The following is a 109,537-nucleotide window of genomic DNA, read 5'->3' as shown; positions in this document are numbered from 1 at the left end:
GGGGCTATCGCAGAGGGTTTATCGCCCTCAATCTGATGTTTATTTTCATGTTGACTGCAAAACTTCTATCCACAATAACAATTTATACATTTTAAAATTCCAAAAAAAAAATTAAATCTTAAAGAAGGTGAATTAAATTTGATATACTGACAAGCAGGGTTAGTGCACAGGGGCCTGTAACATACTGTATTTGATTTTACGTAATCACTATATGTATACAAAAAGAGAAAGGGAAACAACGTCAGCTCGAATTTACACAGGGTCGATCTCGGAAATGACTCGTGTTTTCAATAAAATACCTTGCAGTTCGTGAAATAACGTCTGAGATCATTCAGTAATAATCACTCTTTAGTAAAAATACCATCGCGGTCATTTAAGAATCGTGTAAGTCGTGTTTTGCAGATCCGATATCCTGTCATGCAAGTGATGTAGTTTAAGTCGTCCACTAAATTCGCTAAACATTGCATCCAATATTTAACGCAAGATGTGATTGGTCAATGGTGCTTTTCTAGAACAGATCTGACCAATCACGCTCCGCCTTTTACCAATCATGGGTTTTTCCAAAATGTCGTCTGTTCTGGGCTCGAGCCTCTCTGTGAACGAAAAAAGCTACCGTATGTATCCAAATCGGAGATGTTGTACCTTTTAATTGCAATTAACAAAAGAAAAAGATGATTTTCGTGAACGCTGGACCTTTACTTTGTGTTTTCCATCTCCGGAAAGACTTCAAAACTGGAGAAAATGTGCGAATTTTACCTCGTTTTAGTAGAGACTTAAAGTACCGTATATACTCGCCTATAAGTCGGTATATATTTTGGGAGTTAAATATTGGTCTAAAACTCTATGTCCGACTTATAGGCAAGTCATAAAGAGATTGGTATCTTTCTGGAGGGTGAAATATAGTATCTTATTTGCTTTTCCGATGATAATCGAAGAAAATGTCTGGATATATGTGAAAATTAATGCATTCTTAGATTATATAATGAAGTAAAAGTATAAAAAAATTTTTACATATTTTAACGATTTTATCTGTAACAATTTTATCTGTATTTTAAGTGAGCATTGCCTTTTTGTTTAAGATTAAATATCAGTGTCATTTCGAAAAATATTAATTGAAACTAGGTTAAAATATTATGTATTTACTTGAAATTGTCACAAGATTTTGGCAAAAAATTTGTACCGACTTATAAGCGGGTCAATAACAAATCCCTCCAAAATAACGTCAAAAAATACAACCGACTTATAGGCGGACCGACTTATAGGCGAGTATATACGGTACATTGACTCGCACAACGGGATATCGAGTCAGTATTACCCAACTTAAACGCTATAAAAAGTAACGAGGTTTCTGTTTTATTAAAGAATATTTATTGTAGTATGATTTCTAGTTATAATTTAATTGGCTACATTCTTTTTTCTATGAAATACGAAATATTTCCGAGATCGACCCTGTGTAAATTCGGGCTGACGTTGTTTCCCTTTCCTTTTTTGTATATATATAGTGATTACGTAAAATCAAAAACAGTATGTTACCGGCCCCTGTGGGTTAGTGTTATACTAAAGTAATTCTCAAGTTTAAGTAATAAAAATATAGTTAGCATCAGCGTCTATGCAAATATTACAATTATCTTACATTATTGTTCCTCTCTCTCTCTCTCTCTCTCTCTCTCTCTCTCTCTCTCTCACACACACACACACACACAACATCACGAGACAGTTTCAATCCACCTTAATGTAAAGGATGAAGATATCGAATGTACGATCTCCAAAAATTGTCAAGAAGAAGGGCTGAAGAAAACGGACCCCTGGAGATATCAGAGTTGGGATCAGGTGTCTAGGAAGACTAAGCATCCCTCTTGAAAGATCAAACTGGCCGTGAACCCATTTTATTGTTTAAGAACTAAAATTTAAAAAAAAAAAAAGTGCAGTTAAAACATTACAATGTAAAAATAGTTTAAATAATTTCAGTGGAAATTTGACATTCACAATATTAAAATGTACACAGGAAAAGTGGCTCACATAAATTTTTTTTAAGACATTCACATTAATTTCATGTAAATTCTCGGCATGTGACAGAGACAAAAAACAAGACATTTGAAATTTATTTGAAAAATGCAAGTAATTTTGAGAAATTTTTCATTCTAATTTTAAATGAAGAGATATTTATTTTACATGAAAAGCATACCTGGGTATAGAATAAATATCGTGCAAAAAATAAAAAAAGAACTTCACATGAATAAAAAAATGATATAAATGTCATACAAACTTATTCACATGATATTCGCATGAAAATATTTATATAATAATTTTCATATAATTTATATAATGATTTTCATATAATTTTGAAATAAAAGATAATTACATGAATACCATGTTAGCCACATTTCCCTGTATACATTTTTTTGCAGAAAGTTATCGCTACATGTGCACAAAAGCGCAGATGCGTTACAACAAACTGCGATTTCTACTGCTTATTCTTCCAAAACATGGACAAGTATATATATATATATATATATATATATATATATATATATATATATATATATATATATATATATATATATATATATATATATATATATATATATATAAATTCGAAAATCCACATAATTGTTTTATTTATTAAGCCTGGTCATCGTTTGATATAACTTTTATCCTTATCACAGAAAAGAGTGTAACAGTTCATATTTTAAAGTGCACCATGCTGCACTGAAATTATATGATTATGATAGTGTGCATCTGTATATATTAGCACGTGACTTAATCTTTAGGATTACAAGCGATATACATATAAATCCACCTCTCAAATACTCTGATAAGAATAAAAACAACGGTCGAATTTTCTTTTCGTGCAACCTTCCTCAGAAACAATCATCAAATTTGCACCCGACGTACTTTTTTTCCACATAAAATGAAATTTATATTAAACTTTGCCAGGTGTTTATTGCGTTCCTGCCTCACTCCCGACATTTATATCAAAGTTAGAATTACAGTTTTCTGACTTGATAACAATTAATACGTAGCTAACTTGTCCCCTGAACCCACACTGAACGCACCTGTATGTCACGCGACGTGTACCGCCATTGTTTATACAGGTTACTTTGAGTTCCTTGACTACTAAGCGCAAATTATCTGCATGTAAAAATATCGTGTACGAAATGGATGAAGATTTAATTGGAGCCCTACACTATTAATCTTACTTCTGATATCCTCAAATAATACTCAAAGAAATGTTAAAAACTCGTAAAACTCACGCAGAGTTTGCTCGACATCATTTCATAAAAAGTGACAATAATGAGTACGAGCTAATAAGTGCTTGTCTTGGAAAATGAGAGAGGTCGGACAAATAATATTTATATTTCAATCATATATGCATGCATTTTAATCAAGATTGGTTTAAGTGGTTTTATCTGATCACTTGCACGGAACTCGATTAACACTGACCTCTGCAGTGACCAAAGAAGCTTCTAAAGCTCGAGCAGTTGGAACTTGAAAGGAAGGAAACCTCATTCATAATCTAGATTAAATTTTTTTTATGTTACGTAGTTGATATTTTAGTTTTATCTATTAAAAAAATGATTTGATTTCTTTTCAGCGTCGATATTTTTTTTTAGATTCCCATTTGAAGAACTTCCTGACCTTGAATGATACAACTTATTTTGATAGTCACAAGGTAAAACCCGCCAAAGTTTGGTTGTTTGTATTAACAAAAATCTGCATGTATGATATACCAAGAGTATTTAATTAGATATTTTCTTCAGTATAGTCTATATTGAAAGGAAACTTTGAATTTTCGTTTTAATGAGTTTCCGAATTTGATGTATGTATAGTTATTGTCAGACAGAAAATTAATTATATTTTTCATATCAACTTTGAACACTTGTATGCACAATCAGAATATTTTATAACATAATTTTGCAGATGACCAAAGACAAGGTAATTGAATTAACGAATTTCATTTTTATAGACAAAAATAAGTGTCTGTGAGGTCAAAAAGCCTGAACCTTAATTAATCACTGGGAATAGTAATATAATGTGATGAAAAGTCGTATGTTTTGATGCTATTGATTTGGTAAATTTTTTTCAACAGTGCAATTAAAATTTTCATGAGAAGGAAAGAAAGAGGCTTGGTAAAACATTTAATGTAACCAATTATGTATCTTTGTAAGGATTTTTTTGTACATAAGGAATTTGGTATCTGTATTTGATTGTTTAGAATGATTTACATTAAAATGAAATAATTACATCTGTGTATATTGATTGTATCTTCCTTTGACCACACACGTTTGTTGTTACAGAGAAAATTTCGTTATCAATACTGATTCGATTTTTAACACATTTTATGTAAAGAAACATATATGGATTGGACAGAAGACATTGTTTATTTATGAAGGTTAACAACTAAAATCCATGTAGCTATATCTTCTTTGATGAAAAGAAGCAACTAAAATCAATGGGTTTTTTTTTGTTTTTTTGTTTTTTTTTTGCATACATTGTATTTAATTTGTACAAACAGCTTCTTTATTAATACATTAAGAAACCACATGTTGAATCAGTGTTGATTTACAAGAAGAAAGAAGATGTTGTGTATCTTTAAGATGAAATTTGAATTTTGAAAAAAGGATAATGTGTTACGATAGAACTAAATGTTTATTGTTAAATAAAATATAACTATTTTAATTAGTCATTTTAAAAAAGTAATACATTTGAGTCTGTGTCACTCTTTCATCACTTTTACCTTTGCAGATATGTTTTATGTTTCATTTTAAAAATGTTATTTAAACATCTACAGATCATATCATATATCAGAACTTTGTAATTCATGTTTACTAAATTTTTGTAATAGCTAATTAATAATTAGATACATGTATTTTACTTGTTCATCTTAATCTGCTATATTCGTGTACATTGTAATATCATATAAGGTTTTAAAGATAGACTACATGTATTTTGTTTAAAAGGTCTTTGGAAAATACTCTGCAGGTACTTCTAGAAAAAAATAGATCTCATATATGGGATCAGTTCTTAAGAGAATAAGATTCTCTACCGTAAAAGTAAATAAATTCTCAAAATCTTAAAGTTGTTGGAATATTTCTCCCTGAAATAGAGTCTTGTGGGTGTAGTATTAATATCGTTTTTCTGTTTTGACAGTTGAAGGAAGAAAGGGCTGGTGACAACAAATATTTCTGCTGTCATTGTGTATAGTGTACAACTAACACTTAATGACGATATAATTTGGTAAACCCCGTCTTATGGTTAAGAATCCTTGTATGGCTGATGTAGCGTGAGTATTTGATATTATTGTAACACGACCACTGGGACACATTTTACCCTAACCACAATCATGACGCTCTTCTATCTTCCAAACTCCTACATACATACCTCGAAAGGGAGACCAGCCCAAAACTAGCGTGCTCAGAGTCACCCAGCGGACAGGTGATGTAATTGTAGATAGTATAAAAATAATGTTAAAAAGAATTTTATTTGTTAACAGTATAAATATCAATATATGGTGAGTTAAACCAACATGAAATTCTAAATTTACAACATTTTGTTTTATCATCATGCAGACAAGTATACGCTGGTTTGATTTAAGTAAAATATTAAAAGTGAATAGTAAAAATAAAAAAAACACATTTTGCAAATATTAACAATTACACGTGTATAAATATAGCAGAAGGCATTCTTGACATTTTTGTTTCTAAGTCCTATAGATAGTTTCAGTTTTTGTGTACCCTCCCTCGTCAGTCGGAGCTGACATCTATTTCCTCATCGGACGTTTCAGCAGACGACAGGTCTACGGCATAAGAATGGTTCACAACTAAGGGGCTTTCGTCTGCAGACGACCTACTCTCACAGTCTAAGCCACATTGTCGTGAATGAACCTTTCTATGTCGTTCCAAATTGCTCTTGTGACTAGTAGCATAGTCACACAAATGACAACGGAAGTCCTTTTTTCCATTATGAACAGAAAGATGTCTCTTTAATAAGGCTTTTCTACAAAATCGTCTTCCACAGTACAAACAAACGTAACCATGGGAATGGAATATCATAGAGTGTTCACGCAGAGACGCCTTTGTTCCAAACACTATTCCGCAGCATTCGAGGACTTTGGACGATTGTTGATGCATGGTCAGTAGATGTCTTTTAAGGTTGTTCCTTCTGTCAGTGGTGTATCTACACTGAGGACATGGAAACAGTTTTCTTCCAGCTATAACCGTGTTTTGTAAATCAACGAGGCTAGATTGAGATGATGGAAAACTCTGAAGTGGTTCCGGGTGTAGTGGACGACTAGAATATGACGATTTTTGATCAGCAAGTGTCGTTGCAGCTGCAGACGTGGCAACGAATGAAAGCGAGGCTTGAAGAAATTTCCAGTGGTGTTTATAGTAGTTGATGATGTCCGCAGTACTCTGGTGAAAATAGTGAGCTAACATAGACCCAGGGTCAGGCTTACATGGTGAACACTGTCCACTTTCTGATTTCCATGGCTGGAATAATTTGGTTTCTTTTTGGTTAGGTTTGGTGCCATTCTGTGTCTGTATTACATAGGGGTTAAAACTATAGGTTGGAATTGGTCTGAAAATAATGAAGAATAATGTTAAATGAAGATATAATTCAGTGAATATTTCTTTCAAAACAATCTCAAAGGGAAATTAAATCTATTGAATAAATGAAAATACAATATGATGATTTGACTGCATTCAAAAACGCATGGGAATTTTTTTTACACATGGTAAATTCTAAATTAGCTTAAAATTTAAACAATAAGTAACAATAATTGATTAAAATTTTGGTGTAACGCGCAATTTTTTTATCCAAGTACATGTGTAAATTCATGTAATTATACTCTTTATCACATCAACTTTGTTGCCTACGTAACAAATATAAAATTGTGACAAAAACGAATCAACCCGCTTGAGGTTACACTTGTATTTAAATTTCACACAATTTGAGGGTTTTTTTTAAGCAATCACCTTATTTACTTACATTAATTAAATGAATATTATATTTTAAGGAATTAACTTAATAGCTACCCAAATTATGCGCGTTAAATGTACTTCCCTGTTTAGAGAAAGGTAAAAAAAAAATAGTTCCAATCCAATTTATACAGTATAAATGTGGTAGTTTCTCGAATTTACTTTATTCTTGGAGTATTGAAATATCAAATACTCTATTTAGAGCAGTATGGTCGATTATAAAGAACTAAATGCGGTATATTGCCAATCTTTGCCCCAACAAAAATTAAATTTTGAAAAATTCTTGAAATGTGCTGAATTCTATAAATTATATGAGAAATATAAATCAACAGAACATATTATAGTTTCAAAGTAGTTAATCGACCATTTTTGTTTTTATGACGTCACAAACTAGTCCGATTTTATATCATTGTTTTAGAAAGAGGACAAAATGGACAAAATTTAAACAATCTTTAAAATTTATAGAGTGCAAGTTTGCGCAGGAACGACATTTACACATTTCATTGATATTATCATACTACACATTATATCAAAATATTGAGCCTGATCAGACCTGCGCCCGGTGACTTTTACTCAAAATATCGACGTAAAATGTACATTTTTCTGTAGAAATCATGGAAATTTTAAATCTTTACGTAATTTTTGGTGACGTCATTTTAAACATACGACGTCATTGCTTATAAAAATATCCAGTGCTTTGAAGTCAGCATATATCCCCCTGTTTAAGAACATAATTAAATATTTCTCCTTCAAAGTTTGATTTGGCGGGCAAATATTGGTTATTACCAAATAAAGTTCTTTAATATTTATTTTTAATATGATTTATCACTAGCATATGAACATTAATATTAGCATATTATTATCGTAATTGTAATTTAAGACAAAAGAAAAATGGAAGCCCATGTAAACATAATAAACAATAATATTAGAAGAGATATGCCAGTTTATTCACGAGGAAAAGTGAGATATATTTATTACGGACGTAAATCAGTTATAAATACCTAATAAACACCATAACGCAAATCAATATAGACATCGAAGTGAAGTTTTACAAGGTGGTGATGTCAGATTTTCGAGTGTTCATTATTTTCTCAAATTTTAGTGAAAATGAAGCATAATCGATAAAAAGCACTCAAAATGAGAAGCAATAAAACTTCTCTTCTAAGTTGGTTGGTATTTTATGACAAAACCCATATAAACATCACATTTTCCGCCCCATTACAGAGGGAAAACTCTCGTGGGTAATGATGAAATAATACGAGTCTTCTGTTTCGGAGTCGGCACAGAAGCTCCCGCTATAGTCCGACTTGCTAAAACACTGACGTATCTAATTAGCTTGTTGTTACTAATGGCTGATGATGATGCTCGGCAATTTGTCGAGATCTGTGTTCAACGTACCGTAAAATAAACAACCCAATTTATGAAAGATATATCGATGAATGATCATAAAAATAGTAATATAGTTTTTATTTCCGACGATAACAAAAATGAAACATATTATGGTTGAGTAACGATAAATATTATCATATTGATATGTATTAAAAAGTCAGATGGAGCCGGCGGTTTTCCCCTCCTGTATGTATATGTATCTTAAAATATAAGATGACATGTTAAAAAAAATCTATTTTCATGAACGACAGTGCAAAATTTAACTTTCACTTGTTGGAAAAACATATTTTGAAAAAAATGTATGTGCCTTTACATTCAATAAATATATGCATATATACATACATATGTTCATACATAGTTATGTACACGTATGAAAATAATAGTAACCAAACCTGTCATAATTATTTTACTATTTTTAAAAATTTTATTTTACAAACCTCTGTTCTTTAGATTTCTCTTCCTCTCAATAACACTATATTCAGAATTATTTTAAAGACTAACACAAAAAATATCAACACGTAAAAATGTACATATGTAAAGAAATAAAAAGTCTGACGATCGATCTTTAAAAATCTGTAAACAATACAAAACTATGAATAGGGCATGAAGCATGGAATCATAGAAAATATCTTAATTAAAAAAAACGTTTAGAAGAACTCTTTCTTTCGGTCAATACAATGATTTAGCCATCTTTGAAGTACAATATTCACCTCAACCCTATCTCATAAATAACTGCTATAGAATACTTGAAGCATTTTACTGTAATTTGCAAGTCAATAAGTATATAAGATACATAAAACTGTACAATTGTATTTAATAAATTATAATTTGGCACCTATTTTAAATTTTTTTACAGGTTCCTCTCCTTGTGGTTTAACACACTGATATTATCTACAGTGTAACGTGGTTAGATTTCCTAAAGATAATCTTTGCCAGTGCCCTATTTCATAGTAACATCTATCATTTTTTGTGGATTTGAAGGTTAATCCAAGCAACATTTTACTATAAATATGAAATGTGGATAATTATTTTGAACAGAAGAAAATGCTTTTGAAAATATTCAAGAAAAGAATCTGTATTCAAATAATAATTTTAAAAGTTAATAAATAAAATTAGAAAAAAAATGCAGAAATGAACAGTAAAAAAAATTAATTTCGATATGTAACAGGACTTAATCTGTTAATATGTATTATGTCCGATTTCAAAAAAAAAATTCTAATAAACATATTATGGAAACAATATAAAAATGAATTACATTTTTAAAATTCATTTCAAAGTCACTGACACTAATCTTTTGAGTTACAATTTTTAAATAAAATATACAGATTTGTTATATTTATTAAAAATATCAAAAACAAACGATAATTATTTTTATTAAACTTACAAAGAATGCTCGATTAATTTGCTACATAATTAAAAATAATAATAAAGTAACCACATACATTTTTAACATAAGATTTCATAACTAATCTACAGCGTAGACAGAAAAAAATTAATGCAAACATATCCTCTCGATCACGCTTTGATGAATTGCAATTTTTCAAATAAAATCAAAGTGGATCAGACAAAATACAGATGTAAATCTTTTTTGCACAAAAATGCTCAATCTTTTTTTATCATTGTCCATCTTCTGCGAAAAAGATTTTAATTATTAAGAACGAAACTAAACATTTTATATTTTAACCAGAATTGCAATAGGAATGCTAACAAACATTATAATTCCAATAATATTGTTTCAAGAAACTGAACTACCCCATCAGAAATTTTGAGACTCTGATATGACCTCGACGCAAACGATTGAATTTTTAAGAATCTCATTTTTCGAAAACTCGGACAAATCCCTAGTATTTTAGTGACAATGATTGTAAACAATTCAGTTAATGTTAACTAGTAGAACTTACCGAAGAGGGGGTACATTCCGAACGCCCGTCATTTCCATGGCAACAGTCTTAACATACGAAATAAAGATATTTCGTCTTTGATCTCAGTCTGATTATCTAATCGCCTTCACTTATGTATTATCTCTCTGACGATTGTCAATTTTTGTATTACGGGACACTAAAATTGGATATAGAAATATTTTGAAACCTTTATCCAATCAGAATGCGTTTTGTAATGTATGCGATGAGACATGTTCCGGATGAGCGATTCTGAAATGAAATAGGCGTCTTCTTTGGACGAAGCATTTCACGTCCCGATGGATTCATGACTAAACAACATTATTTTTAAGCTTTATCCACTTGTCCGGGATTTGGGGGAAACTGTTAATCTGATTTTTAATAATTACAAGGAGGGGTCTGATGTTGGGATAACACGGATTCCCCCAGTACGTTTGGATATTGACCCGTTCATGGTGGTCCTTAACGATTTATCTAAGAAGTTCTGTTCAGAATAAGAAAATATCATGGTGAAAATATGTTGGTTTTTTGTATTTTTTCAAGACAGCTATTTGAGCATATAATGTTCTCGTACATGTATATATAATGCCATATTAAATAATTATTTTTGCAAATAACTTATCTTATGCAGTATTTATGAAATAAATCTACAATAATTTTAAGAACAATAAAAAATACCCGGTAAACAATCAAATTTATGAAACAAAAATATCAGTAAACATGGCATGTTGTTAGTTTTCCTGTTTCACATTCTTTACTCGTGTATTTTGACAGATATTGTAAACAATCAAGGTATATACTTGATATCTTCAGCAACAACCATTACACAAATGTATTTGTAAACTACTTAAAAATAACTTTTAGCTAGATTAAATAAGAAAATACAACTAAGACAAACCTTATATTTATTGGTCTTTATTTATATATAATACATTTATCATCTTTTTTTCTTTTGTAGTTGCATTGTATTTTAGTACATGTAATACTGCCTTTCCATATTCTCGCCCTTATATGACACAGAAACATGAAAAAAGGTTTTCTTTTGTTTAAAAGTAAACACTTAGTAATATTTGATTAATACGACACCACTTGCCGGTAAAGGGCTGCAAATTCAGTCAGATCTTGCTGTTCTAGAGCATATTTTTTTTCAAGATGGTTAGTCGCCAATATTTGGATAGTTTATTTCCAATGTATGAGTAAATATACTTATTCTTTGATTTAAAAACGTAGAGCAAACATATATTATATTTTCACATAGCTTCTTTATCACATTGTAAGATTAATTAAATTCCATTTGACTTGAACATTAACATAAACGATGCAAATTATGAATAAAATGTCAATATCTGTTATAAGTTGCATGGCTTAGCAGTTCTTTAGATGAAAAAGTGAGTGATTTCACTTGAATTATTCCGATGTAATCCCAGGTGAATCGATTCCCTTTCTTTTTAACCATGTTTGTCCAATATATTTTCCATTAAGAAAGAGATAATCATAATTTAATAACTTATTAATGAAAAAATCCATTACATATATAATAAACAAATAATCTCTATCGGAAATCCCAACTGATTCAGTATTCAAGATCACGATCTGAATAAAACGAATATCTAAACAAAGGTAAATGTTAGTGTTTTCATTTCAGGCAGCATTTTACAAGTTCTAAAGGCGTTACAATGACCTTGTTTGAAAATCCAACTTTTCGGTTGATAATGTTTTTACTTGTATATCACATATTGTTAGACTATTGGATTGCACGTACTCCGTTTATCGAATCAATACAGGGCTAACGGCTTATGTTCTGGATGGGGATACTTACTCTTCCTGGTTATCTGATCCCATCACTGGAAAATCAAGACCTCCGTGATTGTACCATGTTCGAAATTCTTCTTGTTTGAAGATTTATAAGATTGATTATTATTCGTTATCTACCCCATTTACTTATTGGTCAAAGCAATGTTATTTGAACTTATTTCTTAACTACGTTTAACGATTCATATTGTACACTTATACACACTTATATTATAATTTATGGTATATTTTTACCTTGTAAGATGATGTTACTTATGAAATCTTGTTAATTTTAGTGAAATGTATAGCAACTGATTTTTTTTCCAATTTATCATAATGTCATACAATAAAAAGACTGTCATCGTCTATTAAATAATTGTGCAACATTCTTTACAATTGAAATCACTAATACACTAAATATGTACAAAGTCATAAAAAATCAAAATCATAAGAAAGTCATCATTTATAAGTAAATAAAATAAAAGTATAAATAAAATTAACATACAAATGTATGTAAAGGCAAACATAAGGTAAAAAAAGTATCTATGGAAGGAAATGTAAGTAGAAAAGTACACATAAAAGTTTCAAATTTATAGGCAAATGTAAGTATAAATAGATATATGTATCTTAATCTTACTGTTAATTGAAACAAGTTAAATTAATAAGTTAAACGTATAAAAAGTAAAATATATATCAATTAATGTAAACATATTGAACCTGATACACAATCTGACGATTTACATAGTGTAAGAGGGGCGTGTTTCCTTCGTTCGTGATTTGTATTTTTTCAATGGACTTTTTAACTTGGTTACTGTTCGATGTCTCTTTATACCACGGAATATAGCTATAATTTAATGTTAAATAAAATTAAAGTAACACATGAGGGGAAAAAAATTATGATAATGAACAATAAGCAATCTGTTATAAATTATATAAGCAATAGAAATCTGAACAGCGCAACACGGACCCCCTGAAAATTCCAAAGATGTGATTAGCTGCCTACGAGGAGTAGGATTTCTCTCTCACACACTAGCTGTGAACCCGATGTATTGAGAAGAGTCAGAAAGTATTAAATCGTTTATTTTATTTAATATCAATAGTAAAATATACTACAAATATATGTTAACATAAACATAAGTGATAAATCTATAAATAAATGTTATCCATGAATAAAACAACCCTACTGAATTAAGGAATCACTGTCTAGTTTTGAGAGTATGCCAGGGCATCAACAATGGTGGGAAACATGGGATAATTTGCATAACCCGTTATGCTAAAATTATCCCATGTTTCCCACTATTGTTGATGTCCCTGGCATACTCTCAAAACTAGACAGTGATTCCTTATATTTCCATTTCATTGTAAAATAAAATTGTAGATTTAGACTTTAAAAATGTAGACATAGATTTAAATCACACGAGGACTTTCATGCTAATTTCAATAGTCCTCGCCCACTGACGTCAAACACAAAGGCAGCCGCACACAAAACGAGATTTGCATGCGTATTAGGCCTCCTTAGCTTGACCTGAAAAATAATTTATATATATATGTAAATATATATAAAAATATGTAAGCATTTGAAAAATAATTTATATATATGTAAATATTAGATGAATAATTGAATAAATAAAGGGCATCTATAAGTTACACATTAAAAGAATATCATAAGTAACATTAACCCTTTCACTTCTAGAAGTAATTGTACGCATAACTTTTTTAAAAATCAAAGAAAAAAATTATATATATTTTTGAATAAAAGAAGCAATTTTGAATTTGAATTGAGCAGAAATTAGAGTAATATTAATACAAGGATTTGATTAAAAAATGTAGGCATGACAAAAATTTAACATTCCTTCTATTTGGTTTAAAGAAATATCGATAAGAAATTCAAGCAATTATAAATAAAATGAATTTTTAATATAAATTTTAAAAAAAAAACTTATCAAATGTTAAATAAAAAAAAACACTTTTCTTAATTTCGAAGTACGTGTATTAATAAGCAGAAATATATGCATATTAATGTAAACATAAATGAAAGTAATACACATAAGGAATAAGTAGACACAAGTAAAAGAAACATATATGCTATATATACTCTATGTTAGTTACAGTATAAAACAGAAAAGTTACTTATCTATAATTCAATAGAATGACAAAGTTAAAAAAAAAAGTAACGTACAAATTATTGATCACGTAAAAGCCAAACACAATGCTAAGTGAACTTTGCCGAAAGACACGGACGCAAGGAAATTCCAGGAGATGGGATAGGGTGTCTAGGGGGTATAAGTCACCCCTGTCGACCAGTCATACCTGCTAGAAACTGTATGTATTAAACAGGTAAAAAGGATAATCTATAGTCAAATTTAACATTTAAAAGAAACTGGTACCGAGACAGTCAAAGTATGACCCAATCACAGTTTGTATTTGCAAACAAGATCACAAAAACGACCTTAGAATTCGCGAAATGTTGACATTGAATGAGTAATTAAGGTAGGATTCTTCTCATATTTCTAACATTTAAAAATTAATGAAATTTTCACAAAATCAAGAAGACAATATCAGTAAGTGATAGTATCAGTGAAATTAAATTTGACCGTTTTATATTAGAAGCAAGGTCAGGTCAAGGTCATTATCTTTCTCCTTGACATTAATAATAAAAAATAACTGTTGCCAATCATGTGATACCTACTTTTATTTCAAAAGTTTAATGATTGTTCTTTTTGCATAAAAACATATTACTATATCGGGTCTATAGCATGATATTACCAAATTTACATAAATAATTTAACTTAACTGGATATTGGTTAATCCGAATTTTCTCTGTTTTTCTTAATTTTTTTTAGGATATATTAGTAATTTTCATATGCTTCCTATATTTAACTTTTTCTTATTTTCACATATAATAAAGTAGTATTATAAATGTACAAAATGATACAAAAACAAAAAGTTTTGATCGTTTACTAAGAGAGAAAAAATACTTTTTATGGATTTTTGGCTCAAATCTGCACTTTGATAGGAAGCGCTTAAAAGCTAATAAAGTTGTAGTTTATTTGAAAAATCATTATTAGGGGATATTTAAAAAGTTTAGTCCCTCATTATTAATCTAACTTACATATGAAAATTTCTCCAAGTCTTCGATTGTGTAAAAATTATAACTAAATTCATTGTTCTATTATAATTTTGAGAGGCAGAAAAGAAGATATTTTCATACGCCACCATTCCGCCAAAAAAAATATAGTCCCTGCTAGTTTTCAAACACACTTTACCATTTCTATTTAAAGTTGTACAATTGTGATGAGGAAAGAAAAATATGGTCTTTTAAATTCCTTACACCTCAATATGTAAGACATATAAGCAAATATGCTTTGAATGTTTCATCTTGTCAGAAACCAGAGAAGAATCCTATCTTAAGCTAAATGCTGTTCAACTGACTTTTTCATGTTAGTTTTAGGGCAATTATTTACACACTGAATTGTCCACAGATTTTTCCCTTTTATCCCGATCATGATAAGGAGCACAAAGCAGGTGTGACGGGACGATAGTGCTCACTCCTCCATGGCACGTGATCTCACCTCTGATGTTTTAGAGATCCATGTTCGAACTGCTCCAAAATCTTTTGAACTTGAAAACTGTTGTCTCCATATATATCAAATGTAGAAATTACTGTGACGTCAACTTATTCAAAAATAAAAATATCTGTCAAAAAGGGAGTATAAATAATTTCCATGGATACAAAAGTGAAAGTAAATAGTTTTAATTAATTCAAATTATAAAAAGTAACAATTTTATGTGTGATTTTAAACATAGATAAATGAAAAAGTATCTATCGGTAAATGTTTCTACAATTAATGTAGTGTAACACTAAAAAGTTTTATTTATCTGGAAGCAACATTTGGCATAAATATAAAAAGAAAATTCTATTAGTAGATGTACGTACATGTATTATAAATTAATACATCGATTGTTACGTTCATGAGTAGATAAACACGAAGGGAGTGACAAAGTAATAGATCAATGTAAACAGAAGTAAAAATGATATACGTTTAAGTGAATATAATATAACTAAAAGTAAACATGGACGTTTTTGACCATTTTCCCTTTAACTCTGTGTCTACACTGGCAAAGAAATCCAAGCTTTTGATTTTCAAACTTCTCAATGCTTTGAATGATTTTTGATCCCTCTTTGAAATGTATCATGCTTGTTGTTTGCTTCCTTGTTTTGTCTTTGTTTTTATATATTTATATAGATACTTGTGTAACTCAAGGTGAAAGCTATGTACGACTCCTATAAACTCCTATAATTGCTATTATACTGTGAATGAACACAATAAGTCCTTGTTTCCTGCAGAATCTCTCTACTTCCCAACTTGGTATAATCATATCACAGTTGTCTGTGATTAAAGCTGTCAAGATTTTAAAGTTTATGACTTCAATTAAAAAATTTATGAATTAAATCTGCGGAGTGATATATGCAGAAAGAGCGCAGCCCATGATCCCACAAAATGTGTCATCGGCATATTTTATGATTATCAAGTATTTTGTGACATTTTTCATTTATTTCTTATATCACATCTTCAATTTCAACCCAAAAGCCATCAAAAGTAAATAAAATTCAAATAAAGAGGAGCAGAATTGAATTTCTCGTCGAAGTTTACGGTTCAAATCTACCCTGCCATATCGCAATGATCGCATCAAACAAAGGAAAAATTAAGGAACTTCATCGCGGTTGACATTTTGATGGCAACAGACTCAGTTTCACCTCGCTCCAAAGTTCCCATCCAGCACATAAAACAGGAATTTACCTTTTAGTTATATTGACATGAAGGACTTAAAATCATTCCTCCAGAATGTCTTGGGTATCAAACTTGACCCGAGTACCTCGTAAATCTGCTTACCACCGCCATATTTGATGTGTCATAGAAATAGAGTTCTGTCCTATTACACAACATTTTTGCTATTGCTTTTGATATACATGTACTTAACATGTATTTGATATGATTTAAGAATCAGAGGAAGCTAGAATAAAAAAAAAAATTTTATCTTTCTAAAAGTGTTCCCCAAGCAGTCGTAATAACAATTTTGCTCCCTCTTACAAATGTAACTCACAGTCGATGACAAAAATTCGTTACAATCTAATAATATATTTTAATTTTTTCGTCCATAAATTTAAGACAACCGAAAGAAGATATTTTTTAATTTTAAATGAAGAAACACCATTTTGACTTAAATTGTTGGCTTGATGACGTAACCTCTATGTATTAAATGGGTCTGGAAGTCATATGTGTTTACTTCATTTGCGTTTTCAGATTTTTTTTATTTTTAAAAACATTTTTTGTATTTGTATAAAAAATATTCATCTGAAGGAACTGTGGAATAAAGATTGTATACTCTAAGTCTGACTATTTTGTTGGTTTATGATACAAAGCTAGCTCATATACAAAAACAGGCTTTTAAGGACAATCTTTTGGGCAATGTTTTATGTAATTAAGGCTTATACTGTACTCTATGAAGTAACGAGAGAGAGAGAGGGGTGTTGAACCTTTAAAAATTACCAAGGAAAAGTTCAAATAATAAATCATTTAAAGAAGCTACATTTGATCAAAAAAAAATAATTTTGTGTCAAAGTTTGTGGATAAGAACACCACACAATGACCACCGTTTACAATGATAACCAACGAAGTAAAAGATGACAATCCCGATGGAAACTTTATGAGTATATTCTTGAAAAACGAACATAAAAGTTCCAGCCAATTGCAAGTCATTGTATTGTCGTTTATTTATTTTCAATGTAATGTAGAAAATGATTACATGACAAATTGATTTGTCATATATTGATATTCAACTGCAGTGTCGTGTTGGTAAAATTTGATTTTACCGGATGGCAGTAAAAACAAAATTTACAACATGATAAGCAACACATTTTTTAATGATAGATGAAGTACAAAGATAAACTTATGAATGAACACCCTGATCTAAAAAAAAGTTATTAATGTGAAAGAGAATAAGAGACAAAATAACATTAACGGTAACTACTCGTCATAATAATTTTTTCCCCAAAATTGATTTTAAGAAATTTGATACAGTAGTCGACCGATATTTTCAATAACCCAATTAAACTATACATGAAATATCGGCAATAAAAATAACACGCATCAGTTCAATGGAATATGATCAAATAAAGTCACCCCAAAAATTACCACCTTAAGTTTCATTTTAACTGTAAATTTTGTATTTGAACAAAACAAAATCGATTAATGGAATTTTCAGAAGTGTGACATGACCACTTCTTTACGTGATAAATCTACAAATAGTAACATTGGTTTTCCGACATTGTACCCGCTGCACGAGGCCGCGAGACGGCGCTTTCACGGATCGTTCCCGCGCCGTGTCCCGTACCTTTCAGAGCGTGATTGGTTTTGGAGATTAACTCGCCTATCGACCCCTAAATCAGAGACGTTTCAGGATTTCAGCCTCACACGAGGCACTTAATATTTATACCAATCATTCATAACTGATTCGGTCCCCGCCATTTCTCTTTATCGCACGAATGAATCTATAATTGCCCTATATCGAAACAATTACAAGGAGATTGGAGGAAATTATGTTTGGGGTGACTTTTGTTCAATCTACTGATCGTCGTCTTGTGTTTTTAGTTATGTGTCGATCTCTTTCAACGTCAAACCTCAATCACGATCAAACCAAAAGATGTTAACGTTCGACCTTGTGTTTTATCTTTTTCACATAGCCCGGATTTTCCGCGGGCCATTCTCTCCGTTTTAACGGACGACGCTGCCGCTGCAGCCCACGAGAACGATACTTTCTGCACTTCAAAAGGTGATCAATGTCTAGCTGCTCGTGTCGGTAGGCAATGAAAGTTTCATAAAAAATATATATATGCATAAAGGTATTGATAAGCGTTAAATATTGTCGCAATTTTGCCGTGTTTTATCTTCAAACGACAGGTAATTGATGCTACCGCCAACAGCTCGTTGTTACAGAATAAAATTACGTTTGATATGTGGCTTCCCTCGGAGTACGCCCGGAACGGAACGGAGCAAAACCGGATGTAAAGATCTATACTTTCTTCCGGGTTGTTACGTTTCCTTTGCAATCATCATTCGTTTTCATCGTAAGTGAAATGTAAGGTAGCCTTAGTGAGCTGTTATTCATATACATATTTTGATAGAACAAAACATCCCTTTTTTTTTACTTTTTTCCTGAGATTTATTGGACACCACAATTTACCGACAGAAAAGCTGCGAATTTAGACCAGTACTCATAATAATGGTCAGGAACATTTTCGTGCCAACAACTACTGCAACTAGGTACTTTAGTTTCTACAATCTTTTCCAAAGGGTCGGTCTTTGCGTTCAAAGAACATTCGAATTAGAATCATAAAAATGACCCTTGACTGTAGTAAATAGCTACTTTATTCAAAACTTTCATCTAGAGATGTGTTCTATGTATCTGAGGAAGATAATTCGAAGATAATTAGACATAACGCCAATCTAGAAAGTATTAAGAAAGTATTTAGAAATTGCAAAAGTAATTAAAAAACCCTAAGAAAAATAGTAAATACATACTTTTTTTTCAGGAATACAAAGTTGTATCCTACTTCATTCAATTTTCTCCTTAGGCATCATTTAATGATGGCAGATTATTCATACCTAAACTACATACAGTAACTTCTTCCTCCTGTTATATAGTTATTTCATTAATACCTCTGAAGACCCTCGACAAAATCGTAAATTGTAGCAATTACTATTTTCTAGATTTAATCAAGATGAAGGTAATATTAGTCCATTCTTATGGATTCATAAAATTAGATTTAATTTTTTAGAATAAAATTAAATTTCAAAAACTAGTTTTATAGAGAAAAGGGAGAAGATAACGACTAGGATCGATTTCAAAATATCTATAAACATGAAGAGGACATAAAACGTGTGCCCCTTTAAATTCCAGAGGTAGGACCAGGTGCCTAGGAGGAGTAATGAAGGATATGGAGATAACGCACAGTATTCAATATCAAAGTCCATAAAACAATACAAAACAGGAGCAGAGCAACCACGGACCTCTAAAACATCAGAGGAGGGATTAGTTGTCATGGAGGAGTGAGCATCCCCTGCTGAACGGTCACTCCCGCCGTGTTCTCCTTGTCATGATCGGGAAATAACGGGAAAAATTCGTCGTCAATTCAGTGTATAAATAATCGATTAACAATTAGTATGAAAAACTTCAGTCAGCATTTGACTCCATGATTAATTGTATTTGCTGACAAGGTCATTGTATCGACCAAAGAACTTACGAAATGATGACTTTAAACGAGATTGCTGATATTTTTGTTTCAGCAACTTGTTTGTCAATAATTTGCCTCATTTTAGAAATTGTTAATACGTAGAGCATGCTCTTGCGTATTGAATCAAGTGAGGTATCTAAACGCCGTATGCAGGTGATGAAGGTATTATGCTGCATAAGTAAGGTAAGGGAAGTTGATGATATAAAAGTTAAAGTCATCACGCTTTTTCAAGTAAAATATCCAAGTATGATACAAATGTGTCAGACTCTGTCGTGTCTTTTATCTTAAGCTCACCAGGATATATCGTATCGACATAGGAATGGATACTACCATTGTAATTGACAATATGTCGTCTATATATCTAAATGTTGAGTTGGAGGCCACAGCAAGTGTTTTCTTCTTTTCACGTATAATATTTTGCTCAAATTCTGGTTCATATTAATACAACAAGTATATACTGACAAAACGTCAGAGATACTCAAGCTGTAGAAAGTCAACTAAGAAGTGTCATTAGTATCCTATAATGGTATAAGATGAGGGCTATTGAGTTCAGTCTTCTGTTGAATAATGAATACATGCACATGAAACAAAATTCATAAAGAACTATATGCGGTATATTGCATATGTTTGCCCCCACAAAAGTCAAATTTTGAAAACTTCCTGAAATGTGCTGAATTCAATAAATTGTACGAGAAATATAAGTTAACAGAAAATATTATAGTTCCAGAGCAGTGTATTCACAATTTCTGTTTTTATGACGTCACAAACTAGTCCGATTTTATATCCTTTTTCAGAAAGAGGACAAAATGGACAAAATTTCAACAATTTAAGCTTTAAAATTTATAGAGCGCATGTGTGTTCAGGAACAATATTGACAAATTTCATTGATATTATCATTCTACACATTATATCAAAATATTTATCCTGAACACACATGCGCTCGGTGACTTTTATTTAAAATATCGACGAAATATGTACATTTTTCTGCAAAATTCATAAAAAACTGAAATTTACGTCATATTTGTGACGTCATTACGTACATATGACGTCATTACTTATGAAATTATTCAGTGCTTTGAAGTCAGCATATACTCCCCTGTTTAAGGACTTAATTAAATATTACTCCATCAAAGTTTGATTTTGGGGGGCAAATGTTGGTTAATACCGCATATAGTTCTTTAAGGTCAGACGAGACGTTCCTCAAAATCTGTTTTGTATATCTTCGTAATGTATGAAAAAATATTCAAAATTTTAATAACATTCTGATTTCTAAACCAGTTTCTAAACGTTTTTAAAAAATCCAAACACTTAAACATTTGAAATTGGAAAATTATTTTTCATCCCCAAAGGATTATATAAGAAAAACTACCCCTGGGTTCAAGTTCTGATCAAGCAAGAACCATCATACTCATTATAGTGTACAAGCATTTTATGATACTGATGTAAACAAAGTATTTTTTTTATTTTATACAAGTTACCAAGCAATCATATTGCAGGGACTCAAAACTGGTGTCAAAAGTTGAAAGAAAATTTTCTGAATGGTGGACAACACAACTACAATGTAATCTATGGGGAACAGCTTTGCTGTGCGTAAAAAAATTCAGATTTTAGAATATTTTTTGACAAAAAAAATTAACAACCTACCTAATCCAGAATAACATAAATCTATTTCGGGGAGGAATGGGGTTCTATGAGATCTTCCCACAATTTTCTTCATATACGGGGAAAACCTTTCAGTTACAGGAGGGATTCAGGTGTTTGTTTTTTTTTTGGGGGGGGGGGGGGCATTTTCTGCTGCTTTTTCATAAAAAAAAATTCTTATTGGGGGATGTCCCCTGACCCCTCTAAATCTGCTCCTAATTATTTTCGGATATTACCTTTCATATGAATTAAAACATTTTTATTGTTTCTTAACTTTTAGTGATTGAGTATATTCGTGCTATACTTAGCATTGCTGAATACCGAAATTTTTCATGTAAAATTCATATATAATGTATCCATGGTTACCACCTATTTACATAAATCTTCGAAATAATTTCTTTGAAGCATTTATGGCAAAAGAGTGCATTTTGAGTATGTGTGTAAACTAACGTAGTGACTGTATTCGTGTTTGTAAAGGTTCATTGTTCAAAAGTAGGTGATATTCTCAATTTATACTGTTTCCATGGCAACCAACACATATAGTAACCAAAATTTAATATATTTCCAATTCAGTTTATTCAGTTATTTCCCTACTTACATGTTTTTTTTTAAACCAGTATAGAAGTTTCTACTTTACATTGTTCGTTTAACACTTAATCAGAGTGAACACAATACGTCCCAATAATGACCTCAATTTTTCAATTTTCCCATGTATAAAATTTTCTAAACTTTTTATTATATATTCAGATCATATCATAGATTGATTAAAACTAAGTTTTGAAACTGTTGCAATTAGTTCACATTTTGATGGAAAATTTGATAATTTGACTAGACTACCCTGGTATCTTGCAGAAATGCCTGGTAAGGTACCTCAATTTTTTGTGAGTAAACATGTTTTAGTAGCAATACTTTAATGACAAACTCTTAGAAAAATTTATCTATTATTAAGGAACGTCTCGTCTGTCCTTAATTTAATTTAGAATGAATATATTAAATCGTACCACTTTTTAAGATCAATTTACGTTTTTCACTTTTAGGAATATTTTATGGAGCATAGTGGCCGTTTCTTAATTTAATGAAATATTTTTTTGTGTTGATATACCTCAAACTATATATTATACGTTTTTGTATATTTGCTTAATGGCGTACATCACAACATTTAATATACATCAATCCAAATAACATGTTACAAGCCTACATGTAACACCGTTTTTCTAAGTGAAAAGGGGGTGGGGGGGGGGGCGGGCTTCAAAAAATCTACATGACTACGCGGGTTCATCTAGCTGTGCGGCATGTCTAATACATATTCCATCCGAATCCAAAAGAAGTTATAAAGGTTCCGTTACCAAAGCTGAAGATAACTACTAGTACGATTTTAAAAAAAAAATGTATGAGGTAGAATTTATCATTAATTTTGTGCTATTATTTTACTGTTTTACTGTCACTCAAAGCGCACCTGGACATCATTCTAAGGCCCGTGAGAAGCAATTTCAGTATGGGGGTACAGCCATACATTTTCTGGCCATATATAGAATTTGTTAACGATGGGTAACCTGCTTCACCTTTCAGAGTAAACAGTGGACTCGTCCAATGATGCTTTGTCGGCGACTATAAAAGTTACCTGAGATTCCTACGCAAAGGAAAGCGCAAAATCTCTGTATAGAAACTGTTGCGGCTGCGGAGCTTCACTCATTGTTCATTCGCCATAGAATAGAATCCGACATTTAACGCTTAATATCTTTGAATATACAGACTTTTTCAAGATAAGCTTCACTTTTGTCTCTAGAAATATTTTTATCTACAAAACTAATATCTTTTCGTGTATTTATACTGAGTAAATCGATGACCTAGCATCGTTTTAGATAACTCAAGCCCCTCTTGGGCTTGAGTAAAAATAGGTTTGGTAATAACACAGCGCGATTGGTACCCATAGGAATTCCAATAGATTGTTGGAAGACCTAGTCTCCAAACACCACATAGATATTGTCCATCAGGAATTCAAGCATCTTTTTGATGTCAACTTCAGAGTACTTGTGTGTGCAATCAGAAAGTGTTTTAACAAAATAATTTTGCAAATGACCAATAACCAAGTAAATAAATTTACGAGTTTCATTTAAAAAAAAAAGCACCTGTTAAGGATATCAAAAAGCCTGGACTTTAATTTATGTTGTGTATAAAGTTGAAAAGTTGTAAATTTTTAAGCTGTTCTTAGGAAGTTCTTTGGAATTTTTGAGTATCCAAATCTGATTCACACCACTTCTTGAATGAAGACTTTAGCTTAAAATATATTTTATTCATTAGATTGAAGTGGATTGAACAGCAGGCACAAATATATGATAGTTTTCTGAATGAATAAAACTTGATTAACCATTTCTGTTAAAAATAAGTGATACCAGTAGATTCCGACTGTTTTAAAGATGTTACTTTAGAATTTATTAGCAATATATTTTGAGTGTTTTATTGAAATAATGTGTTTATTTGTTCATTACTCTTATTAACATTGCTTGTTACTTTGTTATTTTTTGCATGAAGTATTAAGTTGAAGATTTAGAATTTGCTTTGTTTGACTTTAAAAGATACATGACTGTATAATGACCTTTTTGAAGAATTAATTTTTTGATATTTTTAAATATAATAAATATGTCTCATGAGTTACGTACTGTAACTCATTCAAAAATATGATACTTTATGCTAAAAATGTTTTTGTCAAGTGGTTTTTTCGATGATAAAATAAAATCATTGTCCCATGCCTGTTTACTTCCCTGACAACCAAGAAGAACACAAAGAGAGATAACTCTCAAGAAACATTGATAATGATAATCGTAATGAACTACGAATTCTGACACAATGTTAAATCTTTACATAAGTGTTATTTCATTACAAAACCACATTTGAAGTAGATGATTACAAGAATTCATTTTATCATCACTCTGGTTTTCACCATCACATTTTCAAATGAATGTAGAGACAGGGACTGCAAATTCTTTGAGAGATGAGATGTCTTTACAAGAGGGAAAAGATATTTTGTAATCTGGGAATAATCTTGAACTTGTTGATTTCACTGATATAATGTAGGAAGCTAATTCAATTCAATAAATACGAGAAAGGAAATGACAGCAGATACCATGCGTTGACGTACAGCTTAAGTTTCAAGAAATTGATGCTTCACGGTTTTTGAGGCACCAAGCTCCGGGGCCATAAATCTGAAGTGAGCTCACTATTGCTCTAAGTCTCACTTTTTCAAAAAGGATTATATAGTGGAATTGTGAGACTTAGATCAAAAGTTAGCTCGTCTCAGTTTATTTGCCGCGGAGCCTGGTGAGCGAGAGGGAGTAACTTGTGGAAGGATAGCTTCCCTTTTATATGTAAGAAATATATCTTTCGTTGATATTGTAGAGTCGGACTTCATGCCATCATGTAAGTGTAAGTGTAAAAAGACCAATATATAATACACGATAATTACCAAGGAATAAGAAATTGTAACAAAAACAACAACAAAATAAAATTTGAAAAAATAAAGACTCAATTTATTTTTTTCGCCAAAAAGTCTTCAGCATTCAAATCTGTACTTTTTTTTTTAACCTTTTTACATTTGTATTTTTATTCTCAATTTATTTAAACATTGCTTTGCTAATAACAATATTTACATGTATGTTTTAGTAACAGTGAGTACGTATATTATAAAAACGAAGAAAGGTATTAAGTTAAAAGTCTAACATTGGGATAGTTTTCCAGAAAGGACACAATCTCAAGGAAGAAATCAAAATAAATTTCGATATAAAACAAGTGGATACGATTTCTAGGTAATTCTCTGGAATAGTTTTGTTTTAGTCATGATTTGTCTATATACCTGCTTGGCTTCTAAAGCAATATGAGCTGTATCTTTGAGAATTTTATTTTGCTGGTAAAATGTGCTATTACGATTAATTTGTATGTAATTTAAACCCTTATGACCAATAAGCCCAAAATAAAGTTTTAGAATGTTCAGAATAAATATTTCTGTACAACCAAATATACAGTTTTATATAAGAAATCATTATTGTACAGGACGACAATAATTCAATTTTGCTTCAATCAAAGCTAATAACAGATATTTTCCATCGCAAATATAAACATCAGAAGTTTATGAATGATTTATTTTTCTGTCGTTAAATTAGTTAATTACAAAATTGCAATAATTTTTTCCGATGTCAAACACGCAGCTCATATTGCTTTAAATGAAACATATGGAAATATTGTACAGTATGTAATAAGATGCATTGTAGAAATGTACGATCCGTTCTTATATTGTTGGGTAGGGCAGAGTTATCATTGGAATCTGGACAGTGACTGAAGCCCTTGTTTAGGTGGCTTTAGTTCGTTTAAACTATCACAATTAACTTTCCATATTCTATCTGTCGTCAAGTCCTTAGCTACAATTATTTGCTCAGTTAACCCTAAGTAAAGTTGAATTTTAAACTTTCGGAGACCCTTAGGAATGAAATCCTTTGAAAATTCTACAGGGTATTCTCCAATCTTTGTACAACTTTCGTCAGTACAGTATTTTACATCATCGTTGGAACGATATATTTCAACATTTGCCAAACAAGAAGTGGAAGACAAAAAAATCTTTTCTATAGTGGGTCTTCCCATTTCCAATTCTTGGTTTTTCTTTATAAGGCAATGGAACAGATCTGTGCATACAATTTCTCCTCCCTCTTTATAGAATTTATGACTTTCGGGATGTTCGCCTTCAATGAAAAGGACATCTGTTGCGATGCCATAATAAGCTGTGCTTTTCCGTATGATGCCTTGTATATCGGGTAGATGGCGTCCTTCCTTTAGAAATCTTCGCATCCTCCCTTCAGGACTATGTCCAAACAAAACAGCGCCTTTCATCACTGCAATACTTCCATCTGTGGGATTTATTACTTTTCTGTCTGGAAACTGATTCTTCACTGCATTAAGTACTAGTGGGCATTCGGAAAACCCACCAACGAGTAAAACTGTATCAATTTCAGCAACATCTTTGTTCTTAAAAAGATCATTCAAATGCTGTACAACCTTTTTAATGGGACTATCAAAAACAGACTCCATTAAATAGTTTTCAGAAAACGAAAGTTTCGCAAATTTTGAACGCGTACTAACTTTTCCTTTTAATCCTATCTCTATTAAATGCGAAGAAACTGATTTCTTGTTGGCCTTTTCGAAGATACTGAAGAGGACCCCCATATTCGAGAAAGTTATCTGCACCGTATTCTCTTCTTGAAGATTTCTTTTTCCCATCCCACGTTTCTTTGTTTCAAAACTTCTTAAGAGTTCTAGCCAATCATAGGGTGCTTTTTTCTTCAACTTGTTAATTACGTCCTCTCCAAATATATCTTTCATTAGCTTGACGAATAACTCATCAACGTTAGTACCTCCTACTGCATCCCCTGAGGCACAATGAAGTTCTTGCAAGTTTCCATTGCTTTTCACTTCATATGCTGTTACATCAACAGTACCTCCTATTGAAGTAATATAAAATAAGACTCCTGAATTCTGAATATCTAGAGTGATACCTACATGTCTGATAAATGAGTCAATTTATCATATTCTCTTTATCTTTTGAACATTGTGTACCCTACTTAGTCAAATTATTCTGAATTGAAAATTTGTGCTCGTTAAAATTCAACATAAATACCTCCACAGTCCACAACCATGAATTTTTTACCAGGTTCAAACGCCTTGGTGTTGATTGCATAGGTTTCTTTTGTCAGAGTAAGTTGTTTACACAGAAGGGCTGCCGACTCCGGTTCTAACGCCAAAACTAAGTGTTCGTCTTTGATACCAACCTTCAACATGTTCAACAAAGTAGGATGCAGTCAAGCATCAAATGCTATAAACCGTGTGACTGTTAACAGAAAAGATACAAGCGCCTCAAAAAAAGTGTACTGTTGATTCTTTTTATTGGAGTAGATGATACCTACTTGATTGGGCTTGCTCTTTCTTACAATTCATCGTATTTTCTAAATAAAATCAATCATTTATTTGCATTCAGAAGTTTAATTCTTGAAGAGACATAGTACTGCAACATTTATGAAACGTCATAACGACCTGTAAGCGGTGTGCCCCTGATTTTGACCATACATTGTTTATGAAGTCTTTATAACCAATGAAAAACTAGAAGTATTGTGGTAATGAGCTCACTAAATAATACCCCGCCTCCCATATGGTTAAAATGCCAAAGACCATGTTTTGCTGTGGCTGGGAAACCTGTAGTAAAATAGGAGGTGTGCCTCTGATTTTAACTATAAATTGTTTATGAAGTCTTTATAACCAATAAAAATAAATACCTGTAAAGCAGCTTCTCTCATGAACTGTTTGCCTTCATCTGACCAAATAGCAGGAACAGTGAGTACCCATAGAATATCTGTAGACCACGACAAATCTTCTTTTTCTACACCTGTTGTACATTTGTTTAAGTTTTATACCCATTCATACAATTGGTGTGATCTCCCTACCATTACATTGAAATATAATCATTTATACCATTACATTGTAATATATTACATGTGTTGATGTAATTACTGTTTTTCTTGTTTTAATATATACATGTATTTCAATATCTGTATAATTTTTTTATTTGTTTTCTCAGTTGATGTGCATTGATAATATAAAACAAATTTTATGTTTTTATATAATGAATATTTCTCTTTTTTATTATAATGGGTTTGATTTCTCTATAAAAGTTTGGTTTTGGTTCGAAGATATATAAATGTTTATATTTAATTATATTGATATATCTATTAACTATCATATAAAGTCCAATTTGAACCTTTTTCTCTGTGTGTCATTTCTGATTTCACTTGGGTGCTTGTAAAATTTTCCTGTCGCAAAGTAGTTTTCTCTAGTAAATCTTCAAACTTCTTTTTAAGAAAAAATATGGCCTCCGCAAAAACTTTTAAGGCTGGTAATTTCTTTCCATTTTCTGCTTCCAATTTCAAGTTTTTCAACTTTTGATTTCGTATCTGAAAAAAGTGTTATCAGGGCCCTTGTTATGAAAGAACAGAAATAAAAAGTCTTTCTTTTAACATTTGATTGCCGTTATCTTTCTAGTTTTTTTTCTCTTTTAAGCATTTTCTTCATGCGTTAAAAACTTTTATGAAAATTTTTGGGGAAAATTTCATGAATTGTCAGTTTCCAAATTAAAGAATATGTTGTTGTATCTGATTAGAAACAGATGAGTTTCTTACTCCATTTTTCGTCTTCATAATTTCACATAATGATTATCTCAAATTTAACAGAAGTGGACATTACCCTCCCCGAACCCTTGTAAAGTTCCATTTTAAATCTCCGGAAGAAAAGCCAGTCATTATAACCATCTTCTGTTGTTCTATCCTTTCTCATTTCGTCCTCGCTGCTATTGACCTCTTCGTCTCTGACGTCATCATTCTGTTCTGACTGAGCTTCCTCGGCCAAAGAGGCATACTTTCTCTCAGCATCATAACCAAAAGAATGAAATTTTCCAGACTTGTCGAAAAGAATACATGTTGGAGTTTTAAGAGTGCCTGCTTCTTCATTGAACCAGACTGGATTGGACTTGATTTCCAAAGGGTTTCTCTCGTAATCTGTCCGCATTGAATAAGCAAATCCACTATACGTAGTCCCAAAATCAATAGCACAAACAACGGGCCATGGCCTGACCTCTTCTCCCATATCTAGCACGACAATTTAACTCAAGCCAATTACTATCCACTCTAATGACAAAAGTATTACAATGATTTATAAACTAACATTAATGTAAACTTGAAAATATCAATTAAAGGACATACAGGACAAAAGTCAATTGACTTCTTTATTGATCCTTACTTATTTAGATTCTAAAACGCTTTTGACGTAATTATAATTAATGATAGCGTGTACGAGAATACCGCGTACTTCGGCATTTGGTATTTCTACAGCTTATTGTCAAAATGAAAGATTTCCATTAATTTTTTTCAATTAAAAATATTGATTGAGAGAGTTGTTGAAAATTTTTCATTTATTCTTTTAAAAACGTGTGAAATTTATCCAATGCATACGCAATGTGAAACAAAAATATTGCTTTAAGAATAAAAATGTGTAACTCAATCCATAATATAAAATATTTGAAGATATATATGTCCTCAAATATCATTTTACTTGTTTTTAAAAACCCCATTTTTGGATTAGGTAATAGGCATGATAAATCAGAAGATCATATAAATATGATACAGAGGAATAATTGTGTGATTAAATCTGTTGTAAGAACCGTGCTGTTCTGTTAATATCCTTTCTTTAAATAATGGAATCATTCATGTATCTGTAACAAAATAACAGCTATTTTGAATAGTATCAATATATAGTTGTTTAAATGAAATGACAAAAATGGACAAAAAATTTCAAAAAAAATTTATCACCTCCCCCAAGAAATAGGATTTTCGATTTGGGGAACTTTCCTTTTTTTTTTTTTTTTTTTTGCTTGTCAAAGAATTTCTGTCCTGCTTTTCCAAAGAATTTCTGGAGACTACCGATCTGTCAATGTTTAGCCTTTTAAGTTTGTGACCCCTCTACTTTAAAAAATGAATATATTAGGATTTCAGAATCGTTCTTTCAACTGGAAATGCAAACATTACCAATTTCAAAGAGTTAAGACGTTTTCAGATGTTATTCTACTCACAAAAGGCCTACAAGCCTTTAAGACTTCATGCAGCCTGAGACTTGGGCAGGGGTAAATTTTAAAACTGTTGAGAGAAATGATAGTTTTATTATTATTAGGCAAATATATTGTACAGAATTTCAGGCGACTTTGAGTGCTTGAAACTTTCTAAAGAACAATGTATTTTGATGTAAGATCAACACTGTCCCAATATGGATATTCCTTATGGAGAAGTGAATAGGCTATCGCCTACATCCACTTTTGATTCTTTAAAACGTTTAAATGTAGAACCAGTGACGACCTACACTTCGACTAACATTTTGTCTGAAATATGTCTGATTATATGTAACAGACGTGTTTTATTAACAATTTCAACATAAAAAACCTCAACTGTCAAAAGAAAACCAACCTTTACGTGTTGTTTATCCATTTTCATTTTCACAAGTATTCCATCCCGGATATAAATTTTGAGCAAATAACTCTAGAAGGATCTGGAGGCTCGAAATGGAGCGAATGGAGCATAGCGGAGTCAGCCGAGGATTGCCGATTGTGTTAGAAAAACATTAGTTAGAATCCGGGAATGAAAACTTGTAAATATGGATAAATAGATATGTAAAGGTTGGTTTTCTTTTGATAGTTGCGTTTATTTATGATAAAATTGTTAATAAAACGAATTTCACAAATTTTTGTTCCCCTTGAACGAAACATGCAATACCGACTACGTTATAAATGGTGTAAATTGGTTCAATATGGTTCAACAGAAGAAGCTGATAATATTCATAGCCTTACAACTAGATAACAATAAATCACCTGACTCAGGTAATCTAAAAATAAAACGTATTAAATGACATGATATATATAAAAGTTAATAATCTAAGCTTAAGTACAGTAATCTAATAAAACAATATAAAAAGAAAACAAAATCTCTGAATAATAAACATTTATAAACTTAGCTTAAGTACATTTTATACTAATAACATACCTAAGAGGATAGACACTCAAAACAACTTTTGAAACATTCGCCATTGATGATTACATAAAATCAAAATCACGGCCATCGATTGGATCATGATTTGGGCGGCAAGAGAAGTTAATTATTTATCCATATATCGAAAGTAACTATGAAAAACATTACATACCTTACAAAAGTAGTTCAGTTTCATAAAAGAAGCCCACTTTTTCAGAAGGCATTGTATTTTTGCAAAATAATTATCTGATGACTGCACGTTATTGTTATCATAATGTTGAGGTTTTTGTTCACCTATCTTGCGTAATCTTTTGTCTATGAGTAAGGTCTTCTTATATCCTTACTTCAAATAACGGGATCATTCATACACTTGTAACGGTCTAGATCAGTTTCGACATTAAAAAAAATTAGAGCACAAAGACCAAAAAAGGCTTATTGTTAAGAAAATGCACTTAAAGCTTTAATTACGTCGTAAGTATGCGATGAGGTATTAATTATGTAAAAATGATTTACAAAATATATCAAAGGGTACGAAAAGTTCCTATCTTTTTTAGGTCATGATTTACACACTCAGTTGTCTAAATGGATTTTTCCGAAAATTGACATAAAAATTAGGGCAATATGGTGTGAATAAATGCAGAAATTGCGTTTTTTTCCATGGCATTTAATTTTGCATTGTTGTTTCAGACGTCCGTATTTAAGAATTTTTGTATTTTGTATTTGTTTCATTGGATATTGAATAAAAACTGTGCTGTGGCTTTCAACTATTTCATTAGAAAATAATAAAATGGCCAACATTAACTTTCTTAGCATAGATATATACCAGGCATATGGAATAAATTATACGAGGGGGTATCAAAAAGTTCGTGGACTAGCGCCATAAAATTAAAACCGCTCTAGGCACATCAATGAATTTTAAAATATGAAATGCTGCTTCTTCACCGCCAAATAAGCTTCAAATAATAAATTTTATTTTGTAATGAATTAGCCGTTTTTGTAAAACAAAATCCATTCAAACACCTTAAGAAATACGTTTTTCGAATATTTTTATCAAAATATTTTTGTTTAAAATTTTTCCAAAAATCCTTTGATTCATATGTTTACAAAGCAATTCAAAAGGTGCGAATTTTTTCACTCTAGAAGTTCCCCTGTCTGCGTCATATTACATATAAATAAAGGTTGAACTATCAGGCTAACACAAGTGCGGGGAACATCATTAATGTTTGCCAATGAAAAAACTCCCCGTTTAGGACACATCAGCGCAGATGTTTTAACTTATTTAATCTAAAATGCATCCATGTTTTTTTTTTACTTCTGAGAGTATATAAAACCGTACCCCGAAATGATACATGTGATAAATATTTTACGCTGTTAATTTCTAGCTATATTTTATTCAATTTTTAAAGCTTTTCAATACTATACATGCCATTGAGATATTTTTGTGTATATAAATCCTTTGCAAATCAACTTGATTTTAAAGCCGTCTCCACGGTCCTTGTAAATTACATATAAATAAGAGCCCGGTTTTCAGTACTTCTGAGTACTTTAATTACAGTTCCTGATTCCCATACTTTTTCTTCAAGCATCGAATTTTTGTATTTAAATTAACAATTCCTCCGCACGGTATAGTGGTTAGCACCTTTGCTATAGTCTCTTGCAAAGTGTTCGAAAGGAACGTTGAATAAACAAACAAAAGCTGTTTCACCTCGATTAGAGATAGCTTAATTTAAGGGAAACAATCTCTATCTTTTGAGAAAAAGAACTTCTTTGAGTTAAACAAAGTACCGTTTTTGTATATATTTTATATATGAATAAAAGTAATAATATGACATTCAAAACAAGCCTAATGGTTTTTGTACAAAGTATCCAATTTCTAATAAAACATTTCAACTTCAGACATTTTCTCTTGTACCATTTTAATAGTAAATTACACTTTTCAAGATCACAAAATATTTGCAACTCGATACAAAAATAAGCATACATTTATACAAATAAAGTGCTTAACGTGTCATGTTTACATGTAATGTTTTGCGGTTCTCTGATTAGGACTTTTGCAGTTTTGTGATACTAGTTTTAGTAGGTGTTTATTGTTCTTCAGCCTCTTCAACATCCACTGTTTCTTTGTACATCTCCAAAAGATCTGACTTATTAATGCTTTCAATGAAAAAATCGACACGGCCCCATTTCTTGATCTTCCTTGGTTCTTCACCAGTAGTGTCGAATAGAAATGCTGCAACCTTCAGCACTGGAATCTCAAACTCGTCAATCTTGAAAGTTGTCCCCCACTTCAGCTTGCATTTGGTGCACTTTATCGTGGAAATGGTGTACCTGGAGGGAGTTGTACTTTTATCAAAGTCGCAGCGAGACCGAAACTCTGGGTTTATCACTACACGGTGTTGACCAACATAAATTCTCAAATCTTCGCTGTTCGTTGCATCTGCATGACATTTAAAGCAAATCAGACGGAATGGCTTTTTGACCTTGTGGGTATCTTCCCCCAAAGAAAAAAGATCACCATCTACACGTATCTCCTCCTGATATTTGAGGATCTTACGTCTTCGATCATTTGGAAGCATCGAGTTGAGCCGTCTGAAGGCTTCGTACATTAACTTAGATTTCTGTAAACTGATTTCCTCCCGTTTTTGAATCGCTTGATCGGATATGTGTGCAACTGTGGAACTCTGCTGGCGAGCACGACCTAACAAAGTAACAAAAAAACACCAATTAGTGTATATATGGGAAAATAAATCAGATAAAAACTCAAACTGCAGCCCGCCGAAAATTTCGAAACCCTAAAGGGAGTTTTAAAATTTGTCTTCATTTTCTTTATTCATTTGAAATTAAATGAATGGCTTCTGTATTACTGTAGATTCCATATTTTTCGCGAGCACTTATTATCACGAAATAGCTCTTGAACGTCAAATCGCGAGAATAATTATTCGCAAATGGTTGATTGATCAGGAGAATTTCCATGGATTTCAGCACCTTAAAAATAAAAGCGAGTATTTTTATTTCGCGTATGATGCTTCTCGCGAAATTACGCGATTATTAATTCCTCGCGTATAATTAGGAATCTACAGTACTGTTTAAACTAGATGTACTGTGAGCAATGAGCTCACTAAATGATACCCCAACCTCCCATATGAATATAATGGCAGGGTACATGTTTTGCTAAGGAAAACCCAAAATCTGTGTCGGATCAAAAAGTAAAATAGAAGGTGTATAATGGCAATATGTAATAAAGATTCTGTGAAAGTTTCATCAAATTTCATTCAGTGGTATAAGAGGAATCGCGGATAAGAGATGGGTACCCCAAAGGGTAAAAGACGGACGTACTGACAGACGGACGGAATGACAGACAGACGGACGGACAGACGGACATAACGATTACTATATACCCTTCTGTTTTTAAAGCGGGGGGTATAATGATGTCAGATGTAATGATGTGGTAGAAAGAAATCCGTGAGGAGTCTTACCACTCATTTGGATTACATTAGCCTCGTTTCCAGTGTAGTTGTAGGTTATTATAAAGTTGCAGTCTGGAACATCAATTCCTTCACTACCGACAGAGGTCGCCACCAGTACATTAAGGATTCCTTTCTTAAAGTTATCCAATGTTTCGTTTTTCTGTGAATCGGGCATACCTGTATGTTTTGTTTAAAATTGAAAAATAGCATAAGCATTACTTTTGATTTGAAAGACATGGACAATATAATTAAGAAATATGAGATTCTTTATTTTTTTATGAAATGACCAAGATATTTCCTATTAAAAACAAGTTTATTCACAAAACTGTACATGTGTTATATAAATATATTTAACATTCATCTACACCTCAGACTGCCCACAAAACTTTTATACCTCGGCTGGTTTCTGATGAGTTAGTTCCCGTGAAGGGCCCAGCCTTTAATCCTCCAAAGGACCCCAGTTCCCCAGTCAGATACTGAGCGAGGGCAAACGCTGTAGCTCTGGTCTGAACAAATACCATTCCTTTTATCTCCGTATATTCACTGACCAATTCCACAACTTTGTCTCTCATTAGTCTCAGATACGGGTTTATCTCAACTTCCATTTTCTCAACCTTCTTACAAAACTCTGAAATAAATGTACGATTGAGTATGCATTGTATTAACCTGAATGTTTTCAACTGATCTTTACCCTAGGACGAACGTCAAGAATCGAGCAAGTGCGTTTAAATATACAAGTTGAGCTGTATTTATTAATAATAATTAGCTATTAAACTAAATTTATTTACTATTTTATATTGTTCACTCTTCCATGGCACCTGATCCAAAATCTGATGTTTCGGGGGTCCGTGTTTGCACTGCTCTTATTTTGTATTGTTTTATGGACTTTGAGATTGAATACTGTTCGTTATCTCCATGTCCTTCATTGTTTAAATATATACCGGTACTCTTATATATTCTATGAAACAAAATTTTGATTATGTATATAATCATTGTTTATTTTTCCAAATACAATATCATTATTATGCATAATACAGTGTCCCTTTTGTACCTCATGTAAACCACGTGATAAAATTAACCAATAGGGAATCGCTATTAGCTGAAGTCAGCGTGCCTGTAGTGTTGATGTTTATATTTTTCCAGTTCAGTAATTATACCAATCTTTCTTTATTATTACCGTTTTGGACTATGTGATAAATGTGACTAGTGCAGGAACATTTGCTTCGGATTTAATTTAACTCATTTTATGTTTGGATATTTCTATCTACAATAATTCGAAATGTGCAATATGAAACCCGTGTACCTATCGATGTGTGTTGACTTATAAATTATTTTATAGTGTTAAATATTGGATTGTCTGCATTTTAAGATAGCAACACAGTGATAATTAAGTAATTTCGAATTTGTGAATCGTTCAGTATGCCGAGGGCTGCAAGGAGAAATGCGACAAGGCAAAGGCCTGACCAGGTGGTTTCTACTTCTGCCGTAGAAAGCAGTGCTACAGTTCTTGACATGGACAATCCCTTGAGTTGGACTGTTGCCTAATTAAGTGAAAGACTGACACAATTAGGAATTCAAGTTCCGAAAGGATTCAATGCCGCAACCTTGCGACAGCTGTACAATGAAAACGTAAACAAAGGTGAGGTAACAGAAAGGCGCGAAAACTCGCATGAAGGATCATTGGGCGGAAGTGACGCAACAAACAATGGCGTCCCCCTACAAACATTGGGCGAAAGTACAGTCACGAATACAAATAACGATGGTGTTCTACTACAGACTTTGCAAAGTATGGCGCAATCATGCGCAGCTTTGCAACAGACGGTTAATACGTTATTAGCGAAAGAGAACAAGAAAGACGCAGAGACGGAGGACGATAACCCTCTTAAGAAATATGCTGCTCAAGTTCACACGAATTCAGCTTCAGGTACGATCAATTCAGTTAATATTAGTGAGCACTCAAGCATAGGGGTCCCATCGAAAGATGTAGGCCATGTGGATCTGGTCTCCTCCGATATTCGGAAAAAAATACTACGAGGTGAAGATGTAAACATGTGCGCTCTACTTATTCCAGCGTATGAGACTCCCAAAAAGGAACAGGAGAAAACTGATAAAAGACTAAATAGAAATTTAAACATGAGCGAGTTTGTCACTGCTTTCAGTAGATACAAACGGATTATGTGTGTCACATACCCTTGGAGACAAGAGGAACTGGACATGTACTTGGCACATATTATAGAGGTACACAATGTTTGGCCAACGAAATTTTTTGAGTATCATAAACTGTTTGCTGCCAAATGTGCCATTGCCCTAAAACAGAACAATGTTCTAACAAACTGGAGCAAAGGAGACGATGAAATATTGAAGCGTGTAGTAGCAGGTGCTGAAGTCAGCAAGTGTAATATTTGCTCCTCGACCACCCACACATCTAGTATGTGCGTAGAGAATTCGGATGACAACAAGCATCAACGAAGTTACCAGAGTTATCAAAGAAAAGACAAGTATGATAGGAATATAGCATATCACGAAGGTAGGCAAATTTGCAACAACTACAATTCAAACAGATGTACAGTACCTTATTGCAGAAGAGCACATGTATGTGCTCACTGCATGTCTACTTCACATGGAAAACAAAAGTGTCCGAGTTTAAACGCCGAGAAGACCACGACCACAAATGTGATGCTAGATGATAAAACAAAGAAACAAAAAACTCCACAGTGACTAGAAAAGCAAGAACGGGATGAATTTAAAGCCACTACACCAGTTAATACAGATAGACTAGAGTTTGAATTAAGTAATCACCCAGACAGAGAATTCGTTGATTATTTAATTGGTGGACTACGAGATGGATTTGATATTTTTATGGGTGATAGTACAAGTCTAGATAATTCATATGAGTGTAGGAATTTACAGTCAGCTAAGGAAAACCCAGATACTGTTGACGAACTTTTGAAGACAGAAGTTCAGAAAGGATTTGTGAAAGGACCGTTCCAAACACTCGATTTTCCAAAATACAGAGTAAGTCCATTAGGACTGGCTACGGGTAAATACTCTTGGAAAAAACGCCTTATTTTGGATTTATCTTCACCACATGATAATGAGGAAATTGACAGTGTAAATAATTTGATTGACAAAGACAAATGCTCTTTGAAATATGTTAGAATAGATGATGCAATAACAAGAATTAAAGAATTGGGAAAAGGTGCTATCATGTGCAAAACAGACATATGTGATGCATTTAAGCTGATTCCAGTAGCTCCAAGATTTTGGCCTATGTTGTGTGTGAAATGGAAAAATTTGTTCTACTACTTCGTTAGATTACCATTTGGAAGTAGAAGTTCACCGAAAATATTTGATCATTTATCACAAGCCATTTGCTGGATTGCAAAAAACAATTATGGAATTAAAAATATTTTTCATTTGTTAGATGATTTTCTTACCATTGACGAACCTGACGTGATTGGAGAAAGGACCATGGCTTTGTTGTGTACTTTATTTAAAAGATTCAACATACCATTATCATTGAAGAAAACAGTGGGTCCTACAACGGAACTGGAATACTTAGGAATCATCCTTGACAGTGAAAAAAATGGAAGCACGCTTACCCCAGGAAAAAATCACACGGATATGTAATTTCATAATGGATTTCCTGAAACAGTCTTCAGTGACGAAGAGACAATTACTGCAGTTATTAGGACACTTTAACTTTGCAGCGAGAGTTGTGTTACCTGGGAGAGCTTTCACCTCTTATCTTATCCAGTTGTCTACAAAGGTAGAAAAACTTCATTATTATGTTAAGTTTACACAAGCTAGCAAGGAAGACCTACAGATGTGGTTACATTTTTTAAAGCACTGGAATGGTGTTTCAGTGTTTTATGAATCCAAGCTGATAAGTAACGCAGACATGGAATTGTATACCGATGCCTCATCTACAGTAGGATTCGGGGGATATTACAGAGGAAAATGGTTTGCAGAAAAGTGGCCAAAGGAACTTAATACTCATAAACAATCTCCGTCCAGGCTTTTCTCGAATTATATCCTATTGTCATTGCAGCTATTATCTGGGGGAAGGACTGGAAAGGGAAACGGATTCTTTTCCATTGCGATAATGCTGCAGTTGTAGATATTATCCGGAAACGTCGATCCTCAGATCTACAAATATCATCTTTGATGAGAACTCTATGCTTTTGTGCTGCTCTTTATAACTTTGATATTTATAGCGAACACGTATCAGGAATTAAAAACATTATCGCTGACTCTTTGTCTCGCTTACAGCTGGAGAAGTTCAGGCAGGCGGCTCCTCAAGCAGAGAAAACTCCGATGGTCTGCCCACCGGTATCAGAAGTAATCTGGAACTCGGACAAGTGGTTGAAAAACTGATGAACAATTCCGTGACAGAAAGAACTAGATCAACTTACAAACAGGGTTTTGAGACATATAAACATTTCCTTTCAATACATGGTGTTGTTTATTATGTTAAATGTCCACCCATATCTGAAGATATTCTTGTACATTTTGTAGCATATTGTCAACATAACTTGTTGCTTAAATTCTCTACAATAAGATTATATTTGTGTGGAATCAGATACATGTTTTTAGAAATGGGAATTCCAAACCCTTTTCAGTCTAAATGTCACTCAATGGAACGATTGAAGTTAATTTTAAATGCAATTAGAAAAGTGCAAAGTAAAGATCAATTTAAAAATAAGGTCAGACTGCCTATTACAGCTCACATACTACAAAGAATTTGTACAGTTTTGAGGAATTGCTTGTTTAAATATTATACCAATGTTTTGTTAGAAGCTATGTATGTAACAGCTTTTTTCGGATTTTTCCGTTGTGGTGAACTGACAATACAAAAGAAATTTGATCCATGCTGTCATTTATGCTGTGAAGATGTCCAAATTCACAAAGATTGTGTTAAGATATTTTTGAAAACTTCTAAAACAGATCATTTTCACAAGGGTTCAAGTATTGTATTATACTCAAATGACACAAAGGTATGCCCAGTAAAATCTATGTGTAAATACATGCAGGTGAGAAAATTATGCTATGCTGGACCTAAAGAAGCTCTTTTCGTTACAGAAGATAAGCTCCCTGTAACAAGATCATACTTTATTGAACACTTGCAGTATATCTTAAAAATTCTAGGTTTTGATTCTGAGAAATACAGTGGTCACTCATTTCGTATCGGTGCAGCAACATCTGCGGCATCAGCTAGAATAGAAGACCATCTTATTAAAACTTTAGGCAGATGGTCATCGGACTGTTATACTAGGTATATAAGAACACCAACTAATGTAGTTAGAGAAGCACAAATTAGTATGGCTACTAGTTTTCATTCAGATAAAATGTCCTAGATAAGGTTGATGTGTACATATGATTGATGTTTAGAAAACTGATTTTAGCTTACATGTCAAGTTTATGTACAGGAACTCTCTACATTCATACAGGATATTAGATGAAGTTATTGATAAGTGAAATTATGCATATTTACATTTTGTTTCATCACGTTAAACTACTAATATTAGACCTTTCTGATGTTGTTCATTTTTATAGGATACATACAGGACATGCACTCTATCAGATGAAAATCACTTATGTATGTTGTTTTATCGATGTAAAGATTCAATGTATTCATAGTTTAATCTAATATGTCTGGATCCATCTTTAATTGTCTCACGTCCACATTTTCACTCCTTTACTAAATTCTTATATCCCATACTTGGGGACTATGCAGCTGTACCATCTGCATATTTTGCCATTTACATAATGATATACACTTATATATCTCATTATTTTCTCCCAACTATGGGAAGTTAATCGCTCAGCATTGGGATCAGGTGCTTGTTACATAAGTTGGAGCAAGCCGTCTATCTTAGGTGAGCATTTCTTACCAATTAAGATTAGACTCCAGTTGTTTACTCTATTTTCAATCCACTCAGGTCCTCATATTAGGCAAGCATTTCTTGCATAGCCTGCAGGATTCAGAGTAAACAACTGTTACAGTTATGTAACTAGTACCTGGTTCTGATGCTGGGAGATGGACTTAATCTATCTTGTATAAGCTGCATGAGCCCTCAAGGCAAAGTTGTGAAATATTAAATAGTATTGTTAATAAAATTGTTGGAACTCTCAATTATCTTCTGTTGTGTTTGGATAAATAAAATTTTGATTATGTATATAATCATTGTTTATTTTTCCAAATACAGTATCATTATTATGCATAATACAGTGTCCCTTTTGTACCTCATGTAAACCACGTGATAAAATTAACCAATAGGGAATCGCTATTAGCTGAAGTCAGCGTGCCTGTAGTGTTGATGTTTATATTTTTCCAGTTCAGTAACCACCACCAACCCCTTCCACCTTCCAATTATTGATGGTTCTAGACATAAAAGGGTTCATGAGCAATAATGTGCCATTTACATAATGATATACACTTATATATCTCATTATTTTCTCCCAACTATGGGAAGTTAATCGCTCAGCATTGGGATCAGGTGCTTGTTACATAAGCTGGAGCAAGCCGTCTATCTTAGGTGAGCATTTCTTACCAATTAAGATTAGACTCCAGTTGTTTACTCTATTTTCAATCCACTCAGGTCCTCATATTAGGCAAGCATTTCTTGCATAGCCTGCAGGATTCAGAGTAAACAACTGTTACAGTTATGTAACTAGTACCTGGTTCTGATGCTGGGAGATGGACTTAATCTATCTTGTATAAGCTGCATGAGCCCTCAAGGCAAAGTTGTGAAATATTAAATAGTATTGTTAATAAAATTGTTGGAACTCTCAATTATATTCTGTTGTGTTTGGATAAATAAATGCTAAAATATATAGAAGGTATCATAGAATATCGCATAATATTAGAACATATACCAAACTATTTCTAGCTCAATGGAGAAAAATACGGTTTATATAAAAAGATACTATTTTTTTTAAACAAAAAAAAATCGAAATTTGAAAGAAATATAAAATGTAGAATCTGAAGAATGCTAGGAATGCAGTCGTGCCACTATACTAGAGGGGCATTCCGATATCATTTTACCAGTGATCATAAGAAGGAACTCCTTTTCCTTTTCGCTTGCACTGTCCAGAGTCTTGAGATCGTCCTCAAATTTCCTCTCCAGGTGTTCAATAACATGTTCTTTGTTCATCAGGTAATTGACATCCAGTGCTTCGTTGTATGCCTATCAGAAAAAAGAGAGTTCTTACTAATGAATCTATAAATAGGAATTACGATTTAATTATTCATTTGATATTACATTTATATCACAACATTGCACCAAAAATGGCTTGTGATTTAAAGCAAGAAGAAGATTTTTAAGAAGATGTTAAAATTTGGGGGGGGGGGGTTATTGTTCAGTGATATAGCAGGTTTTTTAAATTTTTGGTGAACACAGAATTCCTTGACATACGTCACCAGAAGCTTGATTTTGTCTCCCTTTGGAAAACAGTATTTCACTGAAGATAATATATCAAGAAGGACAATACAAATGGCAATCATCTAATATTGATGTACACTGCAATGCATTGCGTAATTTTTATCAGAAAATATCAAGCTCCTCTTGAAGTTTTATTAGCAGTGTAGACTAATTTATCATAATTATCTGAAGATTGGATTGTTTGAATGGACCTTTGAGCCTGAATACTGCACGGTATCTCCATATATACCTTTCAGTACCTATATACAAAGGTACACATTTATAGTGATAAAAAAATTTTGGCAACTAGCAAACCACTATCTATATAAATAAGATAACAGCACCCCGCAAAAAAGTTGCTTATTTTTCAGGTAAAATTTTTAAATCACTGTACTTGACGAGTATCTGAATTTAATTTAGGTATTACAATTCAAAACATAACATATTGTAAGTAGTTATATTTATTTAGTAATACATACTGCAAGGTGTGTCATGGCAGTGTATATAACTCGCACCAGTTCTTTATTGTTTCTTAATTTACATGACACCTTGTTACGGAAGTGAACAGTCCATTTCTGGTAGTGTTTTCCATCCTTCTTATCTGGCCTTTTATTCCACATAGGTAACAGATGTTTATTATTCATCACTAAATACAAGATTAAATAAATACGAGATAAAAAATGCACTGTATAACAAACATTTTTGAACATAATTCAATACCAAAAACCCGTACTTGTTATTGTTTAGGAAGATGAATACTGGGTAGAAAGAAATCTAAAAACTTAAGACTGTTTTCCCCTTTTTTAAAAAAAAACTAAGAAAACTTTAGAAAACGTTTGGAGAGTTATCATTTGAATATCATGTTTTTTTTTTTATCAGAATGTATTGCTAAATACAAACAGTCAGTCGTTCCGATGTAAGCCTCGATATGAGCTATGTTATCCAGTATCAGATTCTTCAGTGGGTCTTTTTCTTTTTGTCCCATTTTTATTGTTTCTGAAAAAAAAAGAAATATGAATAAGAACATGCCTTACATCAGTTATAAAACATAAGCTAAGCGATGCTACCTTCTTTTGGTACAGCGACATGTTTCCGAAACTCTTCCAGGTTTCTTTGGACAGTGGATATTTCCAGAGTGTCCAGATTTGCGCAAATTCTAAGCATGTGTTGTAACGCTCCATCCTCAGTACTGGAATCTCCCACTCCAATTGTGGCGGTCAATCCAACAATCTTTTAAGACAGAGATAACAGGTCTTTTAATTTTTTATATATATTAATACCGATTTGATGTATAAATATTAATATAAGAAATCGAAATACATGTATTTAGTGATTGCAATTTTTTTTCTTATTATTTTTTTCAATTTTAATTTTTAATTTCTAATTTTGTTAACATTAACATGAAATCCTTATAGACAGAACCTGTGGGATGTTTTCTTCTTTTCTTTTTCTGGCCAGGTAGTGCTTCATGACGTTATTGTAGGGCTCTTTTTTCCTGCTGTGATGACACTCATCAAGAATCAGAAGAGTTATCTCCCCTAGACTGACTCGCTTGTTGTTGATATTGTTCAGAAGGATTTGTGGAGTCATGAAGAACACGTGGTGGTCGTTAATAATTAAGTGCATTCCTAAACACTCCTTTGTTGCGGTATGTAGGTGGTAAACCTGGGGAAAATATTACCTTGTTAATCATTGGAAAAAGGACAGAGATTTTATTTAGGTGTGTTAGAAAAAAAATTAAGGGGAGCTTTGAAACAAGTTTACCTTTCTGTCTGGTAAGTATTTTTGGAATAAATTATATTGCTGTTCCACAAGGGCGTTCGTTCTTGCCAAGAAAACAACACGACCTGAAAATGATCTTTCTAGATAATTTTTATTTGTATATTGGATAAATTTGGATTATGTTGTTTGTTCATGAACTCAATTTTCCTTACCGTTGGTGTTCTTCAGCAGATGTTCTTTGGTGACGTGTAGAGCGACCCATGTCTTGCCTGTTCCAGTGTGTGCACAGATGATGGTATTCTGACCGCTGTCCGCAATCTCCGCCAATTCTAACTGGTATGGACGTAACTTCATTTCAGGCACTTTCTTTCTTTTCTGTGACTTTTCACTCTCTGCAAAAGAAAATAAATAAATTTGGAAAGTACTTCGCTAAGTTTATCAAAAACCACATGTTGCTCCAACAGTAACATCCCTATCTTCTTTGTGTGGTTTATGTGGTTTATATACCCAACTACCTTCATTGTCGTATTTTTCCAGGTCGGAGTTGTATTCCTCCTCTTCAGATTCCTGATGTTCCGTCAGTGGACCAGGGTCGGGAGACGCCAAACCTTTCCGTACAAGTTCCTCTACATTAGGTAAATATGGAATCAAATACATTAATATTACCTAATATTAAGTATATTTTATCTTCATGTTTTAATTTAGCAATAACGTTACATGTACTATAATCAGAAAGAAATTGTTTCTGCACACACATCTATGAATCTCTAAACAATCTACCATTGGTTGCACCGGGATCTAACTTGGTCACCAGGGTCGGTTGTGTCTGTTTCAGGGCACTGAACAAAACTACAGCCCAGTCTCTGTGCTTCTTTTTGATTCTTCTGACCAGTTCCCTGCAGGCTTCTGACCTGTCACCCACCTGAAGAGAGTTTAGATACTGCTGATCCTTCACTTTGATGTACCCCTTCTCTAGCAGTATTGGGATCAGAGAAGCAGCGTCCATCTCATTCATCAGCTCGGGTTTGGTCGTCTTAAACAGGAATTCCATAAACTCTGTTGTAGCTTTCTGATCGCTTTCCTCTGCATCTTCATAGCTCTCTACTAATCTCTGGTAACCTTAATACGGGAAATAAAACACTACATAGGTCACGCCGTCGAAACGATGGTAATGGTAAGAAATATACTTTTATCACCTGCATACATAGATGATATCTCTCAGTTGATTCGATACGCAAGAGCATGCTCTACATATTTATAATTCCTAAAACGAGGAAAATTATTAACTAACAAGTTGATGGAACAAGAATAAGAGCAGTGTCATTTAAAGTCATCATTTCGTAAGTTCTGTGGTCGATACAATGACGTTGTCAGCAAATACAATTTATTATTCAGTCAAATTACGAATGATGTTCTTCATACTAATTGCAAGGCTATTATTTACACACTGAATCGACGACGGAGTTTTCCGTTATTTCCCTATCATGACAAGGAGCACATAGCGGGTGTGACTGGTTGGTAGGGGATGCTCACTCCTCCATGATACCTGATCCCACCTCTGATATTTTCAGGTCTGTGTTTGCTCTGCTCCTATTTAGTATATTTATGGACTTTTGAACCTGAATACTGTTCGTTATCTCCATATGTTTAACAGAGATGAAATATATGGATAACGAGCAGTTTTCGAACTCAGTTACATATCGCATACGATTTCGTTTGAACAAAATGTATAAACAACATTGTATCGTATATATCTGATCGGGTCTACTATTATAACAGGCTATTAGTTCTATGTTTTAATTACATTTTGCAATATACATTACCATATCAAGCCAAAGGACACGCCTTAGATAAGAACGGGAAGTTTTCTCCTTCATGGCATCTAATTCCACCTCTAATGTTTCTAGAGGTCCACAATTGCTCTGCACACATTTTTATTGTTTTATTGGACTTTTTTCCATGACTTATATTTGTTATCTTCGTATTTCATGTAATTAACTTACATTTATTTTAGTATTTCTTTGATTTAGCTTTGAATGAAGGATATAGAGATAACGAACAGTATTCAATATCAAAGTCCATAAAACAATACAAAATAGGAGCAGAGCAAACACGGACCTCCAAAACATTAGAGGTTGGATCAGGTGCCATGGGGCAGTGAGCATCCCCTGCCGATCGGTCACACCCGCCGCATGGCTCCTTGTCATGATCGGGAAATAACGGAAAAATCCGTCGTCAATTCAATATATAATAATGGACTAACAAGAAGTAAGAAAAAGTCAGCTAGCATTTGACTCAATGATGAATTGTATTTGCTGGCAAGGTCATGGTATAAAACATAGAACTTACGAAATGATGACTTTAAACGAGCCTGCTGATAGCCTTGTTTCATCAACAATTTAGACATATCTCAAAAACTGACCTTTGAATAATATCTTTTGAAAATTCTTGATTTTAATTTCACTTATATTCAATATTGATTTTCAAATTTTAAATGCTTTTTATATATCCAGTTACTTTGTAATATAACTGACGTCATTTAATACGTCAAAATTGACATTAAGATCTGGGAATAATTGGCAGTAAAAATATATACTGCAACGTTGGAAATAATCAGTTTATGTATCAATGAAGAGGGTATGAAAATTTGATAAATATTCTTAAATCATATTTTCTAGCTATAAGCAGGCGTTTATCCGATTGGGTATATATTTAACTATATTGGAAACATGGATGCAGACTCACTATCTGCTTGCATAGTTTTTTGTTTTTTTGACATCAATTTTAAACATCAAATCCTGAACTTTTGTTCCATGTGAAAAAATCAAGGAAATTATAATATTACTATTAAATTATATTATATTATATTGTATTATATTATGATATAATATAATATGATATAATTTTAATCACATATTCCAAGCCCTCTGATTGGCTTAAACTTGGTCACATGATTAAGTATATAACAGCATATAGACTTGAGTTACTATTTATAGAATCTGAAATGCATATCGACTTGATGTTTCTTAAAATAGAGGTAATTTTCTGTAAAACAAAAAAATTAATAGTAGTGATTTCACAATTATAGCTAATACAGTATATGACTTGGTGTTTCTGAAATAAATATATACTTCAACTTGTATTTAAATGTGTAATGTCCTGTAACTGATAAGACTTAACAATGGCCTGAATTAGAATCTACTTAATATTAAAACATATTGAATATCTTTGTCAAAATTTATACAAAACATAATCAAAAAAATGTGCAATTGTAGTATTTTCAATAGTAAATCCTCCAAAATAAACAAAAAAATTAAAAGAAACACATTTATATTAAACAGCTAAATCTATTTTGATTTCTAGTCTATATGTGTTTAAGAGAGAAAACTTGTGGTTTGTTCCCATTTTTTTTCAAATTGTTTTTTATCAACCTCTGTAAAAAATAATATGACAAATGTAGCCCTTTATTCGGTCAATCCATAGATAAATCGACTCCACAGAAAAGCATATTGACCTCGCACTTTGTCAATATGCTTTTCTGTGAAGTCGATATATCTATGGACCGACCTCATCAAAGGGCTATATTCATATATTATAATATTATATTATATTATATTATATATTCCTATTTTATTATAATATTACTATTATATTATATTCTATTATTAATTGTGTCAAAAACGCTAATGTCGTAATCTGATTTTAAGTAGACTTATCATATCAATGTATTTCTAAATCTTTTTGTTGTTTCTCTATACTTAATTGTAGCCAATATTCATACAGCAGTTGACAAAAGAAATATGTTTGTAGTTGAATGGAGATCGTGTGGGATTTTGTGAAATTCAACGAAACAAAATGACCTAATTTTCATTCAAGTTTTATTTCATCTAGTGTTCAATATTTTTGTTGGTAATATTGAACATTATGAATCTTATAGATACATGCATCATATTGAATAAAATACTTATCTGTACCTTTTTCGTGTAATTGTCAAATTGAGGATTCAAAATGTTACCTATGTTATGAAATGCCCTTTATAATTTGTCTAAAAATGACAATCCTGCGTCCTTAATTTTCAAAAATTCTCAAATAATGTCCCTAAAAACAAACTCGTTTACTTTATTTAAAGTAAAACTTTTTTCTGCTCTCAGACTGTTTAATTTTTTTTTTTATTTTTTATTTATTTATTTATTTTTTTTTTTTTTTGGAATTCCCAGGGAGTGTCCGCAAATACAAAATTCCTGAGGTATCCTTTTCAGTGCTTCAGTGAAGCTTCATTCTGTCAACCTATGTATTCACAATATAACACGCTACTGCACGCCATACTTATATAACAATAGGCCCATCTAATTAAGATATGCAAACATACCCTCCTCTCTGAATGCATTCACCAGTTTGTTTATGTTGTTGGTCCGCAAGTCTTCATCATCTTGCAGCAAAATAAGTTTAAGGAAAGCATGACAAGCCTCTTGTCTTTCCCCGCTCTTCTGAAGCTGTTCTATTTTCTCAACATCGACATCTTCAAACAGAAAAAAATATTTTTTTTTTATTTATTGAATATTGGTAGCCATATACAAACATCTTATTAGTTATATAATGATAAAGACAACCCCCTGTACGTTTCAGTGATAACTAATGTCCGATGAATATAAATAAAAAAAACAAAGTTGCTTTAGATCTCATTTTTACGAGTTTATATAATGCCTGGCAATGTTGTTTACCTGAATGAATGTTCGGGTTCATATGCATATGTCACGAGCTGACATGAGCTTTATTCTACTAGGACATAGGCCTATTACCTTTGAGGTCCGGGAAATGGTCCAACACATCAACTGGTTCCAGGTGTTCCACTACCTCTGTGAGAAATTTCTCCGTTACATTCGCTGCCATCATATGACCATAACGGCAAGATGAAAGGAAAACGAAAGTTATCGGTTTCTTGTTACTCGAAAAAGAAAGTTGGATTACGCAATTGTAGTATTTTTGAAAAAGGTAGTTTCCATAAATAAGAATGAGTCTAATTTTAGCAATGTTTACCTATAAACAAATGTAAATGCTGTAATGTCTTTTGTTAACCTGGCACTTCAGGGTTATTGTTGTTTCTTTTTCCTATATCTTTTAGATTTTTTTCATTTCTTTTACTGATTTAAATTATTTATTTATTTCTATTTTGTTTACATTACAAATATTTATATTATTTCAGTTTTCTTTTTTTTTCATTGTATATTTTGTGTTTTGGGTAAGTAATATAGCTGTAGTGACCTATAAGTCTGCGAGCTCAGCTACAGGCCAATACAGGGGCTCGGGAACCACGAGGGATCACTAAGCCAGTATCAGGTTGCAAACTCATTTATTGTTAGATCGTACCAAAGTGTTTCGTACCACACTCCTCCCCCTCATAATTTTTAAGAGATGTACAGTGCGTTATTATATTTATGAAATAGTCAGCTGGGCCAGAAAAATCAAGCCACTTTGACTATATACAAGTAAAAAATCATCAGAAGGGAATAAAAGTTCATTTGGAACACATCCTGGAAGAAAAAGCATAATTATACAAATAATAAAAAAAAACCATATAAATTCTACAGAGGGAGGAGTGGATAAGAAGGAAAAGATATTCAAATACATATAATTCTAATTAAAATTTCCAATGACATCATGATTAATCGTCCAAAAGACAAAAATCCTTCATCCACTTAGGTGCCTGTCGTTTTCGAGCGGGTCTTTGGCAGATCTCCAGATCATCTGATGATTCATTCTCATGTCCTTCATTTGTGGGGCTTACGGCATCATCTTCGTAAGAACTGGACTGCGGTAATTCCTCCTGTACTTGATTTTGCTGTTTGGATTCCTTGTCACTGGGTTCTGGGTGAAGAACTGAATGTCGTAGCCTTTTAAGCCATAAGGGTAGATCTCTGTCTTGACAAAGTTTTAATCTGTCATGGTGGACCACCTTGTTTTCCTTTTTCCCTTGGATTCTGTATAGCACATGATTAATCTTATATACAATGACAAAAGGGCCTATCCATGGCTTCCTCAACTTCTTCGATTGGCCTACTTTGGAAGAGGTATCCACCATATATACCACATCACCCACCTCATAGCTTCTTGTGTTTGATTTTATGTCATAGGTCCTCTTCTGACGGAGTTGTGCTTCCCCCAAGTTGTCCCTCGCAGCTTGATGACACACTGAAAGAGCCTCCTCCAAATTTTCCACATATCCTGCTGGGTTTTGCCCTGGTATCTTCCTTCCTAACATAATATCTAAAGGTTGAGAGACTTCTCTCCCCAGCATCATTCTGTTTGGTGTGAATCCCGTTTGTCGATTGACAGTGGCACGGATTGCCCCAGCTATTTGTTGGAGGTGTAAGTCCCAATCTTTATGTTGTGAGATGTTTTCCATATAACATCGGATGGCTTGGAGAACAAGACGATTGTATCTTTCGACCTGTCCATTTGAGCAGGGTCTGTATGGGGTGGTTCTCGTCTTTGTTATTTGGAGTAGTTTACACACTTCCTGAAATAAGCGGCTCTCGAAATTTCTACCCTGGTCAGAGTGAACCTGGAGAGGGCACCCCAATCGAGATATAAAACCTTCCACAAATGATGTTGCTACTGTCTCCGCTTCTTGATCAGGCAGTGCGTAACACTCTAACCACTTGGTGAATTGGTCGACTATCATTAAAATGTACTTGTTCCCTTTGCCGGACTCCACAAATGGACCCATCAGGTCAATATGCACTCTTTCTAAGGGTGCTCCAGCATGGTATTGGCCAAGGCCTGCTTTGGCATGTACATTGGCTTTCTTGTTGACATTACATACTGGGCACGTTCGGACATAAGACTCGCAATCGGAACTCATTCCAAACCAGATATACTTTGATTTCACCTTCTGTAGGGTTTTCTGCTGTCCCATATGGCCTGCTAATTTGTTGTCATGAGATCCTTCTAGAACACAATTTTGTAGTGACTTTGGGACCACAAGCAATAGTCGGGACATAGAGCCATCTATCCACTCATAGAAAAGGATACCATTCAAAATTCGTAGTTGCGATGAGCAGTTCCAAAAGTATTTTACAGCTCTACTGGAAAGGGATAGGTCTAGTTCAGTTGGAACATAGTTTTCTGCCTTCCATTTCATTAAGGTACTTGTGTTTAAATCTTGCATTTGTGCATCTCTGATTTCTTCATCTGTTAAGGCAGAAGCCCAGTTACATGCATCCTTGTCTATGGTGTTAGGTGTTTCCTTTGGTTTATCAGTTTCTTGAAGGGTCCTAACTGCTAGGGGGATTACATCATCAACATCCTCCTGGAAGCGTTCCCATTGAGCATGCATCCGTCGACAGTAACTGCAGCCCCCACAAGGTAGCCTACTGACATCACAACCAGCATTGTAACAGTCACAGGACAGGTCATTTGTTGACATTCTGGAGAGGCCATCAGCGTTCTGGTGTTTCTTTCCACTTCGGTGCTGGATGATAACATCATATTGTGATAACTCTTCTAGCCAGCGAGCTAGTTGCCCCTCAATATTTTTGAACCCAATTAACCATGCCAGACTGTTGTGGTCTGTCCGCAAAATGAAAGGTCTGCCCAGTAGATAATATCGGTAGTGACGAGTAAATGCTACAACAGCTAGCAACTCCCTCCTAGTAACGCAGTACTTCCGTTGAGTAGATGTCAAGGTCTTGCTGTTAAAACTGATTAAGACTTCCTTACCACACTGAATCTGGGACAGTTCTGCTCCAATAGCCATGTCCGAAGCATCCGTGTCCAATATGAACATGCCATCATCAGAGGGATATCCCAGAACTGCAGGGTTCGTCATTGCCTCTTTAAGGGAAATGAATGCTGTGTCCTTCTCTTTATTCCAGATAAACTTGGTCTTTGGCCCTGTGAGAGTGTACAGAGGTGCTGCTATCTCTGCAAAACTCTTTATATGCTCTCTATGGTAGTTAACATACCCAAGAAATGCTTCAAGGTCCTTCTTGCATTTGGGTGTCGGCCATTCTGCCATACATTTCACACTCTCGGTAGTGATGCTGACCCCTTTTTCTGTAACCAAGCGACCAAGGAATTGAAGCTCCTTCCTGAAGAGATGACATTTTTTTGGTTTTAGTTTGAGGTTATGGGTCCTAAATCTTTCAAATACTGCTCTTAGATTTATTAAATGTTCTTCAAAATTCTGACCCAAGACTATGACATCGTCTAGGTAAGCAAGGCATTCTTTCCAGTTAAGACCTTGTAAAACTAACTGTATCACCCGTTGAAAGGTTGCAGGGCTATTGCATGTTCCAAAGGGCATTCGTACAAATTCAAATAGGCCGTACCTTGTGATGAATGCCAACTTGTGTCTATCATCAGGGTCTACCTCTATCTGATAATATCCCTGTGCCATGTCAAGCGTGCTCATTAAGTTGTTTTTTCCAAGAGTGTCTAGACATTCCTCCATGTTCGGGAGTGGGAAAGCATCTTTCTTGGTGACTTTATTAACTCCCCTAAAATCAATACAATACCTAACAGTCCCATCTTTTTTCCGCACCAGGACCGGTGCTGACGACCACTCAAAAACTGACGGAACGATGATACCTTTGTCCAGCATACTTTTCAGATGCTCCTCTTCCTCTGATTGGAATCCTAGTGGTGTGCGCCTCAATTTGGATTTCACCGGGTGGGCATTGCCAGTGTTTATCTTGTGTTGGATCCCTTTGAACAGTCCCAAGTCAAAGTCTCCTTTAGAAAAAATGTCTTGGAATTCCAGAAGAAGGTGTTTAACACTTTGACTTTGCTCTGAGGTTAGATCTCTTGTTGATCTATCTGCTAGGTCTATCAAGTGGTCTGGTAATTCGACAGGAAAACGTTCATTTGTCTTGCTGTGGTCTTGTAGTATTCCACCATTGGCGACTTGGTCCACTTCAGAAACAGTCCCAATCACTACATTTTTCTGAAGTTTAACTGGTCTTGTTGACAAGTTGCGCAAGAGGACTGGCACTTGATCACTGTTATCAACTAAAGCATGTGGTGAAAGCAATCCCTTAACATTATGACATGGTTTGAAAACCAAAGTACCAGCTATGTGTTGGTCCAAATGGCCAAGAACCTGCACTGATGAAAATGGTTCAACTCTCACTTTTTGACTTAATTTCACTCTAGCTATTTGAACTTGTTTACCTCCTGCATCTAGTAGAGTTGCATTCATCCGTTTGCCACCAAGGACTATCTGTATTTCATTAAGGTCAATGGTAGCATTTTGTGCCTTTAGAAAATCCAGACCTAATATGACGGGATCAGATATGTCAGCTATAAGGGCAGTCCAGGTGATTGGGTCTTCTTGTGTGTTCCCAATACAAATCTGAATGTTTTTACAGTAGTTAGCCTCAATAAAGTCAGAATTTCCTGCACCCTTCATGGTTACTTTTTCTCCACGAACTAAGGGTGGGGTGAAAGTGTTGGCGAAAGCTTGGCTGATAACTGTTATCTGGGCTGCCGTGTCGACAATAGCTTGAACAGGTTTTCCATTAATAGAGATCCCTAGCATCAAGTTGTATGGATGTGTTTGACTGTTGTCATACATTCGTATGTCGTAACTGGTTGGACTAGTCCTGGTTTCTCTCTTCGGTGATCTAGGGGATGGGGAACGGGACCTGTGTGACCTTTGGCATTCTCTAGCAAAGTGACCTGGTTGTCCACAGTTGAAGCACTGTGCTGCTTTGAGTGGTGAAGAGCTGGAAACAGAACTAGAAGTACTGTCTGTTTTCCGTGGTGGAGATTGTGACCTTGTGGAAAGTTGTTTATTCATTAGGTTAATGATTTTATCCACTTTAGCGTTGGTCGCCTCCAGCCCACTTTTGAGTTCAGCTATTTCTTCTGAAAGTTTGTCTACTCTGCTTTGGGGTCGTATTGGTCTAACTTCAAATTCATTCAACAAGCCCAAGTCACTATCAAGGTCATCCTCTTCAAAATGAACCTTCCTCACCTCTGGCTTCTTAGCGCCTAAGATTAATCTCTGATTATTGAGTGCAGCCTTTACCAATTGTAAGGCCGTCTCAAGGTCAGGAGGGTCTTTGTCCATAGTTGTAAGTGCTGCTCTTTTATTTTCGAGGCCCTTCAGGAAAGTGTCAGTAGCTATTGTTTCTTTTACACAGTCTGGAGCCTGTGGGTAGCCTTCACTTACCATCTCCTGGATTTTTTCTGCAAATTCATCAACAGATTGGTCACCTTGCTTGATATCCTGGAGATTCCTCCTAATTGTGTGAGGGAGATCTCGCTGGCCAAATCTTGTTTTCATCTTTGCACAAAGTGATGAGAAACTGCTCTGTACTTGGGCTGAACATGTACAGTAATACTTTAATGCTTTGTCACGCAAAGATTCAACTAGGCGTTCCAGTCGTTGTTCATTGTTCCAGTTATATCTTGTCGCTATCATGTTGAACTGCACAATGTATGGATTCCATTCCGATTTTCCATCGAAGGTAGCCATCTTTGGTGGGGGAGGACCCATAGTTTGATAACTCGTCATGAGATTGGGCTTCTGTCCACTTTTCACTTTTTGTGAATTTCCATCTGTGGTTACCTTAGCAGAAGTGTTCCCACTGGGCGGGCCAGACAAAAGCCAGCCACAATTAGCAGTAGCACTGTCACTAGGTAACGAGGTGTTTTCCTTTTTGATGTCCATTTTAGGTTTCATCCATGGATTACCACCACCATAAACACCATGTGGAGCCAAATTACCGACAGCATTTTCATTTATTTTCAGTAACTTTTCCTCATATGTTTTTCTAAGGTTTTCCTCAAACTGTGTTTGCATGAGTTCATAGTGTTCTTGCGAAGCCTTCATTTGCTCCTTAAAATCACTCGACATTTTTTCCATTCGGTCATCCCATTCCTTCTTAAGTGCCTGAATTAACTGTGGTGGTGTGTCTAGAGAAACTTTTTCTTCATCCAATAGAGTTCTTATGGTACTATAGGTGCCCTGTAGGAATTGGCGTATGTCATCCTCTGTTATAAAGCCCTTTTCCTCCCGTAGTTTAAGGATAGCTGTGGCTCTGTGCTGACCAATTCCTTCGAGTTCAATTAGGTCCTCATAAGACGCAGTATTCAAGTTTATAGCAGGCATTATTCTATTGATTTCAAATCCTCCTCAGATACTTGTATGTCCAAAATGTCTTCTGGTAAAACTCTGAAACAACTTCTGTTAATGTCCTCAGTCAACCTTCTGCTCCAGATCAAGGCCAATTCTGTACCTGGATGGATGCCGTCGTAAAAAACAGAAAATTTGTAAGAAATCCTTACACCGTTGTTCTTCTTCTTGCGATTGTCTGTGTCCTTGCGTCTGCGTGTTATGTCCTTATTAAATCGCAAAGTAGATTGTCCAATTTCTGAATTTATTGCACGAATATTTGCATTTAAAGCTTCCACTTGCCTGCAAATTTCAATGTCTTGGCTTTTGAATAAGTCTGGATTGGAATGACCTTTGTGCCGATTATATGCCACAATTGAGTAGCACGGTATTTCAATGAATTTCACTTTTATATCTTGGAACTTGGATACAATTGTTATGGCTCTTCGGTATTGTGCGGTAATGGTATCTACGACAGTATTGTCCCAGCAGCGAACTTGAGTAATTTTCCCCTCTTTTCTGGTAATGTCACAAGTCCCAAGCCAAATATAAATCAGTGCTGAACCAAAGGCTCTGGACTCCAATCTGTGTTCAAGTTGATCTATGGCCTTTTCAGTTTGCAGGCCACTTTGGCACCAAAACTCGACAAATCTCAGGGGGGTCTTATTTTTAAGAGCAAAACCTTTGCTGTCTGACAGAAGAATTGGTGTGTGACACAGTGACCCTTGTGGTGTTGTTTGTGGCTTACTGAGAAAAGCTTGTATTTTTGGTCCAGACAATGACATGAACAAAATAATATGCAATATGATTATATGAAGATTGAAGGGTTGAATACAAAAATAATATGACGTATGAAATTAGAAATTCAAACAAAAACTCCAAAATAAAATTGCTTGAATGATTTTTGTATGTAATTGAAAAAAAATTTCGAATTGTGACAGCTATGGGTTTCCGTACCCAAGTTTACAAATTAAAAATCAACACTGACGCTAAATGGAGAATGAGATAGAAGTATAAAATTTTAAAAATGATTGTCAAATAGTAGCGTAGTAATATTGTCACACTTGATAAATTAATTTCTCCTATACTGCGAGAAACCAAGTTTGACAAAACGCGGGAATGTCCGAGTTTCCTCGACACTATTGCCTTACGCTAATCAAAATACAAGAAAAACGGAAAAAGGATATGTATATTTTTCAACTGGACGTAGAATCGGTCACTTCTGACACCAGTTGTAGTGACCTATAAGTCTGCGAGCTCAGCTACAGGCCAATACAGGGGCTCGGGAACCACGAGGGATCACTAAGCCAGTATCAGGTTGCAAACTCATTTATTGTTAGATCGTACCAAAGTGTTTCGTACCACACTGCAAAAGATGAAAATAAATGTTTTCAAGGGCATTTTATTTTTCTGACCTTAAATCATTTTACTCATTGCAAATGTAGATTTTTTTAATCAACATAAATTAAGATTGTTTCATTTTATTATGTCGTGATCTGCAATCAATGACGGAAGTTTACAATGTGACATTTGTTGAATTATTGAAAAATCAGTTTCACAGTTGAAAAACTAGGTTTATCGACTGTAAACTATAGTTTACAAACCGGGAACTATAGTTAACAATTCGATAACTATAGTTTTCATCTGTAAAACTATATTTAACGGTTGTTAACTATAGTTTACGGATGCTAAACTAAGTTCATCTGTCTGAAATAAAACGTTAACAATAGATTTTGTTGATAAACATATATTCACGTCTGTAAACTATAATTTAAAATCGTTAACTATAGTTAAAAGTTGTTGATCATAGTTTACAAATCGTGAAAATATATTTATCAGATAATCTATGTTTTGCAATCGCAAATGATTGTTTTCAGTGTTAAGTATAGTATACGGTTCTGAAAATAGATTAACTATGGTTTACAGATGTAAAATGTAGATTGACGTTGTTAACTATAGTTTACAGCCCGTAAACTATAGTTTACAACCGATAAACCTAGTTTATCGAGTGTGAAACTATGTTTAGCTCATTTTTTGTGAATTTGGCGAGCCATAGATATATGAAAGAATACTTTTTTTTAAATATTTAAAAACGCAGTGAGCGAGTAAACATCTGATCTTTCAGTTTTGTTTTTTTCACCGTTTAGGATATATTGATTTGTAAACGAGATAAATAGTATACACTTATCCACTGGGTGTGAGTGGGATAGCTCTTTTATCAAACCCGCGACAGAGAACTATTCCCCGAGGGCTTGCCCGAGGGGAATAGTTTCTGTCAAGGGTTTGATAAAAGAGTTATCCCACTCACAAACAGTGGATAAGCGTTTTATTATACTGATGTATAATATAATTTCTGAGGTTTGAATTTTTTTGCAGTAAGATAATACTGCAAGAATAATCTGAAATCCTGATGACGTCACAATGCTACTGAAGTCATTATGACATCATCAGTAGATAGATCTATCGTTGGAAATCAAAATTGGAGGCAAAAATTGCATGAAAATTTTCCGAGGGTGGATAGCAAAAACTATACCCCGGGGTATAGCTTTGCTATGCCTGAACTATAAAAGATAGCTATTTTACCTTCTGAACTTTATACAGGAAACATTTTAACAGAAGTATAATAATGTTATTTATTATTTTCGTATATATTCGTTATTTATTACACTTCATGAATTCTACATGTAGAATGTGAATATATAAAGAACAGTGATAAAAAAGTCAAAGAACAATACAAATATGTGAAGATGGCATAAACGCAGACCCCTGGAAATAACAGGGGCGGGTTCAGGTGCCGAGGAGGAGTAAACATTCACTGTCGATCGGTGCTAGACCCACCGCGAGCCCTATGTATTGTCCTGGTAGAACCTCCTTTCTGCAGTCAAATTCAATATAAAAACGAAGGCCTAGCAATTGTTAACAAATCAGCCAAGACATTATATTTGTTAACAACTCAATGTAGCTACCATAGAATATATGAAAAGTCGACTATAACCACTTCTGTGCCACAGGGCCGATTTTGGGCCGATCACACAGTTCAGTTGCGTCGAGTGCCACGGGGCCGATTTTGGGCCGATTTTATTTTAATAAATTGTGACTATGTTTTTCTTTTACTTCTATTCAACGTAAATAATTATTGAACTTTTGCATCTTTTTATTGCATAGCATTATGCATAGATGCATAGATTTAATGGCTTATTTGTAGAATATCGTGAAAATTTCAGACAAATATATGGATAAACAAAGTGAATTTCATACAAGCGATGACGCCATGAAATTTTCAAATAAATGAGATGTTACTTATAATACCGGTATTATAAGTATTGGATATGCTCAATGAACTCGATTTCATTTCAAAAGTATATTTTCATACTATTATAAATTCAGTATATTGAGGTACTACTCGTCCATTTAGCAGCAACGGTTAGAATCAGCGTCATTTTACGTAAATGACGTCATAATAACAAGTACGTGTAAGCCAAACCTTGAGAAAACGTTCCGAGTTTATACCAGTAATTCCAGGCATTTAGATTGAATGACTGATTGTTTAATTATGTGATTTAATATTGTCAAGTTTAAATATTTTATTTTGTTGCGTATGAAGACATTAAAATTGCACATGTCATATTTTCTAAAGAACAAATTAAAAATGTATTTCCTGTTTCGTTTTGTTTCCTGTGTTCAATGTATTTTTCGTAAGTTTCCTGAATGCAAATATTACATCCTGCTACTCAACTAAAAGCACCTAATAATTAATTACATGTATTTGGAAAGATGACAAAAGCTAATAAGTTCAAATGTTTGATTTATCTTTAATTTATTGTATTCCGAAATTTTAATTTCAATCAATATTTTTTTTTCATTTGTTCCGAATTGACTTACCGGTAAGTTTGTTTATTACATATTGGTATAACTTTTAAAATTTCATAGATTTTATTAACAAGACGCATGAATTCAATGTATTACAGTGAAAGGGATAATCATGATCAGTTTGATATGATAATTTTTCTTCCAGAATTTTAATGGAAAATAATGACGCAATTTTATTGAAATCTCTAATGAGTAAATATTACCAATATTTTTCATCTGTTCAAATGCTTTTCATATTCAAATATTTACATTCGCTGTGTTTTTCTACTGAGCCAATTGTGAAATTGATTTGAAAACCATTTTCGTGTATACTCACGCGTTTAGAAATATACACGGAGAAACGAGCGTTAACGTGACGTCACAATGAGGCTACAGCGACATTAGTAAAAATGCAGCGATATAGGGCACCGAGAAATTCAAATATTGAGTAAATTTTAGTTGCTTCCAAACATGTAAAATGTAAATACATGTATAAGGAATGTTTTTAAGTTTAGTGTGAATTATTGGTGTGAGAATCACACAGACTTGCACGTATTTTTCATGACGCGCTAGCGCGCTTCATGAAATATGCCTACGTGACAAGTCTGTGTGATTCACACACCAATAACTCAAACAAAAAACTAAAAAAAACATTCCTTAATAAGCCCTAAAATTTCGACATTTCAGACGGTAAATGTAAAAGAATTTCTTTTGCTGTGGCCTTCAACTCGACATTTAGATATATCGACGACGTATTGACGATTAAGAATGGTAATTTCTTTTGTCGATACGATATATCCCGGTGAGCTTGAGATAAAAGATACCACAGAGTCTGACACATCTGTTTCATATTTGGATTTTGTACTGGAAAAAGACGTTTATGGTAATCTAACAACCAAATTCTATGATAAAAGCGATGCCTCTAACTTTACAATTGGCAACTTCCCTTACTTCTGCAGAAATATACTTTCATCACCTGCGTACGGAGTTTATATATCTCAGTTGATTTGATACGCAAGAACATGCTCTACTTATGAACAATTTCTAAAACGAGGTAGATTATTGACAAACAAGTTGATAAAACAAAAATATTAGCAGTCTCGTTAAAAGTCATCATTTTGTTAGTTCTTTGGTCGATACAATAACCTTGTCAGGAAATACAATTTATCATTGAGTCAAATGCTGACTGACCTGTTTCATGCAAATTGTTAGTACATTATACACTGAATTGACAGCGGATTTTTCCGTTATTTCCCGATCATGACAAGGAACACACGGCGGGTGTGACTGGTTGATAGGAAATGTTCACTCCTCAATGGCACCCGATCCCACCTCTGATGTTTTGGAGGTCCCTGTTTGCGCTGCTCCTATTTTGTATTGTTTTATAGACTTTTGATCTTGAATACTGTTCGTTATCTCCACATTAATAGTAATAATATTCTATTTTAAATGATAAACAATACTCCGTCATCTTATCATTTGGCATGATATTTTTATGCAGCATTGTCACATTTCGGCGCTACATTTCGACAAAACCAAGACGAGTAGGGTAAATGTGCAAGGTACTAAGAACTTTTTAAAAAAAAAAAAAAAAAAAAAACTCATCTTTAGGAAGCCAATTCGAAAAATTTCAACTACACAGCAGAAAAGAAAGTTTGATTAATTTAATTTTTAAATACCTGTGATAGAATCATACAGATGTTACATAATACCACTTATAAATAACGTTTCCATTAAAACACCGATTTTAAAAGGAAAATGTACCTTTGAAATAGGATATTTTATTCATATTAGGGTCATGTCTCGTACCGAAGTTCGATAATGTTAAGGAACATAAAATTTGCTAAATTTTGAATCGATAAAAGACAGTTATAATATTTTTGTTTCGATATTTTATTCTGAAATATATGTCAAAGTTCAAATTGTAATTTGTATACAAAAAATATAAATGTAAACATAATATCGAACTCTTTGAATATAATTTCCCAAACACTTTAGAGAAGACAGTTAAGTTTGACTTTCCAGGATTTGTTCGTCGTAAGATCCACTGCGGTAGCAATTTTCTCTGTAAACCCAAAATGTAGCTGAACCTTAAATATTCTTCTTTCAGGTAGAAAACAATCATCCTCAAAGACGGCACGAATGTGGCCAATTATTTTGCAGCCCTCATTATTACAGTATTGGACATCGCTATTGGCGCGATATATTTCAACGTTTGCTTTATGAGAAGTTGATGAATTAAAACGCTTTTCTATGATAGTTTTACCTATTTCTAGTTCTTGGTTCTTTTTTATCAAACAATCAAACACGTCAGTACACACAATCTCCCCCTCTTGATTCATGGATCTGTACAATGGTAGATGTTCACCTTCAATAAAAGGGACATCAGTGGCAACGCCATAATATGCTTTGCTTTTTCGTATGATACTCTCTGTGGTTATTGGAGTGACTTCCAATCCCTTTTCTATTGCCTTCCTTACTAGATTCTCAGGACTATGTCCAAACAGAACAGCCCCCTTCATCACAGCAACACTTCCCTCTCGAGGATTGATCACTTTCTTGTCTCGGAACTGACTCTGGATTGCTTTTTGTAGCAACGGACATTCCGAAAAACCGCCAACGAGTAGAATGATACCAATATCAGCTATCTCTTCTTTGGTGAAAAGTTCCTTCAAATGATTAGTCACATCCTCTATTGGACCCTGAAACACTTTTTCAATTAAGAAGTTTTCATCAATACGCAACTTAGCACTGCTAAACTTTTTTATTTTCTTTTTTAATCCCATCTCTTGTATTTGCGTTGCTACGCTTTTGTTTTCGTTAGACTTGGCAAATTCCTTAAATAGATCACCTAGGTTGGAAAAAGTGACTGGTTCCGCCTTTTCGTTATTAATATTCTCTTTCCCGATTCCTTTTTTTTTAACTTCGAAACTTCTTAAAAGTTCCAGCCAATCTGAAGGCGAATTGCACTTAAATTTGTTTACTATATCTTCCCCAAAGATGCTGTTTATCAAATCAAAGAAAAGTTTGTCTACATTAGTACCTCCTACTGCGTCCCCCGAGGCACAGTGCAGTTCTTTCAGTGAACTGTTCTCCTTTACCTCGTATGAGGTAACATCCACTGTTCCACCTGTAAATTATATGCATTGTTGGCTTTAATCGTGTTGCTTGCTTAAATATTAACTACAGCTGCTTTTATGTCAGAAAATTTTTAAAATGAAAATCTTTACAACCGGACTTCCTTTTTAAAATTAATTTATTTGAATTTGCAATAAACATTGAAGGTGAATCATTTGCTAGATTCTTACCTCCACAGTCAACCACCATGAATTTGCTTCCAGGGTCAAACATCCTTATATTAATATCCTGGGCTGCTTTTGTCAAAGCCAACTGTTTACAGAGCAGAGCTGCAGACTCTGGCTCCAAAGCAAGAACCAAATGATCGTCCTGTATGCCAGCCTTCAAAAACAAAAACCTCATTGATTGGATATCATTCTTAAAGTCAGGACCTGATGTTGGTCTACAAGTAAAACCTTTATGTGCTCTAATCTTGAATATGTTACTTTACTTCAATACCTGAATAGCTGCTTCTCTCATGAACTGTTTGGCTTCATCAGACCAAATGGCAGGAACTGTGAGAACCCACAATATATCAGCGGACCAGGAAGAAATGTCTTCGTTTCCTAATGCAGAAGTTTCATGGCCTATTGGGTCATCTTTCTTATCATCATCATCATCAAAATCATCGGGGGGTTCCGATAAATTCCCGGAAGTATTTGAATTCTCTGAACCCTGACGTGTTGTAGCTGAATTGTTAGATGCATTGTTATCATCTCGCAACGTTGCTTTTTCCAATAAGCCTTCGAAATGTTCTTTCAGAAACCTTATAGCTTCAGAAAATATTTTCAATGCCGGCAACTTCTTTCCATTCTCCGCCTGTAAATTTAAGTTCTTTAATTTTCGATTTCTCCTCTGAAAAAAAAAATATCCCCGGTAAGTCAGAGGTCTAAATGTCTTTAATTTATAATCATTATATTGTGAATATAATTTTTAAAAATTTGATTGTTGTCTTCAATGGATTATCGTTACGTAACAATTAATTTTTTTTAACAATTATAGATATGGTAAATTGTTATCTTTAGACTCGGTCTTTCATTTAGCCTTTGATGTATAGTAAAGATATTAATAATAGAATATTTATTTTTAGAGCCACACATTAATAAATACCGTAAATCTGGAAATTTTTGTTGTAGATAAATTTTTAGCAAATTTGCGAGTTCATTGCATTCGCAAAAATATTTTTCTTAAAACTAAATCACCAATAAGAAAATGTAAACAAAGCAATGGTCATTCGCAAAATTTTGAAACATAAAAATTAATCAACAACATTTTGACCCGAATTCGCAAAATAAAATCGACGTAAAAATTTCCAGATTTACGGTATAAAGTTCTATAGAAAATAATTGTTCATGGAAAAGTAAATCACTTGCCACAGATGCATCTTGGAATAGCTTCATTTTGAATCTCCTAAAGAAAAGCCAATCGTCAAATCCATCTTCCTTAGGTTTGTCTTTATTTTCCTCATCTTTTTCACTGTCGTCTTCATCATCACTATCCTCGTCTTCTTCTTCGTCTTCCTGTTTTTCTTGAGCTCTTTCAGCCAAAGTAGCATATTTTCTCTCAGCATCATATCCAAATGAGTGAAAATTTCCAGATTTGTCGAAGAGAATGCACGTGGGAGTTTTCGATGTTCCTTGTCCTTCGTTAAACCAAGGTGGGTTGGATTCAATGTTTAAGGGATTTCTTTCGTAGTCAGGTCGCATGGAATAAGCATATCCACTGTATGTAGTCCCAAAGTCAATTGCGCAGACGACAGGCCAAGGAGTGACGTCAGTGTCCTCTGCAGCCATCTATAGCTGTATCTATCAAGGATATGAAAAATGGAAAATTAACACATACTGGCACAACACCCAAATCAAATTTTAAAATCACGTTACATGTAATTACCACTGTGTACAACCCAGTCAAATATAAACTTTTTTCAAATATGAAAAAATAGATGTACTATGCGCAATTTGCTAACTAAATGACACCCTGCTTCCCATATGGTTATAATAGAACATACAATAACCTAAGATATAATCTGAGAAATAGAAAATAAAATCCCATTTTTTTAATTTACCGCGACGAATAATTTTACGAAACATATGGAGATAACGAACAGTAGTCAAGATCAATAGTCCATAAAACAATACAAAATAGGAACAGAGCAAACACGGACCTTCAAAACATCAGAGGTGGGATCAGATGTCATGGAGGAGTTAGCATCCCCTGCCGACCGGTCAAACCCCTGTGTGCTCCTTGTCATGATAGGGAAATAACGGAAAAATGTGTCGTCAACTAGGTGTATAAATAATGGACTAACAACTAGTATGAAAAAAGTCAGTCAGCATTTGACTCAATGATGAATTGTATTTGCTGACAAGGTCATTGCATCGACCAAAGAACTTAAAACAGCAGAATGTTTACTTTAAACGAGACTGCTGAAATTCTTGTTTCATCAAGTTGTTTGTCAATTAATTTACCTCATTGTAGAAATTGTTCATACACAGAGCACGCTCTTGCGTATCGAATCAACTGAGATATATAAACTCCGTATGCAGGTGATGAAGGTATATTGTTGCATAAGAAAGGGAAGTTGACGATAGAAAAATTAAAGTCATCACCCTTATCATAGAGGTTGGTTGTTGGATTATCGTTAACGTCTTTTTCAAGTAAAATATCCAAATATGAAACAGATGTGTCAGACTCTGTAGTATCATTTATTTCAAACTCACCAGAATATATCGTATCGACATAAGAATGGAAATTATCATTGTTAATTCAAAATACGTCGTAGATGTATCTAAATGTCGAGCTGAAGGCAACAGCAAGTGTTTTCTTCTTTTCATACATAAGATTTTGCACAATTTCTGCTTCATAAGAATACAAATACACATTTTTATGGTGTAGAAAAATCAACGTTTTGATGTAACTAAATTTCGAGAGAGAGAAAAACTAAAAGTTCTTTGGAGTTTTTTAAAATCCACATCTGAATTAAGGTCACACGATACGTTCCCCAAATATCTGTTTAGTATATCTTCATAATGTATGGAAAATATACAAAGTTTAATTACTTTCTTATTTCTAAACCGGTTTCTAATTGTTTTTAAAAATGTGAAACACTAAAAATGTGATTTTTGAATACTAAGTTTTTTTTCTAAAGGATAATATAAGAAATGTCATCCTCAGGCATTTCGCACAAATGCCTGGTAAGGTACCTCAATTTTTGGTGAGTAAACATGTTAAAGTAGTGATTCTTCAATGACAAAATCTTGAAAAAAAATTATATATTATTGAGGAACGTCTCGTCTGTCCTTAAAACACTTCTAGAATATGCTGTAACCCAGTATTCTGAAGTTTCTCCTTTACAGCAATTAATATTTGAATTATTTTTGTTAGGGGTATAACAGTTGTAACTTGTAACAACAGAGCCTTGATAGAGCTCTTGCTACACCAGTAATGTGTCTTTATAAGAACTATTGTGAAAAGTATTAAATACTAAAATTTAATTTTAAAGAATATTCTCCTAAGAAAGTGAACTGTAAATATAAGTAGGATTTCCAGAAGTATAAATCATTAAAAACGAAAGTAGCTGAAAGTTTTGCCAACGCATATCTTGAAATTTTTACTTACATATTCATTTAAATGTCAGACGGAAATTTCCTCTTCTGTCATTGAAACAATTATTATAGAATTAAGTACAGTAAGAAGTCGTATTTACCACATTTATACATACATGTTTACTACTCCGATTTTATGTTGACCTGTGTTTTACAGATACAGGAGTCGACAACTCCAGGTAGGAGTGATTTACTGGCGGTTTTCAAATACGTAATATTATTTAAGAAATAAACAACGTTATTCAGTGAACATGGCGTTATGAATAGCAATTGCTCTGCTGGCATATTCCATGATGCGCGCTAGCGAGCTATTGCTATTCATAATGCCATGTTCACTGAATAATCGTTGTTTATCACTTATATTTGCATTCTTTGATTTTTTTTTCAAGAATATCAGAGGAAATCCTGACTTACATAAGGACGCAGCTTCTTGTCTTCAGTAAAGAAAAACATACGGCTTTAAAATCAGTAAATCTGATTAATGCTCCTTTTCTCTAATAAATCACAAACATATTTATAAAGTATTTCCCTCTCAAACACAGTTATCTGGATACAAGCAGCGCCGTCATTACATTTTTGTTTTGTTGCAAGTGTGACGTCATCGATCAACGTTATTTTGAAAACCCGCTGACGAAAATCAATAATTTAACACTCTGATGAAAAAAGAGAATGCTTTTATAACGATTATTACTCCAAAATGCTTTTCTATAATTTTTTTTAGTTTTTCTATTTATTTTTAATAGCTGAAATCATTCTTGAAATAGATATACTTGTTAAAGATTTTTTTCTTTCTGAATGTTATTACCCAAGTGTGAAGAGTTATCGTTCTTTGTTCAAATATGCATGATACAAAAAATAAAGATATGGCAGTTTTCTACAATTTTTAAAAAGTTTTATTATGCAATTAAGTACATTGACCAAAATTGAATTTTTAAAGATATAAATCATCAATTTTAAAATTCTGAATTTCCTTTTTTTTCAAAGAATATTATCAAAAACTTATTTTTATTCCTCGTATGAAACATTTCGTATAAATACTTCTCCACACGTGATACAAGGGTAGCAGAGATTGTTCTACACGAGTGTGATAGAGCAATTGCGCTCATAGTGGAAGCAATTGTGTCTATAGTGCTATGAATGCTGCTATGAATGCAATTGGTGACTACATGTTTATAGTTGGAAAGTGCAGTAAATATGCAAATATACAATTATGGACTCTTTTGGTGTTGAATATGGTTTGTTATTCACCAGAAAAATATTCATATTGACCGAGGCGAAGCCGAGGTCAATATGGATATTTTTCTGGTGAATAACAAACCATATTCAACACCAAAAGAGTCCATAATTGTTTTATTATATAGTCCGAATTCGAATAGATAAGACATTGAATGCTGAATGACGACGCCACTTTAATTTACGAACTTCCATAGTTGAAAATAAAAAAAGTCTCCTTATTACTGTTTCTAACCTCCGTGTTTTCCTTTCTGAGTTTCGCTATGCGTAAGACGTCTAAATGTCAAATAATAATCCTGAAATAGGTTTGAATAATTGTTTTCCTGCTCAGATACGTAGCTCGCTGCGGCCGTTGCAACCATTGTTTACAACGTTGTTTGATGTTTTGATTGTGACGTCACAATGCCGTTGCACGCGCATTGCCCCTTTGGTGAATACGGCCCAAAATCCGGTGAATATGCAGTGTTATGAACTGTTTGCGTTTGTATAGATTATATAGGGAATATAAATAGACTATATAATAAAAATTAAGATTAAGTATATTGATGAAAAATGAAAACAGGACTTCAATATATGTTATATATTTTTTAGAATATAAATGCAATATTATATGGTCATCATGCACAAACTATAGTAGGTGCACGCACGTGCAATGCGTAAAATGAACACTATATTTTATATAGCAGTTACTTTGATACTTTTTGATATAATGCTTTGTTACTCAGTATACAAAAATATATTGATAGTATGGATGTCATCATGCACATGCATACACGTGCGCACGGAAGAAAATGTTAAAATGATCAATATACTCAAAATAAGCGTACCTTAAGGTCAAGATCTAGTAAATGAAAGGTGCCTACAGATTTATCAAATTTGAGAAATAAATTCCTTTATTGATGCTTTACAACTTTAGCTAGGTCAAATAAGGTGTTTCGGGGCATAATTTGTGGGTAAACAAGATTAAAAACTGTATTTTAAACTGTCATTTTTTTTATGAAAAATAAAGAAAACCAGTCATGAATATGGGATTTTTTTTTTCATATTCGACAGAAGAAATACATCCAGATTGCCTACAGTCTCTCAGAAAACGGTAATTAGTATGTTCGTGGCCTCTTCTTTAAATTAATATCAAATTTAATATAGGTATCGGGTTTACTTTTCATATGAATTCAAATTGAATGTCATGAAAATACCCTTTTTTCTACATAATTCTGCTAAAGCCGTAAAGTACGGGAAAAGAAAGTTGAAATTGATTGTGACGTCATAATGGATCTAGCACCAAAAAATTAGTCTAAAGTTATTTACTAGATCTTGACCTTAATATTGTTTATATATTTTGATGAAATATTTTCATACTCAGATTATAAAGTTGTGTGAATAGTATAAACAAAATGATATAGTCATGATTTACATGATGTACGTGCACCAGCATGAAATGTTAAAATGATCAATATACTAGATATCATGATATGTAGAGCCGAAATTGATATATTTTTTTTAGAAAATGTTTTGATTCTCAGAATAACCCCAGTATAAAGATATGGTATATGGTCACCATGCACGTGCATGCGAGTATAACGCATTAAATAACCAATATTCTGCCTCTTCGTTAACTTTAAATAATCTGATATATAAAGAGACATAACATGCCAATTTAAAATCATCCGTACTTTATCAGTTACAAAATCAATGAGGATGTGTGACTGGTCATTTTTAATGTAGCGATGCACTATTGAACGTGTTTTAAACTTATAGATATTTTGTTATGATAAAAATGAACATCAACAAATCAGTCGAATTATACATGTGTACGAGGTCCTTCCAAAACACATCAGAGAAGGCAGTCGAGTTTCACTTCCCAGGATTTGTTCGTCGTGAGATCTATAGCGATAGCTTTTTTCTCTGTTAACCCAAATTGTAGCTGTATTTTCAGTGGTCTCCTTTCAAAATGATGGCAACAATCGGAAAAACCAGCAAGAATGCGCCCAATCATCGTACAATCTTTTTCAGTGCAGTACTGAACCTCTCTGTTGGCGCGATAAATCTCAATGTTTGCTTCTTGGAAATTTGGGGAATTAAACTCCATCTCTATACAAGTTTCCCCTATTACCAGTTCTTGGTTTTTACTTATCAAACATTTGAACACGTCGGTACACACTATATTCCCGGCTTGGTTCACGGATCTGTACAATGGTAGATGTTCACCTTCAATAAAAGGGACATCAGTGGCGACGCCATAATATGCACTGCTTTTTCGTGTGATACGTGTGCTCTCTGTACAGATTTCTAGCCCCGATTTCCTCATCAAATTCTCCGGACTATGTCCAAACAGAACAGCACCTTTCATCACCGCGACACTTCCCTCTTGAGGATTGATAACTTTTCTGTTTGGAAATTGACTCCTGATTGCTTTTTCCAACAAGGGACATTCAGAGAAATCGCCCACGAGTAAAATGATATTAATATGATCAGTTATCTCTTCTCTGATATAAAGGTCCTTCAAATGACCAGTCACATCTTCTATTGGACCATGAAACACTTTCTCAATTAAGAAGTTTTCACTAATACGCAACTTAGCACTGCTAAATGTTTTTATTTTGTTCGTTAATCTCATTTCTTGTAATTTTGAAACAACAGATCTGTTTTCATTGAATTTGGCATATTCAGTGAACAAATCACCTAGATTAGAAAAGGTCACATATTCTGTTTTTCCTTTGTGAGGATAATTGCGTCCAATTCTTTGTTTTTTAGCTTCAAAACTTCTTACAAGTTCAAGCCAATCTGAAGGCGAATGGCACTTAAATGTGTTTATTACATCTTTCCCAAAGATGCTGTTAAGTAAATCAAAGAAGAGTTCGTCTGAATTAGTTCTGACTTCCGTGTCCTCCGAAGCACAGTGCAGTTCTTTCAATGAGCTGTTTTCATTTACCTCGAACGATGTCACATTTACTGTTCCATCTGTAAAACACAAATAATTCGTAGAATTATTTTTATTTTTCTTATTTTATATTTTTATAATATCCAACTGATTTCTGTGCAACGAAGAGGAAATCCTTACAAATGACATTCTAACTAAAGAAATATTGCATTTTTATTTTATTTTTTTTAATGAACATGCAAGAGTAAGACGTGTGACACTATGAAAGGATCAGTTCCAATATTTCGCCTTTACCTACACAGTCCACCACCATGAATTTGCTTCCAGGTTCAAACTCCTCGATGTTGGTGGCATTGCTGTTTTCAGTAAGTTTTAACTGTTTACAGAGTAGAGCTGCAGACTCTGGCTCCAAAGCAAGAACCAAATGGTCGTCCTGTATGCCAGCCTTCAACAAAACATGATGCCCAGAGGCTTTAATAGTCAATTGAGTGTAACACAACACCATAAAGGCTCCGTAGAAGTATAACCTAAAATCAATCGATAGATGCAGCAATGTTGCTGAAAAATTCCAAAATCTGGTTAAAATGCCCTGTGCAAAACCTGAGTGATCTCCTTATGACTGTACGATTATGTAATTGCATTTAGTTTGTTTGATTAATACTCAGGGGCAGAAAAAACGATTTAACAGCATTAATGCCTTTTTTACTACATAATCATCAGAGCCACGTCCTAACACCAGAACCCATGACCATGGGGCCATGAAATTCACAATTTTGGAAGAGGCACCCTTCCTCGTTATAACTATGTACTTAATTACTTTGTTAAATACCCAAGAGAAGTTTTTCAAAGAGTTAATGCATTTTCAGTATTAAATAAATTGAGCCTACCCTAACACTGGAACCTATGGCCCATGCATATGAAGTTCACAATTTTGGAAGAGGCGCTCTTCCTTACCATAACTACCGGGTATATACTCAGTTAGTTTGCCTAATACCCAGGAGAAGAGATGATTTTAAAGAAATAATGCACCTACATAGCCCCGCCCTAGCACCTGAACCCCTGATCTCGGGGCCGTCAATTTTAATTACAATTTTGGTAGAGAACTCAATGCTGATTACAATCATGTCAACAGTTTGACTGCTTGATGTCCAGGAGTAAAGATTTCAAAAGATTGCAATTTTAATTTTATTGTTTAAGTCCCACTCTCATGCCCCATGGGAGCAGGTACCATGAAATTCACAATTTTTGTTCCCCTTCACCCATGAATGGTGTATGCCAGTATTTGTTCTAATAAGCTTAGCTTTTCCAGAGAAGAAATTGATTTGAAAATGTGCAAATGTCGACGGACGACGCACGACGCCAGACGAAAACGGATAACAAGAGGTCACTCAGGTGACCTAACAGAATTTTAATTATCAGAAAGTTCAGTCATCTTTTCACATTTAAATTGGAAATTTGTATTTACATAAAAGTTTTTTTTTTCTCTCGAAGATATAACATCAATGTGTTTCAATGTGTAATATAACTGATAAGATTACAGTGTTTATGACCTGTTACCTGAATAGCTGCCTCTCTCATGAATTGCTTGGCTTCGTCAGACCAGATGGCGGGAACTGTGAGAACCCACAATATATCAGCCGACCAGGAACAGGCTGCATTGTTCTTTGGGTCAACTTTTCTCTCATCATTGTCATTAACAGATTCCGATACATCTCCAGACATGTTACGTTCATTTTCCTTAACTCTCAGTGTTATTTTCTCCAGTAAATGTTCAAAATGCTCTTTAAAAAACTTTATTGATTCAGAAAATATTTTCAAAGCTGGCATTTTCTGTCCATTTTCTGCTTTTAATTGTAAGTTCTTTAACTTTCGATTTTTCCTCTGAAAAAAAAAGAGAAAAACTTGGCCTAAGATTGAAGTACTAGTACAATGAAGCGCATTGAAGTGGTAAAATTTTCCGTTCGAATGGAACGTTTTGAGCTATCTTTAGAACGTTTATTGTCATCTTATAACACGCCCATTTCTTTAGAAATGGATAAAACGGTCAATTTGTTTGTTCGAATACCTGTAGAACAGGTTTTCCATAAATATAATAGCCAATGAAATTGACGGTCTAGATAAACACCGAGTAAACACGTGTTCGACCGAAACATGTGTTGTGGTAACTTCAATAGACATGATAAGTTCAAAAATATGTACATACGTTGCACTTTGTGTTTTACAGAAGCGGGGAGTCTCTAACTCTCTCTTCTACTTTTTTAAAGCTCCATTTCAGTGTAACTCATATTGCTTTTCGCGAAGATTGGGGTGTCCTAAAACATTACGACGAATATTTCTTTCTCGTTTCTAAAAATATGGGCGTGTCATTATATTGTAATTGACGTTCAAAACATGACTCAGAACGTTTTGTCCAAACTGAAAATTTTACCACTTCAACGCGCTTCATTGTAGTTTAAAGGTCTCATTATTTCAATTCACAAAACTTGAATTTAAATGACACAATTTCACATTTGATTAAGATTTTGGAAACATCATTCCCTCGAGAAGAATCCATTTTAAGCTTGAAGTAGGCTTATATTAAATCCATTCTCCAGAGAACAGTTTGCACCATGAAAACTACACTGCTGCAGTGAATATTTCGGTAGCAAATAATCAAAATTGAAACATTTCCAGATTTGAGTTTGACGGTTGAGTGCCTTCGACATTTTCAGGTCGAAGTTTGGCCCATGGCTATCCAACACTCGGAACACAATTTGCATTTCACCATTACACTGCTGCAATTAATATATCCTTAAAAACTGAATTCGAATAAAAAAACAGATTTCCGGTTTGAATTCGAAATATCTGTATTTGTCATCGACGTTTTGAGGGGATAAAAGATTGGATAATATTTTCTTTTACGCTTACTATTCTCTGTTTCCAGGTCAAAGAATCACTGGTTGTATGCATCTTTTTGTTTCAATTCGATTTCGATTCTGTCCTATATTCTCTACATCGGAAGAAAACATGTTTGCCTTTACAACGCAAAATATAAACTGATTTTGGGAATTTGCATTCTTATATAAAAACTACCATCCCCCGAAATCCACCTGTAACTGTCCATTCTTTAGACAAAGAACAACTTTTATTATTTGCATCTGGAAACACAATGGCTATTCAACAAATTGCTGTGCACCCCAAGCTTACCTGTAACTGTCCATTCTGTAAACAAAGAATTTATAGTATGTGTGCTACCTGTTTTGCACATTTTTTGTTAAATTTTCAGAACAAAGAGAATCATGTTTTAAGTATGAGAAAGGCCTCAAACTGTCCATTCTGTAAGAGAAAGAACTAATAGATTAGTTCTTTCTCTTACAGAATGGACAGTTTGAGGCCTTTCTCCTTTACATAAAAATCAACTGCCAATATTATTTATGATCAACTTTTGTTGTATTTGGGTGACTTTTATGTTGCAAGCGCGATAACTCTCAAATCACGTCCGCCATTTTTCCGCGAATACTTATGGCACGACGCTGTAGGTTCTCATTTCACACAAAGATTGCCCATGACCCAAGGGTGTGTCATGACCTTGACTCAAGGTAATTTGGGGAAGTTCAAGGTCACTGCAAGAAAAATTTCATAATTTGTGGAACTTCAAGGTCACTGGAAGAAAAATTTCATAATTCGTGTCCGGTCCATATCTTTCTTATGATAAACTTGGTAGGTTCTCATTTCACACAAAGATTGCCCATGACCCAAGGGTGTGTCATGACCTTGACCCAAGGTCATTTGTGGAAGTTCAAGGTCACTGGAAGAAAAATTTCATAATTCATGTGTGATACATATTTTTATTATGGAAAAACTTACTTCTGAAAAACTCAGCGGGGGGTATTTTTTTATAGTCTTGTTCAAAAGAAGATTTTTTAAATTCTTCTCTGTACATTTTAATCTATTATTGAGGTTTCAATTTAGATGAGGGTCAAGACCTGTAAAGGAGCTCCCACAAGTTTCACCTTTTCTATAACAGTTTTTGAGAAGACTTATAAAAGTATTTCCGCCATTTTGTTTTTGCCCCCTTTTGCTTTGATCATATACATAACAACTAGGCAGTTTGCTACAAATCCAGTTTTATTTCCTAGATAAAAATCATAAAATTACAACAAAAACAACTTGGATTTTTGTATTGGTAAAATGTCAATGAATCTTTGCACATACAGTACATGGAAACTGATGATACTGATGATGCCTTAACAATATAAAACATTCAAGGTTAATAGAATGAAGACAAGGTCAAGAGTGAACACAATATTTTATAAGTCTACAATTCCCCCCTCTGAGGGCCTCACTTGGTGGACCGCCTTGAGGGTTCTGATGCTGTGGGAGGGGGAGGTACCCCACGTCTATGGAGATCCTCCATGTATGCCAGTAAAATCTTGGCTCTCTCCTCTGGCGCACACTCCAGTACTAAGTAACGCTTGTCATTCTAAAATAAATGTATATCTATCAGTTGTTTCCTTCTATTTGAAAAGGTGTCAAAAATCTTGTCATTCTAAAATAAATGTATATCTATCAGTTGTTTCCTTCTATTTGAAAAGGTGTCAAAAATCTTGTCATTCTAAAATAAACATATTACTATGGATTGTTTTTTTATTTTGAAAAATAACAGTACCAAAATTTGGTTATTTTAATCAGTTTCAAAATTTTCATCCCTTTTGCTAATTTAAGATTTACATCCAAGAAATGACCTCAAAATGTCAATCAAAGGTCTTCATCTGCCAATTGTGTGTTATAAAGGAAAACAAAATTTCACAATTAAAGAAATCATGTCCTGACACAAGTAAACAATTTTGATTTTTCCAATTTTTTATGACGATGGTCTTTTTGTACTACATCAGTGTTTGCCTTTGCAAAATATGTACATTCTTGATGGGGGAAAAAATCCTTTCAATTCATCAGCTGATAAATAAACATGTAACACACACCTCTAAAATCTTCTCAATGTCCTTGAGATGAGAATCAGTTTCTTCTATCAGCTTCTTGGATCTGGAAAACAAAGGAGTGGATCTTTTATTCCCTTTGAAGCTTTATAAATCATCTTAATTGCAATAAGAATTTATACTAGAAAAGAAACTCGTTGCGAGCAACGAGAGGTCTTCCGTCCGATTCTGAAATAAAAAAAGCAAGAAAATCAAAGGTAAGAAAATCATAAGTAAAAAATATTTTTTTAAAAAATGGGATGTTTGGGGTTCGCCCGCGTGACAATGCAAGGCGCTATCAATTCGGCCATTTGGATGTGAATACAAAATGAAACTTCGCCCATGTAGAAAATAGAATTTTCGGGGTCGAAGATCTATTTTTTTTTTCTTGTTTAAAAATTTCATGTAATTTATAGAAGTACTTTTTCCCAGGTTGATAAACCTCCCACTTTTAAAAATTATGCATACTCCGATTGGTATCCTAATGAGTTATTTAACTACATGTATGTGTAAAACGTACGTTATTACAACTCTTTTCCCCTTCAACCCCCCTTTGAAAAATTCTTCAACCCCCTTTGAAAAAATTGTAGATCCGCGCCTGAAATGTATATGATGGTGAGCGGAAGGATGTATGGACGACATATCTTTTTTTAATTCACCTTTAGTTCTTTTGTCTTAGAGCGTGCTTGTAGAAGGCTTTAGTTAAAAAAATCGTTATGAAACTTTATAAAGGTCACTGTCTATAAGTAACCATGGTAACTCTTGTGTGAATATTTGATAAATTTTAAAGCATTTACATTTTAAAATGGAAAAAAATCACAATATTACTTTCTTGATATATATTATTGACAATATGCTCAGTTCTCCATGGCACCTGCTCCCACCTCTAATCGATGTTTTTGAAGTCCGTGTTTCCTCTGGTTGTATTGTGTTTTATGAACTTCGGATCTTGAATAGTATACAATTCGTTTATCCACATGTTTACTGATTGGCCAGAAGATGTTGTACACTCGTTTATATTTTTATTAACGCTATAAAGTTGTTTTTCATCTCTTGTCGATATGATTAAGATGAAGTTAAATATCTTAGCATTTGATAGCATTAAAAAGAAAGAGAAAAGAAGAATGAGAAAAAAAAGCATTACCAACGTTTCTTAAACACTAGAAACTATTCATTTTATTTCATTACAACATGTTGTATGGCGCAGCAATACAATTTTAAAGAATCGAGGGAATAAAACCTTTAGACTGTTGACATACTTAGTATGCCAGACGGAAAACCTTGAAGTTCTTAATGTCATAGAACAACAGTTTTTACTAAATATATTTATGGTTTATGTATGGTGGACGTATTTTTATTTCTTGACGTCAGGCGAGGAGTCGAGGAGGGGGGGGGGGGGGGGGGGGCAACTACACTTTCAATTAACATTTCCTATACTTATAAGTCAGGCTGCGGAAAAAAAATACTTCAGTATTACTTATATTTACATTTGTGACTTATTCATTCTCAATATTTGCCCGATTGTGACTTTTAAAGTGTGAAATGCGTTATTTTTCAAACCCAAAGGCATGTATGTAATCCATGAGGATTGAACCCAGGTCACCAACGTGAATACGCGTTTTTGCTTTTATCCTCAACGCGCAAACCATTAAGCTATTGGGAGTACTGCTCTAAATATACTTGTCTAGACTTTTGCAACAATACACTTATCTAAGAATTATAAAAGGTGGCCACTATTCATAATATCGCGCCACGAGTAAATATTCGCGCATTTTCTTTGGACTGATCTATTAAATAGGTGTGATGGCTTCAATGAAATTAAAAACATGAAACGTTCTTATCGCCTTTATTTTATTTCGTTAAAAACGTATATTTAACACATTGTACACATTACATATTGTATCTAGCCTAGTTAAACTAAAGCAGTAAAACGGAAATTAAGTTTGACCTGAATTGCAACATACTACTACGTGAAAGTCAAAGTAGTTTTTTTACATTTCATGTATTCTTATGTCAGAATGGTTTAATCAAACGCTCAGCTGCCTCCATAGACCTCTACTCGCGAAATGGCGGAGTTGACAGAGACAGCCTCCATCTTGGTCCCGCTTCAGATTTTTTAATGTTGATATCTAGAGTTTTGATTTATCAATATTCAAACAAATTATATAGTAAGCATCAATAGAAGGGTCTCTATTAGCATTCTAAAAATAAATAAAAAATATTGAAAAACAAAAAAGTTAGAAAATACATTTTTTTTAATCCGTTTCTCCTTACGACAGGAAGTACCGACAACGAACGAAAGGTCGCGTCCTGGATAGTATATATCACGATCTATAATCCCTGAAAGTTTCACATTTATATCCTCTACCGTTCTTGAGATTAACCGTAGACAAAATGTCATTTTAAATTCAGAAAATGTCCCGTAACTTGGCACCAGAAGCGAATTTTCAAAAAATCTCTCGGAAAAAATAACTTCAGATAATAACACATAATTTCTGTAAATTTCATGAAAATCCGCTCAGTAGTCTTCGAGAAACCGCGTGCACAAAATTTGATGTACGGAAAAATAATAATAATAATAATAATAATAAGAAACAATAGAATCACTATAAGGTCTTCCGTGAAGACGGAAGACCTTAATAAAGGTATCAGATTTTACTCAAAGCTAAACTGATAGTTGAACAAACTGTTAGCTTTAGCCTTTGAAGTAGATACTCATGACTTACTTGTATGTAATCAGTTTAGTCTCCTTCAGAAGCTCTCTGAAGTCAGCTTTGGCCTGTACATACTTCTCATGGATATAATCACTGAATTCCTTCTCTCTTTTCTAGAAAGACACACATCATAGATGTCATGTAACAAAATTACATGTACTCTGTGTATTAAATAACAGTCACTAATTCATTTCATGAAATAAGCTAGTAAAATTTTCAATTAACAAGGGTTTTTTCCCATTTTTTTTTTTATTTCTTTACAATGTCTTTAAATACATGTATAACATAACTTTAAATCAATATCCTTTTCAATTCAGTGAGGTTCAGAAATAGGCTTTATCAGGAATATACCTTCAGATCTTTATAGAAATTACTAATAACATTTTACAGATTGAGTATAGGTAGCTGTATTTACCCTGTCACTTGAGGAGAACTTCGAGTAGCGTGGATCTTCCTTGATTTGTTTCTTCACTTCTTTCCAAGTTGCCACTAAACTGATCTGTATATCAGAAAGAAAATCTAAATCAATCCATGTATGGAAAAATATTCTAATCATATATCATAATTTGAATGTACACATAGAGAATTTAATATGGCCTTTGTAACCACCCCCCTCCTTTTCCCCTATTGTTGAAGCTCAGATTTAATGACAAAAACAAATTAATATTTGGTCTTTAAGCTACTGGTACTTCATAAAAACAAAAAAAGAGGACTTATCTTACTTAATAATCAAACAAACAACAGCTGTGTACACATATACCTCCTATTTTATAGAGTGATTCTTGTACAACTACTTACACTTGTCTCGTCCAAAAGTTTGTGGAACATTTCTTTGTTTTTCTTGAACAAGCTTTCTATGTGTTCTTCAAATATCTTTTCCTTCTCTTCCCGGTCCAGAAGTTCCGCTAATTCCCAGCGATGATCTTTCCGTAGTTGTTTACGTGTGTCTCGCCATGTTGCCTCCGAGTTACGAACCTAAAAAATTAATAGAAAGTTACGTACCAGTAGTTCCTTTACAGACAAATCTAGAAAAATGTATCCCTTTTTTAAACTATTTCTAATGCTCAGGACTTTGCATTATAATCCGAAAATTCTAATCAACTTGTACATTGTACTGCTTGTTTTGATGAAATGATAGTTCTCTTATTTGAACACTTCAATTTAACAAAATGGGTGTTGATTCTGCTGTTCTATTCTACTTCTAGAATACAGGGGTTTCTATCACATTTAACGACCAATTGGACAGTCCTGTCAGTTTACTATAGTTCTTTCCTGATTCCCTCTCACTAGTATGCTGAATAACTCTTTTTACTGGTCCCCTGCCTGGTTAACCTCCTATAATTTACTTACGAGATCCACCAGCAGAGCATTAAAGAGCTGCACGGCTTCATCCTTCTTGTGCTGCTCCCTCTCTTTGTCTCTCTCCCTCAGTGAACTTGACAGTGACCGTTCCACTTCCTCCGTACGCTTCCTTATGCTGGCCTCAATTCTCTCTTGCTTCTCTCTTTCTTTCCTCTCATCGTCTGAATCCTGGTAAAACAAAGAGGTGCATTACTGTTTCTCTGTATTATGTGCAATAGAGCTTGTCCACACTGTCCTTTTTCCAGTTAGACACAACTAAAGGGAACAGGCTTATAATGAATTGACATTTGAGCACAGTGAATTTCATTCCCTATTGCCGTTTCAAATATGTTGTGATATTAAGGGATATAATGAATTACATAACAATGCAAAATCATTTGTCCCTGTCTCTTTGATATTAGCGTGATTTACTGTAAATCATTTCTTTACTTCTCTCTCTTCTTTACATGTACATTTCCTTTTCTCCTTCTATCTCTCTCCCACATTATTTTTCCTTTATACATATGCCTTTCCCTCTCTTTTCCCCCTCCCCCTACTTTATGCTCTCTAAGTTTCCCCCACTCCCCTGTATATCTCCATTGTGTATGCCCCTTTATGTAAGTCTTTCCCTCCTCTATCCCCCTCCCTTTGCCTAAGTCCCCCTCCCCCTCTGTATACCCCCCTTCTGCCCCCCCCCCCTCCTGCTCACCTCTTCTCTGTCTCTGTCTCTCTCTTTGTCTTTCTCCTTGTCCTTGTCTCTCTTATCCTCCAACTTCCTGACGTAGTCCTTAAACCAATCCTCCCGCCGCGAGCTGCTGTCCACAGCTTTATAGCGAGAATCCGAGTCAATCTTACGCTTGATCTCACTCCAGCGTGAGTGACGGTCAATGTCTGATGTCTCCTTCAGAAGTTGGATAAAGTCAGCCTTCAGCTGTAAAACAAAACTCACATCAAAGTAGGAGTTCTAATCAGCATGTAAAAAGATTAACTCTGAAATGAAAATAAAGATTAGCATTTCTGTGATTTCTATTCATTCCTGAAATAAAATTAAGATTTAGAGAACATACTTCAGAGTCTAATTTATTTCTGTTTATGTGAAACATCATTATCAGCAAAGATGATTTTAAAAAACAGCAAGACATTTTTATAGTAACATGTCTGATAATGGTGTTTTCTGAAAAAAAAAAAGATGTCATATTTGTATGAAATACATGTAATTAGACTTATTTCAACAACTGGCACACATTTCTTAAAAATCTTTAAGAATTCATTTTGATTTTGCTCAATTAAAATACAATGAAATTATTCCAGACGTAAATTTACAGATAATGCAAAATGACCAGTAAAAACAATGTTTAACATACAAGACTTCAATACATATGTTCATTTGGAGCTTAAAAATAATATCAATGTACATTTCTTATTGTTGTTAGAAACAAATGGTTTCATTTGTCTCCTAGATTTGACAAATCCCTCACAATAGTGTTTTCAATAAATGCTTCATCTTGTCGGACTGATTTAAAATTTAAACAATTTGTCTTACAAAGGAAAACAAATGAAATCATTTGTTTCTCTCAATTAAACATGGCATAATTTTTATTTTTTTTAAAAAAAGATAATCACAAAAGGCAACTATTATTCAGCAATAATGCAATGCTTTTCTGACTTTAAAAAAAAAATGTCGAAGCAGGTCCAGAAAACTGGACCCCCTCAGCAGATTTCAAAACAAAAGAAGCAAATACCAGTTAACAGTGGCTGGGTGGTCGCCGTGAGAACTAGGGGTGCTCCTTAACCCTGCTCTTGTAGCCTCTTTGTAAAGGGACAATAAGATTAAAAACAAAAGGTTGCATCATGGACAAAAATAGATTCATCTTACAGATAAAAAAAAACTTTACTTTGACCATTATTTTAAAATAATAAAATAATGAATAAAACACTTGAATCTATGCCACTTTTATTATTATCTTTATATTTCATTTAAGCCACAGAAAATTTAATATTAAATACTGCTTTGCAAAAAATGTGATTAAACATTAATGAAATAAATAAATGAATATCAGTTACTGGAAACTTTGGAGAAAATTAAACATTAGAGAACAGAATTTATGAAGTTGGTCTGAACTTCACAAGTTCTCACTTGCTTAATGATCTCCCCTGAAAGGTGAAAATTATTACTGAGCACTGAAATAAATAGCTACATGTATCATGTGTAATGGAAATCAACAAAATAATGTTCTGAATCATTCCATAAGCCCAATTATAGAAAGAATTATGACTTAAAATTAATGAATTATATTCTTCATAATATTGAAAGAATGAAATTCTCAAACATAAGACACAATGATTCATTATATTCATTATAAATGTTACGTTTTAAACTATTGCTAAGCAAATTAAATCATATATTAACACAATATTCAAAACAATGCAGACTTCCTAATTTATTCATCATCTTCTGTTTCCAAATCTTGAAAGCTCTTCTCCATTCCATGATAGTTCATAGTTGAAATGTATGTGTACTAAAACATACATGCATATTAATTTCTTATTGAATTAAATTCACTGTGGAAAATGTCCACAATTTTTTTAAATATAATAACTTTTAGTCTATTTCTTTCGATGTATATGCATATATATATGTGAGGACTAATTCCAATTGATGAAATTTTTAATGTTTTGATTGACATTACTTTTCATGAGTAATTTACATCATGGAATGCAGGGAAAACTTCCAAATCATGTTTTTGTACAAGTTTTCTACAGGTATAAAACTTGAGAGAACTGTACAATTCCACAAGATGGTCTTACTTACGATACAGACAGAGTTACCTACCTTTTCTTTTTGACTTGATTTTTCCTCCTTCTCTTTACGACGAAGATCCGAGCAATAATCGCTGAAAATACTCTCCCGTTCTCGCATTTTCTCGATTCCCTTGAATCTTTCATCTTTACCGTATTTGGAAGCAAACTCACTGAAGGACGATCTACAATAAAAAAAATTGTTAAAGAACAAATAAACAACAAATTATGTTTCTCTATTCCTAAGTTGTCTTTAAATCAATCATGTACCCAGATCAACCTTACAAAATACATGTAAGGAAGAATAAAGTCACAAGATGGGGTATGGATTCAATTTTGTCAAGATACACATTAAGTGCCATTCAAATAAAGAAAACAAATAAAATGAAGTATATGAAGTACATACTTTCCGTGCAGCTTTGCCTCCTCCAGTAGTTGTCGGAATGAGTCCTTCTTTTCCCGCAGTTTTCGGTGTTTCTCCCGCCTTTCCTCTTCAGCTCGCTCCTTGACGTACTGCTCAAAGACTTGCTTCCTTTCCTTGGACGTCAGTAACAGATATCGCTGGTCAAACACGATCTTGTGTAGCTCCTTCTCCCAGGTAGAAAACGCAGATACCTACAGCATTCAGTAAAGGTTTCACTCTAACAGAACACTTATTTTGATTTCAACGGGCAAATTAGTCAATGCTATGTAAAATATCATTTGGCAAAATATTCAATGCACACAAAGTGAATGCTATGTAAAATATCAATTTGTAAAATATTCATTGCACACAAAAGGAATTTATTTTTTAAGTTAAAAGCACCAAAATGTATGCTTTTGAGATATTTATTAATAAAATCTTTATGTATTCTTTTCAGTCAGAATAATTTTTTTTCCTACACTGGACTGAGACTTAGTATAATCATTTCTATTTCACAGGCACTTGTATATAGAACAAGTCTCTGACTGTGTCGTTCTGTAGTTTTCTTTGTCTTCCTGCATTACACGTAAATATGGCATCCAAAAAGAATTCTAACCAAGATTCAAAATAGGGTAATTATTCATCATTTTCATAAGACTCAAAATAGCGTAATAATTCATCATATTCTTGACTCAAAATAGAGTAATTATTACTCATATGGTTTACCAATTGCATGAGATAAATAAATGAAGGAAAATATTTATTTACAGTAATTATTAAGAGAAATTATACAGTATTAGTGTATGTGAACAAATTGTATAATCAAAAATTTGATACATGTATAATGCTTTTTCATTCTTTGTAACACATATCTCATGGTCATATAACTACAATATGTACACTAAATAATCTTTTAAAAGGAACATATAGCATTTCACTATAAAACAGAGATGACATAACTACCTCCTTCTCGGCCAGCATGTCCCTGAACTGCTTCATTCGTATCTCCAGCGGGACGACAGCTCTCTGTCGGGCGGCCTGGACCTCCGCTTCAATGGCTGCTTCCTTACCTACATCAATCGTCCGCGGACCACCATCCTTCTTATCCTCCATGTCCTCTGTTTCAATCCTGTCAATGGTTAATCACGTGTTACTAAAGCACATCGTTTACCTTATATCTAACAGATGATATAATTAGCGATAAAATTTTGTGACCTTTCCCAAAATTAAAAAAAAACTTCATTATCTTCTATTTTTTAACACTATCTTGCAGCTTTTTAGTTGATTGGGTGCTTGGTTTTAAAATGATGTATGTAGTAATCAAAGATCAAAATGATTATATTTTATCCAGAATTAAATGTCCCCTTTCCAGGCTTTTGAAAGCTTATTGCATTTTTTTTTCTCCGTGCCAAATTAACATGGCTTAAACAATGTCTCAAACAAAAGAAATATGTCGTAATCAGTTTTTGGCATTGGGAATGGTAATGTTTATCAGTACCAGTCATATAAGGTAAAAATACTGTCTTATTTTGGCCAAACTTGTACTTACTTGGCCTTCTTTGCCTGAGGTTCATCCTCTTCTTTCTCTGCTCCTTCATTCAGAAATTTAAATCATTAAAATCAAAGAGCTAAAAGTGCTGACAATTTTTAAAAATTCTTAATGTAAGTAAATATCACATTCAACTGCTTTAAAAAAGTGGGTTATTGTCAGAGATTCTTAAGCTATATGTGTACAAAAATTAATTGATTCTAAATCAATGCATCTCACAAATACTGTGTTTTTTGCAAATTAAACATTCCTGGAATGAGAATACCATATTCGTCATACTGGTATTTTCTGTAAACATTTAATGTTTTACCTTTGTTGTTGTCGGGAGGACCCTGGATCATCTTGTCCACATCAGCTCGTCCAATCAGCTCCTCCGGTTTCTCCCAGAGTGAGGCTCGCTGACTTGGGTTGTAGAAGAAGACACGCCCATCTCCCGTCCACACCACACACCTGTCAGAAATCAAAAGGTTACAGTGTATAAGACCATGATCATCATGTTTTTATAGTTGACTGCCATTAGTGGTTGCTCTTTTTATTTTTAAAATCTTTACTGGTAAGCTTGAGATTTTGAGATGTAACTACTGCAATACTCCTACATCAATTCTAGTTGGCAGCATAGGTACATCATAACTACATTTCAACTCTGCTGTTTTATTCAGAAGCCATTAATTACCATGGAGTCCCTGACACGGGGGTACTGGATACGGGGCGAGATTTGTCCACGTTCTTCTGTTCTTCTGTTTTCTCCTCCAGCTCCTCCTTCTTTACCTTGAAATAAACAAGAAGTTTTCAAATAGCAAATCATACATATGTTACAACTTTACAACCTTTAGCACATCTTTATGCTGGTTACTTATAATCAACAATATTCCTCTTTACTCATTATCATTTCATGAATATAAGGCACATTTTATTTACCTCCTCTTCTATCTCCTTTTCACTGGTTTCCATGGCAACCTCCTCACTGCTGTCTTGTGTAGGAACAGTGCTGCCATCTCCACTGTCTTCAGGAGAGGTCACTGATGGCTGGGGTTGCTGCAGGGCTGCTATTTTAGCTAGTGACAAAATTACACTTCATGAGAATTCATTTATTGCGAGTGTACATTGTACATTGTAGGCTTTTTTCAAAAACATTATTATATTTGCAACTTAATTGCATTTTTTGCTACAAAATGTAAATCAACAATGCCTTGTATCTACTTTCATCAATATATATGTTGCAAATTCTGTAATTTAACAAAGCCAGTATAAACAACTCTAATAAAATCAGATTGAAATCCTGATGATGAAATGACCATCACAAATTCATCCTTGTCGATGGTAGACTATTTAACATAATAGATAAATCTTCAAGGTTGAATTGATAACTCCATTACATTTATCATTTCAGATGAAATGATTACTCTTCAGTATATTACTACTGTATACAGAGTTACTTTCGCCCCGTTTAATTTTCACCGTTTTAAATTTGCCATGTCATAGACTATGCGATAGTTTTATCCTAAAAATTATATTGTATCATTTAATTTTGCTCTGTTTTAAATTGATCCAAATTAGGGTAGAGGGACAGGGGCAAAAATAAAAGTGGGCGAAAATTTCCCTGTGTACAGTGTTTGGTGATGAAATGACTGAACATGTGTTTTCTAGGAGCTTTACCTTCCCATTCCACCAGGACCTGAGGTTTGTCCCAGGTCGACTCCATCTTGACAGAGTTGTAGAAGTAAGATCTACCATCAGCGTTCTTGTGCTCAGACCATTCTGCCACCTCTGGAGGCTTAGGGGGCAGCTATAAAAATAAACAGCAGTGTTATTATGGGAAAAAATTAATAGAATTTACAGGGAGAGACATTTACTTATCACAATATACTGTGTAGGCAGTAAACACTTGACCTAATCAGGGTGTACCTGACTACATGTGTAATTTCTTATTACATGTATGATATTTTATGAGCTTTATGACCTGACACACATCTGGTACTTGATTGGGGGGGGGGGGGGGGGGGGGGGGGGTAAAGGAAGTTTCAAGATGAGTAGTTGTGGAGAAGCCTTTTACCTGTTTTAAGGAATTTAGATGGGGGGGGGGGGGGGTTAGTTACCTAAGTGGTAGGTAGTTTATGGGCAACCTAACCTCTTGTGCATGTAGATGGGTGGGAGGTGTAGTTACTTGTGTGGTGGGTAATTTGTGGCTGTTAGTTACCTGTGTGGTTAGTTTGTGGGCTGCCTAGTTACCTGTGTGGTGGGTAGTTTGTGGGCGGCCACAGCTTCAGGCACCTGTTGCTGCATGTCTTCTCCCATTCCCTGGTTGTTGGTCTGGTTGTGCTGTAAGAATGGAGGGGTCAGACCTGGAGGCATCATAGGACTGGAGAAGGCTGAAACAACGGTATAAAGATTTACTGATTCTTGTGGCTAGAGAAAGCTGAAACAACTGCACAAAGATATACCGATTCATGGTCATCAAATAACACAAAGAAGTACTGAAACATTACCTGGTGGTATTTGTTACACAGTTAGTTTGGGACCTAAAACAGATTCAGCTAGGGTGTGAAATCCATGTTGGGCAAGGAAAAACCAGTTCCTCATATGTTTTCTATTTCACACCCTCTATGACTTGGTTTTAGATCCCAAACTAGCTAATTAATAAAGACAAACAATAAAATTAAACTAAACAAAGTTGTCTATATTTTTTTTACTTATCTTACCTGGAGCTTGGTCTCCGTTGACAGCTGATGGTTGTGTTGTCTGACCTGTAATTATACCATGACAATATACCTAAATACTCACTACTTTCCATTAATATTTTGAACCCTTTCTTAATTGAAATAAATTTTGCTTGTTGGTTTTTACATTCAGTTTTTTTATGTTTGAGGCATACCTACAGTGTATTCTTTTCTATGGAAAGCATAGTCTGTTTTATTTTCATTGTGTGCATTATGTTATGATAAAACCTGTTATTGAAATCAGGTGTTTCTATTTCTGTCTGTTACCTGTTGTCATGCCAGTATTTGGCAGTGTGCCTGTGAGCCTGTCTGTGTGCCTGTCTGTGTGTTTGTGTGTTTCTACCTGTTACCTGTTGTCATGCCAGTATTGGGCTGTGTGCCTGTCTGTGTGTTTCTGACTGTTACCTGCTGTCATGCCACTACTGGGTCGTGTGCCTGTCTGTTTGTTTGTGTGTTTCTATTTCTGTCTGCTACCTGCTGTCATGCCAGTATTCGGCTGTGTGCCTGTCTGTGTGTTTGTGTGTTTCAATTTCTGTCTGTTACCTGCTGTCATGCCAGTATTGGCCTGTGTGCCTGTCTGTGTGTTTGTGTGTTTCTGTCTGTTACCTGTTGTCATGCCAGTATTTGGCAGTGTGCCTGTGAGCCTGTCTGTGTGCCTGTCTGTGTGTTTGTGTGTTTCTACCTGTTACCTGTTGTCATGCCAGTATTGGGCTGTGTGCCTGTCTGTGTGTTTCTGACTGTTACCTGCTGTCATGCCACTACTGGGTCGTGTGCCTGTCTGTTTGTTTGTGTGTTTCTATTTCTGTCTGCTACCTGCTGTCATGCCAGTATTCGGCTGTGTGCCTGTCTGTGTGTTTGTGTGTTTCAATTTCTGTCTATTACCTGTTGTCATGCCAGTATTGGCCTGTGTGTCTGTCTGAGTGTTTGTGTGTTTCTGTCTGTTACCTGCTGTCATGCCAGTATTGGCCTGTGTGCCTGTCTGTTGTTGTGCCATAGCCTCTACCTCAGCTTGTGTAATGATTTTAACATTTTCTGGTTTTGTCCATGCTGACTCTCTAGTCCTTGCATTGTAATAGTATGCCTAAAATTAACAAAACGATATTCTTTTCACAAACACAGAAGTGTCAACAAATTGAACATGCCAAATGGACTGTGTAGATTTTGTTCTAACCTAATTATCTATATCAATCATATTTCTAGGCTCTATCTCATAAACCTGAACAACCACAAATCTCTATTTTTCATCTAAGATCTCTATGTCAAACTCAAATTTTATCTCATTATTCAAAACTTTGAGATATCTCATTATGTGCAGCATTAAGATGATTTACCCCATTATCTTTAACATTCATATATCTCTGTTCATTAATCTTATCATACTAATCAGTATCTTTAATACTCAGGTATAAAGCTTCATGTTCAAAATTTCTTTATGCAAGATGAGTTGTGACATTCTACAGTAAACAGGTAAAATTCTGTTTGTAGCTCACTCCATCTAATATTTCTGTAAAACAAGGTCAAGTAGCCCCCTCTGCTTACCTTTCCTTCTGCGGTTTTTGTCTCTACCCACAGCTCCTCTCCGCCTGTCCCTGGTGGTGTGAGGGATGACTGGGGAAACCCTGGGGGTGGAACTGAGAAATTTGGAGGTGGCATCCCCGGAGGGGGCATTCCAGGGGGTGGCATCATTGGGGGTCTCTGAGGGAGAAATACACAAACTTTAACAGAGTATATCTAATAATGTGTAAAGAATACAAATTCAGAAATATAGTTTTCAGGGTGAAGTAGCTGGGTCTTTTTTGGGGGGGGTCCACTTATTTTCTGATTTTCTAACATGATCATAAGAAAGCTTGCAGAGCTTTTTTCAATCGATCGTCCATGACTACATGAAAGAGTAACGTATAAACATTACTTAGTATTAATTCCTTCATCTGACTGAATGTTTCGGGCAGTTCCCTGCCTGAGCTCAATACTCTTGATTTTTAAAACATCAGATATTTAATGCTAACAAAGTGTATCCATCTTATGAATATAATGGGCAATGAACAATTAATCCTAAGGAAAATAAAGACTCTGCAAACATAGCCCTGTTTGATTGACCATCAGAACTTGACTTAATATAGCTTGGTAAAGAAGCATGAAAATTTATACCACATCAAATTCTTGATATGACTTGATCACAATGCATTGCAATAACTTATATGATTTTGGGCAAGCTTAGCACCCTGTATTCTGTAATTTTACCATTCCTGGAGGTGGACCCATTCCTGGGGGTCCCATGCCGGGAGGCCCCATACCAGGCGGACCCATTCCAGGTGGTCCCATTCCCGGTGGTGGAGGTCCGTAATTAGGATCAAATGGAGGTCTGCCATAGGGTGGAGGTCTGGGTGGTCCGCGCATCATAGGTGGTCCGCGCATCCCTGGTGGCCCCCTCATCCCCGGGGGTCCCGGTGGTCCCCGGAACCTCGGCGGCCCTCCTGGTCCTCTGCCATTAAAGGGTGGCCTGTTATTAATTAATCATTATCAAGAATTCCAAAAAATCTACTCTTGTAAATACTAACTTAACTTAAAAGAATTAATTTTGCATGCATTTTTTTCTTCCTTGTGCAAAATCACCAATGCATGCATCCATTGTTTACCTTGGACCTCTTGGAAATCCCCTACCTCGCGGTGGCCCACCAAACCCACCACGAAAAGCTTTTGATCCGTCACCATAGCCATCTGGCATTCCTTCAGTACCCGGTACCTGCTCGACAGTTTCATTCTGAACAGGTTGTTCTGTCTCTAGCGTTGGTACCTCCTCGTCGGCCATTTTTAACACGTTATTGCAAGTTTGCTTTCTGGTTCTCTTTGCTCACCCATTTCTCAGAGAACCAGTTTTTAGTGAAGTGACATCGTATTTTCGTAAAAATATTTTCTCATCAGAGTCTTCATTTTCATGCTGTAATTTCATAACAAATTGTAGAATGATTGATATTTAAAGAATTTGACTATATTTTATACATTGTTTTACTTCTAGATATAGGATGATGATTTATTATTGTATACGAAAATAATGCTCCATAACAATAGAGTGACGTCATTTTTGAGAGTGAAACTTGAACATGTGATACAAATCTATATTTAGCTGATGGCCATTCGATCAGTATATCCTATCTAAGTTATCTGTTTTAAATCGAATATGTCCAATGCTCCTCCACCAGACGTAACTTTTGTCCCAAATCCCAACAGAGCAGACTATTTACAGCGATCTCCCACAAGAAGTGGGCGGGGAAACGAGGAAAACTCCCCACTGTTAGCACCTAGGGTAGAACATGAATATGGACTCTTTGACAACAATTTCCCGGATGACCCGATTTTTCAAGAAATAATCCGAAGTGCCGAATCGGCCATAGAGGAGGGCATTTTACCTGAGCGTATAACACAGGGGTCCAGTGGGAGCTACTTTGTGAAGAACAGAGAAAAGGTAGGTCTCCTCAAAGGTTTTCAACTGTCTTGACTTGGAGGGAGTTAAAGCAACTGATTACAAGATATGGGTGGGACTTAAATTTATAGTAAGCTTGTGTGAAGTTTAATTGACAGAAAAGTTTTCATATTTCAAAAGAATCATACTTCTTACTAGTTTTTTTTTGTAACGGGAGTCCGAGAGGAGAAAAATGCAGCACACCAGACCACATGATTCCAACCCTGGTCCCCTAAATCTCCAGTCAGGTGCTCTACTATATGACCACTGGTAATAGTTATAATCTGTCTGGCTGCCACATTCCTCCCTCCTTAAAGGTCTTTGTTTGATCCCTTAAAGATCCCAATTAACTCAGGCTCCTCCCTTGCAGGTCTTCCATTGCATGGCATAGCACCAAATGTAATGTGAAAGGAGAAAATGTAGTTGTTAGACTTGGATTTGAACCTGGACCCCTGAATCTTTAGTCAGGTGCTCTACTAACTGGTGATTGAACCCATCTAACCGACATAATTGAATTTTTTGTCTTTTTCGGACTTCATTTAAATATATTCGTTGTTACTCGATCATGACCAATATTTCAGACAAACATTAGCACACACAACTTAATCTGTTGCGAGCACAGTTGAATTTTCATTATACTGATACGTATTCTCTTTTAACTATAAGAGTATAACAGTTGTATGGTGAGAACCTAGTAAGTTGTTAGAACTTGTGTTCAAACCATTTGTATAGTATTTATACAATAAAATATGTTCAAACCATGTTCAAACCAACTATAAGATCTACCTCTTTGAACATGTCCTGATCTACATTTGGAACATCTTGACTGTGACATGATCAAATCACATGACATCATAGTTTACTTGCATTTCCTTAAATGGCTTAATTAATAGAGGCTAAAACTGCAATTTTTGAAAAAAATCATTTTCATCAAAGTCTCCTTTTTTATTCTGAACACATATAAGGAACAGATTTTCATTTAATGCATTGTTATACATGTTAATACACACAAATAATTTATTGTATTTTTACCATTTAATATTAAAGTAAGGTTAATAGTTTCTTTTTCATTTCTAACTTCTGTATCTACTTGTGGTCCTATTTATTTGCGATTGTCACATCATTATCACTCTGAATGAACCTTTTGTAGTATAATTGTAATGAGTTAGAGATAGTTTAATTTTACTGAAAACAATTCACAAAGTGTAGATATAAGATATTTCTTTTAAAAAAGTCAGTGTGTCAAGACTGTAATGGTTTACTCTTCAACATACAGTTTTTTCTCTACAATGTAGGAATTAAAAAAGACTCCTACATATACTGATTGTTATATTATTAAATTACAAGAGGCCCAAGGGCCACATCGCTCACCTGAGCACATCGTCTAGGAAAAAGCACAGATCAGGTCAGAACTGAAAAGTTTACTGAGAAGGGGACGGGTCCTACCCTCCCTACCCCAAAAGGCTATGATTTGATCAAATTTAAATCTTTAATACATGATGATGCTTACATGTCAATATGACTAAACATAGCTTTTCTGTTCTTCGGATTTTTCCTTTATTTTATTTTCCATTATTTTTCTATGTAAAACTTTGATCGACCTTTGTGGCCCCAGCCTTTCCCTTGGGGGAATGGGGGGGGGGGGGGGGGGGGTTGGGGGGGTTGGTTATGATTTGAACAAACTAAAATCTACACTAAGGAGGTTGATTCCATATAAATATCACTAATCATGGCTTTGAAGCACTTGAGAAGAAGATTTAAAAAGATTTCCATATATATTTCTATGTAAAATTTTCATCTGCCATTGTGGCCCCGCCCTACCCCCGGGAGTCATGATTTGAACAAACTTGAATCTACACTACCTGAGGATGATTCCACATGAGTTTCATCTTTCCTGGCTCAGTAGTTCTTGAGAAGAAGATCTTTAAAGATTTTTCCTATATACTCCTATGTAAAACTTTGATGGCCATTTTGGCCCCACCCTCCCCCCGGGGGTCATGATTTGAACAAACTTGAATCTATACTACCTGAGGTTGATTCCACATGAGTTTCATCTTTCCTGGCCCAGAGGTTCTTGAGAAGAAGATTTTTAAAGATTTTTCCTATATACTCCTATGTAAAACTTTGATCGGCCATTGTGGCCCTACCCTACCCCCGGGGGTCATGATGTGAACAAATTTGAATCTATACTACCTGAAGATGATTCCACATGAGTATTATCTTTCCTGGCCCAGTGGTTCTTGAGAAGAAGATTTTTAAAGAATTTTCCTATATACTCCTATGTAAAACTTTGATCGGCCATTGTGGCCCCCCCTACCCCTGGGGGTCAGGATTTGAACAAACTTGAATCTACACTACCTGAAGCTGATTACACAAGACTTTCATCTTTCCTGGCCCAGTGGTTCTTGAGAAGAAGATTTTTAAAGATTTTTAGCTCACCTGAGCCGAAGGCTCAAGTGAGCTTTTCTGATCACATTTTGTCCGTCGTCCGTCCGTCTGTCCGTCTGTCCGTCCGTCCGTCTGTAAACTTTTCACATTTTCGACTTCTTCTCAAGAACCACTGGGCCAATTTTGACCAAACTTGGTACAAAGCATCCTTGGGTAAAGGGGAATTTAAATTGTTAAAATAAAGGGACATATCCCCTCGCAAGGGGAGATAATCAAGAAAAGACAAAAATAGGGTGGGGTCATTAAAAAATCTTCTTCTTAAGAACCACTGGGCCAGAAAAGCTGAAACTTATGTGGAAGCATCCTAGGGTAGTGTAGATTATAAATTGTTCAAATCATGACCCCCAGGATAAGGGCGGGGCCACAATGGGGAATCAAAGTTTTACATAGAAATATATAGGAAAAATCTTTGAAAATCTTCTTCTCAAGAACCACTGGGCCAGAAAAGCTGAAACTTAAATGGAAGCATCCTGGTATAGTGTAGAATCTAAATTGTACAAATCATGACCCCCGGGGGAAGGGCGGGGCGACAAAGGGGAATCAAAGTTTTATATAGAAATATATTGGAAAAATCTTAGAAAATCTTCTTCTCAAGATCCACATGGCCAGAAAATCTGAAACTTTAATGGAAGCATCCTGGGGTAGTGTAGAATCTAAATTGTTCAAATCATGACCCCCAGGATAAGGGCGAGGCCACAATGGGGAATCAAAGTTTTACATAGAAATATATAGGAAAAATCTTTGAAAATCTTCTTCTCAAGAACCACTGGGCCAGAAAAGCTGAAACTTAAATGGAAGCATCCTGGTATAGTGTAGAATCTAAATTGTTCAAATCATGACCCCTGGGGGAAGGGCGGGGCGACAGTGGGGAATCAAAGTTTTATAAAGAAATATATAGGAAAAATCTTTGAAAATCTTTTTCTCAAGAACCACAGGGCCAAAAAAGCTGAAACTTATGTGGAAGTATCCTTGTATTATGTAAATTCTAAATTTTACAAATAATGACCCCTGGGGGATGGGTGGGGCCACAATTGGGAATCAAAGTTTTACATAGAAATATATAGGAAAAATCTTTGAAAATCTTCTTCTCAAGAACCACTGGGCCAGAAAAGCTGAAACTTATGTGGAGGCATCCTTGTATAATGTAGATTCTAAATTTTACAAATAATGACCCCCGGGGGATGGGTGGGGCCACAATTGGGTATCAAAGTTTTATATAGAAATATTTAGGAAAATCTTTGAAAATCTTCTTCTCAAGAACCACTTGTCCAGAAAAGCTGAAAATTATGTGGAAACATCCTGGTATAGTGTAGATTCCTAATTGTTCAAATCATGACTCCCAGGGGAAGGGCGGGGCCACAATGGGGTATCAAAGTTTTACATAGAAATATATAGGAAAAATCTTTGAAAATCTTCTTCTCAAGGACCACTGGGCCAGAAAAGCTGAAATCTATGTGGAAGCATCCTGGTATAATGTAGATTCTAAATTTTTCAAATAATGACACCCGGGGGAAGGGCGGGGCCACAATGGAGAATCAAAGTTTTATAAAGAAATATATAGGAAAAATCTTTGAAAATTTTCTTCTCAAGAACCACTTGGCCAGAAAAGCTGAAACTTATGTGGAAGCATCCTAGGGTAGTGTAAATTCTAAATTGTAGAAATCGTGACCCCCGGGGGAAGGGCGGGGCCATTATAGGGAATCAAAGTTTTACATAGAAATATATAGGAAAAATCTTTGAAAATCTTCTTTCAGGAACCACTGGGCCAAAAAAGCTGAAATATATGTGCCCATGGAAGGATCATTGGGTAGTGTAGATTTCAAAATGTCTAAATTATGATCAGTTGGGTAGGGTGGGGATGCATTATGTATAACAAGGGTAAATCTGGTAAAGAACAGAATGGTCAAAGCTTCTCAGGTGAGCGATGTGGCCCATGGGCCTCTTGTTCCTATATACTCCTATGTAAAACTTTGATCGGTCATTGTGGCCCCACCCTACCCCCAGGGGTCATGATTTGAACAAAGTTGAATCTACACTACCTGAAGATGATTCCACATGAGTTTCATCTTTCCTGGCCCAGTGGTTTGTGAGAAGAGGATTTTTAAAAAATTCCATTAAATTTTTACTTATTCATAATTATCTCCCCTTGGAAGAGGGCGTGGCCCTTTATTTGAACAAACTTGAATCCCCTTCACCCAAGGATACTTTGTAGCAAGTTTGGTTGAAATTGGCCCAGTGGTTCTTGAGAAGAAGATGAAAATGTAAAAAGTTTACGACGACAACAACAACAGACGACGGACAAATTTTTATCAGAAAAGCTCACTTGAGCCTTTGGCTCAGGTGAGCTAAACAAGAGACCCATGGGCCACATCGCTCACCCGAGCATTGTGGCTAGGAAAAGTAGTAATTGGTTTACTATTGAAAAGTTTGAATCCAAAAGTTTGGCCCCGCCCTAGCCCCGGTGGATCATGATTTGAACAAACTTGAATCTACACTATCCGAGGTTGCTTCCATATAAATATGAGCAATTATGGCTTTGCTATTCTTGAAATGAAAATTTTTAAAGAATTTTCCTATATATTTCTATATAAAACTTTGGTCGGCCATTGTGGCCCCGCCCTCCCCCCGGGGGTCATGATTTGAACAAACTTGAATCTACACTACCTGGGGATGCTTCCATATAAATATGAGCAATTCTGGCTTTGCTGTTCTTGAGAAGAAGATTTTTAAAGAATTTTCCTATATATTTCTATATAAAACTTTGGTCGGCCATTGTGGCCCCGCCCTACCCTAGGGGGTCATGATTTGAACAAATTTGAATCTACACTACCTGGGGATGCTTCCATATAAATATGAGCAATTATGGCTTTGCTGTTCTTGAGAAGAGGATCTTCAAAGAATTGTCCTATATATTTCTATATAAAACTTTGGTCGGCCATTGTGGCCCCGCCCTACCCCCGGGGGTCATGATTTGAACAAACTTGAATCTACACTACCTGGGGATGCTTCCATATAAATATGAGCAATTATGGCTTTGCTGTTCTTGAGAAGAAGATTTTTAAAGAATTTTCCTATACTGTAAAAGCACAAATATTCGTGGGGGATTAAATTTCGTTTATTTCGTTGTTAACAAAATTCAACGAAATTAAATCCCACACGAAATTTTATCTGACTATATATTGAATAGGATTAGTTTTAAAACAACGAAATTAAATGCACACGAAATTATTTTTGATGGCAAAACAGCGAAATTTTATGCCCACGAAATTTTGTGCTTCTACAGTATATTTCTATATAAAACTTTGGTCGGCCATTGTGGCCCCGCCCTACCCCCGGGGGTCATGATTTGAACAAACTTGAATCTACACTACCTGGGGATGCTTCCATATAAATATGAGCAATTATGGCTCTGCTGTTCTTGAGAAGAAGATTTTTAAAGAATTTTCCTATATATTTCTATATAAAACTTTGGTCGGCCATTGTGGCCCCGCCCTTTCCCCGGGGGACATGATTTTAACAAATTTGAATCTACACTACCCGAGGATGTTTCCCCATAAGTTTCAACTTTCCTGGCACAGTGGTTCTTAAGAAGAAGATTTTTAAAACATACCACCAAATTTTCACTAATTCTCAATTATCTCCCCTTGAATAAGGGCATGGCCCTTTATTTGAACAAACTTGAATCCCCTTCACCCAAGGATGCTTTGTGGCAAGTTTGGTCGAAATTGGCCCAGCGGTTCTTGAGAAGAAGTCGAAAATGTGAAAAGTTTACGGACAGACAGACGGACGGACGGACGCCGGACAAAATGTGATCAGAAAAGCTCACTTGAGCCTTCAGCTCAGGTGAGCTAAAAAGCGAATGACAGCTAGTGTTTAAAAAAAAAACTAATTAAGGTAATGCTCCAAAAACTGATAGACTAAATGTAAAATAAGTCAATGAAAATACCTTGTAAATGAAAAGAAAACCTCTTATTTGAATTCATTTACAAAAGTATGAATATTATATTTTTCCCAATTTCAACAAAATGTCACTTTTTTCCCACATGGAAATAGACCCAGGCCCTTGATTTTAGATCTTATAAAATGTTCATCAAATGGAACATTTCTTTCCATGGAAATCCAGTATAATATAGCTAATTTAAAAAATATAAAATATATACATTAGATTTTGACAAGTCTCTTAAAAGGATGTTAATAAGAGTAAAACCCCTTTAAAAAGGCACATCTTTCATGGACTTGATTCTCTTTCACTTTTACTTCACTGTACTTTTTCCTTTAATAAATATTGATGAAAAGTTGAAAGTCTTAGTTAATGCCATACAGTTATCTAACATAATTTGACAAGCTCCCACACAAAAGGCTGATAAGAATCATTTTTTGAGGTTTAGTATACTATTATTTTATTCCCTTTCATCTGTTTTACAAGTAAACATGTTTTAGGTTTTGAGACGATCCCTTTGACAAGTGACTAATTAGAGTAATGTCCCTTTGACCGTTATTTCGTTATGTTTTGGCCACGTCAAAACATGTGATCGTTGTGCCACTGATAAAGAAGGAAACGTTTACAGAAAAGACATTATTCTTGTTATGCAGGAAGCTGTGTGTCAGCCATGAACAGGAAATCTCGGATTTTCTCTACTTCATCACATAGATAAATCAACAAGCAATGTTTGTCATACGACTTTGAGCTTTGAAGTTGATTATGATATTGTTAAAATGTGCAGTTTTCTGAATTAAATTAGAAAATCTAACAATTTTATGAACTATAGGCCAAGCGAAGAATATTGAATAGATATGCTCGATGAGGCGGCTGTGAAAGTGAAAGTAGAGTTAGTACTCCCGCCCAATATTGTGCATCCTGTGATGTTACAGTGCCCGGATCTAAGTCCCTGTCGTTATCATTTCACTGATCATAATCTCGAGCAGTCCGAGGCTGTTCTAGACAATTCCACAACTGATAAAGGTCTGGAATATCGTGTCTGAAGAAGTAAAATGACAGACAGTGACCAGATTGTGATTGTAGAGAAGGATGACCCTTCACCTCACGGGGTGGTGGGCCCCACGGACAGCTCCCAGTATGAGACGATGTATGGCAACACCTTCCCCCGGGACCCGGGCTACCAGGAACTCGTGTGGGAGGCTGAGATGGCTATTGCCACAGGGGTGGTGCCTGTACTCAGTGTGAAAGGGACAAGTGGATGTTACTTTGTGAAAAATAGAAAGGGTGTAAGTTGGAAGTTGTGGGATTAAAAATTGTTTTCAGGTGTGAAAAATTCAAGAAACACACCAGCTTCATTGATGGAGAACAGCAAGGCATACTGATTCACATCGGCAATGCATTTACAAAGGGTGTGATGCCAGTTGCGGAATTAAGGGGGGGGGGGGCACACCCGGCGCGCCCCCTAAAATTATCAAAGTTAGCATAAATCACAGTTTCGTCTAGAAAATGTAACTATGTCTACTTGGTAGACCTCTTTTTTACCCTACAAAATCTCTATAAATTCAGGAGCTTCCGGGGGCTTTGCCCCCTGGACCCACTACGGCCTAAGGGGCCTCATGGCAGCCCCCAGACCCCCTGCCTGTTTTTGGCACCCCCTCTAACTTCAATTCCTGGATCGGCACCTGGAGTCCTGGATGCCCTTAATTACTTTGTTTTAATCGAGTGAAGGAAGGATGTGTGTATATTCCCAATATGTACCCAACTTAAGCTCCTTTTTAATAATATGAATAAGATCAACAGAAAGAAATCCAATAATCCAGAGAGTCAAACACTTGTATATCTATGTGACAGACTTTTCCATGTGTTCACATAAATATATCCCATAAAACTCTCAATTCTTTAAGGTATATGAAATAATGTGAACACAATCATTAGACAATAGTATACATGTATTATAATTGATCAAACCATTTAAGGGGAGACAGGGCACATGTCACATGACTAAATAGACATATTACGTCATAATAATCGTTGATGATAAACATGTTAAACGTTGTTAAAATCAACAGTTCTTTTGTAATTTTATTCTAAACATTTAAGTTAAGAAATTATTATTCATAATTTTTTTTAAATCTTGCCATCATTTAGATATTGTGAAGTTGCCCAATCCACACATTTGTTTCTCTTTACCCTGCAGTTTGACGTCAGTGACGTCATAGACGTAGTGTTTGAATTTTCTGTGCAGCGAGATCAACTATACACACCCGTCATGATCAGTTTTATTTCATAATAAACAGGTCACAGTCAATGTATCATGATAAATTTCTGAATGAGATTTTTTTAAATTAATATTTTTTCGTGTTTAGTAAGAGAGATTCTCTCTATTTAGATAATTTTGAATGTTTATGTTTTCGTGTGACGTCACAATTGATTGCCCGCACTCAGAAAATACAAACATGAAGCGTTTTTATCATGCTTGCATCTAATTCAACGATGTCCTGTGCGTTATTGATGTAAGCTTCACCCAGTGATATTTATGCAGTAAATTATTACGATGAAGGACTGACATTCATTCGTAAATTTAGAAATATTTATTGACAGAATTTTTTTCCCAATGAGGTTTTTCTCGTTGAAGCTGCCTTGAAAAATGCAGAAATTATCCCACCCAAATACTATATAGAATTAAAACAATTGCTTTCAGATAATTTAAACACTATGAATATTCTGAAATATTTGAGTATATAGTGTTATCTATAATATTTATTGTTTGTGCGTTAAAATTCACATGATGGACTCCGTTATGGGCCCATAAACATGAAGTATCTTAACTCCATACACACTCTACACAGGGCGGTATTTGTGGGGCGATATCTTTTAAATAAGTCAAGAAATCCCATGACAGGACCGTTATAAAATGTTAAGTACATATTAAATTAGTAATATAAAAAATACGAAAAAAAAATCATTGACAGGAATTTTTTCAGCTAAAGGTCCTGTTCCTCCTTAATGTATGAATTGATAATTTGGGGCTTCAGTTCGGATTTCCACTTCATTATATTGTGAAACAAAAGGTGGGATAAATTGTCATACTCATTAAAATTTTAAAATATTTAAACTTCTGTAAAAAAAAAAAAAATGCTTTCTCAACTTTGTGTTTTTTTTAATAATCTTGTATTTGTAAATAAGAATGATAATGGACTGCTACCGTAATGATCAATTGAAGTACTTTTAGCTTTATTGGTGATCAACAACAAATATTGATATCCATCAACTGAAAAATTACAAAACCCAAGGCTAATTCTGTTGCAATGTGCTACATGTACTATACCAGTTATACGCATCTGATTTCTCGATACATAATGAAATGTATATATAACTAAACACCATGTGTATTGTCACTCAAATTGATGTCGAAATCATCAGAAAACCAAAAAAAAAATGCCATCTATAAATAGTTAATTTTGCAAGTTGAGACTTCAAAAAATGATAACCATGTTTTGCCTTAGTTCATGATAAGTGATTTATATACATGCCTAAAAACTGAATCTGATGAACGTTTAGATTGAAAGCAATTTATTCCTCCTTTCCTATTGCAATATATTAAGTGCATGTATATTAAAGCCGCTAGGTCCGATTCTAATCACGAAAAAAATATATTTGTTTTTCTTGAAAAATAATTGTCCATAACTTGTTTCAACTTTTATCAAATTATATCCCTAAGGTCTTTTTCTTTTAAAAGATATCAAAATTCAAAAGTTAAAAAAAATAATTTTTGTTAGGTCACACAAAAAATAAACATATGTTGATATCGCGTGAAATCACCTTCGAAAAATTAAATTTATCGCTTAAATGTTTATCTCATGAAGAACAAACCCGAGCATTTTTTTCACAAGAAAGTACTTATACATGTACCTGTACACAGACAATATTTTAGCCTTCATTACTAAACTTCCTTAAAAAAAATCTTTAAAAATATCCGATTTTCCTTTATTCTTTAAACGTTAAATATGCATATTATTATATATAATACTTTGGATTATATTCAATTAATTACTGAATTTTTAAAAGATATATTATGACTTAGGCTTCTACCAATGGAAAAAATACTCGGGCTTGAATTATCTTTATAATTAGATATATCCGATAAATTTATTTTTTTCAAAGGTTACTTCACAGCAGATCTTAAATTCCCGTCAGAAACTTCTGTTTGTCAATAAGGTTTTTGATCTATGTTTTCCATGTAAGGATTGTTGTAGTAAACTATGAAATCAATCTTGTAATTTATTTTTATATATTATCTATGTAATGACGTACTTTTATTGTGTAAGATAATATGTGTTTCGGATTAAGCGGCTTTAAGTGAGACTATGAACAGTATCTTTATATACCCCAGTACATAAAGAAAGTAAATGATAATTGGCTCACTCTTTCTTTTCTCTTTTCTTAGAACATCATTGGTGTATTTAAACCAAAGGATGAAGAACCATATGGGAAACTGAATCCAAAGTGGACGAAATGGATGCATAAGTTGTGTTGTCCCTGCTGCTTTGGTAGAAGTTGCCTGGTTCCAAATCAGGGATATTTATCAGAGGCCGGCGCCAGTCTGGTGGACCGAAAACTACAACTGAATATAGTACCTAATACTAAGGTTAGTGTTACAGAATATAGTACCTAATACTAAGGTTAGAGTTACTGAATATAGTACCTAATAATTAGTACCTAATACTAAGGTTAGAGTTACTGAATATAGTACCTAATACTAAGGTTAGAGTTACTGAATATAGTACCTAATACTAAGGTTAGAGTTACTGAATATAGTACCTAATACTAAGGTTAGAGTTACTGAATATAGTACCTAATACTAAGGTTAGTGTTACAGAATATAGTACCTAATACTAAGGTTAGAGTTACTGAATATAGTACCTAATACGAAGGTTAGAGTTACTGAATATAGTACCTAATACTAAGGTTAGTGTTACAGAATATAGTACCTAATACTAAGGTTAGAGTTACTGAATATAGTACCTAATACTAAGGTTAGTGTTACAGAATATAGTACCTAATACTAAGGTTAGAGTTTCTGAATATAGTACCTAATACTAAGGTTAGAGTTACTGAATATAGTACCTAATACTAAGGTTAGAGTTACTGAATATAGTACCTAATACTAAGGTTAGTGTTACAGAATATAGTACCTAATACTAAGGTTAGAGTTACTGAATACTGTATAGGGGATTAATTTCACGGGTTGTAATTTTCACGTTTTTCTCTCATCTGACACGATCGCGGTTTCTTGAATTCGCGGAATAGCTACATGTAAACAACATTCTTCAGCGTTGTTTTTATTTCACAAACAACAGGGTAGGTTTATATAAAATTGATAGATTTCATTAATAATTAATTAAAACAAGTGCAGTTATTAAAAGTCCTACTCTTTAAACGTCAAATGACTTTCCTATAAGCTATTACGATGAGTGCATGTGCACCCAAGATCTTCAATACAACGCGGCGAAAAACCACTGGACGGAAGTATATGTGTTTATTAAAATGATTTTTCAAAACCAAAATGTTGATAAAAACTCATATGCATGATAATGCAGGTAACAAATACACGTGGTAAAATTAGTTACGCACGGGTAATCAAAACCCATGGCCCACGTGTTTTGATTGATGAAACATGTAGCGTTGGCTATTAAAACAGCTTTTGAACAAACACGAGTTATTATCTGCCGATTTGAATTAAAGTTTAGCGTGATAATTAAAATGATTGAATGACGAGTAATACTCGTAATTACTGAAACGACCATGTACTGCATGTACATGTATATCAACCTGTCGTAGTCAACCTATCGTAGTCTATTCTCAAATTTCCAAATAAATCATCGAGATTATTGAAAATTTATTCACTGTTTCTTGAATTCATGGATTTATTAATACCGTGAATATAGCGAATATTAACACCGCGAGTTATTTTCCCCCTATACAGTATAGTACCTAATACTAAGGTTAGAGTTACTGAATATAGTACCTAATACTAAGGTTAGAGTTACTGAATATAGTATCCATTACTAAAGTTAGAGAAGTGTCATCTTTGAAGTCAGTATAAAAATTGTATCTAAGAATGTAGATGCCAATATTGGATTGGACAACAATGGAGATCCAAAAGAACTGCAGTAGGGCATCCTCAAAAGTGAAAATAAACTAAAAGAGGGAGCTTAAAAAGAATCGTGTGTCATCATGGTCATGGCAACAAGCTTATTTGTTATATCTGTCCATGTTACTTCTTTTATAGGAATCGTAAAAATAAATCATGTTGTAAACATGATGACTGCTAATATGAATTATTTTTTTTTTAGGTTGTAAAATTAGCAAGTGATACATTTAACTACAATGCAATAGACAGAGCGAAATCAAGAACCAAACACAGTATTATGACAAAAGTCCCAGCTGTTGGTAAAAAGTTCCACCGCCTGGGCTTACCCCCAAAGGTAAGGAGATGTGGGGTCAGTTATATCATCGATTGTAAGTACATCAGTACTTGTAGTGTACCTCAGTACTTATAGTGGTACTTGATTCTTTGTTCTCGTTACAGACCGGATCCTTTCAGTTGTTTGTCAATGGATACAAAGACGCTGACTTCTGGCTACGGAAATTTGATGCTGAAGATTTACCTGTTTCTACGGCAACTAAGCTCCAGCACTTGTTTGAAAGACTAGTCGTTTTAGATTATATAATTAGAAATACAGGTATGTTTTATTTCGCCAAGTTTGTTTGAATTAGAATTAGTTTGTATGATCAAAGGGAGATAACAAAGATGCAAGGGAAACATTATATTTTTAATTTTCATTACAGCATGTAGGTGTTTATACTGGTCTTATGGTTAGAACTTGGAAAAACATGTACATGATTTTGATATATACTGAAAGGAAAAAGAAACGCATAATAGCATAATAGCGAAAAATATTTAACTATGTGGCCAAAAATTATGAAAATTGGTCAGATGTGTATTTTGGTTACTGTGCACTAAAATCACTGGTCAAAATTACTCAACCATGCAATGTATGGTGTCACGTAGGGGAAGTGATAAAAAGCCAAATACACGTACATGTTGATGATGACAATTTTGTGATCACATTTTGTAGTGCCAAGAAATGCATTAGAGTTTATAGACATCGTTTTCCGATATTTGCAGTCAGTATAAATTTCTTGCAATCAAGGTATGGCTAATCGAAGTTACATTGGGTCTAGTAATTGAGTTGCATAAGTGAATAAAAAGGCAACAACATGTTGCTGTGCAGTTTGTTTTTAACTTTTCAACCAAAAAATTTTTTTCGGTTGTCAGAGAGTAACTTAAAAGGTTTCCAACCAACCATGAGGGTGACGTTGGCGCGTAACAACGTCACATCAAGATAGGGCTTTTCATCATGCTACCTCGGTTATTGTCAAGTCATTATCACTGAAACCGATATTTTTACGGCAGGCAGTCCCACTCATATTTTCACCAGGGCTAATACTGACAGAAACTCTCTGCTCTAATTTGGTACTCAAGCTTGGCAACTTTACGTCGATTTTACTCTCACACGCGCAATGCGTAATGTTTTAGCATGTTCACATTGGGAAAATGTAGCTAGTGTTTGTCGACACTTCCCAACAAACATTCACGTGTACCAATTCAGCTAGATTCTGTAAATTCTATCCTAAATCGAAAATTCGTGGGATTCATTGGGCGAGGGGATTTGTTAGCTTTGGAATAATACAGCTACTCTTAACCATTAAGACTACCGTCGGAAGGCTTTAATGATAATCCTTGAGAAAGATAAATGCTCTGGTGAACTCACAAGAAAATCAAGGCTGTTACTGATGTGCAAGGGAGATGATGAGAATTTTTATTTTAATTTTGGGGGTTATCGACATATCAATTTTAATAACTCAGGAATTATCAGTCAAAGTCACACAAGGTTTCGGTTACTAGTTGTTTAAAGTTGAATTAAAATGTTTGATAACAATACTAGAAAACATATTGGAAATAAAAGTTTTAATTTTATTCAAAAGTTTATTATGCGTTTCTTTTTCCTTTCAGTATATGTTTTTAACCTATTGTTAAAACTCTTCAATTTTGTTTCAACATCTGGTGTGGCCATGAAGTAATATTTGTGTCATTCAATTTTTAGATAGGGGGAATGACAATTGGTTAATAAAGTATGAACCAGCATCAAGCATCCCTAAAGGTGATAATGAGGTAGGGGGATACAAAAGAGTGTCTTAATTTTGTAAAGGGGAGATAGTAAGCTACAGAGTTAAACCAAAAACTGTCTGCATTAAAAATGCAAGGGATTATAAGGAGGTACAGGGTAATACAAAAGTGTAATATTATAAATTTAGTATAAACTAGCATAAATGAACAGAATGTAAATTTCTGTAATTTTGCTTTTACAGTGTAAACATGGTAAATAAGGGAATAACCAATCTGATTAAAACCAGCCCCCTTCTCCTTTCACTCGTCAGGCGACGAGTGAAAGGAGAAGGGGGCTGGTTTTAATCAGACTAGGGAATAACTGTCTTCTCATTTGTTATTTACAACATTTAATGCTGATTGAGCTGTTGCAGACTTGTGTTCTACCACCTCTAGGCATCACAAAACTTAGTTTGCAACTGTTAAATCAGCATTAATCATCACAACAAATGAAATATACTTACATGTATTTTCAATCTACTGCAATTAATGTATTGTGTTTGATGTATACTTCATATTTTGTTTAGTTTTGTGATAGTTGCCTTTACACTGATAGAGATTCCTGTTTTGTTGTAGGTAGGAGAGTGGAATCTTGTAGAAAATCCTGATATATCCATTGCTGCCATTGACAATGGTCTCGCTTTCCCATTTAAACACCCTGATGAATGGAGAGCATGTAAGTCAGTGTAGGAATGATGAGAAGGTATAGGTACAGTTAAACTCGTTTAGAATGAACGTGGATATAGCGAATTCACCAAGTTTTTCGGGTCCGTGGCAAATTTCTTAACATTTCTTTGTAAAATTTTATGGTTATAACAAACTCTGATACAGCGAATTTACGGATATAGCAAACTGTTTTTGAGTCCCATAGAGGTTAAAAATAATGAAATTTACATCTTTTATAACGAATTTTCAAAAATCTCAAAATAAGTTATATTGAACTGACTTCATTTTTAGTAAGAATTTACAAATGAAATTCGAAACCTCAGTTAGCCAAGGTATGTTTTGTAATAATTGCTTCCCTACCATACTCAGTAGTAATACTTAAAGGGAAACGTGCATATTGCAAATTAGCTATAAATACTTCCACAAATTTGTTATACGAATATAACGAATTACTGATATAGCGAATTAAATCACAGGTCCCCAAGACTTCGCTCTAACCGAGTTTTACTGTATGGGTGATTTTTAGCAATGGAAAAAAAACTGATTATACAAATGAATGAAGGTTCCACTTTATATATATGAATGTTGAGACTGAAAAGAAAAAATAGTTTAATAACATGTAGTTAATATTTTGAGATTAAATAGGGCTTTGTAGCCTGTCATTGGGAAGTTATGTTCTAAACAACAGTCAAAGAATCAATTTCAGTATTGGCTTTATTTGGATTTGCTTATATTATTAAAAAGAAAAATACAAATCCCATTGTTATTTTGTAGATCCGTACCATTGTTATTTTTGTAGATCCGTACCATTGTTGTTTTTGTAGATCTGTACCATTTTTATTTTTGTAGATCCGTACCTTTGTTATTTTTGTAGATCCGTACCATTATTGTTTTTGTAGATCCGTACCACTGGGCGTGGTTACCCCAGGCTAAAGTCCCCTTCTCTGATGAAATCAAGGAACTTGTTCTACCTCAGCTGTCTGACATGAACTTTGTACAGGACCTCTGTGATGATCTCTTTGACTTGTTCAAGGTCAGCTTTTACCATTTTTAAGGTGGATAGTCACAGTTTAGTTTCAGTTAAATGTGACCTTTTCTTTGCTTTAACCATAATGTTAGTACTGTATAACATTAACTATGCACCCATTTATTTTGTTGATGTCTGTCATGATGCTAAAGCAGGCAACACATGGGAAAAATTTTGAATATAGATGAAAAATTCTGTATTTTCATTTTGTCTTTTCAAAACATATTTGTACAATTTATAATTGTTTAGATACTGGCACATACAGTAATTTCGTGTGATTACAATTTCAGACTGACAAAGGCTTTGATAGAAGGACCTTCACTAAGCAGATGGGAGTGATGAGAGGACAGGTCTGTTACTATAGCAACAAAATGGCAGAAATTTCAAATTTTGGATTGTTCTGCATTAAACATGCTTATAGAAAAAGACTCTTTTAACAACTGATGCTTACGGCATATTGATTTTCATTTCCTGTGGTTTAAAATATATTGCAAACTTAACGGATATTACGAATTACGCTTATAACATATCTAAATCATCTGACCTTGGCACCTGTTGTATGCAAAATAAATAAACTAACCTAAAGTACTTTAATAGATAGTTGGAAAAAAGTGACAAGACAATTCTTTTTTTCACTTTACAGATATTGAACTTGACACAAGCTTTAAAAGATGGTAAGTCTCCAGTACAGTTAGTCCAGATGCCGGTGGTCACCGTGGAGAGGACAAAAGAAGGTCGTCGTGTTAGAGCCGATAGTGACCAGTATACACAGAGCTTCCAACACAGGACACCATTCTTCTCCTGGTGCTGACACCTAGTGACTATAGGGGAACAGGATGACAGGTCTGCCACCTACTGGTCAGAATCAGTGCTGCCACCTACTGTTGCAGAATTAGTGCGGCCACCTACTGGTGTGCTTGAGCACTGTGGCAGAGCTTTTATCTTGTGGAGGTGCTGTAGTGCTCATTTATCATTAATTTATCACTTCATTCCAGACACAAAAAGAGACAGGGTCTCTAACAGAACACTACTGGAGGCCATTATACACAGTTCACCTTTCTTGCTCTTGTTTTGTTCTACTTTATTTTAAACTTCAGAGTACACAGAAATGATGTACTCCTGTGTAAGTTGATGTTATTTTTCTTGGTGCTACATGTTGGATGTTAGGTGTGTGTTTTGGAGTAGGTTATTTGCATGTTTTAGTTCACTGATCTCTGCAATTTGATGTTAAACTAATGTTATATGTATGAAATGATTTGTAGTAATTTTAAAAATTAAATAATTGTGTAATGTATTCATAATGATATTAATTAATTACAGTGTATTTTGGGGCCCAAAAAATGATTTATATCTTCTTGGACACCATTGCATCAGGACAAAAACTCCCATAATCAGTTGAAAAGGGAAATGGTGATATTTTCTATTTTTTTCTAGTTGAAATATTCCCCTTTTCATGCATGCCAATAGATATACTTTTTTATTTGATAAAGAACATAAACAAATAATATATATTTCTTGTTAATATGGTATTTTATTTAACATTTTTTCAAAGTTGAGTCATGAATATAAGAGAACAAAATGAAAGAATCATTTGATATCATTTATTAAATGGCTACATGAAAAGAAGAAATACACCTATATAAAAATATTAAAATAATCTGCCAACCTCACTGAGTTTTAAAATTTTGACCTGATAAAGTAAAGATTTTTTTTGGCCCTGTGAGGTATACAGCTTAGTCAGTTGTTCTTTGAGCCTTGAAAAGGTTCTCAATGTTTAGTATCTGCATAAGTTAATGCACTAGTTATATATTATAATTTCAAATCAATCTTTTACTCTAGGAGTAAAAATGAATTAAGTTTTTTTGCTCATGTGAGAAATTACATTTTGATTAATACTTTTTGATGAGCCTATCACAGACAGAATTATTAAAGAAATCCTGTAGTCATGATTCACTGACAAAGTCGTGTGATGTCAAACTCATGCTCAGTGAATGAGAAAATCTCGCCTTCCTTAGGGATGTACTACATGGGTCTCTGTGTGAGGAATATGACACACTGACATTAGTCAAATAAGTTTGTTATAAACCACAATAATGTTTTTTAAGATTATTTGCTCATACAACATTCATTTGATAAATTTGTTTGCTGACTGCTAATGATGCTAATTTTACAATAAATGTTGAATCTACAGTTCGCGTTATTACTCCTCTTATCTAGAGAAGTCAATACAGGATGGCCACTTCAGTTTGATTTAAAGCTAGCTAAAAGGCCAATGTTTTGGTCTAAAGAATCATTTCTGTTTCAGGAAGCCCACAGAAAAAAAATAAGATTGATAGTATTGAAATACTACTGTATTATAAAATTGCTGCAAGACTAATATTTATACACAAAGGAAGGAAATGAGAATGAAGACTAAGAGAATGTATACAATGTACTTTTTTTTTTATATTTATGTATTTTTAAAATTTCCATTATCTTCGGTAACATATTCAGCAGTGTGAGATTAAAAAAAGAACTTTGGACCCCTGCTCTTGGGGAAAAATGATTCTGGAGCAGGTTTCATTACAAGTAAATAGACCGACAAGCCCCACAAGGACCAAACTTGTGCGTATTGATTCATCTACGGATGCACACTACCAGACATCTGATGTTGGATTTGACCTTTCCAGATGAATGACCAAGTTTTTTAGTACTATGTTTTTTCTAAAGTGACTATAAACCCTATATTGTCCAAATTTGCAAGGAAGATACATCTAAAAATGAACATTTACATCTGTTTTGTAACTGGGTCAAACTGTATTGGATGTGCAGTAACTGATGAACACTAAAAGACTTCATTCAAACTATAGTTTGTTATTAACAATTAGTTAACTATAGTTTTCACTTGTAAAACTATATTTAACGGTCGTTAACTGTTTACGATTGCTAATATAAGGTTATCTGTCTGTAATAAAATGTTAACAATAGATTTTGTTCATAAACAGATTCGCATCTGTAAACTGTATAATTTACAATCGTGAACTATAGTTAAGAGTTGTTAATCATACTTTCACAAATCGTGAAACTATATTTATCAGATCGTTTTAAAACTATAGTTAAGAGTTGTAAACCATAGTTTACAAATCGTGAAACTGTACTTGTCGGTTAAAACATTGCTGTGATGTCATTCCTTTGTTCTTGAAGTCTAAAAATTTACCTGTGGCAGTCCGATATTAGTGAGCAGTCTGATATTAATCGTAATATCAGACTGTCTCAGTACTGATATCCT

General features: G+C 34.1%; 8 protein-coding genes across 11 annotated transcripts; 1 reads left to right on the top strand and 7 right to left on the bottom strand.

Moving 5' to 3' along the window:
• Positions 1–5,463: 5,463 nt before the first annotated feature.
• Positions 5,464–10,610, bottom strand: LOC134250431 (zinc finger protein 510-like). Its single transcript, XM_062732800.1, has 2 exons — positions 10,271–10,610; positions 5,464–6,579 (listed from the first exon to the last, which is right to left on the bottom strand). The coding sequence occupies exons 1-2, from the start codon at positions 10,306–10,308 to the stop codon at positions 5,745–5,747; spliced, it is 873 nt and encodes a 290-aa protein (XP_062588784.1). The 5' UTR covers positions 10,309–10,610; the 3' UTR covers positions 5,464–5,744.
• Positions 10,611–26,149: 15,539 nt separating this feature from the next.
• Positions 26,150–31,250, bottom strand: LOC134250430 (heat shock 70 kDa protein 12A-like). The gene is made up of 6 exons (XM_062732799.1): positions 31,043–31,250; positions 29,274–29,674; positions 28,792–28,984; positions 28,310–28,419; positions 27,658–27,808; positions 26,150–27,481 (listed from the first exon to the last, which is right to left on the bottom strand). The coding sequence occupies exons 2-6, from the start codon at positions 29,670–29,672 to the stop codon at positions 26,304–26,306; spliced, it is 2,031 nt and encodes a 676-aa protein (XP_062588783.1). The 5' UTR covers positions 29,673–29,674; positions 31,043–31,250; the 3' UTR covers positions 26,150–26,303.
• A 2,352-nt stretch (positions 31,251–33,602) lies between these two features.
• LOC134250428 (antiviral innate immune response receptor RIG-I-like) lies at positions 33,603–49,171 on the bottom strand. Its single transcript, XM_062732796.1, has 14 exons — positions 49,013–49,171; positions 48,583–48,732; positions 44,994–45,332; positions 44,729–44,839; positions 44,426–44,605; positions 44,256–44,338; positions 43,914–44,156; positions 43,559–43,721; positions 43,392–43,487; positions 42,971–43,137; positions 42,116–42,257; positions 35,462–35,695; positions 35,077–35,244; positions 33,603–34,298 (listed from the first exon to the last, which is right to left on the bottom strand). Exons 1-14 carry the CDS (start codon positions 49,104–49,106, stop codon positions 33,685–33,687), a joined length of 2,784 nt encoding a protein of 927 aa, XP_062588780.1. The 5' UTR covers positions 49,107–49,171; the 3' UTR covers positions 33,603–33,684.
• Positions 49,172–61,082: 11,911 nt separating this feature from the next.
• LOC134250429 (heat shock 70 kDa protein 12B-like) lies at positions 61,083–68,971 on the bottom strand. 2 transcript variants are annotated; one of them, XM_062732798.1, is made up of 5 exons: positions 68,944–68,971; positions 63,672–64,103; positions 62,758–63,153; positions 62,490–62,640; positions 61,083–62,311 (listed from the first exon to the last, which is right to left on the bottom strand). In XM_062732798.1, exons 2-5 carry the CDS (start codon positions 64,089–64,091, stop codon positions 61,176–61,178), a joined length of 2,103 nt encoding a protein of 700 aa, XP_062588782.1. In that variant the 5' UTR covers positions 64,092–64,103; positions 68,944–68,971; the 3' UTR covers positions 61,083–61,175. The 2 variants fall into 2 exon arrangements, with proteins under 2 accessions (XP_062588782.1, XP_062588781.1); XM_062732797.1 differs by lacking the exon at positions 68,944–68,971 and adding an exon at positions 65,917–66,074.
• On the bottom strand, positions 68,971–69,753 carry LOC134250396 (heat shock 70 kDa protein 12A-like). The gene has a single exon (XM_062732748.1). It carries the CDS (start codon positions 69,751–69,753, stop codon positions 68,971–68,973), a length of 783 nt encoding a protein of 260 aa, XP_062588732.1.
• Positions 69,754–70,044: 291 nt separating this feature from the next.
• Positions 70,045–71,938, bottom strand: LOC134250432 (heat shock 70 kDa protein 12B-like). Its single transcript, XM_062732801.1, has 3 exons — positions 71,575–71,938; positions 70,316–70,462; positions 70,045–70,097 (listed from the first exon to the last, which is right to left on the bottom strand). The coding sequence occupies exons 1-3, from the start codon at positions 71,842–71,844 to the stop codon at positions 70,086–70,088; spliced, it is 429 nt and encodes a 142-aa protein (XP_062588785.1). The 5' UTR covers positions 71,845–71,938; the 3' UTR covers positions 70,045–70,085.
• Positions 71,939–74,106: 2,168 nt separating this feature from the next.
• LOC134250426 (transcription elongation regulator 1-like) lies at positions 74,107–89,346 on the bottom strand. 2 transcript variants are annotated; one of them, XM_062732792.1, is made up of 21 exons: positions 89,132–89,346; positions 88,737–88,995; positions 88,035–88,190; positions 87,441–87,576; positions 86,478–86,522; positions 86,008–86,147; positions 85,435–85,564; positions 84,697–84,833; positions 84,452–84,546; positions 84,089–84,228; positions 83,779–83,821; positions 83,193–83,358; positions 82,233–82,441; positions 81,861–82,011; positions 79,737–79,958; positions 79,037–79,216; positions 78,485–78,661; positions 78,102–78,185; positions 77,699–77,799; positions 74,979–75,039; positions 74,107–74,479 (listed from the first exon to the last, which is right to left on the bottom strand). In XM_062732792.1, exons 1-21 carry the CDS (start codon positions 89,302–89,304, stop codon positions 74,339–74,341), a joined length of 2,946 nt encoding a protein of 981 aa, XP_062588776.1. In that variant the 5' UTR covers positions 89,305–89,346; the 3' UTR covers positions 74,107–74,338. The 2 variants fall into 2 exon arrangements, with proteins under 2 accessions (XP_062588776.1, XP_062588777.1); XM_062732793.1 differs by having other exon boundaries at positions 88,737–88,977.
• A 225-nt stretch (positions 89,347–89,571) lies between these two features.
• LOC134250427 (phosphatidylinositol 4-kinase type 2-alpha-like) lies at positions 89,572–108,457 on the top strand. Of its 2 annotated transcripts, none has more exons than XM_062732794.1 (9): positions 89,572–89,958; positions 100,791–100,991; positions 102,700–102,831; positions 102,936–103,089; positions 104,515–104,582; positions 105,153–105,252; positions 106,142–106,275; positions 106,560–106,619; positions 106,913–108,457. In XM_062732794.1, the coding sequence occupies exons 1-9, from the start codon at positions 89,674–89,676 to the stop codon at positions 107,078–107,080; spliced, it is 1,302 nt and encodes a 433-aa protein (XP_062588778.1). In that variant the 5' UTR covers positions 89,572–89,673; the 3' UTR covers positions 107,081–108,457. The 2 variants fall into 2 exon arrangements, with proteins under 2 accessions (XP_062588778.1, XP_062588779.1); XM_062732795.1 differs by lacking the exon at positions 89,572–89,958 and adding an exon at positions 96,890–97,629.
• The last annotated feature ends 1,080 nt before the right edge of the window (positions 108,458–109,537 follow it).

This window comes from Saccostrea cucullata, unplaced genomic scaffold (assembly GCF_032062105.1).
Source record: "Saccostrea cucullata isolate Sc308-1 unplaced genomic scaffold, CSIRO_AGI_Scuc_v1 ctg102, whole genome shotgun sequence".
Lineage (NCBI taxonomy): Eukaryota > Metazoa > Mollusca > Bivalvia > Ostreida > Ostreidae > Saccostrea > Saccostrea cuccullata.
The sequence above is the reverse complement of the archived record's forward strand: the minus strand, read 5'-3'. Positions and strand labels throughout refer to the sequence as shown.

Coding starts and splice junctions, on each gene's coding strand:
- LOC134250431 (XM_062732800.1), bottom strand. CDS start 10,308: ATGGAAATGACGGGCGTTCGGAATGTACCCCCTCTTCG. Junction 6,580..10,270: donor CGGAATGTACCCCCTCTTCG/GTAAGTTCTACT, acceptor CATTATTTTCAG/ACCAATTCCAACCTATAGTT.
- LOC134250430 (XM_062732799.1), bottom strand. CDS start 29,672: ATGGGAGAAGAGGTCAGGCCATGGCCCGTTGTTTGTGCTATTGATTTT. Junction 28,985..29,273: donor TTTACAAGGGTTCGGGGAGG/GTAATGTCCACT, acceptor CACTTTTTTCAG/ATACGAAATCAAAAGTTGAA. Junction 27,809..28,309: donor TGAGAGAAGCTGCTTTACAG/GTATTTATTTTT, acceptor AACATGTTGAAG/GTTGGTATCAAAGACGAACA.
- LOC134250428 (XM_062732796.1), bottom strand. CDS start 49,106: ATGATGGCAGCGAATGTAACGGAGAAATTTCTCACAGAGGTAGTGGAA. Junction 44,840..44,993: donor AGATCCCGGTGCAACCAATG/GTAGATTGTTTA, acceptor TACCTAATGTAG/AGGAACTTGTACGGAAAGGT. Junction 43,722..43,913: donor AAGAAGAAAACATCCCACAG/GTTCTGTCTATA, acceptor CTGTCTTAAAAG/ATTGTTGGATTGACCGCCAC.
- LOC134250429 (XM_062732798.1), bottom strand. CDS start 64,091: ATGGCTGCAGAGGACACTGACGTCACTCCTTGGCCTGTCGTCTGCGCA. Junction 62,641..62,757: donor TGAGAGAAGCAGCTATTCAG/GTATTGAAGTAA, acceptor TTGTTTTTGAAG/GCTGGCATACAGGACGATCA. Junction 62,312..62,489: donor CATGGTGGTTGACTGTGGAG/GTAAGAATCTAG, acceptor TATAATTTACAG/GTGGAACAGTGGATGTTACC.
- LOC134250396 (XM_062732748.1), bottom strand. CDS start 69,753: ATGAGATTAACGAACAAAATAAAAACATTTAGCAGTGCTAAGTTGCGT.
- LOC134250432 (XM_062732801.1), bottom strand. CDS start 71,844: ATGCCAGCTTTGAAAATATTTTCTGAATCAATAAAGTTTTTTAAAGAG. Junction 70,463..71,574: donor TGAGAGAGGCAGCTATTCAG/GTAACAGGTCAT, acceptor GTTTTGTTGAAG/GCTGGCATACAGGACGACCA.
- LOC134250426 (XM_062732792.1), bottom strand. CDS start 89,304: ATGGCCGACGAGGAGGTACCAACGCTAGAGACAGAACAACCTGTTCAG. Junction 78,662..79,036: donor ATGCTCTGCTGGTGGATCTC/GTAAGTAAATTA, acceptor TTAATTTTTTAG/GTTCGTAACTCGGAGGCAAC. Junction 78,186..78,484: donor AACTTTTGGACGAGACAAGT/GTAAGTAGTTGT, acceptor TCTGATATACAG/ATCAGTTTAGTGGCAACTTG.
- LOC134250427 (XM_062732794.1), top strand. CDS start 89,674: ATGTCCAATGCTCCTCCACCAGACGTAACTTTTGTCCCAAATCCCAAC. Junction 103,090..104,514: donor TTATATAATTAGAAATACAG/GTATGTTTTATT, acceptor TTCAATTTTTAG/ATAGGGGGAATGACAATTGG. Junction 106,276..106,559: donor ATCTCTTTGACTTGTTCAAG/GTCAGCTTTTAC, acceptor TTACAATTTCAG/ACTGACAAAGGCTTTGATAG.